At 35.8% G+C, this 144,179-nt stretch overlaps 1 protein-coding gene across 1 annotated transcript; it reads right to left on the bottom strand.

Annotated features, from left to right (window-relative positions):
• Positions 1 to 59,942: 59,942 nt before the first annotated feature.
• On the bottom strand, positions 59,943 to 135,724 carry LOC118906742 (glutamate decarboxylase 1-like). The gene is given in 16 exon segments (XM_036874306.1): positions 59,943 to 60,116; positions 62,077 to 62,169; positions 63,508 to 63,615; positions 68,389 to 68,539; positions 72,970 to 73,047; positions 73,150 to 73,214; positions 73,998 to 74,114; positions 74,633 to 74,687; positions 76,756 to 76,835; positions 78,412 to 78,527; positions 78,835 to 78,947; positions 81,742 to 81,832; positions 84,233 to 84,308; positions 84,310 to 84,476; positions 86,765 to 86,835; positions 135,546 to 135,724. Coding segments are annotated over 16 exon segments (1,734 nt in total).
• Between the last annotated feature and the right edge of the window lie 8,455 nt (positions 135,725 to 144,179).

Raw genomic sequence — 144,179 nt, 5'->3', positions numbered from 1 at the left:
GCTTATAAGGAAGATGTTAGGAATCCCTCTGAGGTAGACGTTATGGTGGATTTGTACTGTGTCCCATTAGTTACATTAAAACTCTTTTTCATAGTATTCCCTTTCTTTTATGATTCTGGGTTCAGGTTGGCCACAAGGGGAATTTATGCAGTAGCTGGAAGGCAGAAGTAAGAGAGCTCTGATGTGTATACTCCAAAGGTTGGCGTGGGGCAGGTGCTTCTGCTGTTCTTCATATCATTGTTGATGCGATGGTTCACGTCGTGGGTGTGGGGCAACAGCCGGACCCCAAGTTCTTCCAGCTCCCACCTGATTTCTTCTGTTAGATTCAAGGAGTCCTGGCTCAGGTGCATGTGCTGCTCTGTGGTGCATGGTGCTAGTTTATCCATCACCCACGATATCAGGATTGAAAGCAGCAAGAGACAGATGTGGGTTCCTAGTAGACTTCATGATTCCCATCTTTCTCTGTGGGTTTCAGTTTTTCCCTGTGTTACCCCAGTTTGTAACCATCTTTCCTTCCTGGCTGCCAGCTCTGCTGACTTCAGGCCAAACACTAGATACAGAAACAACTAGTTCCCACCATCATGGAAAGTCTCATCTTTGTAATGAATGGCTTACTCTATAAATTAATAGGGACTGTGCTTCTCTGACCAACACTGGTACAGAACTAGAGATGTACCAGCAGAATATAAGCGTGATGGTGGTAGAAACTTGTTAGTATTATTTCTGTTTGTTTCCTCAGTAACTAGAACACTGTCTGGCATATAGTAGATGCTCAATAAATATTGTGGCATGACTGATGACCTCAATGGCTAGGACTGGGAAAAGAAAAGAGAAGAAATATGGGAATACCAGGAAGGACAGAAGTGGATGTGTTAAGGACCAAATTGGTACATTGCTCTTGCTATAGGACAAAGTAATACTAATGCTTCTCAATGTCTAAGTTTGCACTATCCATTATTAGCTACCAGTCACATATGGCTGTCGAGAACATGAACTCACATTCAATTCACAATGTGAATTAAAATGTTAAGTAAGCATAAAATACACACGAGATTTCAAAACTTAGTTTAAACAAACACTAGGATGTAAATATCAAATTAATAATTTAAATGTTGAGTACAAGTTGAAATGATAATACTTTGGATATATTGAGTTAAATAAGATTTATTGCTAAAATTAATTTCTCCATGTTCTTTTTTACTTTTTTATGTGGCTACTAGAAAATTTAAATTAAATATTTGGCTGACATTATATGCTATCAGACAGTACCTGTCAGTGTTTCTTTTGTAGAGATTTTTAAAGTCATTGCAAATCATAGCAGCCTCATTTTATTGACAAGTAAAACGATGTGTTACAAACATGTTCTAATTTAATCTTCACAAGAGTTTTTTGATTTAGATACTGTTTACTGATGAGGAATTGGATCTATAATGGATGAGGCACATTGGAAGGTACATATATTGTAACAGAAAAACTCTTTAAAGTCCGGGGCCATGTCTTTTAACACCTTTTGTTGCTGATTTTGCCAGTGAAAGTAGTATTCCTTTTGTATAAAACAACAAAGTAGACTTCCATGAGAATTAAGAAGCTGTACATGTTTGTAGCCTGTAAGTAAAAATGCCACTTTCAAACTCTCTTTTTGGCTACAGTGATCTATTTCAACGTATCTCTAGGAGCTGTCTTAAAATATCAAATTTTCACTGCTTCCTAAAATCACAAAAAATTTATAGGAATATTGGCCTTTGATTGCATCCTAAGGGACATGCATCTACATTCATTTTATAACCTACATTCTATAATTTCAAAATATACACACATTATCCTGACAACTCTATGGATAACTTTAGAATTATGGGTTTTTTTTTATTATTTATTTATTTATTTATGGCTGTGTTGGGTCTTCGTTTCTGTGCGAGGGCTTTCTCCAGTTGCGGCGAGCGGGGGCCACTCTTCATCGCGGTGCGTGGGCCTCTCACTATCGCGGCCTCTCTTGTTGCGGAGCACAGGCTCCAGACGCGCAGGCTCAGCAATTGTGGCTCACGGGCCTAGTCGCTCCGCGACATGTGGGATCCTCCCAGACCAGGGCTCGAACCCGTGTCCCCTGCATTGGCAGGCAGACTCTCAACCACTGCGCCACCAGGGAAGCCCTAGAATTATGTTTTGAATATAAGTTGATCATATGAACAGGAATCCAATGAAAATTTTAAAAATTCTACTTTGCATGTTTGTCAAAAACTGTCTAAGGGTGATTAATAATTTCTCCTAGATACAACTGCAACTTCCTCTGTATATTTAGGGTTCTGATTTTTCTTAGATCTTGTTTGATTCTACAAGAAAGGTGAATATTTTCAATAAGTCTTTTGAGAAAAATTCATAGATGTTCGTACTACATTTGGAAGCTCATTCCCCAGATCTAAATATGTCATGCTCTCTGAAGTAGGTATTGCCATAGAGACTTTTTTTAATCTAATCCTCCCGTGAAATACACAAATACATGAACTTAAATAATGGATTCTTTTTGAAATAACATTTTAATGTAAATGTTGGTTGCTAAACTACAGGTTAAATGTACATAAAATTAGACTCCTCTCTTTCAGATGTTTAGATCATTTGACGAGGTTATTCGAAAAAGTAGAATTTCCTAAATAAATGCAGGTTTGGAAAATATTTTACCCAAATAATACATAAATTATTTTATGTACATTATTACAATGTTAGGATGAAAATGAGTACCTTAATTGTATGGCCTTTGCAAGTAAGGTTGTGCTTAGTCTGTTATTTTAGAGAATATTTATTAGCAGTTAGTTTATGTTCCAATATCTGATAGTATAAAAAAATGATTTGGAAAAAAAAGTACTACAAATTAAACAAATGAATTTCTTTTCCTAACTTGTCTGAAATTAGTGTGAAGTTGAACATACTTTTTAAAATCACATACTCTGATAATTCTGATAATCTCACTCTCCTGACTCCTTCAATTCTTCTCCTTTAGATAAATCTCCAGATAAAATCCTGTACATAAGTCCTTGTATAGGGTTGTATTGGTTCTCCAATAGGAGAAAAAATAGCAGAACTACAAATTTCAAAAGTTTTCCCACGTTATAAAAAAAAAAGATTGAAATAAGATACATTCCAGAGGATATCCTGGGAAATTAGGATTGACATATATACACTAATATGTATAAAATAGATAACTAATAAGAACCTGCTGTATAAATAAATAAAGAAATAGAAAAAAGAAGATGATATAAGATTGGGGGTAGTTATCCAAATGTTGAAAAAATCTGAGCATTTTCAGACCAAAAAAAAAAAAAAAAAGATTTACAATTTCTTATTTAAAAAATCTTGTGGATTAACTATTCCTAAGTGTATCACTTATGTAAATTAATGTGTCTAAAATATTATGTTGCATCTCCTTCAGAATTTAGTTTTTAACCCTTAGTTGTGTGAAGAAAAAAATGTATTTATCAAAAGTAAACATTAATGCATTCTATTCAAATATTGATAAATTCTGAAGGTTATGACCAAATTAATGAGGTCTTAGTGGTATTTTATGTTTACTCATGTTCAGGTAATCTTTTCCACATCTGTTAATGTTAGAATTACTGATCTCAGACTGCTACCTACCAGAAGACTCAGACCTATTTGATTCCTTTTTATGTCACCAAAAACATCACCCTCTGCATACAGGAACATAACTAATGCAAATCAAAATCAATAACAATAAGTATCATTTCAGTGAGAATTGTGAAATAGCAAAAACTCTTACAAATGCTAGATTATGGTTTCTTTTATTCAAGGAGTAGTTAGGATATCCATGTTTTGGTAAGGAAAATGTCTCGGTACTTCTTTTAAACAGAACTGGAATCTGTGTGATTAACCATGAGTACCAGATTTTGTACCACGGATTTTGTGCCATGGAGACAGTCCCCTAAACCCAGTATATAAGACTTTTACCCAACCAATCTTGCACTGATGATATGTCCATTTTAGTTGTTTAAAAATAAGAGAATTTTTAAATTTTGTAATATTTAGATGATAGAGTTTATTTTCCAAAATACCATTTCATCAGATTGTTCATCCAAAGGGAATTTGTGCTTCATTGCTAATACTTTTAAATACCTGCTAGTTCTGAGTTTATACTGATGCCATTTGAGAGGGTGAAAGCTGTTTTTATGAGAATGTACTCAGTGTAGAGTATTTACAAATTAAATCATAAAGGTAGGTTGCATCAGCTCAGAATGCAGATCAAATTAACCTGCAAATTGGCTTCGGCCTCTAGTCCAGAAAAGCATTCGAAGACTAATCCTTCCTCTCTATTTCCAGTTCTGGATCCATTAGGACAATTTGCCCTTCCAAAATCAAGATCTGTCTAAATGTATTCTTGTCCTTCATTGACTTTCCTCCTGGTTCCCTAACCTTTTCAGCTGTTTATAACCGTTGTATTTTAGATTAGGTTTTTCATCCAGGGTAGGAAGCAGTATCTATTAAGCATTTCATTAATTGAAGAAACTCTTGCTCTTAGAAGGCAAAGAATAACTTGACAATTCTTATGTAGTGAAACTATATGCTGAAAATCATTCATGAATTGTGTGATAGTATATCCAAATGAGACATTATACATTTATGCTCATAGAGTACGTTAGTAAATTTGGAAGAAAACCAAACTGGAAATGTTTTGTCAAATATCCTAACAATATCTCCTTATCTTTGATACAGGCTTTTATCTGGTTATCTGGTTACTTCTCATTTCAAATTTCAAATTTCTTTTCACAGAGTAAAGTGTACAAAATACAATGCAAATAACACGAAAATGCTCACAGTTGAGAAAATGTGCTTCATGACTAATAAATTAGATACCTAGTTCCAAAATAACTACTAATATCATTGGCTATGACTAAATTAGGGAATATAAGTGATAATGACACCAATATAAAAGATTTTATTATCTTTTCTGTGATTCGTGTATATTTAAAATGCATTACCTTCTAATTGCCATAAATAATAGTTCTAATGCAAATTGGAAAAGTGGTAAAAATAATAGATTTCTTTGCTTGACTCTTCAAATAAAAACCTGTGTCCAAATGAATTCTAAGTATCATTTGTTAGTATTTTTTCTGCAAATTTCCCTTAAATGTTGATTACTAACGTATTTTTCTGAAGTGATTTCAAGCTTTCAACTAATAAAATTACATTTTATTAAAATTAAAATTTTATTAAAATTACATTCTATTAAAATTGCATTTGATTAGTTGAAAGCTTGAAACCATTGAAGAAAAATTAAAAGAATGAGGGAATGAAATGGTAAATTGTTCCAAAAATCAGGAAGCTACTGTGTCAACTTGCCATATTTCTGTAATGAATTTTTGTTATTATTGTTTATTATAGATCACTGAATCAGCATGCAAAAAAGAAAAATGGAGAAATAAGCAGGTATGTCTATGTGATGCACAATTGGTATTACCCAATTGAATGAAAGCCTATACAGAACTGTGCATTAAAGGATTAACCTTGCCCAAAGCAGCCCCAAGCTCCTGAGAGGTAACCTGTAAATTCTTGGGATGTCCTAAGTGAGAGAAGTGTTTGTGTTTTTACCTGGGGACTGTAGGCCACACCAGGTTGTCTATGCTAACAATGTGATTTATGGCAGGAACTTTGGGCCCCTTGGTTTCACCTCAACTTCTGAAGGGTCTGGAACTAAGGTCAACCCCATGGGCAGTCAGCCATATCTATGTGACCGACCTCCCGAAAAATCTCTGGAAAATAAAAATCAGATAAGCTTCCCTGGTTAGCAGACCCCAACATATATGGTCATCTGATCTTTGACAAATATGACATGGCAGAGAAATAAGGAAATGCTACTATTTTCAGTATATGTTGTAGGATTCTTGACATCTCCCTCACATTGTATACATAAATCAATTTTAAGTGGGTTGCAGATTAAATGAGAAAGATAAAGCAATAAAACCTTTAGAATAAACAGGAGAAAATTGTCATTCACATGATAGGCAAATACTTCTTTTTTTTAAAATAAATTTATTTATTTTATTTATTTATTTTTGGCTGCGTTGGGCCTTCATTGCTGCCTGCAGACTTTCTCTAGTTGTGGCGAGCAGGAGCTACTCTTCGTTGCGGTGCACGGGCTTCTCATTGCGGTGGCTTCTCTTGTTGCGGAGCACGGGCTCTAGGCGTGCGGGCTTCAGTAGTTGTGGCTCGCGGGCTCTAGAGAGCGGGCTCAGTAAGTGTGGTGCACGGGCTTAGTTGCTCCACAGCAGGTGGGATCTTCCCAGACCAGGGCTCGAACCCCTGTCCCCTACATTGGCAGGCGGATTCTTAACCACTGCGCCACCAGGGAAGCCTGGCAAATATTTCTTAAATAGAAAACAAACACAAAGAAAAACATTAATAAATTTGACTACTTAAAGCGTCCATTTATCAAAAGACAGCATTTAGGAGTGAAAAGCAAGCCTCAGATAAGACAAAGATACCTGTAATACATATATTTAACAAAGCACTGATATGCAGAATTTATAAAGAGCTATCAATAAAAGAAAAGCAGAAAATCCAATAAGAAAATGGCAAAACATTTGAAGCAGCACTTCTAAAGAAAGACCCAAATGGCCAGTGAAATAAAAGGTACTTGTTATGGAGTAAAATGTGTTCCTCCCAAAATTTGTATGTTGAAACTATAATAGTCTAAGTGCCTTCCCTCATGCAGATTATATTCTGGGGGAGAAACTTAGATAATGAACCAGTAGGCAAATATATAAATAACATGATTTCACAGAGTGAGAAGACTATGAAGAAAAACAACTTTTAAGTAAGGTAATGGAATATGGCATGTAAAGGGTAGTAATTGTATGTGGTGGTGAAGGGTGGTACTTTCTAGTAAATCCTTAGAGATGAAAAAGATCTAGTGAAAAGAAGCTATTCAAAGTAAAACAGCAAGCACAAGAGACAGAAGCAATAGTTTGCTGAGGCCTCAAAGAATCCTGAAGGACCTAATTCCAAAAAGTGGCAAATCCTTTACAGGAGATATAAAACCCACAGCTGAGCTTATCGCTGGCAAAAGAGCAGACAGAAGAGGAATCCATCACAGATGATGATAAGGTAAAAATGGATAAACTTAACATTAACATGTGGGCTAAGTCATATTGGAATGGCAAGGATGCCCACCACAGAGCACGTCTGCACTCAGACACCAACATTTCTCCACACAGCGTCACCAACTACTTGGGAGTAGTGTGTCAGCAGCTGGGACACAGAAGGAGAGCCCAGAAAGAGTCTCCCTAGGGCGCCTGTGTCCTCCTCCCCATTGCAGAGCAATCACCTATAGGAAGTGGTGGGAGCGCAGGCAATCGGGTAGACATCTATCAAAGATGCTCTGGGTTTTTTACTATGAAAAGAGTGAGGAAGGGATGTCTAGAAAACATCCACCCAAGCCCCCCATCAACTGCCAAAAACTGAGACTTGAACATGTAGACCAAGGGGGTCACTTAAAGGAATCAGGGTTTTTAATCATCAAAGTCTGGAGGCAGGGTGAGAGAACTGTGAGAAATCCAAGATAGCGCCCAGTATTTCAGAAACCAAAGGCTGGAGGCATAGAAGTAGAACTGAGAAATGCGGAGACATTTGGAGCCACTGCAGAGTGCAGGGAGGCTGCCTTCTGAAGGAAGAGACAGCAGGACTGCGGAGATCTCTTGTAGCCACAGAAGTCAAGGAGCAGGATGGAGAGCAAAGGGGACACTCCAGTGGCCCAGAAACCTAGCGGCCAGGCTGTGAAGTAGGAAGAGATCTCTCAGGTGGCTCAGCTGTGAAGCATAGGCAAGATTGCTGAGTGCCACCAGTTCTTAGCCCCATGCCCTGCAGATTGGAAAGTCTCCATCCAACTCTCAAAATATTTGAAATCAGTGGTGAACTGACTCAAATTCAATAAGCAACAAAGCCCAGACCCAGGTAAACTATAGATCAGATGGATGTGCAGAAAATAAGTATCATTTGATTTATTGTCTACATTTTTATATGAAAATGCTAGCGTGTAATCACAAATTACAAAATATACACGAACAAAAATAGAAAATATGACATATAGACAAGATAAGGAATACTCTGTAGAAAGAGACCTGGAGATGGCTCAGTTGTTGAAATTATGACAGTGATTTTAAACAACTATGAAAAAAATGCCAAAGGATCTATTGGAAGAAGTAGATAACATTCATGAAGAGATGGTAATTCCAGAAGTGTGACAACTCTAGAAAAGAACCATGTAGAATTGCTAAGAATTTAAAAACTAATATCACATATGAGAATTTATCTGGTAGATTAAATAGGAGACTGTTTAGAATCAGTGTACTTGAAGATGGGCCAATCCAAACTAAAATGCAAAGTGATAAAAAGTGTTTAAAGACACAGAAAAAAGCATCTGATATCTGTTGTCAGTACTTTCAGTCTAACATTCTTATCGCTGGATTCCCAGAAGATAAAGGGAGAAAATAAGGTGCACAGAAAACAATATATGTTGAAAAAGAAAATGGTTGAGGACTTTCTGAAATAGAGAAAACATTGATCCACAGATCCAAAAATCTCAGCAAATTTTAATCAGAATTCGAAATAAAACAAAAACAAAGAAAAAACAAAACACCTGGACATAGTCAGCCATCGGGATTCAATCTGCGGTTGGTTGAATCCATGGATGTGGAATCCACGCTACAGAGAGTTGTCTCTACTACACAATTTGAGATTAGGCACTTGAGCATCTACGGACTTTGGTATCCACCAGGGGTCCTGGAACTAATCCCCCCGCAGATACCCAGAGACAACTATATAGTCAAACTTTTGAAAACCAAAAACAAATAACATATTAAAATCAGCCAGAAATGTATTATATACAGAGATCCAATTCCAAAAACATCTGGAGTTGATGTGGGTTTGGGTTTCACTGTTGATATTGTTCTGTTCTGTTGTTCTTCCAATTCTGCTCTTCCTGTACTTAGAGCAGGGCTTGGTGTAGGGGTTTTTCTCATTTTTCTGGCTCCACCCTCAGCATTCAGCAGTCCCTGAGCCCCTGCTGCAGAGAGGTTCTCTTTGCTGGCTCTGCTCCTTCCCCAGTGGGAGTGCTTTCACTCAGATCTATTTTTGTTGCCTGGTCAGCCTCTACCTTAGGCAGCCTCTGTTTATCTGACCCTTGCGGATGAAGCTTTGTCAGCGTACTCAGACGTGTATCTGTGATTTGTCTTAGGCTCCTGCTTCTCCTCCAGGGTTAGCAGGAAAAGCCCAGATCCTTCTACTGGATATTTTCAAGTACTGTACTCCCCCATAGTAAATTATTTATAAATTTTTGCTTGAAATGGATGCAGAATCCTGAACCCACCATGGTGTCCTGCCCCTCTCCCAGGTGCAGAAGGTTTTTCTCAAAGCAATTGATCTTTGCCAGTATCCTGAGTGAAAGGTCTTTCTACCCTCATCCAAAGACAGAGGGGTTTTTGCTTCTATTTCTTTCTCAGAGTTAATGAATTTTTAATCAGCCCTGGGAGTTGAGTGATTGCTACTGATATCCTAGGGTTTTAAAGTTTATGGTTCATAGCAGTGAATGATCAAGGAAATCTGGCAGGATTTTGAGTCTGTGCCCCAGCAGTACTCAATCACCTCCCATACCTGTACCACCAAATGGGGCCCCTCTTGTCTCCCACCATACCCCTAGCCTTTCTCGTGAGCACCTTTTGGAGAGCTGCTCAAAAAAGATTGTAAGCGAGCATAAACTCCCCTTGGGTCTGGGGGTTTTAGCTATTCTAATCTGATGCTAGCCCACATTTGTTCTTTCGTAATGTGTTACAATTCTAGCCAATTTTTTTCTTACTTGTTTGTATGGCATTCACATCTTCTATTCTCTAAGATAAGAATTCCTTTGCCCCAGCTCTCACTGAAAAGGATTGTCTCTCATGGGAATGTAGTTTACTTGACTTTTGACTTTAACTCTCTGGTGAGCTCAATAAAAAGTAATGATTTTGTAGATTACCTGGCTTTTTTCTTTCATTGTTAGTTTGAAAATGATACTCTCTTGAAGCTTTCTGCATCTTAAGCAGAAGCAATTCAAGGGTGTTTTTATATGTTTACTTACCTCTAGAGTAAGAAGCAATCTGTTACGATGTGATACATTCAGGGTATATAAATTCCCCTTGTCCCTGCTCATACCCACTTGGGTTTTACTAGAATTATGCAAGCATTTTATAACAGAAAGAGAGATGTTTCTGAACCTGATCTAGTTTTTATTTGTAATGGCAGGGCTGGACTATAGGGCATACCCACATATGTGACCTGAATGAGATGAGCGAGCATATAACATGTTAAGCATTGCTGGACAGAAATATTATCTCATATTATTATTAAGTGCTTGTGTTAGTGCTTGTTTTTAAGGTGATATGAAATAGTAGAGAACAAAAACAAACCAAACAAACCCATTATTTTTTCTGCTTCCGCTCACTTTATTCCTGGTGTTACAACCTCCATGTCGGGATTAGTGCCCACTCCCCCTACAATGCAATCAACACTCATTCATACTCTTTGCCCTTCTGTGGCAGTCTCTGCAAAGTTGAAAATGACTATTCATATTGACCTTTTCAGAAAGAAAGACTAGCGGCCCATTTTTCTGCTCAGCATAGATGTTGGTATTTTTTTTAAAAACCAGATCCAGAACAGTAGAGGGAAAAAAACTAAGTCATATCACTACCTCTCTTTTAAGAGAGAACAAAATGGCTCACGATAAACATTTAATAATGAACGAATGATAACTTCTGATTATGGTTGTTAATTGGAATCCACACATCTTATAATCAATGAATTTCTCCTCCAGCCCCAGATGTTGGCAATAGCTAATTGCCACTTAATATTCATCTCTTTTCCATTTCTTTTTCTTTTTTAAATTGTTTTTATAGTGGGGAATTGGGAGAAGCTACATGAGGGGCCGTTATCTAGATAAAAACTTTAACTACAAATTCTAGATTTTATTTTGATTTTTGGGCCTAATTCAAGTGGTTTTTATTTAGCTTTGTGAGTCCCTCTAATGTGTGGCCTCATAACCCACATCTATAATTTACAGAATGCATGGTAATAGGGAAGTCACTTCAGCTTCCCTTTAAAAATTAATGTGATTAAAAATATCTCTCTTGTTTACCTTATTTTTCTTTCAGGATCAAATAAGATTACAAAAACTAGCGTTTTTGCTCATTCCTGAACTACGTGTATAATCAGTATGTGTTTGACTCTTTTGAGGTATTTGTGGACTGTATTAGGGTTTAGATTCTTTGTATATCAAGGCCTACCACAAAGTAGGCACAATCTAATTGTTGATAAAATAAATTAACCTAATTGTAATATAAGGGTAATCATAAGTAGAATATATAGAGAAATGGATTTGTAACTTATTTTTAATTTCTTATAAAACAATATAGAACCATGCATGTAGTGAAAATTCCACATATATGATATCACTGACTTCTTAATTGGAAATGGAAAATTGGTCCTCATTTCCTTGAGCTTGTTTATTCCAATTCCCATCTATATGATCTATGAAAAGTTCCTGTAAAATAGAAATAATATTTGTGCTTATTATATTATACATTTATAATATATAAGTTATAATCCACATAATTTAAATGTATGATATGTATGTTTATAAAAATAATAACATTTGTCATTTTGCTATTTTATCCTGATACTATAATTCCCAGGAAAGGCTTACTGTAGAACAATTACTTCTTAAATCATTTGGTTCCCTTTCCTTTTTCTTCAGGTACTTGTAAGATGTGAGTACATTGTGCTATACACATTCTATTTAGAAAGATTTATGCATTCTCCAAACTTCAGATATTAAATTCATCTTTATCATGTTTAATTAATGAATTCAAATAATCCAAAAGTATTATTAAGCTATTAGTATTATTGAGTAGGCTAAATAGTAATTTAAACTAAACATAAAATAATGCAACATTTACTATAAAACATTAAAAAAAAAACTAAACCAAGAAAAAGCAAGAGTAAAATAAGTATCTTTCTTAAACTCCTACTAATACTTCAGGCTTTGGCTTATATTTAATATCCTCAGAGAAAATTTAAAGGGCCTCTGGAAAAGCCCAGCTCCTTCTACTAGATATTTTCAAGTACTATACTCCCCCTACAGTAAATTATTTATAAATTTTTGGTCTTCTCTTTTCCTTGTTAAAATGTAGGCTTTGTAAGGGAAGTGACCATTTAGGTCTTATTCATCACTGGTTTTTTCAGCCCTTAGAATAGTGTCTGGAACACAGGAGGGCAGCTCACAGCATCTATTCAACAAGTATTTATTGATCTTAAATGTAATTAAATTCATAGTTTCCATTATAAATAGCACCATATTATGATGCTATTTTATCCAGATGCCAAAAAGTTATCATCGTTGATTCCAAGATCATGCAACTAAAGCTAATTTCTTGTAATGAACTTCTTCCCAGGTAGATCTATCAACCAGGAAAGAATGCACTGGTGTCAATGATTTCAAATATTCCAGTTCCTTGACAAATATATTTATTACTGGGAAAATTTTAAAGGCATGAAACATTTTTGGTTTTGGGAATCAGATGATTGAAGAAGAATTACTATCCACAAAAAATTTGAGTGAGCTGAACATGATGATTGAAAACTAAACAGGGGAATAATATTACTTTGTTTCTTAGGGGAATAAACAAATGCCATGGGAACTTTGTTTTAAAATGAAAAAAGAAAATAGTAACCCACATCCAAAGATGAATGTAGAAATACAGAAGTAATAGACACAAAAGTTCATTCCTTCCTTTAGATTTTTCATACTTTCTCATAAGTTTGGTAGGTTTTTGCTCTTGGCCATCAAAATACTGTAATAATGGTATAGTTCCAATATAAGTAAAATTCTTTAAATTACTGTTGTTTCATATCACTTAAAAAAATAGTTAAGGATTTGTCACTGGCATTAATTATTTTTAAAAAAACATTTTATTGTTGCACATTATTTTTGTCCTTTATTACACAAAAAAGTAAAGGATTTTTACATATATACATATGTATACATAATATTTTTAATTTCCAAAATTTTTGTTGAGTTATTCACAAGATATTATATATGAAGTCCATTTTCAATTTATTCATATTTTATTAATTTCACCCATAAGCATAAATATCTTAATAATTATGAGTAAAGGAGCTCCAGATAAGATAATGGCATATTCTCTCTGAAAGCAGATTGTATTTTGCTATGAAAACATGACAACAGTATGGTTCTAATTACCTCCTATATTTTAGAGAGTGGCAGCCGGCCAATGAACTGTATTTTTTTTTCTCCTAAAAGGATATAATCAAATAAATGGTAGCTGAAGCTTTTGTGGACTCTTGGATATGTAAATTAAGCACGCTTCTTAACAAGTTATTTTGTCATCCTGATGAGTGGAAACATTGATTTTCAAGACTAATTATACTCACTGTTTTTAGAATAAGCAAGGGGCTTTGCATTATGTAATTTTGCAAAGCGTCGGAATTAGACAGGCAGGTTCCCTGCAGGTCAGGCCTCCTCAGAAGAAGTCCAGGATGTTTACATAAAAGTCACCTTGGTGGAGGAGGTGAGATTTATCATTCAGCAATTCACCATGGGGCCACATTGCAGTTTGAAGTCAATTGGAACTGTCTGCTTAGACACACCTTCGCAAATGTCAATGAAGGTCTGCTTCTGTAAATAGCCACTAACTACAAATACATCTTTACTGGTAAAATAAGTCTAGACCCAGTGCTGAAAAGCACCGTTCCTCCAGCATAAAATATTATTTTTTTGTTGACCTAGTCAAATGTCTTGTGAGTCTATGAGATTCATTGAACAAATCTGTTTTATGCCAAATGGTTTCAAAGAGAGTCCATGCGAGGAGTTAGCACTTAGGTTTTGGAGTTATCCAAAGAAATACAGAACTAACAGTCCTTTCCAAGGAAAGCAGTATATAACTACATACTATAAAACAAAATTATATTTTATACTTCTGATTTTCAACTACAAGGAAATTCAGGTTTTTCAGGGAACACAGGGATATATCACTTAGACTAAAATTTCTGAACTGTTTTCTTTTAAGCACATTTAGGGTGTAAATCTGTGAACTGGAATTTAGTGTCAAGAATAAGTGGAAAATATACATAAGCCGGAAATTTGTGTTCAGTTCTCATGTTGGGTATCGGCATATTTAGAGCACTAAATTTATTAGGTAACAGAAAACAGAGTCTCCTTTCAGTGTTCCTTACTCAGAATTTTGCTCAAGAAATATCTTTCTGATTTAAAAAGACTATCCTCTTACGGTTGATTCTGGGCAGTGGCTACCACAATGCTGTTTACCTGAACTCTTCCTGAAAATCAATTTGCCTCCACTAAAGCTGATATCTTCCTGCTGGAGAGGAACCCAAATGGAGGAAGGACTTTTGTATCCACATCAGCGCACATGCACAAGTCTTCAAAGACTCAATGACAAACATTCTGGAGTTGACAGTAGCATTATTGCTAGTGGCAGTGGATGTATTTGCAAGATTCAAATCTGTACTCTTTATATTAAGCTGTAACTGTAAATCTTTATTCTCTATCATCTCCTGGTTCCCCCAATCTTAGGATATACCTGGATAGTTCGTGATCAAATTAAAAGTCATAGTTAGAGAAGTAAAACTAATTTAACAAGTTTTTATCATTTTTTATTTTTCCATCCTCAATACTAAAGAGGTGAAAAGGTAAATTAAACATGACTCAGTTACATGTTATATAACTACATAGAGAGGTGACATAACATTTGTAGAAAATAAATTTCATGAGCCAGGCACTGCATTAGGGACTTCATACATATTATTTTCTTTAATCCTCACAGCAGTCCTATGAGATTGGAATTACTGGCCTTGTTTGACCAAAGAAGCTGAGGGTTACAGATGTTAGTGACTCACCTGTAGATATGACACTCAGCTACTAAGCTAGAAAGCTGGAATTCAAACCAGATTTGTCTGATTTAAATTCTGTGCCCATTTCATAATCTGAGCAAAAGAATTTCAGGATTTTAACTATGAAACAGAATTCAGTCACCCAGTACAATTATTCATTTGATGCTTGAATTGCATCTAAAATAACTCTTAATTAGTCATCAGCTGAGGTTTAAAGATTGCTAATATTGATGAGAACTTTTAAGATCTACTATCTTAGCAACTTTCAAACGTGCAATACAGTATTATTAATCATAGTCATCATGCTGTGCATTATATCCCCATGACTTATTTAGTATTTTGTATTGTGGTGATCATTTTGCTATATACACAAATATCTCCTCATTATGTTGTACACCAGAAACTAATTTATATGTCAATTATATCTTAATAAATAAATAATATGAGCATAAATGCATAGTAAATTGGGGCCTAAAACTTAAAAGAAAAAGGATTGCTAATAATACGAAACTGAGACCAGTTTATTTAGCTCAAAAAATTCTATAGTTGTCCTGTCCGACATCTTAGAAACTAGCCATAGGTGGCTGTTTAAATTAAAATTAAGTAAAAGAAAAAAATTCAGTTCTTAGTCTCACTGGCCACATTTCAAGAGCTCAATAACCTCATGTGGCTAATGGCTACCATATTGGACAGCATATGTAGACACACACATACATACATACATATATATTCTCTCTCTGTATTCTTTAAGTGAACTCATCCACAAATGCATAATTTGTTAAACAAATTCAAGAGAAACTGTTCTGCTTAGGATCTGAGCAGTCTTAAATCCAGTTCACTGATTAATGACCTCGTGACACCTCTTAAGCACCTTCTAATATCCCTATGGCTTGAAGAGCACAGTTTGAAGATGGCTGTTCTAGAGAAATTATTATCACCATCATTCTAATTGTTACACATAATGATAGAATGTCAGAGGTGGAATGGAGTCCAAGATCATCTCATTCAATCACCTCATTTTGCCAAAGAGGAGACTGAGGTGCAGGCAGGTGAGGCCATCATCACGCTTCAAAGTTCACAGCTCACTTGTCTTTTCCTGTTTGCATATTCTAAAGTCCCATTCACTACCCACGGGGAAAAAATAAACTGAGGTTCCTTAATAGCAGTCCATGAATTCAGTTAGAAGGACACAGATCCACTGAAATTACATATAATACTCTTGTCATTTATTGTTTGTTATCACGGGGAATGATCCATAGATCCACATAGATATCATCAGAATCTCCAAGCATTTTCTGTGATACAAAAAACGGTAAGACTACTGTGACCCAAATAGTATGTGCACCATACATTTGCTGTAGGATGACCGCACTTCAGGCTTTAAAGGACATGGTGAGACCAAAAATAATAAGAAATGCGCAAGCATCAGAATTGATTCGTAAAACAGTTCACCCTTGTGGGAAACTCTTAACTGAATTGGAAACACCACATTAAATTAAAATAATCATTTGCATATTTGATAAAGAAACTAGACTTTCTGTTGTAAACACTGTAGAGCAGATGTGGTTGAGAGCAACTTTTAGAATTTAAGAAATAGCACAGATTCTTTTTACTTGCTTAAAATAAAAGCAGCAAGAGAACTGGAAATCCTAACTCATTGCAACTCTTGGCAATGACCAGAAATGTTCTTGACTTTTTATTCTGATTTCAATGATGCATAAAACCCAGAGAACAAAGAATGTTGTGTAAAAATAATATGTAAAATGACCTTCATTTTAATCCTCATTATTGTGGATATGGAATAATTCTTTTCACAATTTTCAAGCTTAATTTGTCATAATTTGTTATTTTGATTTTTGTAATCTTTTGGAGAACTTGAAATATTGATACAACAAAAACTGTTATGCCAACTATGAAATTTTTCATTCTTTCTAATGCCACTTAGATCCTGTCCCTCTATTTAATATCAAAAGATTGAAACCTGTTCAATGATGGCTGAATTTTTCAGTGTTTTAGATAATTACCCTTTCTGAGTGATTATTCTCCTGCAGGAAAATAAATGCTATTTACAATGCATTTGGATTTTTTTCCTTTTAAAAATGTGACTTTTAAATAACTTCTCATCATGTGAATGGCCTTGAAAAAAGATAGAGCTGCTAAAGCGCAGAAAGACATCTGACTTGACATCTTCTATGAAACGTTGTGTCTAGGAATGTCATGCAATCGGCAAACCCATAATAAGCACACTGGTACTCAGGATACTTGCCTCATAGCCCAAGAGAAAAATGCTGCCAAGTGACCGGCCTCCAAAAGTGTTAATGCACTGCTCCCTTTCACATGGTGCTGTGAAATGGCTTTCTCTCCCCAAAAACAGCAACACAATTATCAGATTTCATTGAGACCCAGATGGGAGAAGATGAGTCTACACAGGGTGATTATCACATATTGAGTTCAGCAGAGAACTAGCTTGCTGGAATTGGGGACTCTCTGTGTCTAGAGAGATGGACAACTGAGAGAGTGCAGAAGTCAGCAGCCCAATAATAATGATACATCTATCCTTGGATAAAACCTGGGACTTGGATATTTTCTCTATCCATCTAATTAACAACTTACCTAATCTGATCATACAATAGAAATACGTGTGTGCATGTATGCATATGTGTATAAGTGTGTGTTTATGCAACCTAAAGTCTGCTATATATCACAAACAGAATTGCCTTAATAAATGACTAAGCAAACCATGAAGTATTTTTTCTAAAGAGGCTAAAAAATTCATTGTTTCTAAGTAGGTTTAAATACAATCTCTTGGGGCCAATTGTTGGATTAAAAACCACTTTGCTCTTCTATACATCTTACTTAATCTCTCACTCTGGCACTTACAGGGAAATGTTAATAAGGACTTCAAAACTCACAACCAAAGAGCTCCGAGGGACATAGATGCCGGCCAAAAGGTGGGCAATGTTTTTGTCTAATATTTCACAATGTCTTATAATAGCTGTTGGTCTTCAGTGACATCTGGGTACATGAAATTGTCAAAAAAGCTACTATGCACAGTGGAAATTTCCCTTTTCTGGCATCCAGTTATTTTTTATTTTGTTTTTATTAACAAATATTAAAATATTTTAAAAGTCATGCAGACTGCAAGAAATGACTTGAATCAATAAATATTCAATCGACAAATATATTTTACTTAAGGGTTTGTAAGCTTGATTTATAACTTTTTAATTATTTTTGTGGTAAGAATACTCAACATAAAATCTACCCTCTTAACAAATTTTAAGTACAATATCGACACTAAGCTGTATAGTGGATGTCAGAATGTATCTTACATAACTGAAACTTTGTGCCCTTGACCGTCATCTTCCTACTGCCCCCTACCCCCAGCCCCTGGAAATCACCATTCTATTCCCTGTTTCTATGACTTTGAGATAATAAGGTATTTGTCTTTCTATGTCTGGCTTACTTTATTTAGCATAATATCCTCCAGGTTCATCCATGTATAGCAAATGGAAGGATTTTCTTTTTTTAAGACTGAATAATATTCTATTGAATGTGTAAAAAAAAAAAAAAAAAAAGACTTTCTCATGCCTCTCCCATATCTCTCATATTCTTGGATGAGAGTCATGGAAGAATCCTTTCAAAGATTATTTAAATGAAAGGAAGAATTGAAAATCTAAATTTGAATTATAAGTGAAATGGAGCACAGTCTGCTACTAAGGGTGAAAAGCATATTTTTCTTCTCAAAACTAAATAACTTGAAAGATAAACCAAGAGCATTAATGAGTCTTTGGGATACTAAATTAAAGATGAGCTTATTTTTGTTGCAAAAAAAAAGAGGTCAAGCTTAAACTTGAAAGCTTCTTCTTAAACATGAAAACAACTAGAGTAAGAGCGAACAAGGATTTGCATTCAGGGCCCTCAATTTTATCACAGAGTGGGAAGTAGGGGAAGGGTAGGAAGGATGCAGGATGAAATAATGAAGCATAATGCCATTAAATAAATGTGGAATGTAGACTTCTCACTACATTATTTTTTGTAATAAACTTTAAATTGAGGCATAACGTATCTACAGAAAAAGTACATAAGTCAGAAAGTTACAGTTTGATAAAACTTCAAAAGTCAACACATCTATGTAACCACTACCCAGGTAAGGAAATAGAACTTTACCAGCACCCTAGAGTCTTCCCTCATGTCCCCTCTCAGTCATTACCTTCACTCCTCCTTAAAGGTAATCTCTGATTCCTATCACTACTTATCAATTTTGCCTATATTTAAACCTGATGTAAATACCATAAAAGATGCATTCTTAAAAGCCTGTTTTTTTCCTGATCAATGTTTCTAAGAGTTATCCAAGTTCATTGATTTAGCAGTAGTTCATTTATTTGTATTGCCTGAAAGTACCCCATTGCATGACTATTCATAATTTATTGAATCCATTCTCCTGTTGAAAGTTGGTTTCAGTTTGGGGGCCTTAAATAATAATGTTGCTATGTATGTTCTTGTGTGTGTCATGTGGTACCCATATGAAAATATTTCTGTAGGATATAGGTACGTAAGAGTGGAATTGCTGGGTTATAGGGTATGCATATGTTCGGCTAGGTAGATAATGTCAAGCAATTTTCCAAAGTGTTGGTATCATTTTATACTCTTACCAGCAGGATATCAGTGTTCCAGTTGCTTCATATCCTTGCTAGTGCTTAGTATTGTCGGTCTTTTTACATTTTAGGCATTCCAGGTAATGGTGTCACATTGTGATTTTAATCTGCATCTCACCACCACCACTACCATCATGACCACAACCTGAGCACATTTTTTTATGGCCTTTGTTTTGTGGAGGTACATTTCCTCTATGGCCACTTCGTTGAGAGTTTTTTTTTTTTTTTTGAAAGTTTTTTTTACCACGAATGGATGTTGAATCTTGCCAAGTGCTTTTTCTGCATCTACTTAGATGATCGCATGATGTTTAGCCTTCATTTTGTTAATCACATTGGTTGGTTTGCAGATACTGGGCCATCCTTGCCTCTCTGGAGTGAATCCCACCTGATCGTGGTGTATGATCCTTTTTATGTACTGTTGAATTTGGCTTGCTAGTATTTTGTTGAGGTTGTTGAGGATTTTTGCATCTATGTTGATCAGGAATATTGGCCTGGAACATTTTGTGTGTGTGTGTGTGTGTGTGTGTGTGTGTGTGTGTGTGAAAAAATATATATATAAGATTTGCCATTTTAAAGTGTAAAAAAAAAAAAAGTGAATAATATTCTATTGAATGTGTATACCACATTTTCTTTATTCATTAGTCTGCCGATATATATTTAGGTTGTATTCCTATCTTGGCTATTGTGAATAATAATGCAATGAACATGGGAGTGCAGGTCTCTCTTGGAGATGCTGATTTCAGTCCTTTGCATAAATACCCAGAAGTGGGATTGCTGGATCATTTGGTAGTTAGACTTTTAACTTTCTGAGGAAACTTCACACTGTTTTTCATAATGGATGTACCAATTTACATTTCCATCATTAGTGTCCCGGGATTCCCTTCTCTCCACATCCTCTCCAACATGTCATTATTTTGTTTATTAAATAATAGCTATCCTAACAGATGTGAAGTGGTATCTCATTGTGGTTTTAATGTGCACCCCCTGAAGATACTGGGGAAATATCCTTAGAAAAATTGAGTGACTTGCCCAAGTTCAGAGTCACTAAGTGGTGGAATCAGGTATTAAAGCAAGGTTGTTCAACTCCAAAGACTGGTGTTTGATTAATCCCCCACATTTTTGTGATTTTTTTAAAAGAAAGAATCATTTTTAAAAGTTAAAAGGGTAAAACCAGGGATAGATCACTTTTGGGATGTACAGAGTGAAATTCATCCAAGAACAACCAAATGCAATATTCTTAAATATTTGAGAATATGATGCATTAAGATTCAAGTCAAACTCAAATATTTATCAGCCATTTACCTAAGTGCTTCACAGACACCAAACCTCCTACAACCATAGGCCTGAAAACCCACTTCACAGTGAAATTTGATTGAACTACTAATATAGTTAAATAGAGATTTTATAGATTTGTATAACTTAGAGAATTTAAATCAAGATCACCTTTATACAGATGAGTGACATGAATCTTAGGAGACAAGGTGACAAGCTAAAGATTAATTTTTCTCCCCAATTACACTTCTCTCAAGAAACAAGAAAAATCATAGGAGCTCTGGAAATGAAGGTATGGTATTTGAAATTTGCTCATTGCCTTGGAATCACCTTTAGGTGCTTTATTTGAAGATGGAAAGTATGTTTTCTTCTCTTCCCTGTGCAAAATCATGGGAAGTTGTAAAATCAGGTTCATGTGGGCATCAGACAGGGTGTAACAAGGAGAAGCTGTGTAAAATCGGCAGGGTTCACAACAGAAAATAGGGACAAACCAAGAATATTAGTTAGTTACAAGGCCATAGAATACATTGCAATAGTGAGATACAAGACAAAAGGCTAAATCTAAACGTCTGAAGTCAGGTCAGTATTAAATAAATATATCCTAGAACAGGGATAACTCAAGTGAGTAGTTTCTGAAAGTTCTTAAGGTATGGTATCTCTGCTTTCTGGATCTGAATTCATCTGAACATGGGGTAATTTCAGAATAATTGATAAAATCTAATATTTGTTGAGAAACAGGAAATAGACTATATCACACCATAAGTGTTTAGATTCATGTCTGCTGAATTTTCAAATTTAGCCATATCCTACCTTTATTGTCATTAGCTCTATGGTTGTCCATGGGAATACAGAAATTCCTTTATATCCAGTGCTCTTAGTATCTTGGGAATTTTCTTATAAATTCCAGACATTTCCATGATGATATTTCAGATACCACAGCTTCTGCTACACATAGTCTGCAAGACACCCACACCACTGTGCACAATTTCCCTCCACCCCCCTCTGGAAATCCACCAGAAAATAACCCACAAGGACAGGTGGTCTGCAAGCCACTTCTAATATATGCATCTACTGTATCTTTTTGCATACTTTGTACTTTGGTGGGTATGCCTAAAGTGCAATAGTATGAATGTCTGTTCAATAGGTCAGGTATTGACTATATAAGTCATAGCAAGCAAGTGCTAAATCCATCCCAATAATTTTTCTGCCTAAATCAATGGGCATTGGTTATTTTAAAACAGGAATCAATAAGAGTGACAGATTTCAAAGCTATTGCTAGGAATATACATTAATACAAACAGCATCCATGTTATACTTGACGCTGTGGCATAGAAAGCAGAAAATCAATACCCTTATGTCCCTAGTTGGATTATATTCCCTTCTTGGAATATACTAATTAAAAGTCAACCAGAGATTGACATATATACACTCATATGTATAAAATGGATAACTAGTAAGAACCTGCTGTATAGAGGGAGAGCTTCAAGATGGCAGAAGAGTAAGACGTGGAGATCACCTTCCTCCCCACAAATACATCAGAAATACATCTACATGTGGAACGACTCCTACAGAACACCCACTGAACGCTGGCAGAAGACCTCAGACCTCCCAGAGGCAAGAAATTCCCCACGTACCTGGGTAGGGCAAAAGAAAAAAGGAAAAACAGAGACAAAAGAATAGGGACGGAACCTGCACCACCGGGAGGGAGCTGTGAAGGAGGAAAGGTTTCCACACACTAGGAAGCCCCTTTGCAGGCGGAGACTGTGGGTGGCGGAGGGGGGGAAGCTTCGGAGCCACGGAGGAGAGCGCAGCCACAGGGGTGCGGAGGGCAAAGCGGAGAGATTCCCGCACAGAGGCTCGGTGCCGAGCAGCACTCACCAGCCCGAGAGGCTTGTCTGCTCACCCGCCAGGGCTGGTGGGGGCTGGGAGCTGAGGCTCGGGCTTCGGTCGGATCGCAGGGAGAGGACTGGGGTTGGCTGCGTGAACAGAGCCTGAAGGGGGCTAGTGCGCCACGGCTAGCTGGGAGGGAGTCCAAGAAAAAGTCTGGACCTGCGGAAGAGGCAAGAGACCATTGTTTCCGGGTGTGCGAGGAGAGGGGATACAGAGTACCACCTATACGAGTTCCAGAGATGGGTGCGAACTGCGGCTATCAGCCTGGACACCGGAGATGGGCATGAAATGCTAAGGCTGCTGCTGCCGCCACCAAGAAGCCTGTGTGCAAGCACAGGTCACTATCCACACCACCCCTCCCGGGAGCCTGTGCAGCCCGCCACTGCCAGGGTCCCGTGATCCAGGGACAACTTCCCCGGGAGAACGCATGACGCGCCTCAGGCTGGTGCAACGTCACTCTGGCCTCTGCCGCCAAAGGCTCGCCCTGCATCCGTACCCCTCCCTCCCCCCGGCCTGAGTGAGCCAGAGCCCCCGAATCAGCTGCTTCTTTAACTCTGTCCTGTCTGAGCGAAGAACAGACACCCTCAGGCGACCTACATGCAGAGGCGGGGCCAAATACAAAGCTGTACCCCGGGAGCTGTGCCAACAAAGAAGAGAAATAGAAATCTCTCCCAGCAGCCTCAGGAGCAGCGGATTAAATCTCCACAATCAACTTGATGTGCCTGCATCTGTGGAATACCTGAATAGACAACGAATCATCCCAAATTGAGGAGGTGGACTTTGGGAGCAACAATATATATAGTTTTTTCCCTTTTTCTCTTTTTGTGAGTGTGTATGTGTATGCTTCTGTGTGTGATTTTGTCTGTATAGCTTTGCTTTTACCATTTGTCCTAAGGTTCTGTCATTTTGGTTTTTTTTTTACTTAAAATTTTTTTTCTTAATAATTATTTTTTCTTTCTTATTTTAATAACTTTGTTTTATTTTATTTTACTTTATTATATCTTCTTCTTTCTTTCTTTCTTTTTTTCCTCCCTTTTATTCTGAGCCATGTGGAGGACAGGCTCTTGGTGCTCCAGCCAGGCGTCAGGGCTGTGCCTCTGAGGTGGGAGAGCCAAGTTCAGGACACTGGTCCACAAGAGACCTCCCAGCTCCATGTAATATCAAACGGTGAAAATCTCCCAGAGATCTCTATCTCAATGCCAAGAACCAGCTCCACTCAAGGACCAGCAAGCTACAGTGGTGGACACCCTATGCCAAACAACTAGCAAGACAGGAACAAAACCCCATCCATTAGCACAGAGGCTGCCTAAAATCATAATAAGGCCACGGACAGCCCAAAACACACCACCAGACATGGACCTGCCCACCAGAAAGACAAGATCCAGCCTCATCCACCAGAACACAGGCACTAGTCCCCTCCACCAGGAAGCCTACAGAACCCATTGAACCAACCTTAGCCACTGGGGACAGACACCAAAAACAACAAGAACTACGAACTTGCAGCCTGCGAATAGGAGACCCCAAACACATTAAGCAAAATGAGAAGACAGAGAAACACACAGCAGATGAAGGAGCAAGGCAAAAACCCACCAGACCTAACAAATGAAGAGGAAATAGGCAGTCTACCTGAAAAAGAATTCAGAATAATGATAGTAAAGATGACCCCAAATCTTGGAAATAGAATGGAGAAAATACAAGAAACGTTTCACAAGGACCTAGAAGAACCAAAGAGCAAACAAACAGTGATGAACAACACAATAAATGAAATTGAAAATTCTCTAGAAGGAATCAATAGCAGAATAACTGAGGCAGAAGAACGGACAAGTGACCTGGAAGATAAAATAGTGGAAATAACTACTGCAGAGCAGAATAAAGAAAAAAGAATGAAAAGAATTGAGGACAGTCTCAGAGACCTCTGGGACAACATTAAACACACCAACATTCGAATTATAGGGGTCCCAGAAGAAGAAGAGAAAAAGAAAGGGACTGAGAAAATATTTGAAGAGACTATAGTTGAAAACTTCCCTAATATGGGAAAGGAAATAGTTAATCAAGTCCAGGAAGCACAGAGAGTCCCATACAGGATAAATCCAAAGAGAAACACGCCAAGACACATATTAATCGAACTATCAAAGATTAAATACAAAGAACAAATATTAAAATCAGCAAGGGGAAAACAACAAATAACACGTAAGGGAAACCCCATAAGGTTAACAGCTGATCTTTCAGCAGAAACTCTGCATTCCAGAAGGGAGTGGCAGTACATATTTAAAGTGATGAAGGAGAAAAACCTACAACCAAGATTACTCTACCCAGCAAGGAACTCATTCAGATTTCACAGAGAAATTAAAACCTTTACAGACAAGCAAAAGCTAAGAGAATTTATCACCACAAAACCAGCTTTACACCAAATGCAAAAGGAACTTATCTAGGCAGGAAACACAAGAGAAGGAAAAGACCTACAATACTAAACCCAAAACAATTAAGAAAATGGTAATAAGAACATGCATATCGATAATTACCTTAAATGTAAATGGATAAAATGATCCTACCAAAAGACATAGACTGACTGAATGGATACAAAAACAAGATCCGTATATATGCTGTCTACAAGAGACCCACTTCAGACCTAGGGACACATACAGACTGAAAGTGAGGGGATGGAAAAAGATATTCCATACAAATGGAAATCAAAAGAAAGCTGGAGTAGCAATTCTCATATCAGACAAAATAGACTTTAAAACAAAGACAAAGAAGGACACTACATAATGATCAAGGGATCAATCCAAGAAGAAGATATAACAATTGTAAATGTTTATGCACCCAACATAGGAGCACCTCAATACAGAAGGCAAATACTAGCAGCCATAAAAGGGGAAATCGACAGTAACACAATCATAGTAGGGGACTTTAACACCCCACTGTCACCAATGGAAAGATCATCCAAAATGAAAATAAATAAGGAAACACAAGCTTTAAATGATACATTAAACAAGATGGATTTAATTGATATTTATAGGACATTCCATCCAAAAACAACAGTATACACATTCTTCTCAAGTGCTCATGGAAGATTCTCCAGGATAGATCATATCTTGGGGCACAAATCAAGCCTTGTTAAATTTAAGAAAATTGAAATCGTATCAAGTATCTTTTCTGACCACAATGCTATGAGACTAGGTATCAATAACAGGAAAAAATCTGTAAGAAATACAAACACAGGGAGGCTAAACAACACACTACTTAATAACCAAGAGATCACTGAAGAAATCAAAGAGGAAACCAAAAAATACCTAGAAACAAATGACAACGAAAACACAACAACCCAAAACCTATGGGATGTAGCAAAAGTAGTTATAAGAGGGAAGTTTATAGCTATACAAGCCTACCTTAAGTAACAAGAAACATCTCAAATAAACAACTAACCTTACACCTAAAGCAATTAGAGAAAGAAGAACAAAAAAACCCCAAAGTTAGCAGAAGGAAAGAAATCATAAAGATCAGATCAGAAATAAATGAAAAAGAAATAAAGGAAACTATAGCAAAGATCAATAAAACTAAAAGCTGGTTCTTTCAGAAGATAAACAAAATTGATAAACCATTAGCCAGACTTATCAAGAAAAAAAGGGAGAAGACTCAAATCAATAGAATTAGAAATGAAAAAGGAGAAGTAACATCTGACACTGCAGAAATACAAAGGATCATGAGAGATTACTACAAGCAATTGTATGCCAATAAAATAGACAACCTGGAAAAAATGGACAAATTCTTAGAAATGCACAACCTTCCGAGACTGAACCAGGAAGAAATAGAAAATATGAACAGACCAATCACAAGCACTGAAATTGAAACTGTGATTAAAAATCTTCCAACAAACAAAAGCCCAGGACCAGCTGGCTTCACAGACGAATTCTATCAAACATTTAGAGAAGAGCTAACACCTATCCTTCGCAAACTCTTCCAAAATATAGCAGAAAGAGGAAAACTCCCGAACTCATTCTATGAGGCCACCATCACTCTGATACCAAAACCAGACAAAGATGTCACAAAGAAAGAAAACTATAGGCCAATATCACTGATGAGCATAGGTGCAAAAATCCTCAACAAAATACTGGCAAACAGAATCCAACAGCACATTAAGAGGATCATACACTATGATCAAGTAGGATTTATCCCAGGAATGCAAGGATTCTTCAATATACGCAAGTCAATCAACGTGATACACCATATTAACAAATTGAAGGAGAAAAACCATATGATCATCTCAATAGATGCAGAGAAAGCTTTCGACAAAATTCAACACCACTTTATGATAAAAACCCTCCAGAAAGTAGGCATAGAGGGAACTTTCCTCAACATAATAACGGCCATATATGACAAACCCACAGCCAACATCATCTTCACTGGTGAAAAACTGAAACCATTTCCACTAAGATCAGGAACAAGACAAGATTGCCCACTCTCACCACTATTATTCAACATAGTTTTGGAAGTTTTAGCCACAGCAATCAGAGAAGAAAAAGAAATAAAAGAAATCCAAATTGGAAAAGAGGAAGTAAAGCTGTCACTGTTTGTAGATGACATGATACTATACATAGAGAATCCTAAAGATGCTACCAGGAAACTGCTAGAGCTAATCAATGAATTTGGTAAAGTAGCAGGATACAAAATTAATGCACAGAAATCTCTTGCATTCCTATACACTAATGATGAAAAATCTGAAAGTGAAATTAAGAAAACACTCCCATTTACCATTGCAACAGAAAGAATAAAATATCTAAGAATAAACCTACCTAAGAAGACAAAAGACCTGTATGCATAAAATTATAAGACACTGATGAAAGAAATTAAAGATTATACAAACAAATGGAGAGATATACCATGTTCTTGGATTGGAAGAATCAACATTTTGAAAATGAGTATACTACCCAAAGCAATCTACAGATTCAATGCAATCCCTATCAAACTACCACAGGCAGTTTTCACAGAACTAGAACAAAAAATTTCACAATTTGTATGGAAACACAAAAGACCTCGAATAGCCAAAGCAATCTTGAGAAAGAAAAATGGAGCTGGAGAAATCAGGCTCCCTGACTTCAGACTATACTACAAAGCTACAGTAATCAAGGTATGATACTGGCACAGAAACAGAAATATAGATCAATGGAACAGGATAGAAAGCCCAGAGATAAACCCACACACATATGGTCACCTTATCTTTGATAAAGGAGGCAAGAATATACAGTGGAGAAAAGGCAGCCTCTTCAATAAGTGGTGCTGGGAAAACTGGACAGCTACACGTAAAAGAATGAAATTAGAACACTCCCTAACACCATACACAAAAATAAACTCAAAATGGATTAAAGACCTAAATGTAAGGCCAGACACCATCAATCTCTTAGAGGAAAACATAGGCAGAACACTCTATGACATAAATCACAGCAAGATCCCTTTTGACCCACCTCCTAGAGAAATGGAAATAAAAACAAAAATAAACAAATGGGACCTAATGAAACTTAAAAGCTTTTGCACAGCAAAGGAAACCATAAACAAGACGAAAAGACAACCCTCAGAATGGGAGAAAATATTTGCAAATGAAGCAACTGACAAAGGATTAATCTCCAAAATCTACAAGCAGCTCATGCAGCTCAACATTAAAAAAACAAACAACCCAATCCAAAAATGGGCAGAAGACCTAAATAGACATTTCTCCAAAGAAGATATACAGATTGCCAACAGACACATGAAAGAATGCTCAACATCATTAATCATTAGAGAAATGCAAATCAAATCTACAGTGAGATATCATCTCACACTGGTCAGAATGGCCATCATCAAAAAATCTACAAACAATAAATGCTGGAGAGGGTGTGGAGAACAGGGAACCCTCTTGCACTGTTGTTGGTGGGAATGTAAATTGATACAGCCACTATGGAGAACAGTATGGAGGTTCCTTAAAAAACTAAAAATAGAACTACCATACGACCCAGCAGTCCCACTACTGGGCATATACCCTGAGAAAACCATAATTCAAAAAGAGTCATGTACCTAAATGTTCATTGCAGCTCTATTTACAATAGCCAGGACATGGAAGCAACCTAAGTGTCCATGAACAGATGAATGGATAAAGAAGATGTGGCACATATATACAATGGAATATTACTCAGCCATAAAAAGGAATGAAACTGAGTTATTTGTAGTGAGGTGGATGGACCTAGAGAGTGTCATACAGAGTGAAGTAAGTCAGAAAGAGAAAAACAAATACCGTATGCTAACACATATATATAGAATGTAAAAAAAAAAAAGAAAAGAAAAGAAAAGAAAGAAAATGGTCAGAAGAACCTAGGGGCAAGACAGGAGTAAAGATACAGACCTACTAGAGAATGGACGAGGATACGGGGAGGGGGAAGGGTAAGCTGGGACAAAGTGAGAGAGTGGCATGGACATATATACACTACCAAACGTAAAATAGATAGCTAGTGGGAAGCAGCCGCATAGCACAGGGAGATCAGCTCGGTGCTTTGTGACCACCTAGAGGGGTGGGATAGGGAGGGCGGGAGGGAGGGAGATGCAAGAGGGAAGAGATATGGGAACATATGTATATGTATAACTGATTCACTTTGTTATAAAGCAGAAACTAACACACCATTGTAAAGCAATTATACTCCAATAAAGATGTTAAAAAAAAAAAGAACCTGCTGTATAAAAAAGTAAATTAAATTAAATTAAAAAAAAAAGTTAACCAGATTGCTAACATTTTCTGCATATTAAGAAAATTTTATAAAAGGCAAAATAAATTATAATGTAACAAGCACTTTTGTTGGAAAAGAGTACCAAATTACATCCCTGATCACAAGAATTGTTTATTGTAACCCAAGAAGCCAAAACTATAAGTTAGGTTGTTCTCTTCTTTGTGTTACTATTACCTATTAATTATAAATGGTATGTGTGTGTGTGTGTGTGTGTATTTAAAACACACAGCTCAAAATGTGAAAGATTGTGAGGTGCTTTTTGTCCCTGGATAATGTGTAGGTAGAAAAGCAATTTAAAGCAATAGAATGCATTCTTTAATGTCAGTACAGCTTTCAGTGTGACTCAAACTTAATGATTTTTGAGGGGAGAAATAAATGGGTTGAGCTCCGTCAGATGTCTACTCAATTTCACACTGTAGATAGTATTTTAAGAGAAAATTTACTATGGAAGTTAGAAAAGTAATTACTCTGCAACTACAGAACGATTGTCTTTTTAAAGATGTATGTATAATTTGGCCGTGGCCTCACAGAAAAGCTGTCACAATGTTGGGGGAAGATCCACTAGCACAGAAATGCCCAAATTTAGAAGAAATGGGAAAAACAAACACTGAAGATATAAACTTAATGAAGTATAAAATATTGTCATAGGGGATTTTTAAAACCCAAGGGATTTATGACATAAATTAGAAATCCAATCAATCCATCCTAGTCTTTCTTAGGTATCCCCAATTGGTCAATACCCTTGATGGGCTTTTTATTATTTTAAAAATATGTTCATTAATCAACCTTTTACCTCCCTTTCATTACTGGCCTCATTCTCTTGCTAGTTTGCCAAGAGAGTTCCAAACTATGAACCCAAGTATTTGTTTTCAGAAGAGTGTTTTCTGTCTCTCCTTAGTATAAGCTTTAGAAAGGAAAGGCCATCTATTTGCCTCTCAAACATCCATCCTTAATCTCCTTGGAGTCACTTATCTGTTACTATACATGTACCACATGCTCTGCATTGGTCCAGGCGATGGGGAAACAAAAAGGAACCAAAGGGTCAAGTGCATTTTCTAAAGGAACTTATGTTCAATTCTTTTAGCAAAACTATCCTTACCAAATTCTGTACCAGTTCAGTTACCTTTATTTCTTTTTAAAACAAAACCAGGGTGTTTTTGTTTTGTTTGGGTTTTTTTTTTTTTTTTTTTTTTGGCCATGCTGAGCAGCTTGCGGGATTTTAGTTCCCTGACCCGGGATTGAACCCAGGCCCCCACAGTGAAAGTGCCAAGTCCTGAACACTGGACCGCCACGGAATTCCCACAGTTATCTTTATTCTTTATTAGAGTTGACTGAGAATCATTCTTCTTTTACACTGCAGCTTCCAAAGACTATATAGCTTTTACCCTCTGAACACTATTTTTGTATATAATTTGAAGCTCCATGCATACATTTTCCTCTTGAGAATTTCCTCTGACTCAATCTTGATTTTTTTTCCTTCCTTCAAAACAGCAAATTTTAGACAAATGAAATTGTTTCTAATGCATTCGACAAAATAAATGTATTGAAGATCTAACAGTACCATGCTCAATTCTCAGCAGCAAACATAAGAAATGAACAAAATAGACAAACATCCTTGCCTTCAAAAACGTTATATATAGTTATATATATATATATATATATATATATATATATACAATTTCCTTTGCCATTTGGGTGACTACAGCTGGAGTAGGATAGTGTGTCTGTGTCTAGAAAATCTACCCTACTCATTAAGAAAGCATTGTCAATGTAGACTTGACCATGCCTGGAAAATACATTCTATGAGATTTCAAATCATAAGACAGCAAAATAGAAAAGGTAAAATAAAAATCCTAATCAGAACTAAAATCTGCAACCACAATGAACTGTTTAAAATGACTTTAAAATTTCTATATTTAACTGCAAATTGTGGGACATAATTGAAAAGTGAATGTGTGAAAATCCTAGAAGTAAGGTAGAAATCTACACTTTAGATTAAATGTATATCTCCCACTACAGTACTATCTCTAAAATATTGTGTCTATTCCTTCTTTACAACTCATATTGAATTGGCCAGTCTGCCTGATTGCTATGCCTCAGGCAAACCCATGAACGGTATTCCTGCGAGCTGCTGAAGAAAGGGCTTCTTTGGTCATAATCCCTGAGAGATCCTGCATGGCCTGAGCCACAGGTGGGTGTGAATTGGAACGCTCCCTCTCATCACTTCTCTACCATGACAGTGATGGCTAGAGTGGAGAGCCTTCAGAAAGGGTCCTCTTGCCAGGTGGTTATTTACTTTTGCTTGGAGGTAGGGGCCTTTTCTGATTTGGGGAGTGATGAGGAAGGGTTGGGGGTATTGAGACAGACTTGGGCTAGTGCTTCTGGGCTTTGAATTTTCAAATTTTAATATATGTGCCACCTTTTGCCTGAATGTATCCTTTCCATTTGAATTTTACCCCTCACCTTTTGCAAATAATTTTATTATCTGGATCCACAACTTTTGCTTTCTATTATATAATACATGATCATTTAATTGATTTTCACTAACCAGGACTTGTATAATTTCCCAACCATTCTTTCTGACTCTTCTTTAAAGCTCTGTGCATCAAATATCCTGACTTAGAGAAGGAAGAAATCTTTGTTACCTAGCTCAACCTTTTAATTTTATACACGAAGAAAAAAAGACACAGAGGTAAATACCTACACAAAATGGGGACAAAGGCCACCCCAAGGAAGGGAAACCCCCAGGCTTATTCCTCCCGCCCCCACTGTACTGCTAGGCAGAGGAACCTACACAGTGGCTGCCAGAATTCCTTCATGAATGTTACTGTAGGGGTGAATGAAAAGAGCTTCAATTGTCAGCAGGATAGAGAGGACTTTCACCTGTGTGAAATATAAAGAGACTTGCCACAAAATTTAAAGAATACTTACATACTGTAGTTGTGTGTGTGTGTGTGTGTGTGTGTGGTCTTGACCCAGTTTTGAGATCAGTTCTCCTTCTTGAGCAGTAGATTAAGTCCACATCCCAAAGGACCTCCCTCATTGCCCCAGGGCCGGGTACCAGACAACCAGGGACAGCCCCTGTCCCCCCAGAGCCTGCTGAAATTATTCAAATTAGCCCATCCTAAACCTGCTTTCCTGCCCCTTTTTTTTCCCCACGGAAACTACAGTAAAGGCGCCTGTCCAGAGCTCACTTCCCTCCCTCTGCCTGGCAGTCCACCCCACTGTTTCCCTGAGTGGCCCTGCGCGCTGTGCCCTGTTCTCCCCAGGCAGCTGGGAGTAACCAGACCATAAACGTTCCTGTCTGTGCGGTGTCTCTCTTGAACTGCAACTAGCCGCTCCTTACCTCACCCGTGGCAATGTGGTCAAACAACGTACATGTTGGTTTTTCAGTACTGCTTCATTTGAGAACGGTAAAAAGGCATATGAATATAAATGGGAACAAATGCGGCCAAACATATGTTTATTTAACTCCGCACAAATAAAGGATGTCAAAGTTTTACAAGAACTTTTTCTAGACTATTTGACAACCTGTGGGCTAATCATGCCATCTGGTGGAAAAATTAAATAAATGCAAGGGAGGTTTCTTGGTACGTGCGCGTATGTGTGTTCTATTAGGAAAGTAGTAAAGGGATTGTAGTAAATTCTAGTACAATAAAGTGACATATTCAATTGAACCTATAAAAAGATCAGTTTCTAAGAGTCATGGCATCCAAACTCATCCCAAATATATCTAACAAGTTCTACTAATTAGTACAAGACCCCTCACCTGTCATTTATACAGGGTAAATGTAAGCAAATTGCTTAATTTCTCTGAATCTCAGTTAATTTACATTCATAATATCAGTTAATTCTCACAAGATAACATTACAAGGAGTATATTAGTATTCTCGTTTTTTTAAAATGAGAAATTAAATTCTATGGCTTGAAAAAATTAGGCATTCTATAGCAGCTAATTCTTCCAGCTTATTAAGCCTTTGAATATTATTTCATTTATTAGAATTTTGGTTAAATGGCACACAGAAACCCATGGTCTTCGGTTTTCTTTGAAATTCTTATAAATAGAAAACGGTCTCTATTTCATTCTATTTTAAATACACAGAACTTCTATAAACAGAGACATCACCCAATGTGATATGACCTCCATTTAGACATAAACTACAATAAGAAGCCAGTATGAAGGTCTCTAGGGAAAAGATGACATCTTGTGAAGAGGAAGATAAAAGGAAGGCCTGAGCAGGGCTTTTGAGACCACTGGAGTAGGAGGAACCTGTATTGTGGACTCTTTCCTCTCTATCCCTCAGGGTGTGGATCTTGGTATATTTTGGCTAACAGTCTTCTATCAGATATGTCTTTTTCAAATATATTTTTCACAGTCTATGGCTTGTCGTCTCATTCTTTTGAGCTGCAGAGTTTTTGTAAAAGTTCTTTATCAAGTTGAGGAAGTTCCCCTCTATTCGTAGTTTGCCGAGTGTTTCTGTCATGAGTAAATGTTGATTTTTGTCAAGTGCTTTTTCTGCATCTTATTGATATGGTCATATGATTTTTCTTCTTTAGCCTGGTGATATGATGGATTACATTAATTGGTTTTCCAATGTTAAATCAACCAAATGCTCTAGAGCTTCAAAAATAAATCTGTTTTGTGCTTGTGTAGATGAAAGAGCAGATTTAATCAGTAAGATGGAAAGATTAAATTTAAGAACATTGTGGATATTGCTAGTTAGATTGTATGTAGTCAGAGTGTAATTAAATCCAAGGTTAAAAGAATTTAAGATGAAATACCATAAATACATAAATTTAAATATTGCTGAATTTTACCTTGACTTGGCACTCTCATTTTGCTAATTATTTATACTTGAAAGTTAAAATATAAATGATTTAATTAACATAAATTGCATTTCTAAAAAACCAAAGATCGATTTAATTCATACATTTGCTTTTACATTTAAAGTGCTTTTTTTGGTATTTTTTACATGCAGAAATATACTCTGTATTTTATTTATTCATGAAAATACATGCCTTTTCCCAACCTGCTCTTCATAGATAAGAAATTTATAAAAATTATCTCTTTCCTTGAAACAAAACATTTTGTTCATATTTAGGAATCAACCTAAGGAAAACTTTGATTGGAATTATAATAATTTGTTTCAAAACTTAGATACACAGGATGAGATAAGTGATACTTAACCAATCCAAGAGTATCATTTGTATTTCATATTTTTCCATATCTTTTTTTCCCCAAATTTCCAATTGTATTTGTTCAAGAATTTTTCCTGAATTTCTGCAAAATACAATGCCTCACATAATTCATTCCCAAGTGGACTCCTTCCTCAGGTAACCCTTGGGAGTGACTGCATTAGCCACAGTAACAGAAACACCAAAATTCTGAAATTCCTTCATTCATACAATTTCATATCTACTTTGCACGTCTTCCTTTTTGTCATCATTGAAAACTGTTCTACCTCCAAAATCACTAATTCAAGAAACTGAGAATCACTAATTCTTTCTATTCATCCAGTCCATAGATACCTCTACTTCATCCTGTATCCTTTAGATGCCTGCTTTGCACACAGCACCGTCTATTCAGCTGAGATCCAATACCCCTGCTTTAAGAAAATCTTGACAATAGCCCTCTTTGCCCTTTTGTCTTTCTTTTGTATTCATAGCACAACTTTAACCATGAATGAGAACAACTGTCCATTTTTTCTTTGAATGTAACTAGTAGTCTGCATTTCAGCAAAATTTTTTAGTTCTTCCTATTTGGGCATTTTCAATTCTGTGATCCTCTGTAGAGACACCAGATTTCCTGATCCTGAGTCATCTTTATCTCTTTTCCATATTCCATCATGGTGTTATTTCCATTTTTTAAATTAATTCATAGTGAATACCTCACTCCTTTCTTTTTAAACTATAAATTCAATTTTGAGCTGTATGTTATGAGCAGTGACCACTGTGTTACTTAATCCAGTGACTCTTCCTTAGCCCACATCTTATATGATCTCTTAGGAGCTTTGAACACTTTTACTTCTCCCTTGTTCTAGATACACTTTTCTCTCTTAGCTTCAATGACACAACACTCTTCTGCTTTCCACTATACCTCTCTAGCTATTTCTCATCCTCTGTTGGATCAAACTTCATCTGATCTTTGATGTTGGAGGTCATCAAGAATCAGTTCAAAACTCATTTTTTTCCCTGCTCATTTTTATTTTGAAATTTTTCAAACCTACAGTAAAGAAAAAAGTACAGTACTATGAACACAGGATACCCTTACCTAGAATGACCAATTGTTATAATTTTGCCATATTTCCTTGATCTTTCTATGTTTATACAGGTATATATTTTCCGGTAAAATTTTTGAAAATAAATTAAAGCCATTATGACATTTACTTTTAAATATTTCTGTATGCACATCTCAGTGATGAGAAAATGACTCTCTGGAGTTGCTGCTTAGGCATTTTACCTTCCGACAATTCTGCTCACACCCAAAGTCTACACATTTAAATAAGGACCTGAGTTTAGGATACCTGCCCCAGGTTCCCACTTTGCTCCTCCAGAGGCACCTTTTAAAATAACCACTTAGAGTTAGTGACCTCTCCCCCAACCACCTTAAAAGTGATAGGTACTTGCTACCCTGCCCTCTATTTCCTGCTCACTCATGACCTCGGTCAGAGCATTGCCCTTTCACTGGCTCATCGCACACCGCTCCCCACCCCAAAACCATTTCTAGGATCTGTAACTAGGGAATCTTGTGGCTTTTCTTCCTCTGCACCTTCATTCAAAATGACCCCAAGGTTTTCAACTTGACTTCTCCAAAGTGGGAGCTCAGATCCTGAGGGAGCCACCTGCTTGTGTCTTCACATTCAGCAAATCATAATCTGAATATTCTTAGTATAATACATCAGCTACTGCCCCCCCCAATACAACCTCTTAATAATAAAACATTTTCTTGCATCCTATAATACTGTTATCACACCTAAGAAAATTGATGTTAGTTCAATGATATCATATAATATAGAGGTCATATTTAAATTGCCCTACTTGTCCTCAAAATGCCTATTTTAGTTGGTTTCTTTTATTTCTTTAAGAATCCAATTAAGATTTGCACATTGCATTCGTTATTATGTTTCTAAATCTAGGTTGGAGAGTTTACACACATTTACTGATTTATTTAGTCTTTTGTGCCATTGAAAGACTGGATATTCCTGAATTATCTTGAATTCCTCTGATCGAACAGAATTTTACCTAGATACTTTGGGAAATTCTTTTTGGTCCTAAATTAACGCTGAGTTGCTAAGAAATAACCACTGATATCTTTCTCAGGGAAACGACTTGGATCTTTTTTTATTGCTCATGTTAACCAGATATCTTGTTTTGAAAATAAGCCAGAGAGCTTGGAAGTCTGCTCTGGGTCTTACATCTCAACGTCTCAGCCACTTGCTATCACAGTAGCTCCATTCCCCCAAACCTTACAAAATCCTTTGCCTGCTTAATTGACTCAAAGCAACGTTTTTGGAGGCTGTTTCCCTGCTGTGCAGCAGTAATCAAGAGAAGTCTGTCATTCCTTCTGATCTCCTTCTTTACGTTAACAATTTTTACTTTTTTTAAAGAGTCTAGGCTGTTTTATAGAATACTCAACATTCTGTTATTAAGTGGTGTTTTCTTAGGAGTCTGCAAAACCTTCCCAAAGTGGGATGTTCCTTCAGCAGAATCTCTTATTGGGAGGAAGTTGATTAGTCTCGTATCCACTCCTGAGAGAACGCACACCGGAGTTAAACACTGGTTTCCTAAGTGTCGATTGCTGTGCTGCTGCTCTCTTATAGAATACTGTGATTATTTTCTCTTCATGTCCCAAACTCCACTAGCCAAATCTTTTGTTTGTCTCAGATTTCTACACAAAATATTTTGGGTCAGAGTGAATAATTACATTGCAGATTAGAACAATTTTAAATTGTATGTCATATATCGCTATTCCTATAAATTCATCAGCCAGTCTCCGCTGTAAGGATTCTCAGTGGATATATTCTTCATTAGGCTCCAGCCTTCTGTTAAGTTCCGGTTACCCTAACCCTTTAGACCCTTCCTTCTCTCTCTTTATTTTTCTCTTCTCTCCCTCTCTTCCTTTCTCACCTTCTAGAGGCATGAATAGAACACAACTCCCAAATCTCCTTTTGCTTTATTTCAGAGGAATATTTACCCCTTATCTATCTATACCTAGCTTATCTAAGTTAAACATAATGGGGCTCCACCTTCAATAGTCAAACAGGGGTGCTAAGTTGTCTACAGAAGCAAAGAAGAAGTTCTCTTTCACCATCCATGTAAGTTAATGGTTGAAATTGGTTAGCTTTTAATTTACGTTTCCCTCTGGTGTACTTGTAGGTTAAATATATTAAAGAAATAAATTGGATGCAACAACACCCAAAGCAAATTGTGCTCTACCAAATAACTCACAAAAACAAACACTGATGAGCTTAAGGGAGCAGGGCCTGTGGGTTCAGGGTCAGAGCCCAGCTTGGAGACTGTGCTGGTGAAGATCACCTCTGCCAGCTCTCAGAGCCTTACAAGACGTGCTCTCTGCAGAACTGCTCTGAAGGACCCCTCAGCACGTTGCTGCCCTAAATGCATAGCTTCCTAGTTGACCTGGGGCATCCTTCCCAACGAGAAAGTGGTTTTCCAACTAAGCAAAGATATAATGAAGCTTTGGAGATGAGCTGCAAGTGGTGAAGCAACTTCAAGTCAAATGGAAAATACATCTCTTTGCTGCTATGTGATCAGCTTTTTCAATCATTAAATTTACATGAACTTAAAAAAAAATAAGAAAATTAAAAGTTCCATTAAGCCAACTTGCTCTTGACTCTGTCCAAAAGAGCAGGAAAAATAGCATTGAAAATTTTCTAAGCATCAAAAGCTGGTATAGGCTCATGAGTTAGATGCACTATAGTAGACATTGCCAATGCCCCACCTAAACCCCCTCATACACTCCAGTTTGGCATGTCCTGGCCTGACTCCTTGTTGCCAGCACCTGCATCTCTGCCTGAGGGTTTTATCAGGAGCCTGACTTGCTGTGCATACATTCTCCAGAGGTGCTGGGGAATTAACATTCTCCAGAGCAGCCCTCAATCAATTAGTGTTGACTTCGATAGTATCCCAGTGGGGTTAAGCTCTGTTTGCTCACAGAGGTAGCTGGCTCCCTGGGGGATACTTTATTGGCTGGCTCTCCCACACCCCTGTAGGTGTTTCCTTCACTTCCTATATAAACTCAAATTCTGTTCTCAGGGTCTATTTCTGGACATATATAAATTATATGCTCTATAGTATTGCCTGCATGGCTTTAAAAATATTTATGCTCATTTAGTAAAATCATGGGTCTTCTCACATCTTTAGATCATTCTTTAAATCTGTTAAAATATAAATTAAATATCCTTATTATAGTGCCCTTAGGCACCCTAAATAAATTCTCTTCTGTAAATAATTGATACATTTTTAACTTTCATTTTCTTGGAAGGAAAAGCAACATGAACTAAATTAAATTATACTTTTCTTAGGATGAACAACAAAAACCAAACTTATGTCTTCTGCTATAATTTAATATTACTACAGAAGAACATAAGTGATTACAATATTGAGCAGTGTAATTTAAATAAGGTAAATATGGTATAAAATATCTTAATATAAAGTAGGTAAATACCAGTTGAAAAACCAGTTGAAAAGAATAGAGAACTCATTACCCATATTAAGGAACATACTAAATTTCTTCTTTGTTTTACATTTAAAATCAATCATTGGGGCTTCCCTGGTGGCGCAGTGGTTAAGAATCCACCTGCTAATGCAGGAGACACGGGTTCAAGCCCAGGTCTGGGAAGATCCCACATGCTGCGGAGCAACCAAGCCCGTGCGCCACAACTACTGAGCCTGTGTGCCTAGAGGGCATGCTCCACAACAAGAGAAGCCACTGCACCGCAATGAAGAGTAGCCCTCACTGGCTGCAACTAGAGAAAGCCTGCGTGCAGCAACAAAGACCCAGTGCAGCCAAAAATAAATAAATAAAATAAAGAAATTTATTAAAATAAAATAAAATAAAATCAATCATTATAGCTCTCTGTTATTAACGGGCATCTTTGAGTTTAGGTGAAGAAATGTCATACCACATTGAAATGACCAGGATAAACTGTTACTCAAATGGCATGTTCTGATTTTAGTCTAGAAAAGAGGTTGGCAAACTATGGCCCCTGGGCCAAATCCAGCTTACTACTGATTTTTGTAAATGAAGTTTTATTGGAACACAGCTATGCCCATTTGTTTACACATCGTCTGTGATGTTTTCACATTATAACAGGACACTGGAGTATTGTGACAGAGACCACATGGTCCTCACAGTCTGACAGATTACTTTCATAGCTTTATATGAAAAATTGGCAAACTAATAGTAGAAACATCTATGCATCCAAACCAACCTAGCATTCTTTAATTCTTTTTTTCTTTTTTATATAAAGAACAAGCTTACTTTTATATTTAATATTGTACAAATTTCATATTTTAATACAAAGGGTAAAATAACTTTTGGAAGTCAATTAAACCTGCATTTGCGATGTTTATGAGGGAGTTGGACTCTCTCCATTTATTTAAGGAGAATTACCTACAACTGTTCTTAAAACTTCAATTATCTGGTACAATATCAGCAAATTTAAAAGTGTTTTTTCTCTAATACAATGTCTAACCTCAATCAAATGCACTTTTGAAATGTTTTATAGCAGTTGAAAATTTAAATGAACAGAGTTTTTGATAGCTGGTTATTTTGAATTGACTATTAGAAATTTAAATAATAGCTTTATATTGATATTTAAAAATATCAAGTTATACTTGATATTTTTATTCACACAAGCATTATTTTGCTATTTGTACAAAAATAGCTGGTTTTACACTGATGGAATGTTATTTTCACCCACATAGAATTAAATGCCCTTTTTTAGTTGTAATTATCTGCTAAGCTGGTTGTCACACTTTTCAAGCACATCTATCTTGTCAATCTCATGGCCCATAGAGTAGAACTCGACATTGGTAAAAAGAGAATAATTTGGTTTTATTTATTTAAATAGGTTATTAAATAACTTTTAATTGATTTAAGGAAATATTGTGTTCCCAATCAAACTCTTATACCAGATGAACTTTCTTAGTTATATTATTAAGGATGTCTTTTTTGCTATTATCTGGTATGATTTTATACATTGCTTAGTCACTTATAGAGACAAATTTTTTAAAAGTCTTAGATTTTATATTTAATATAGGAATGTACTTTCTATGGAAGAGTAGCTTTGTCTTGAGAGTCTTTATATTTCAGCACTCTGTAATAAAACATTATTTTAATAATTATTTTTCAAAAATTTTAAATAAAAATTTTCCTGAAGAATAATTTAGCCATCCCTTAATCTCCAAAATACACAAACAGCTCATGCAGCTAAATATCAAAAAAACAAACAACCCAATCAAAAAATGGGTAGAAGATCTAAATAGAGATTTCTCCCAAGAAGACATACAGATGTTTGAAAAGCACATGAAAAGATGCTTAACATCACTAATTATTAGAGAAAGGCAAATCAAAACTACAGTGAGGTATCACCTCACACCAGTCAGAATGGCCATCATCAAAAAATCTACAAACAATACATGCTGGAGAGGTTGTGGGGGAAAAGGAACCCTCCTACACTGTTGGTGGGAATGTAAATTGGTACAGCCGCTATGGAGAGCAGTATGGACATTCCTTAGAAAACTGAAAATAGAGCTACCATATGACCCAGCAATCCCACTCCCGGGCATATATCTGGAGAAAATCATAATTCCAAAAGATACATGCACCCCAACGTTCATTGCAACACTATTTACAATAGCCAGGACATGGAAGCAACCTAAAAGTCCATCAACAGAGGAATGGATAAAGAAGATGTGGTACATATATATACAATGGAACATTACTCAGCCATAAAAAAAAGACGAAATAATGCCATTTGCAGCAACATGGCTGGACCTAGAGATTGCCATACTGAGTGAAGTAAGTCAGACTGGGAAACACAAATATATGATATCGCTTATATGTGGAATCTAAAAAAGGCTACAAATGAACTTATCTACAAAACAGAAATAGAGTTACAGATGTGGAAAATAAACTTATGGTTACTGGGAGGTAAGGAGGGTGGGAAGGATAAATTGGAAGATTGGGATTGACACATACACACTACTATATATAAAATAGATAACTAATAAGGATCTACTGTATAGCACAGGGAACTCTACTCAATACTCTGTAATGGCCTATATGGGAAAAGAATCTAAAAAAGAGTGTATCTATGTATATGAATGACAGATTCACTTTGCACTACACCTGAAACTAACACAACATTGTAAATCAACTATACCCCAATAAAAATTTAAAAAATAATAAAATATACAAAAAAGAATAATTTAGCCATACCTTATTCATCATGATCATATAACAGACTAATTAGTCTACAAAAACTTTTCACATAAAGATATTTCTAATTTAGAATGTGTGTGTGTGTGTGCGTATGTGTATATGAGAAAGACCACAGGAGAGCTGTCTTCACAGTTATACAGATAGGGATAAAACTTCCTTCAGATTCACTCTATAGCATAAGTATAGTACGATTTAAAGTGCTTAAATATTTTAGAATACTGTTAAGCTCAAAGTAAAAAATAAAATCACACCAATAGTGTCTTTTGCTCTGTGCAGGGTGTAGTGAAGAAATTAATATATAACCAATCATTAAAACTTTTATCTCAAAGTGAAAATTTAAGAGAATAACTTTATATGTGACATATTTGCATGGGTTACTCTGCATAACTTTTGTTTTTTTCCAGTATGCTTTTAGCAAATATAATAAAAGCTATATTTTAGCTTTATCTTACATGGAAGAATCCTATTTTATAAAGTAGTTAATTATATAAAGGCTTGTTTATATAACAAGCTGATTTCTACCATGAGACTCACAGTGTACATTAATACTGCTTTCCTGAATGGAGTCAACAAAATTCACTTAGCTAACCTTTAGAAAATATATGTTTTACAGTTAAATATATCTAGCAATTATTAATAAAGGAAACATGATTTTTGCTCAGGTAGATCAGTGGTTCTTGGGAGTTCAAGGACCCTTTTGAAAAGCTGCTAAAGTTATGACTTTTTTATAGTTATAAATAATACAACATACTTTAAATAAATGTTTGTAAGCTTATTTGTTTAGCATGTATAATCAACTCATTCAATTTCAGTTATCTTTAAATTTCACAATAATCACTGTTTTATGAGTTGTGTAATTTTCTGAACACTGTTTCTAAAGCATTTGAAACACCTAAAAGACAAAGAATTTTTTAATGTGTGAAACAGCAACACAAACTATGAACTTTATTAACAGAGAAGAATTCTTATCTTGTCTTTTTTAAACTTCATTTTAGTTGGCAGGCACTGTACTCCCTAGAAGCTTCCTACTATTCTCTACTTTTATAACAGCTTTATTGAGATATAATGCACATACCATACAATTCACCCCTTTAAAACGTATGATTCAGTGGTTTTTAGTATATTCACAGATATGTGTAACCATTTCTACAGCCCTATGAATTTTTTGGTTGTCGGACTGAAACAAAGTCTCATCTCTCACATACAAGGACTTCATATTAAAAAACACTAAGCCTGTATTTGAATGTCTACGTAATATTAAGTATGGTGAACACCATCCTTGTTTAAAATGAGAAAGACGACTTAGATATTTTTAAGTAAATTCTATTTTTGTAGGTCAAAGCAAAAAATTGCACTGGACAAAGTTAAGCACATAAGGAAGATGATACTCAGTGTTACTGCAATAGGGGAGAGAGGGCAGAACTCAGTCTGAGCTCAACTCTGCTGAAACAAAGGGCTGGAGAGTCTTTAAGAGCTTGAGTGTTGAGATCTTAGGGCATCTGTGTTTGCTAATTGGCCTTACCCCAAAGAAAAATAAAACCCTTGTATCTTCATGACAAGAGGTAGTTTTACAACTTGGAACAAGGTGCCCACAGAAGCTGGGAGATGGGGGCTTTGTCTTACTTGATGACGTTTCAAAGGCATGGCTCCCAGGTTCTTCCAAAAGACATTCTTAGATTGTAAAACTGGCAAGAAGTTTTGAAAACATTTACATCTCAAAGGGACAGAGGAAGAATTTACAAGTTTTCTAAAGCAAATGTTCTAAGAAAAGGAAGGTCAGGGTCTGGCTAAGAATCAAGAAGAAGTCTGTCTAAAGTTTAGTCAAACTGAGGGAAACTTAAGGCCAGCTTGGTCAGGTGTACGGTGTAATGGGTGCTGGCCCCTTCAAGGTGTGAGATTTCTTTGTGAATACCTTCTCAGTTTGAATTCTCAGGGCCTTATGATAGGCTGGAACAATTGAGTGACTTGAAGTTCTGCTGCTTCCCTGGAAGATCAGATTCCTCTTCTTGCTATCTACCCTGCCCCCCACAAAAAAGGGAATTTTAAGTAGAGTCATTACATTTAAAAACTTGAAGGACTTCCCTGGCTGGGAAGATCCCCTGGTGGGGGATCTTAGGTCTTAGGTAACCATCCGAGTGAAGCAGCCAGGCAGTGGTACGTGCAAAATGCTTTGGCTTTGCTGGGCATGAGGGACAGCGGTGGTGCTCCGAGAGGCTCAGTAATGGAACGGGGAGGGAGAGTACAGAGGTTCTGTGTTGGAGAGGACAGAAAGGTGTGAAGTGGGTTACAAAGCGGAAAATGTAACTGGAAAGATTATTCTGAATTCTCATTGCCTTTTTCCAAATGCATGAATGGTGTGGGTATAATGAGTGAATGGTCGTGTCGTCCTCACCCTTTTCCTATTATCTAGTTCTGCCCGGCCCCCAGTTGTAACTGACCAGGCTAAAGGACAACTTTGAGACTTGCCTGGAGGGCAGCAAGGGATCACTGCTCTCGTTAAGAAAATGATTGAAGCAGGAGTATTGTTTCTACTAAATCCCCTCCTAACAGGCCTGTCTGATCAGCATGTAAAGCAGACACTCTAAGGTTAAGAGTATAGAGAATTACGTAAGGTGATGTCTTTGATTGCTCCTGCTGTATGGAATGTGGAAAGACTGAACCGGAGAGAGAGACCAGCAGGGACCGTATGCCTTCACAGACCTGGCTAAGGCCTTCTTTTCAAAGGAAAATTGGAGCCCAGCCAGTCTCACTTTGCATTCTTTTGGATGGAACCCAGTACACATTTACTGTTTTCCCACTGGGATATTTGAATTCACAGGCATTTGTCATAATTAGATGAGGAAGGACTTGGAAATGATAAACATTAAGAGCCAGTTAATACATTCATTGATGATATTATCATAATTGCCTCCTCGGAGGATTAAGCAAGAGGAGTTAGGAACTGTATCACCTACTTGACAAATACAGGCTGGCTGGTAAATGCAGCTGAAATTCAAAGCGCATTGAAATTCCTGGGAATTACATGGGTTAGAGCAGCCAGGGACATTACCGTCTGGTGATTAAAGGCACACATCTAGGGGCTTCCCTGGTGGCGCAGTGGTTGAGAATGCGCCTGCCAATGCGGGGGACACGAGTTCGAGCCCTGGTCCGGGAGGATCCCACATGCCGCGGAGCAACTGGGCCCGTGAGCCACAACTACTGAGCCTGCGCTCTAGAGCCCGCGAGCCACAAATACTGAAGCCCGCGCGCCTGGAGCCCGTGCTCCGCAACAAGAGAAGCCACCGCAATGAGAGACCCGTGCACCGCGACAAAGAGTGGCCCCCGCTCAACGCAACTAGAGAAAGCCCGCGCACAGCAACGGGGACCCAACGCAGCCATAAATAAATAAATAAATAAATTTATATTAAAAAAATAAATAAATAAAAGGCACACATCTATTCTAGTGGCTTTATTTTATAAATGAGAACACTGATCCTTAGAAAGTTAAGTTATAGAGACGATTAAAGGCTAAAAGGAGCTAAAATTCCAGTTTTCTGACTTTCAGTTTACGTTTCTCAACTACACTAAAAATGATTTTTTCATTTGTTTAAATATGAAATATTTCAATCGTATAGAAGATGATTTAACAAATATCCATTCACCATCATTCACATAAACAAACCTTAATACTGTTTTTTGTATCTGCCCAAGATGAAAGAAACGTGACTTGCCATCTTTTCTATGTACTCTGCAGCAGCCTTAATTACAGTCATCCTGTTGTACATCACACCCCTAGTGCTTATAACTGGAAGTTCGTACATTTTACCACCTTCCTCCGATAGTTAACACTGCTGCATGACATATAGGAAAGTTATTAAGAGCGTAAATCCTGAGTTCTCATCAAAAGGAGAAAATTTTTCTTCCTTTTCTTCCTTTTCTTTTTATTGTATCTCTATGAGATGATGGATGTTAGCTGAACCTTCTGTGGTAATCATTTCACAATGTATGTAAATCAAACCATCATGCTGTACACCTTAAAGAGGGATGTATGCCAATTATTTCTCAATAAAACTGGGAAAAAAAGAAATGTAAATTTCCATGTTTTATTGAAATGCTTTTCTATTTCCTGTCTCAAGAAGGAAGTTATGCATCCTGCAATTGGTGTGTATCTTGCTCACCACATTGTTACTTTTCTATCACATGTATATGAATTCTCACTTTCAGTTCCAGTCATACAATAAGTTATTGATCTACTCCTCTGCCAGTACCCATGCCTGAATTACTTGAGTTTTGCAGGAAGTTTTGATATTCTGTAAGGCAAGTTCTTCTTCCCATTACTTATGCTTCAGAATGACTTGGGTATTTGTGGTTCTTTACTCTGTTATAAGAAGTTTGAGATCAGGTTGTGAATTTTTGAAAAATAAACACAAAACACCGGCTGAGAATTTGATCAAAATTGCTTTGAATGTAAAGATTAATTAGAAGAGCATTCTATTTTAAGATATTGAGTCTTCTTTTAGATGGGCATACACTGCTAAATATGATTTCTTTTTTAATGTTATATTTATTTATTTTTGGCTGTGTTGGGTCTTCGTTGCTGAGCGCGGGCTTTTCATTGCGGTGGCTTCTATTGTTGCGAAGCACGGTCTCTAGGCACGCAGGCTTCAGTAGCTGTGGCGCACGGGCTCAGTAGTTGTGGCACACAGGCTTAGTTGCTCCGTGGCATGTGGCCTCTTCCTGGACCAGGGATCGAACCCGTGTCCCCTGCATTGGCAGGCGGATTCTTAACCACTGTGCCACCAGGGAAGTCCCTACTAAATATGATTTGATGGTGTTTTATTTAGAATATACACCTCAGTGTTCACAAGGGTTTTGGTATAAAATGTAATTTTATTATACTATTCTATTTTGGTCTTATTAAAAGTTAGAATACATATATAAAATGGATTGAGGGGTCTCTCTGTTTTCTTATTCTGTGATAAAGTTGGTATTATCTGTTCCTTGAGGGTGTATAAAGCCCATCTATAAAATTACCAAGACCTGCTCTATGTCTCTATTATAGGGCAGCAAAGTTACTGAGTCATTTAATGTTTTCATTTTCTTCTATTTTTCTACTTCTTCTTAAGAAAATTATGGTAGTATGTCCTTCAAAATTACTAGCATTAGTTTTTGCTTTGAATTTTATTATGATTTTAAAAATCTCTATAGAATCTGTATTTAAAGCCCTGTTTCCTCTTAAGTGTTAACTTGTACTTCTATCTTTTTATTGATCATTTTGCCAAAGGTTTGTTTTACTTATTTAGAATATCTTGGGGATACATCATTTGACAGGAGAATTTCTTTTTTTTTTAATATTATGCTTATATCAGCAACATAGAAGTTAAGAATTTTTGGAGGCCAAAACTTTTATATAAATATTTCTTTTATCAAAGCCTGATATATTATTAGAGGTTTGACCTTTAGATATAGACAGATGACATACATTCCAGACTTCTCCAATTTAGATTTATTCTTTATACCTTGAAAATAGAAGGATGTTTTCCAACAAGCTCCTCTAACTGTATTTAGTTGAAATCAAAGACTGGATTAACTCTTCTTTTGTTGCATACCTTGTCTACCCAGAGGGAGAGAAAAACCAATCCTGAGACATCCTTACCTGGTGAATAAGTTATAGAGAAGAGGAAGAGTTGCTGCCACTTTCTTATTCTTTCCCTGCCCTTAAGAACATCAATCTCTTTTATTTTAAGTAGTTGGTTTTAAGTTGTCTCAGATTAGTTGATACACATTAGATTATAAAGAAATAAAATAGGTCCTCTATAATCCCTGTAACTGAACTAGAAGTCATTTACATCAGACCTTTAAGTATCCTTAGAATAATTTTTTACTTATATCCTATAGTTTTACAAATTGCATGATTCTTTTTTATTTGGGGAGAGATGTGATTAAAATAAATTCAGCTACTTCCATTCCAGAATGAATAATTGCTTCTCTCAATATCAAAAGGCCTTGTTCAACAATCTCATATTTTTCTACTTAGAATATCTATCCAAATAACATATATCATACTATTAATATATTAAATGCTCAGATAATGAGCTCTTTGGGTCAATTGTATACTTTATTTTGGCTCAAAGTAAATATATGATCTTTCATCAAATGTTGTGGTAGAGCAAAACATTGTGTACAATAAATGTGAACATTCATTCTTTCAAAAAACTAGCCAATTTATTGATGGCTGTTTAGGGGATAGAACTCAGTGAGGTCAGACTTTTCTATTTTAACTTTACTGGCTGATAAGCCAGTGATTCAACTGTAACTTTTTTCAGAATCACTGGGTATACTTAAAGAAAAATATTCTGATCACAATCTCAGAAATTCTGATTTAATTTGTCTGGGCGGGTCTATCCATTTGTGTTTTTTTCAAAAGATCCCTCGGAGAACCACTGAAATGGGCCAACGTGTGGGGTCATGACCCAGAGTTTAAGAACTACTAGACAAAACAAGCTTCAAACACCCAAAGCACTGAGTTCCGGCCAAGTGATCTTTCTCTAGTAAAACACTGTAGAGGACTGCTTAATGACTGAGAAGAATGCCATTAAGACCTTGGCAAGATAATGTGTGAATAGTAATTGAATAATGTCACTGTGTTTTTAAAATTCTGCTTTTGCTTCCTCATGATACACCCACCTAAAACCTTGAAATTCAGGATACTAATGACCTGCTTAGGGCCATATATAATAACGAAAGAATTAACTTTTGTTTTATGTAACTGCTCCTGATTTTATGTCATTTTTATATGTGTGTGGTTTATGTGGTATATGCTCTTTGTATTAAATTATTCAGTACCATTTCCCTCTCTACCATTTCTCCACTGTAAACAGGGAATGAGAAATGACACCTGTTATAACACAGAGTACAACAGTTCTAAATTCCCTCATCCTATAGCTATCAAAACCTTGAAGCATTACATTTGTAGAGCTAAGTGCATGACACCCATTGATATACTAGGCATCACTGCACACCCATTATTTGCCAGGAATAGAATCATCCCTGGCCCAGAAGACGTTACTGTCCAGCAAGAGAGCCAGTTTGCCAAGCATGTCATTGCAACTAATGTACTATCCAAGTCAGTAAACATACACTAATTGTATTGTTGACACTCATGTCATTGGCCCTGGTTACAAAATGGTAGTCCCATAAGCAGTCCCTATCCTTGTAGAGGTAATTGTCTACCTGAATATAAGTATCTATTATTGAAGGAGGCATTATTAGTTCAGAAAAAATTTCTTATGAGTGGGGATATATATGTAAAGACAGAGTTAAGATTTATAACTCAGTTGATTGTGTCCACAGGCCAGTTGAGCAAGAACTTTCTCTTCTGCTGTAGATGAACAAGCAACAGGAAAACCAGCAAACTGGTAATAAGTGTATATTGGGCACAGCAGTGAGTTGTCAGTGGACAATATTGTGGAAATGTATGTAGTTGGAAGAAGCAATAGCCTGTGAGGACCACTGGATCAAGAGAAAACAGTTTACCAGGGTTTGATATAAAAATTGATGGGATGGTTCAGAAGACAGCTTGTACAAAAAGAAAACTCAGATTCAATCTATGGGCACTGTGCTGCACTGTCATTTTTTATCAGCCACATCATCCTATCAAACATATAATTGAGTTTCTAAAGAGCCATAGTTAATCGTTTCCCTATCTCCACATCTCTGTTGTCATGGCAATAAATGTGGAAGACCCACTGAGTGATCAGTCACCTGAAATGAATGAGAGAAAGTCTGATATGAACTTCTCTATTTTCCTTTGCTTGAGAAGAACCAGACAGAAGCCCATTAAATGCGATCCTATTAAATACTGATTTCTCCCAAATTTCTGTGACTCGCTCTTATTTTCAGACTTAAGATCATCTATCAGAGTAGATGTTCAGGTTTTCTGCCAAAGTAGAAGTTTTTCATGTGGCTCTAGTTGTAAAATATAGGCTCTTTTAATTATATTTGTAAAATCTTTCTCTCCTTGATTTATGTCTAATGAACATATTCAAGTCAATTATTTGTCTCCATATATCTTATCATTAGTGATTCTACTATGAAGGAATACCTATCAATAGATAATTGCAAATTTCGTTTTTTAGCAATAGAAGCAATTATAGACATCTTTGCCCCAAACACAATGGAAACGGCACCTAAAATCGATATTACTTCCTGGATGAATCCATCATGAACTTTTGGATTCTAACATTTTTTTGCCTCTTGAAGTTTCTGCCAACGGAACGAAGTAAAAATAAAGTCCATCCACGTTATAAGATACAATTAATACATCTGGTAAAACGATTATAACAAACATGGTGAATCCCCAAATTTTAGTAGTATAGTAATAGGATAATATCTCGAAATATTTTGAAAATATTTTGAAATATTTACTGGTGCATGGTATTTTGTAACTCCTACTTGTCTCAGATCAACTCTCTAACCATTAAATCAAATCATTGTCTTACTTCAGAGGAAGTGCAACTGAGAACAAAGTAATCATTACTTTGCTTTAATTTTCCAAATTATTGTTTTTTATTTTAGAAAGTACAAACAGTAAAACTTACTTTTTGTGGTGTACAGTTCTGTGGGTTTTCACAAAGGCATAGAGTAACGTATCCACCACTACAGTCATGGCACAGAATAGTTTCATCACCTCCCAAATCACTTGCCCTTTTATAGACAATCCCTCCCCCTGACTTGCAGCCCCTGGGAATCACTCATCTGATCTGTCTCCAATAATTTTGCCTTTTCCTACAATCTGTGCATAATTTCTTTCACTTATCAGAATGAATTTGAGAGTCATCTATGTTGTTACGGAAATCAAAATTTTATCTTTCTTACTGAGAGTATACAATGGAATATTTGCCACAGTTGGTTTATCCATTTACTGGCTGAAGGACATTTAGGTTGTATCTTGCTTTCGGTGATAAGAAATAAAGCTACTATAAACAAACATTTGCATGCAGGATTTATACAAACATAAGTTTCTATTCCTCTTAGACAAGTAACTAGAAGTGGAATTTGCTGAGATTTATAGGAAGTCTATCTCTAACTTTATACGTAAAGGTCAAATTGTTTTCTGCTATGGCTGCACTGTTTTGCATTCCCACCACCAATGTAGGAGAGTTAGAGTTGGTCGACATTCTTGCCAGCAATTGGTATTGCCAATTTTTTTTTTCATTCTAGTAAGTATGCAGTGATATCTCGTGGTTTTAACGGGCATTTTACTAATGAATAATTTGAGCATATTTTCGTGCACTTATTTGCCATCCACGTATCTTCTTTGATGAAGTACCTGTTCAGTTCTTTTGCTTATTCTTTAATATCAGGTTGTTTCTTTTCTTATGGTTGAGTTTTGAGAGTTCTTATATAATCTGCAAACAAGCCTTTTGTCAGAAACATGATTTTCTCCCAGTTTATAGCTTATCTTCTCTTTCTTTTAACTGTATTTTCACGGACCTAAAGTTTTTAATTTTGATAAAGCTCCAATTTTTCTTTTATGAATTTTGCTAAAAACTTTTTGACTGACCCAACAAGTTTTTTCTTCTATATTTTCTATGTATAAGTTGTGAGCTATGGGTCAAGATTTTTGCGTGTGTGTGTGTGGCACCACTTACTTAAAAGATGTCATTTCTCAATCAATTTATCTTTGGATCTTTGTCAAAAATCGATTTCCCATATTTATGTGGGTTTATTTCTGTACTGTCTATTCTGTTCCAATAATCTATGTATCTATCCTTTCCCCAATACCACACTGTCTTGATTACTGTAGTTTTATACTAGGTCTTGTAATTGGGTTGCATGAGATCAGTCAAGATACTTTTGATTGGCAATAATTATGCACTTCAGAGAAGCCTGGGAGACTCAGGGTATAGAATTTACAGTATTGACCCAAAAGTCTGCAATAAAGTGTGTTTCTGTTCCTAGAAAACAGAAACAACTTAAATTTCTCTGATCTTCATAACAAGTTCTAAATGTCACAAATAAGTAGTAACATTTAGCCAGGTCTCACAAAACTATCTTTACTTGCATGTGATCTCATTTGGTATGTGCATTATTGTGAGGACTTGTGAATGTATAAATCAATCACCAAATACTCCAGCTCCTTTTGGTCCCTAATATACACCAGGTCCTAGACTGATCCCTGCCTCACAATATTCAATTAAGAAAGTCTCTACCTTTGATGGCCTTGGAGTTAGGGGGTGAAAGGTAAGCTTAAAATTTAGAGCAACATGATGCAAAATTGCTCTTCTAACTTAAGGGGAAAAACCCCACAGAAATATTCTTTGCTTTAAAAGTCAAGGAAAAAGTAGAAACCAAATTTAATAAAGCTGTAAAACAACTCTATATAGTTGGCATTTTCTTATTTTTGTCACCTTACTTCCTGGAGGCATTTAACTTTTCAATACAGTCATTGTAACAAAAATCCAGCACTGTTGAATGATCATAATAAATCATCTGTTCAAAGGAAAAATTTTAATTTATAACACTGTTAACGAATGCGTTTGCTGTAATTATACATGGATCAATCCGTAGCATTTGAGAGGGGCTGAGTAGTGTTGATTTTCAGAGTTATCCATAAATCACTGAAATGAAGTGCATGTACTAAAGTTAAATTGTTGAACGAAGTTGTACTTTTAATTATGCCAATTATTCCCTGAGCTATGTGATCTGGGCAAAGGGAATTAACGTAAACTATGAATTATGTCATACCTCTAGCTCTTGGCTAAATCAGAGATAATTTGCATATGTATGGCTTCACTTCTATTTCTATTTACATTTAAATAATTTGGCAAATGGAAATAGGGGAGCTGATACTTAGAAATACTGTGTTTACTACCTGTGGAAAATTAAATGTGCCATAAAATATTCCCAAGGGACCACAATGGTAAGATACTCTCAGATGGGGCTGCAGAGTTGCTGAGAGAAAATCTGAAATCATGGGTCAGCTCCAAGTACAAGTTCCAAATGTATTCGAGGTCTCTGTATCCAAGATTATTTGGTCTGCCTGGGAATACAGAACCAACCTCAGCAAACATAACATTCATCGTTTTGATCCAAATGTGTTGCTTGCTGTCTCAAAAATTTCCGACTCTCATAGATTTCTCTATATATCTCTTCATACTGGTAAACATGGAGAGTAGAAGCCAAAAAAATAACCTTTATTCTTGCTGTATCTCAGCCTGGTAGACACTGAGCTCCAGGGGCATGCTATATATAGGAGACAGGAAAACCGACCGACCATGGATCAGGGATAATTCATGGATAAAATTTATATAAAACTTCTTTTCCTGATAAAGTTATGACTCTTCCTTCTAGATTAATGTTACATTTTCTGATAGTCTGGTCATTTTATCAGAAAGGTAGTGTTCTTTGCACTTAGGAAATAAAATTATGAAACAAGAGTATAATTGAAAAATGTTTAAATTTTTTCCATTTTGTCAAATTATTTGAAATACTTTTTACTTAAGTAATAGATTCATAATCTTTATATCGTTCTTCTTTAAATAGTTTCAGATCATACCTTTCTTGTTACTGCCCCCATCAAACATCTACACACACTTTAGGTGCAACTATTGTCTATTTGTTCTGTATTGTGCCTCTGACACAAGCCTTTGCACATGGAAAGGCAGGATGACAAACTAGAAAGGAAATGAGTTTTGAACACTGAGTTCAAAAACTTATCTCAAAAAAAAACAATTTTAAAACTTGTGTTTGTAGTATTAATAATATTAACATGTATCTAGGGTCTGTATTTAAGACTTCAGGCACTGTTTAAAGAACTTAATATAAACAAACTAATTCATTTACCTGTGAGGAATTCTTATTATTTATTATAGAGGTGGGGAAAGTGAATACAGGGAGACCAGGGAGCTTGCTAGTAAGGGGCAGTTTGCCTGGTTCCAGCATCTATGCTCTTTAAGCTGTTTGTCATGCTTTTTATTTTCACAAAGTTTGTGACTATGCCTTCTTTAGAAAACAGAATCAGCTAAAATATGCCAAAGTGATTTTAATCTAGAAAATGGCTATCAGAAATTAGATTATTACTGGCTAGTATCTCATTTTCAACAAATGCTTTCATAGGATTTTCATAGTGCAGTTTACCAGTGATTTAAACTTAGGAGGTTATAGAACCCAATTAGACTATTTGTTTGTAATCAAAGTAAAAAGTGCAAAAATATTCATAGCCTTTCAAGGACCATAGGCTCATAAAGTACTGCTAGAATTTATTAACCAAAGCTATTTTAATTATTTTATAATTTAAAACATGGTAGGGTTTGCAACTAGATGTACCAAAGCTGCTTCTTTAAGAAATTTTAAAGTTATTCTTAACAGGATATTTCAGAGTACTGAGAGGAAGCTTGGAGATGGTACGACTGTTTGAATAGCCAACGAACTGTAGAATTTAAGGCACAACAGTGTTTTTTTTTTTTAATTTATTTTTATTTATTTATTTATTTATTTATGGCTGTGTTGGGTCTTCATTGTTGCACACAGGCTTTCTCTAGTTGCGGCGAGCAGGGGCTACTCTTCGTTGCGGTGCGCGGGCTTCTCATTGTGGTGGCTTCTCTTGTTGTGGAGCACAGGCTGTAGGTGTGTGGGCTTCAGTAGTTGTGGCACGTGGGCTCAGTAGTTGTGGCTCATGGGCTCTAGAGTGCAGGCTCAGTAGTTGTGGCGCACAGGCTTAGGTGCTCTGTGGCATGTGGGATTTTCCCGGACCAGGGCTCGAACCCGTGTCCCCTGCATTGGCAGGTGGATTCTTAACCACTGCGCCACCAGGAAAGTCCCACAACAGTGTTCTTTATAAATGGCTATTAGTTTGAGAGTATACAGGTATGGTTTAATGGGATATCTATTATTCCTATAGATAGTTTAAATAACATATCAGCATAGCCACTATCATCACTTTATCAAGGAAGTGTCTTGCAAAGTTTTGGGGTTTTTTTTCTATGTGAAAAGACATTCTGTGTAAGAGTGAAGATCAGAAAGATTTAATGCCTGTTCATTCTTACATTTGTGAAAGGAAAACTATAATGGGGACCTAGACATAAGAAATCTCACATGAGATGGGAAAAATTCCAATATTCTTGTAAAAATATTTATTGAATTTGTACCCACATTCCATGGGGGAGGGGGGTTTAGATTAGGGAAAAAAACAGGTATAATTAGATGGACATTTTAGATGGAAAGGGTTGGCTACCATTCGAAATATAGCAAACAAAGGTGACAGGCATAGCCTCTGGGTGGAGCCAATATTCCTCATCTCTTGATGAAGGCTGGGCAAGCGGCTCAGGGGAATAGCAAGGGGCTGACTGGGCAGAATAAACATTAAAAGTTGTGTCCTAGATGGAGGACTAATGTGAAAGCCAGACATTAGAGGGAAAACAAAACAAAACAAAACAAAACAAACAGGAAAAAAAAAAGCCTGACTTTTCATTCAAAAGGAATTAAGGGACCAACTGAGCTCAGACAAATGCCAAACAAAAAACTGAAGACCCCAAGAATATAAAGCAATTATGATTCAGCAAAAGAGAGATTGTTTAGAGTCAGTCCTGTGCCACTGTGACTTTTCTCCATTCCAGACCCACTTCTATAGGGCTGCACTGGAAACAGTGAAGGAATTAACTTAGACCAGGGTCTTCAAGCATTTCTTCTCAGTCTCCTGGGTCAGATAATCATTGAGCTAATACAAAGGATCTGAACTGTCAAATCAGACTCAGAGATCTTGTTCAGTACGAAGATTTACTAAGAATTTCTAGGATACAAGTAATTGCGAAGCACAAAGTAGACAGAGGCATGGGATTGTCAAAGAGTTCCCCAGGTCCTTTCTCGCTGGTTCAGACTACATTAACATATGAAGTCTCTAGGTAATGTATGATGCTACATTAATTACATGGAAGGGAGCTTTTTCAGTCATGAAATATCTCTACTTTATATTCAGGTAGCTATATAACTCATGTGATATTTTCCAGAGATCTAAGCCCTGTAAATCCATACGTTTCATCTTGTTTTCTATATGCAAGTTAAATAAAACAATGACATTGTGCTAATATGGGTCTCCCTTTTGGATTCCTGAGCTACTGAGATCTAAGCTGTCTCTCAAGCTAGAAACTTCAGGCTCTCTGGACTTTTATCTTCTCAATGCGCTTTGGCAAATTTACTGCCGAAACTGAATTCCCTATTACCTTGCACTGCTAAGTTCTTATCTTTTCTTGGATTATTGCAATGGCCTCAAAGACCTAATCCTCCTCCAGTCAGTCCTTGAAACTGCCATCAAAATCAATGTCTTTTCCCCCCTCATCAATACAAGTTTTATTACCCCTATTGCATTCACTTTAGTTGTTTTCACATTGTCAAAATGCTAAATTTAAGGACCTATAATTCTCTAGCTACTTGAAGCAGAACTCCGTAATTTTATACTCTACTCCAGCAATATCAAACTGTTTAAAGTATTTTTGATTCTCCACGTAACTCTGATTATCATTGCTCCACATTATCTGCCTGGTAAGAATCTAAATATTTCAGAACCCCTTTTGGATGTTGTTATATGTTTCAAGTTTCCTCTATATGTTATGCACAATTCTATACTAGCACTTTGAATTGAAAATAAAATTTAAAAACACATTATTTTCACTTTTTGGTCTACCCTGTTCTACCCTAAGTTCAGGAGACACAGTCTCTCTGGAAGTCATCTCTGTTGGTTAAACCAATGCTATTTATTATATGTCATATATCTGGAAAAAGTTCAAAAGAAAAAGATAAAGTTAGTAATATCGCTTTAAGAATTTTATGTTAAACTATGTCTCTTAACAGCAAGAAAGGAGCCCATTTTATAGAATTCCTGTAAGTTATGGAAAGAAAACTCACACATTATTTCATGTAATACAAGGTTTGTGTCAGAACCTTGGTTGAGAGAACACAGCAAAGGGAATCGTGTTCTGTGGATAAAATAATTTTGACTGGCCATAAAATAAAAAATAATCCAAGTTCAAGGGTGGGGGGATGACACAGGTTAATGAGTATTATGCTTTCTTTAATTTAAATGTTACAATTTTTCAACAACGTGTAAAATAGGTATCCAAATAATTGAAAATGCTGTATACCTCAAAATAGAGAGAACAATTCTTATTAGGTTCCTTGTTATTAACAAGACACTACTGAATAAAGCAGACTGTAGATTTCTCAAAACTCTACAACATATACTTGCTTAATTCACAGAACTAATATTGGAAGAAAGCACTGTTTTAACTAATTTATATAACCTATGCAATATATATTAAAGTATTCTTATGATTTAGTATATTCTTATTTCAAAGTGTTCATTGAGAAATAAAACCAATACCTAAAATTGTGGCTATAGGGACAAAGAAACTTGAGGCACATTTTTTGAAAAGGAAATGTTTCATCTGTGCTTGATAAACTTTATGTAATGATAAGCAGTTATGAATAATGCATAGGGAAGAAACAGATTTATGTTTCTAAGTCTGACAAACCAGATCGCATTTGGAACAAACCCTCCCAAATAGAGCAGTAATTCTTATCAAGGGATACACTGCACTTAGATAATTAAACTGCTCTTCCTTGTATTTCACAAAGACACAAACTATCAAAGTCTGTAGCATAATCAATTTTATGTTTCCTCTGAGAAAAACTTTGGACATGAAATGTCTTATTTATATGGTAGAAGAACAATTGAAAAGAATCTCTATCCCAATTCATGTGTTTTTATTTCTAAAATATAAAAGTTTTCAGACATTTAACTTGAATGGATGCAACAGAGCTTGAAAAACAGAAGGGTACAATCTCCTCTGTAATGAAGAACCATGACAATATTTGATTGTACCATGAATGATTAATAAAGATAAAACCAATGTTATGGAACTTTATTTTTACCTAGTCTAGCTACTGGGTTGGCCAAAAAGTTTGTTGAGTTTTTTTCCATAAGATGGCTGTAGTAGCACTTAGTTGTCTTTAACTTCATTCAAAACAATTTTGTTAGATTGTATTGTGACAGCTGTCATATCAGTGTGCATTTAAAAAAAAAATCAAAATTGGTGAATTTTTGTGTAGCCATTTTAATATTGAATATAGAAGAAAAAGAGCAACATTTTCAGCATATTATGCTTTATTATTTCAAGAAAGGTAAAAACGCAACTGAAACACAAAAAAAGATTAGTGTATGGAGAAGGTGCTGTGACAGATCGAATGTGTCAAAAGTGGTTTGTGAATTTTCGTGCTGGAGATTTTAATATTTTAATATTTTAAATCTCTGGCTTTATTTGACATAATAAAAAATTAAATATGCAAAACTAACGATTATGCACTGAGCCTATACACAGCCAAGACTACAGATCTCTTATTGGGTCTGCCTTCCTCTTTGTCTATTGGTGGGAAATAATTGTTAATGGGCTATAAAGAAGGAGTTATACATACACTATATTAAATCCTTTTCCTCTTTGTATTTTTCTCTAAATTCAGTTCTATATTTCCATTTATTTTTCTCATCATGTAATACTAATTTTTAAGATCTCAGCTCTCTTTGAAGTTACAAAATTATTTGATGTTTTCCTATATTGAGAAAATATCTTTTAATTTTTTTCAGCTTTATTGTGTTATAATTGACAATTAAAATTGTAAGATATTTAAAGCGTGCATCATGATGATTTGATATACGTACACATTGTGAAGGAAAAAAACTAACACACACAGAGTGATTCAAAGTTTTTAAAAATACTTAACACAATTATTTTATTTTATTCTAACAACATCCCTGCAGTATAGGCACCATTATTATTCCTATTTCAGAGAAGAGGAAAGAGATCTGCATAAGTCAAGTGATTTGACAAATGGCTCGACCGGTAGGTAGTGTATGTGAATTGCATCAAAGCATTTAGCAGGTTCTTTGTCATACACACTTGACAAAAAACCTGGCTAGCTTCAAATTTGGGTTTTATTACTTATCAGCAGCATGCTGTTAGACACATTATTTAAACTCTTTAAATCTTCATCTTCTCATTCATGAAATGGGGATAATAAGTCACTTTAAATCATAATATTGGGAGAAATAAATGAAACCATGCAAGTTAAGATGCTTAGCATACCGTAAGTGCTCAATTAATGTTAACTCTATTTTCTCAAAAAAGGAGCTGAAAAATACTAATTTTATCATCACTGTGGAGCTACCTGATTCCATTTTGTGAACTATGGCCAATATACCTTTGGAGAATTATAAAACGATGCCACTGTTGTTGATCTTTAGAGACATTAAAAAATGGCATTGCAGAAAAAAATGAATTAAATCATTGCATAGAAGCTTGGTAGAAGCCACAGTTCCTTCTAAATAAAAATGCAGGGATCAAAAGGCAAATATGTCAGCCCTTGTCATTCTCTTCCCCGACTCTCTGCTCCAAAATACAGAACGTTTTGTTCATCTGATTTATTGAAATAGAGAAACATCATATGTATTATTTTATTTTTTACAGAAACAGAATACTACCATATGTTATTGAAAATGATTTCACCTTGGGAAGTCTTTATGCAACTAATTCAAGCATGTAAATATATGTTAACTTACCAAATGTTCATAATGGAACTTCTTTCTTTACAAGAGGAGGGATTTTTGTCTTTCTTATTTACTGATGTATTCTAACACACCAAGAAAAGTCCCTGACAGTTAATGGATTTTCAATAATCTTTCATTGAATTAATGAAAACAACAAATACATAAACAAAATTGAATCTATTATCTATCTATCTATCTATCAATCTTCAATGACCCACTGCCCTTTCATCATCTTGCATAACAGGATAAAAGAGAATCAAACGTTCTGAAGAAAGAATATCATTTATAATATTCCTTTCTTATTTATCTTCAGCAGTAAATCTTTAAAGTCGGTGTTTAGATTTGGTATTCAAAATCATATTGCAGTATCATAAATCTTTCCCAAGTCTTTGAATTTCATCAATAACATAGTCAACATCAGTTTGTCTTGTGGCAAGATTAGAAAAGACCATTCGAAAAAAATTTACCTTGTCCCCATAAGGCTGGTAGTTTAGCATGGCTGTGCGTTCCTCTATCATATGTGCTTTACTCTTTGGAGCAATCTGTGTATAAATGCAAATATCATTAAAAGGAAATTTTACAAGTAAATACTGTTCCACATCCTAGATGGCTACATAACTATCATTAGCTTGAAGTAAATTGCAGTCAATTTAAAACTGTCAGGGATAATTTTTAAGAAGCAGCTTAGTACAGAGAAAAGGCAGCACGTTCTATCTTCATACTGTAGCTCTTGTTACTCCATGATTCACGATTACCAAACTCACAAAATAATGCAAGTGTGCTAGAATACATTAAAGAAGGTTGTGCGACATTTTATTTATATTTATATGGCAATTCAAGTAGAAGTATCTGGGAGAGGTAAAATGAAATAGAAAATGGAAAAGTAGTAGTATCTTTTGGTATTCTAACTTCCGCTCTTGGGATTATTACAATACATCTTGAGTTCTTCTACAAGGTCACTGTTTTGCAGCAAAACATAGTTTCTTTGTAAATTTTACAGAGGCAAATTCTATCTGTTTGTCTTGCACAGCTCCTAAAACAATACCATGCACGTGACATTAGATCACATTACGGTCTTGGGTTATTGTTATAAGACAAAGTGGTACTGAGACTCGGAGAGGAAGAGGGCATTCTATAACTATTGAATGTGCTCCTCTTCTCGAAACTTCCACTTCTGCACACAGTTTACCTTTAAAATGCTACAGATGCTCTCCATTACTTAACTTTCCCATAAGTTTTTATATATGGCAGGGCATATATACATATATATTTGCTTATATAGTCATTATATGGTCAGACATTTCATTTAATGTCCTTCTTTAATATTTTAATTAATCAACATGACCATAAAATAAAAGGTATTAGTTATTGCCTGCAATATTGTTAAAAACTGCTTTATATTTCCCCTTTGCCCTCCATGCAGGAGCATGCGCAGATCTCTGAGAGGGACGGCTCTCTGGTGAGTGAGTGTGTGTATCTCCAGGAAATAGCTCGCTCTCTGTAAACAGGTACTACTCCACTAACTCTCAGCTGGTAGTAATTACCCTAGTAAAAGGTAACACTTACATGTTAAGAAAAAAAAATAAGAGCTTCGCTCAATAATTGCCTCAAACCACAAAATATTTAAACAAGGGGTATTATCAAAAAGCAAAACAAAACAAAAAAATTCTCTATTTTCTCTTAGGACTTAGAAGCCCAGTGAAATTTTCTGATGATATAAAAAGTTGATGCCCTTAAACACTGATACCAGATAGTTTGTGTTCAACTTCTCCTAGGGCAGATCACATTGCCTAAGATAAGTAGTTGTGATGTTGGTCAACTCAAAAGTGGTGGTGATACTATTATAAAATGTATGTATATGATGCATGCTTAAGATAGGTTAAAAACTTACAGTAAATGTATAGCTAAATAACATGTAATAGTGGCGATTCTCTTTATTTTAACATACATTCTTAGGGTAAAGATTAAATCTCCTCATTGCTATGGCATTTATTTGGATTTTTTTCAGTATTGATCACTGATCTGTAATAAAATCTCTCCTAGATTCTTGCTCAGATGACCTTATGATAAATATTTCAAATGTGATAATTCTTCTCCAAGTACCTCTTCTATTGCTCATAAAAATTGTAATTATTTCTATTCTTGTCTTCTCCCCACTAAGCCTTCTAGCTTAGAACTCAGATTCTGTCTTATTCATTTTATACCTCTAAATCCTCTGGAACATATGGCAAGCATTAACTGATGAATGAATTAACCAAAGGGTAAAAAACTCAGTAGATTGAATATTAAGCATTCAAAAAATATTTTTCAATTATATAAATGATGACTAGATTAATTTGCAAAATGACTGGTGGGTTGAGATTTCACTTAGTTCCATACAAATATTAAAAAAAATGGCTTAAGACCACATTACTGCCATCCACTAACCAATCAAACTAACCCAGACACATTATTTAAAAGGCAATATTAAAATGATAAATACCACACCATACACACACAAACTTACCTTTTGCAGTTCTTGATCTCTTCCAAACTTTTTGGGATATGTTTAAGTCTTGGTGGGAAGTACCAGAAGCAGACATTGGTGAACTCAGGCTAAATCAAAAATTAAAATTTTACAAATATTCTTAAAGTTTTACCTAATTCTTTAGTAATTTTATAAGTATCCTTAAAGCCCTACCTAATTCCTTAGTTATCTCAGAAGTATTTAATTTAATTTAACTTTTAATATATTTTAAAATAATTTTTGAGGATCTAATACATATATCAGGCACCAAATACAGAGATAAAGGAAATGGTGTCCTCACAGAGTGCCCAGTCTTCAGCCATCCATCCCATGCCCATTCCTCAAAATATATTAAATATTTTAATGACAGTGCCAATTTTATATTTGAGTAAGGTCATTCAGGCTGTAGTATGGACAACCGATTAGGGGAGAGAACAATTGAGGGGAGGAGAATATTAGTTAATAGAATGTTATAGTAATTCAGGAGAGAATGGAGAGGACTTCACTGAAGCAGTGGCCACGGGTACAGATAGAAGAGTTTACATTTCCCAAATCTTCAAAAGATAGAATTGATCTTTGCTAGGTTTTCAAGATGAATTCAAGGTCTGGCTTCAGTGACTAGATGTCTTTTATATAGATAAAGGGGTATAAGAGAACTTTACTTAAATCAATTTATGAAAGCTCATTTCAGAGAGGCAGATAAATGATCAGAGAATGTACAGTATTAAAAACAAACAAACAAATTTCTTTACTTCTAGTTTCCACTTAAGACTGAGCAAGACTAACCAAAAATAGAAATAATACAATCAGAGGGAGACAATGTAGAAAAAAGACCAAGCACCTTTGTTTCCTAATAGTTACTCTTACTAGCATGACTTAAAGCATGCCATTGGGTTGGCTGACTGGGCCTTGAAGAGGAAGATGGATAGAATACTAGCAAAACTCTCCATTTTTTCATTAATATCTACTTAGTACTTTAATAATGATTAACCGAGGATTATCATATAATTTAAAGCCCACTTTTTCTTATGTCATCTACTATCCAGAAACCCAACTGCATTCTCTAACATACAAGAAAAAGCTAGGAACAATTACATTACTCTTGATTCAGTGCCATCAAAATCAGAAAAGCAATTATAACCAAAGAGTTTCATCTTAAAAATTTAAAAATTGAGTATAATCATCAAATTAATCTTTTGGACCCTTGGCCTGTAAGAAAGAGAACTTAAATGGAAAAGTTTTTAAAACATAAATGTTTTGCATTTAGATAAAATAAAATATTTAAAATAATTATTACATACAACTTTTAAATTATCTCAAAGTATTGGATAGGTAACATATTCAAGTAAAAAAATACTCAGCGAAGAAAGTATAGATACTTTAAACTCTCTCTCTCAAAAAAAAAAGCCCACTAATAGAGTCCTTACCTTTGCATCAAATACTAGCTTAAAGTTATCTTTTCTCTTTAAAACTTTATAAAAGTATTTTGCAAGTTCCATATATCTGTTGATCTGTGCCTCAAAGCCATAGGTTCCCTGTAGTTAAAAAAAATCAGAAGCTTCATTCAAGTAAGTACCTTTAAATTACACTGAAGTAGCTCCTGAAATGTATCAAATTTATTTAAATGTACTTATTTAAATAAATGTGATTATTATCTTACTAACAGTAGGTATTATATATTCTCACTGCATTCTTATTTCTATCCCCTCAACCTGCTTTTACTCCCTACTGTCTGTGGAACTTGAGGCAAGTTACTCAGCCTTTCTAAGTTTGGTTGCCTAGATCTACAAATGTTTGATAAATATTTTGACATGAATTTTTTATCTGTCTAGTATGCAGAGCAAATTTTTAAAAATTATACATAATGCAATGAGGAATAGGAGAACTACGACAAATAAAGCCCTTGGCATACTGGCTGGCATAGTGCATCTTAAAACTAACAATTGTTGAGCTTCAGCAGTATATCAGGTATGTAGTTTAGTGCTTTGTACTCTTGGTTTAGTTTACTCTTAGAAGAATCCTATAAAATGGATAACAGAGGCACAGAAAAATCGACCAATCTGTCTCCACTCACCTTCTTTCCCTTGGTGATTTCCACTTGTCTCATGGCTCTAAGCAGTATATACAGGTTGAGGACTCTCCCACTTGCATTTCCATCTGAGACCTCATCTCTGAACCTCAGACTCCTGCTTCACATAACTAATAAACATCTCAAAATAAATGTCCAAAAGTGAACTCCTGACCTGTCTGCACAAACTTGCTTCTCCCAGTCTTCCCAATCTCAGTAATACATCAATTTTATCCTTTAGTTGCTAAGGCCCAAAACATCAAAGTTTTCTTATCCTTGACTCTGTTCTTCTTCTCACTCCCCACATCTAATATTTTGGAAAATTCCACAGGATTTACCTTTAAAACGTAATTAGAATCTAATATATCTTAACCTATTCACTGCCACTACGTTGGCCCAATCACTCTCCACTGCATTGCTGAAATTGCTTCCTAACTGGTTCCTTTGCTTCTGTCCATACGTTCCATGTATGTCCATGCTGAGGGTATGTGTTCATAGTTACTCTAGGCTTGTGTAGTGTAGAGCCTTTATAACCATGTGAGGTGGTACTTCAGTGTCTTCTCAATACTTAAGGCTTTGTGATCAGAGTTGGCTTCGTGAGCATGCAACCTGTGCTGTCACACAGAGCCCATATTCAGAAGGGCTTCAGGCTTAACTTAATGCTCTGCTGTCGCTGTCCTGAAATTCTTTAAAATTTTATTTTGGACTTGTGTTTTGAAAGTGAAGTCCAGTGGGACAATGGATCATGCCTATGAGCTAAGGAGATACAGGCAACATACATGTCTGCCACTCCTCGCCTCCCCAGGCACACCTAGCCTTTGCACTGCACAATGAGCATGGAATTCCACTGGTCCTACCATGTGTGGGAACTCAGTGACAATGCAAATAGCACGAGGTAAGGATGCTACACCCACAACTAAGTAAGTGGGGATGCTCGGAGCCCCCAAGAGGCTACACTTTCTGTTTAAATCATAACTTGTTTGCAACAGAGACCGAAGGCAGTGGAGTTCTAAGAAAGAGTAATGACCGAGGAACACTTTCATTTTCTTTCTTACAACATTTCCTCGTATGACCAGCTCATTCCACGTTAGCCACATTGATCTCCTTGTTGTGTCTTAGACACAACAGATGTGCTTCAGTCTCAAAGATTTTTAATTGAGATTCCCTCTTGCTACACATCTAAATATTAGCATGATCTCCTCTTCACTTTCTTCAGATTTTTGCACAAATGTAACCTTCTTATTGACAATTACCATACTATTTAAAATTAATAAATACTTACCCCTAGCATGCAACCTTTTATGCTTTTTCAAAGCCTTATTTTTCCTCCACAAGAAATATATATGAATCAAAATGTGTAAAAAGCTTTGATTGTATGAACATTTGGTCAGATGCTCCCAACTTTCACAATTTTGAACAAATATTGGTTTGGAGAAGGTATTACTAGTCTTTGAAATGCTTAAGAATAGACATGATTAAATATCAGTGGACTAATATTTTGAGCTAACCACTTTATCATTTGATATTTTTCTTTGAGGGCAATCTGGTTCAGGGGGAAGCTGTAAGTAATTAGAGGAAGAAAAAATTGCAGAAAAGTTAATAGAAATTATTGATGAATATTCCTACTCGGAATTCTGAAGAAATGGGGCTACATATCATTGAAATACTTGGCATAAATTACTCTTCAGCAATTTTCCATATAGAGCTTTTGGTGGCATTCAATGCATACTAAATTGGCAATGAAAAATATCAGGATATGCATCCTCCTTGTGAACGTATCTTTAAGTTTCTTGAAAAAAATCTGCAAAGATTGAATAGTAAAGACAATGGCACTTCTATTCTGAACTTAATTGGACTCTGTTAGCCCAGGTCCTCCAAATAGCAGACACCAAGATGAGATTAAAGGTCCAAGGACTTTATTAGTGAAGTACCTACGTGAAAGACAGTGGGAAGGAGCCAGTCAGACTGGGAGAGCTTTCAGACTGTGAATAAGTCTGACCCTAAGTGAAGGAAACAGGTGGGGAAAGGTGGGGAAGAAGTGTCCTGGACTATGATGAAATCTAAGTAAAATTCAGAAAGGCCCTTGGGAACTCTTCACACCAACTCAGCTATCAAGAGAGTCTCGTGTCTGTCAGTAATGGGAAAGCCTTAGAATCCCTGCCATGCTCAATCAGTCATTGACTGGGAGAAAACTTTGGAAAGCACAGCCTCAGGGCAAATGCAATTATGAATTTAAGAGAAGCAGATGGGCTCTTGGGCAATTAAGCTTCCTATAGCACTCTCCTGGCCAAACACAGTCATTTTATGAATATAAAACCAGTCCAACCCATGTAGAAAATCCAACCAAAATGAAGCTTTTGCATTAGATTTGCTTCTGCATAATAATCGATGTTTGTAGAATCTTACATTACTGTATGATTTTCTTCTTACTTACTTTTGTAACCTATCACAGTATTTTATGTAACTAATTTTATTTTTAAGAAATATGAATTTCATTAAAGATGGCTCCTCTTTCTACTATCAATGAAGTATTCATTCTGTAATTATAGCAAATGAGAAAAACTATAAAAATTTTTCATTTATATCTCTGGACTTCATTCTTAATGCCCATTATTTTGTCAAGAGTACTGGTGGAGATTCACATAGCAAATGTTTAAATATTTAATAGTTATAAATCATGCTACAAACTTGCAAGTCAACTCCTCCCATTCAAGCCCATCATGGATATTTACCTGAACCTGATTTCTAGTATATAAAAGAATTCCCCTTTCACGGTATGCTGAATTTTTTTTTCCTATTCCCAGGAATGGCCCTACTTATATAACGTGTTTATACACCATTTTTATGAAGTAGTCTCCATATGCAAAAGATGAGGAGCCTGCTTTCCATCACTACCCAGTGTGAGTGTTGGCATTCCCGTGGTGCTATGAATTGTATGAATTTGTGGAAAAATATATATTTTGGATTTAGGTGAGTTGTCACCTTTGCTCCTTAGATTTAGTTCTCTTCATCCACTAGCAAGTTAATTTCTTTACCTATTCAACAGACATAACCAGCACAACTGTTGGGAAACATAAGCTAAATAACATACGTAAAGCTTTCTAGCCTAATACTTGATGATATTATTATAGCTTTCTAGCCTAATACCATTCAGTGAATGGTAGATCCATTACTATTGAATGGATGTATTCATTATTTCAATGCCTCATTACCAAAAGAATTTAAGGTGAGTTACCAATGTAGATATACTATTCAAAGTGTTTTTTTTAATGCTTATTTTGAACTAGGTGATTATAAGGTTAGGAAAAAGCAGTTGATGAAAGAGATAAATTTAGAAGAGAAAATGTTGCCAATATATTATATACTAACCAATATATTATTGCCAATATATTATAGACTAACCAAAGTAGGATCATGAATTTGCCTCTGTGATTCATGTTACAGAACATATTTTTCTATTAGTGTTTTGTACTAGGAATTCCATATCCACCAAATAAAAATCTAACCAGCTCTAACTGCCTCTGATACTGACATCTGAGAAGAGTCCCTTAGGGTCCACAGGGTGGGTAATGTAATGTAGAGGACCAGGTCCCCACTATATTAAAGATGCTCTTAGTTCATGGCAAAGCTTTCATCTGAACAGAACCTAATGCCCATCTTCCTATAGAGTACTGGGAAGACGGTGATAGAAATAGCTTCCTAAAAGCATGTCAATTATTTAAATTAAATTTTAAATAAGGGGCGGTTAAAAATTATAAATAAGGGGCAGAATGAGGGTGTAGACATGTCCTGCTGTTGTCATAGTGTTTGGAGAGACAATATATGTTGCTCTTGCCTCTAAGGTAGATTGAACATTCAGGCAATTAATAAGTGTTCACATCTGGGAATCTATATTGACTTCAAGTAGCTTGACCTATTTCCAATTACAATTAGAAAAAAGCAGTTTTTTTTTTTTTAAAAGAAGCTGCAAACAAGTTTTATTCCTAACAGATTTTATTCCTGCCCCTTGATAGTAACAGTAAAACAAGCTAAAAATTTTTCCACCTCAGTAGAATTTTGAGCTCAGAAACCAAGCTTGCCATTTGCAATTAGAAACAGAGCAGTTTCTTTGAGAAACTTTAAGAAAATAAAAAGACTATAATTTGGGAAAAGGCACCCAAAGAAAGCTCTAAAAATTGGAATTGGTTATACTGGGTATCCAAATAAATAAGACCTAATAAAAGAGATGGCAAATTCCTACCTTTGCTTTCCACGTTAACCAGAGCTTAAAGATATCAACATGTCGGCCACACTGAATACTTTTATCCCCAGTGTCAAAGTCAACATTGTAGAGTTTATCAGGCTGGAAAAGGTATCCAGCTTGCATCTGGTTACATGCTCCCAGAAGACCCCAAAAAAGGAATAATATATCTACTATGTAAGTCATACACATTTCAATTAAAAAACCACAATTATTTATTTCAATTCACTTAGCGTTTCTAACTTACATGCATATTTAAATAGAATTTTTGTTTATTTTATATAAAAAATTATGTTACTTTCTTAGGATTTTAGTGTATTAAGTTCTTTGGATTTATTTGGAACAGTAGATGGTGTAATTAGATTACTACTTGTCTGTTTTTCTTTACCTTTTCTTAAAAGCCTTGACGTTTTTCTGCTCTTCTGAAGTTATGTGGCTATCGTGTATTGAAGTTAACAAGAACTGGGTGCCTGGTTCACTTTAACTAAACTCTCTCATAAATCAACCATCTAGGTGCCAGTCAAGTAAACTGCTCTGATGGCCACAGGAGGTACAGAATAAAATAATCCATTTATTTAATTTTGTGCTTTCCTAGCCATTTCCTCGCATATAAAGGATGTTGAAAACATTCCTCCTCAGTGTTGAAGAATGGAGAAATATTATTAAAAGATAATCACTAGACAAAAGCAATGTTTTCCATCACCCAGTTGAAAAGAGGCTTTTCTCAAAAGATGTGTGTTGCCACAGCATAACAAAGGCTAAACCTGTGTGCATTGACTGGGTATAGTTTAAATAAACACCAATTTTTGAATAAGAAGAAAATAACAATGTATCTATTATGTGTCTATTATATGCTGGACACGTCACAACTATTATATCATTTGATCCTACAGAAGACTTATGGCATACCTACTACTATTATATCATTTTTATAGATTGAAGAAATGAAAACTTTTTACCATGGTAAGTAATTTTCAAGATCATATATCTATACAGTGATAAGTTTGGGAGCTAACAAAAGGGGAGTTTGTCTGGGAGTCTACAAACTCCAATTTCTAAGGGAAGAAAACTCACACTCTTGTAGGAGCAGCTTATGGATCTAGGGAGAGAACAACAATGAGGTGTGGGGGAATGGAATAAAAACGATACCTTGCAAAGGAGAGTACTTTATGTACCCTGAATCCAAAACCAGTCAAAGATGTCACAGAAAAAGAAAACTACAGACCAATATCACTGATGAACATAGATGCAAAAATCCTCAACAATATACTACCAAGCAGACTCCAACAGCACATTAAAAGGATCGTACACCATGTTCAAGTGGGGTTTATCTCAGATATGCAAGGATTCTTCAATATATGCAAATCAATCAATGTGATACACCATGTTAACAAATGGAAGGAGAAAAACCATATGATCATCTCAATAGATGCAGAAAAAGCTTTTCACAATATTCAACACTCATTTATGATAAAAACCCTCTAGAAAGTAGGCATAGAGGGAACCTACCTCAACATAATAAAGGCCATATATGACAAACCCACAGCCAACATCATTCTCAATGGTGAAAAACTGAAAGCATTTCCTGTAATATCAGGAACAAGACAAGGATGTCCACTCACATCACTGTTATTCAACATAGTTTTGGAAGTTCTAGCCACGGCAATCAGAGAAGAAAAAGAAATAAAAGGAATACAAATTGGAAAAGAAGAAGTAAAATTGTCACTGTTTGCAGATGACATGATACTATGCATAGAGAATCTTAAAGATGATGGTACCAGAAAGCTACTAGAGCTAATCAATGAATTTGGTAAACTAGCAGGATACAAAATAAATGCACAGAAATCTCTAACATCCCTATACACTAATGATGAAAAATCCGAAAGAGAAATTAAGGAAACACTCCTACTTACCATTCGACAAAAAGAATAAAATACCTTGGAATAAACCTACCTAAGGAGACAAAAGACCTGTATGCAGAAAACTATAAGACACTGATGAAAGAAATTAAAGACGATACAAACAGATGGAGAGATATACCATGTTCTTGGATTGGAAGAATCAAGCTTGTGAAAATGACTATACTACCCAAAGCAATCTACAGATTCAATGCAATCCCTATCAAGTTACCAATTGCATTTTTCCCAGCACTAGAACAAAAATTTTCACAATTTGTAGGAAATACAAAAGACCCTGAATAGCCAAAGCAATCTTGAGAAAGAAAAACGGAGCTGGAGCAATCAGGTTCCCAGACTTCAGACTACACTACAAAGCTACAGTAATCAAGACAGTATGGTACTGGCACAGAAACAGAAAAATAGATCAATGGAACAGGATAGAAAGGCCAGAGATAAACCCATGCACATATGGTCACCTTATCTTTGATAAAGGAGGCAAGAATATACAGTGGAGAAAAGACAGCCTCTTCAGTAAGTGGTGCTGGGAAAACTGGACAGCTACATGTAAAAGAATGAAATTAGAACACTTCCTAACACCATACACAAATAAAACTCAAAATGGATTAAAGACCTAAATGTAAGGCCAGACACTATAAAACTCTTAGAGGAAAACATAGGCAGAACACTCTATGACATAAATCACAGCAAGATCCTTTTTGACCCACCTCCTAGAGAAACGGAAATAAAAACAAAAATAAACAAATGGAACCTAATGAAACTTAAAGCAAAGGAAACCATTAACAAGACGAAAAGACAACCCTCAGAATGGGAGAAAATATTTGCAAAGGAAGCAACTGACAAAGGATTAATCTCCAAAATATACAGCAGCTCATGAAGCTCAATATCAAAAAAGCAAACAACCGAATCCAAAAATGGGCAGAAGACCTAAATAGACATTTCTCCAAAGAAGATATACAGATTGCCAACAAACACATGAAAGGGTGCTCAACATCACTAATAATTAGAGAAATGCAAATCAAAACTACACTGAGGTATCACCTCATACCAGTCAGAATGGCCATCATCAAAAAATCTACAAACAATAAATGCTGGAGAGGGTGTGGAGAAAAGGGAGCCCTCTTGCATTGTTGGTGGGAATGTAAACTGATACAGTTCATTATGGAGAACAGTTTGGAGGTTCCTTAAAAAACTAAAAATAGAACTACCATATGACCCAGCAATCCCAATACTGGGCATATACCCTGAGAAAACCATAATTCATAAAAAGTCATGTCCCACAATGTTCATTGCATCTCTATTTACAATAGCCAGGACATGGAAGCAACCTAAGTGTCCATTGACAGATGAATGGATAAAGAAGATATGGCACATATGTACAGTGGAATATTACTCAGCCATAAAAACGTACGAAATTGAGTTATTTGTAGTGAGTTGGATGGACCTAGAGACTGACATACAGAGTGAAGTAAGTTAGAAAGAGAAAGACAAATACCATATGCTAACACATATATATGGCATGTAAAAAAAGACAAATATTTCTGAAGAACCTAGGGGCAGGACAGGAATGAAGACATAGGCATAGAGAATGGACTTGAGGACACAGGGAGGGGAAAGGGTAAGCTGGGAAGAAGTGAGAGAGTGGCATGGACATATATACACTACCAAATGTAAAATAGATAGCTATTGGGAAGCAGCCGCATAGCACAGGGAGATCAGCTCGGTGCTTTGTGTGCACCAGGGAGGGTGGGAGGGAGACGCATGAGGGAGGAGATATGGGGACATATGTATATATATAGCTGATTCACTTTGTTATACAGTAGAAACTAACACACTACTATAAGGTGATTATACTCCAATAAAGATATTTTTTAAAAAAGGAGTGAGTGGGGAGTACCAGCTCAGGCAGTTGGTAATGGGAAGATGAGCACTTTATTTTTAAATCCAAATCCACTGGATTGTTTGTGAATAAGAGAGAAAGAAAACAAAGCTATGAATGATAGCTACATAAAGTGTGTGTGCATTTCTGACAACTAAGTAGAGATGGGAATACTCAGGTTGAAATTTATAATTGCATCTCTCCTTGAAGGAGATCATGAGCTTATCTTCTTACATAGTGTTACATTTACTACTGATGGAGATAAAATACACAAACTTATAAGCAAAAAATATTTCATCCAACCCATAAATTTGTGCTTTTTATGCTAAAAATATATCACCGTTATTGATAGTCATCCACGCTTAAAATGAGTCTTATTTTGGCCTTACACTCTGGGATAACAAATTGGCCAGTGGGCCAGATTTGACCCCAAAGAGATCTTTTGTTGTTTGTTCGTTTGTTTCTGGTGTTTTTAAAGGGTGGGGCATGAATGAGCAGGTTTTCTATAGTCCTTATCAGTGTCCATTGTCTCATCCCAGATCTTATCCACACATTGACTTACTAACTGTTGCCCTTTAGTCATTTGATTCTGTGGCAGTTTAGTTACCCAGTGGTTGCTAATTAAAGATCAAAGGGGAAGGATCAGTTTTCTTCAGTAGGGCAAATGGTGCTGCACTACCTTAATTCAATGAGGCCACAATTATTTTGGTTTTGAACATTCACAATGAAGCTAATCATTACCAAGGCGTCCATTATGTCACTACTTGAAAACAGAAATTATTTACTTTTGCCCCAATCAGGATAGCAGAGCATTGAAGGGGGATACCCATGAGTTTATGTGGATTCCAGATCACAGAGTTGGCCCTAGGTGACAAAACAGCTCCAGTTAGTACTCACGGTCTAATGAAAGAAAACAGAAGCCTAAATAGTTTCTTTAGCTTGCACAAGCAATGGCCCGGGTCTCACCGTTCAATGCCACTGAGTTTAGAGGAGTGGTTTCTGGACAGCAACAATCCACCTCCCCAAGCTGCCTGTAACAGATACAAAGGATTTGTGTTCCTATTTCTTTTTAAATAGCACTGACTGCTTTTTCCTATGTTAAATTTATTTCAAAAGTTGCTGAAGATTTGTTATTCAAGATAATTATAAACTTGGCTATAATTATCCTACTTAGAAGAACAATGCATTTAAAAATTTCCTCCTATGAGTTTTCATTGTCTATTCATGACATAGTAAAGTGTTTTTTCTAATTAATTCAAAGAGATACCTTCTGTGTAATTTCCAGAGACAGAAATTTTTAAAAGTTGGCATCAGATTTGGCAAGACTACAGAAAAATTAAAATATCTACCATATTATATAACTTTAAATTTGTCCAACTCTAGTCAAAGCCAAAGACATTTTTGCCCAAAGTCATTGTACCAAACTAATAGCATCAAAACTTTTGATTTCCATAACAGCTATTAATTAAGAAACATATATTAGAGTAATGGGCTAAGTCCTTTTGATTTAAAATTGGTTTAACTATTTCTTTAAACTGATTTTCTAAATTGTTGGTTGAATATTAACAGAGGTTTAGACTTTTTTTAAACACTTGATACATTTGTAGCTCTTTCCATGATAGTATATTAAGTCTAATTTAAGATAATTTATGCAAATAAGACTATTCTTTCTTGATATTTATTCTTTATAAAAATTAGGGTTACAGTAATTTTTGTCTTGTCTGCACTGTCAATTAAGAAATTTTAAGGACTATTCATAGGATACATCTTTTTCAAAAGGTGAATCATGATCTAGACTCAAGGATGTGACTTACATCCACATGCATCCAGAGTTTGTGCATCTCACAAATATCTGCAATGTCATGGAGTGGGTAGAAGGCCCCAAACACTGTGCTGCCAGCTGTGGCAGTGACATAAAAAGGAGTTTGGCCCTGGTGATGACAAAAGCTGCATCATTCTTACAATCTCATGAAGTCCACTCCTATGCTAATATTGCTACTTAACCATTACACTTCTGGACATCAGGAAGCTGGATAACTTTGACTAAGGGCATTAAGTACTTAATAATTTCAAATATTCAAAGGTACCTACAGTAATGGAAAAAGTAGCTTAACCATAAGATGAACTAATACCACTACCTCTGAGTCTCAGTTATTGTTATTTCTCTCTGAATTTATTTTCAGAAAATCATACCACAACAACAGAGATGACCAAACCCCTTTATTAGTAAATATCCTGATAACTTTTCTTTTGATAGTTAACAGAAACAAAATTATCAGGAAATACTACAATGTTAATTATTTCACTTCAGTTTTAGAAGAAATTTCCTGCATTTAGGGATTATTTTATTTCCTTCAGCAATTATCTTATCAATTGTTTTCCACTAACAAAAATAGGTGAAGAAAATTAAGATGCATTTGTGTGTTAAATATGGAACTTCAGAACATGCCTTCCTTTTAGCTTGTAATATATTTTTCTCTAACTCAGCTGGAATCATCTTTCCCCTTAAAAATGCAAATACACATTGATTTCTTATGAGTGAATAAACAAACCAATTCTACCAATTAGAAGAATACATAATATTCAAGATTAAAAAATTAGTTTTTATTGTCTCCCAAAGGTATCTATAGGTGTAAAAACAGCTATTAAGTAAATGTTTAGTTCTTTAAAACCAATGTTAAATATCATGTTATTTGAGTTAAAGAATGCTTAGTTTACTATTCAATCATCTTAAAATCAGCATTACTTACAAATCAGAAGATTCTGATTTTTCTAAGAAAGATACACATTATTCTTTTCTTTCTTTCTTTTCTTTTCTTTCTTTCTCTCTCTCTCTCTCTCTTTCTTTCTTTCTTTCTTTCTTTCTTTCTTTCTTTCTTTCATCTACCTAATTATTAACCTTTAATTATAAAGACTTCTTAGTATCAAGGTAGAAAAATCAAGTATCCAAATTGGGGGAGTGGGGGAAGAACATGGCACAAATTCAGGTGGCCTCACATTTCTTCACAGAGAATTTCTGGGAAAAAAAACCCAAAAGCCAATATTTTCCTACTCCATCCAGTTTTCAGACTAAAATCCTGTCTTTTGATGATTCACAAGAAGCATTTCTCTTAAAGTCAGGAATAAGATAAGGATGCTCACTACCATCAATATTATAGTATTTTTTTCTGAAGAAATACCTATTAGCTAGCTAGATGATTATAATGATGATAGATAGATAGATAGAAAAGAAGAGGAGAAAAAAACCTAATTTGAGTACATATGGTTGTATACCTGGCATTCCTAACATTGTTTATTGAAAAACTCTTGAAAGTAATAAGAATGTTGAGCAAATGGGTGGTTACAACAGTAAATTAGGTTCCTATTTTTTTAAACTAATTGTTCTGAACAAACATAGAACATATCCTATTCATAGCAGTAAAAAAGATATAAAGTATCTGGGGGAGGGATTCTCAGGAAATGTTCAGGATTTATATAAAGAAAACCAAATGACTTGAGATAAGTATTGAATTATAAACTTATAAAACATATTTGCAAAATATTTTATATTTATATATTTTATAGTCCAAAACTTTTCAATATATAAATATTTTTTACAAGTCAATAAATAATAAACCACCAATAAAATATGGGCAAAGAACATGAACAGATCATGGTAATACACAATTGGCTGGTCCATATATTGGATATACATTGTCCCAAATAACTAAACGTCATCTTTGTCTATCAGAATTTTCAAGTATAGAAGTATTGATAATATTCAGGCTTCACAAGGTAGATAGGAGTATCAATTAACTGAAAAATGTTTGAAGGGCAAATAAAAATCTTTATGAAATTGTAAGTGCAGACATTCTTTGAACCAATAATTCAACTTCTAGAGATTCACGTGAGAAATATTCAAACACACTCAAATATATTTATATAATTATATTCATTTAAGCATTGTTCTTAAATACTAAAATCTAGGTGAAAACCCTTTCAAATAAGATTTGTGAAATTATGTTACATTTATAAAATGGAAAACTCCGAAGTAATTAAAAAAGAATAAGGAAAGTCTGTATAAATTCATGGGCTAAGATTCCTAAGATATATTCTAAAGCCAAAAAAATTAAAAGAATAAGTTGCAGATTACAACACAGAATTTGATATGCATAAATGTATAAATACATTTGATATGCATCAAAATGATCTTCCAGAATATATGTATTTGTAATATAGGTTATTTATGAAAAGTAGGATTCAAGACAAATGGAAATATATTTTCACTCTGCAGATTTCTAATGCAGTTGAATTTTTCATCTCCAAACATCATTATATTGCTAACTGGATCTACTTAAAACAAGGAACGGATATGTGACAGTCTCACTGATTTAGGACTATACTTAGCAAAGAAGTCTTAACCGTAGGATAGGATACCTTTGGTGCTTGTTTCATAATTACTTCTAGTTAAAATTATTGAAACTAATATGGGAGAGTATTCTTGCTAAAAATTGGGATAAGAGAAAAATGGGATTTTAACCTTCATACCAAGCATGATAATAAAAAATTTTGAGAATGTATTAAGGAACATACCTTTCATCACATTTTACTTCAATTACGTTATCAGTTCCCATACCAAGGATTGCTGCAGCTTTTTTTACTGAATAATGACCCTTGGGCAAAAATGAAAACAAGAAAGGTATTAATTCTCCCTCCTTAAATCATCACTTACACTAGTGCATCACTCACACTAGGGCTTATACGCATAGCTTTGCATGGGTTTGTGCATGGATATATATATATATACACACAAGCAAGTAGAGTTCTCAAGGCATAGTTCCAGACCCTTATCATGACATTTGTTGAGATGAAGAAGGTTGTAGTACCTCTTTCTAGGAGGTACTGTCACAGAACAGGACTCTTTAAATGCAGGAGTTTGAATATTCTCGTTCTCTGTATACACATGAATCGTGTCATTTATAAATTTAGTGACAATATCCTCCAGGTAAATCCTTACATGTTATGGACAGGTTTAAGTCTTGAATTTCCTTTTTTTTTTTAAAGAATGAGGCCTGAAGAAATGAATCAATTCTTCTTCTGCTTGCAGTTTTTAATTTTGACTTTGACATCAACTTTGATTTCTTGCCTTCTAGGTGACTACTATCTCCTTGTATCATTTGCATAATGTAAACAGTATCAGTAAGATGGAGGTGACAGCTCAAAGATAAATTTGGCCTGGGTTATTTTTAGCTGCCCGGAAAAGACCAGATATATGAGAGAAACAAGTAGAGAAATTTAAAACCCTAACCATATTTTCATTTCAATGGAGAATGCATAGATGAAATAGGAAATGTTTTTTTTTAATCTGCATTGTGGAATTTCAGCTTATTTGCTCATTATATTTAAAAAGTATACGTGAAATGATGAAAATGACATTTGTAAACAAGCATCTTCAATTGTATTAAGTTCTATAGTAAATTACATTAACTATGCAGCAGTGGTCTCTAATTTGATAATATACATTTATATAATGCCAATTTGAGTTCGGCAAAGGAAAGACATTGCAAACATGGGGACATTTTAAAGAAAACCCTGTGTTTCCAAGTACTTTTAGATAGAATTCTCAAGCTGGGACTACAATTACACTTTACGATTATAAATGTTACCATGGTAGAAAAGAAAAAAGTGTTCGGATTTATTAGAGGGATGAATTGATTTTTTAAAAATATGTATTGTTAGTAGGCACAGGGTTGGAACATTAAAACTAAAGGAGACCTCAATGGATATATTGTCAGTATCAGAAACATTTGGCTGAGGACCTATAAAAATAAAGCTTTCTTGTCAACCGACTCTTACAGTCCTAACTGGAAAAAGAAAACATTAAACACATTCTCGTTCTTTTCATTCAACTTTAAAGTGAACCATTATATCTTTGAATTTTCTATGTCTTGCTTTTTTTTTGGTAAAGGTAGCAAAATGTTTTATATTTATAATCACATTTTTTTCTGTTAGTTTCTCCTATGTTGAAATAAAATTTTAATGCTGACTTATCTGTATTGCTAATCTATAGAGTCTATACCAACTGGAAAGTTGTTTTTCCCCTTTCCAATATTAATCCATAGATCCAGACAGAGATTACTGAATACATTTAATGGAAAAATGAAGCTAATATTCTCAGTCTTTCAATTACTTTATCAGTGTATCTTAGAAGACTCTTAAAAGTTGGAAAAATCTAAACTTGATACTTACTTGTTCAGAAACAAATAATACAATGCATGGAAGTGTTCTCATGCCTTTTGTTTTTATCTCTGGATATTGCTTATAACGAGCTACTAATATACCATAGAGATTTGATATACTCCCACCTATGGAAGAGAAATCGTGACTGTTAATCTAGTTTCAAAAATCAGAACTGTTGATTGAAATCATGACAATTTGAGAGTTTTCTGAAACTAAAATTGTGCCAAATTACTGATGTCATTTTTAAAATAGCCTTCCTTGAAAGTGTTAAGAGAAAGCTCAAACAACACAATTCACAACTTTAAGATTTCTTTATAATTATAACCAACACAACGGCTTATGAACATTTATCTCTCGAAAACAGTCATATTAGTTGAAATATATTTTGAGTGTCTCCTGATATTTCTTTTCGCTCATAAACATTTTTCTTACCAGGTGAAAATATTCCATCTGCTTCTGTTTCTCTCCAGCCAATAATTTCACACATTTTCTTAAGAAGAATTGTTTCCATGACAGTAAATACTGGAGCTATTTCATAGGTAAACCTATAATATAGAAATTCTACTGTGAATTATATTACATGGAAGAGGATAAATAAAATCATGTGCTAGATAAGATTCTACACATTTTTGTATGTTATAATAGGCTGTGCAAGAAATGGTTAAATTTTATATGTTCTGAATGGTCCCTTCCAGATCTAGAGTGTGTTAGTTCTACAAAGGAAGTACCAAGGTTTCCATGGTTTTGTGTGGTAGCTGGGAATTTCATTTTCCACCAAAAGGAATTTGAAAGTAGCTCCATCCCCTCAGCACACACACAACACTGTTTGGGACAGAAAATGCCCAGTTATCAAGAAAATATTTACACATTTCCTAGGGGACAAGTTAGAAAGACAGATATCTAGAGCTACAGACAATATTTTGCAGAACCTGAAAGAGCCTTTTCTTAAAACTGATTGATAAACATTTTTCACCTAAAGACTGTACTGTGAGCAAACACACCCCCAAAAAAGGCTAAATACGATTATGTTTTCAATAACAGCTTGAAGCAAGTAGATGTTACAGGAGTCACATGGGCCCCATGGAAAAGAATTCAGAGAGCACTGTTACGGGCACTCTCCTCTGAGTCTCCCTGGGAAATTAGCTCCAGAGAAAGAAGCGGGGATTTAAAAGAAGGCTCTAAGCTTTTCTCTATATGTATCCTATGCAATAAACAGTGATGTATGTGCAATGAGCTCTGAAATCAAAAAGTGGGTTCAGTTATTCTCAAGAAATCCTTTTATTTGTCCTCAAAAAATTGTAAAGACCTCTCTAAGTGTAATTATATATGATGCCGGTATCAGGCACCACGTATGTGCCACTTCAGATGTCCTCAGCTTTCTCTGTCTCTAAGGCCTTTGGATGTTATTCAGGCCCAGCCACCACTGTGACCACTTTCACTCAGACTCACCCACAACCCAATAGAGAGTCGCCTCCCACCCACACTTGCAGTCTCTGACCTTCAGCCTCAGGGTCTTCCTTTTGCCCTTAGTATTACAAGTCATGGAATCAGCTGGTAGTCCCAAGAATGCCCAGTTATTATGTGTGGGGAACTTAACATCCCATCGTGCAGTCCTTTGGCTGTAAGAGACCTGGTTGAGAATAAATTTGTTCCCCTTGCTTCCTCCAGAGGGACTGACCTTAGAAGCAGTCACTTACAGGGGGGCATACATCCCAGGAGATCATGCACTCACTTCTGCTTATACCAAGTGGTAGCCAGGTCTAAAATGCCCCTCATGTTACCTTCTGCCCTGTCCTGATTCCCTTCATTTCCCCCAATCCTGCTCTTCTGCAGGGCATGACCTAATAAAGTGTTAATCTATAAACTCTGGCCCCGGGCTCTGCACAAAAACACAGACTAAGAAAATCCATTACCTATTAGAATTAGGCTTCTAGTTCCAAGAAGAACAAAGTTTACATAGCAAGCCTATGGATGTCCATTTCAACGAGGCTCATTTCTGCCAGTGTTCTGTCAATTTCAGCTTCTACACACATTACATTTTTGATCCTATTTCAATTCCATGGAGTAGACATTATTATTTTCAGACAACGGAGACCCATTAAATGGTAGAATTAGGACTTAAATTTGGTTCTCTTTAATTCCATCTCACATGCTTTTCCATTTTCTCAGATTATGGTAGTAGATATCCATTCATTAAAATGAGAAAAATTCAAAGGTAAAGAACCCTCTCTTAAATCCTTTATCTTTGCATCTTCCATGTATTCTTTCCACTATTTCTCTGTTTAAACCAAGAATCTATATTTTCTTCACACAGAGAATGATTAAGTTTCATAACAATGGGATTCCAAATAACGAAGCAAGATTTATAAAATGATTTTTGTGTAATAATTTATATAACATATAAAATGCATCATATAGTCTCAAAAGATACAGGTTTTTAAAGTATTACTCTACGCATGTTTAAAGGGCCATAATCAAGCAATAAGAATTAAAACTAGCAGTAAACTGTGCAGGTTATTTTTATATGCATTTCACGTCTATAAATCCCTGTGCATCATTAAAATCCCAATGACAACTAAACAGCTAAAATAAACCACAGTTTTCCCACATAGCAAAGCAGTCACTTCTCATAAATGTTTAGTTCTTGGTTTTAAAGTTTAAATTTCTACCACCTATCTCTTTTGATTGCTAGTTAAATTATATTAACATCTGACACAGACTGATCCTTTCAATTTCATATCCAATCATTTCCCTATCCCTTTAACCTTGAAATATATTGCCCTAAAATTAATTTTACTTAAAAATGTTGCAGCAGTGTATCTAATTTTCATATAACTGTTAAGTTTTGCTGTGGAAAAGTTCAAAATTTTTAAGGAATCACATTGGAGTTCAATTTAACTTTCCCTTAATAGTATACTTTCTTCACCTTCGAGCAGATTGAAGTTCTAATTTATATTCAGGAAACTTTTCACATACTTGTCTGTGTCTTTTTTCGACTATGTGCTCTGGGCTGTTGTGGGTGGTGTTGAAATGATTCCAATCCTGGAGCTGGACTCCCAGTCTGCACACTAATAACTCAGACTAAAAAACTGAACTTTACTACTTACCAGGAAATTCAGATCCTGAGATTTTCTAGAGAGAGACTGTCCAGAGGACCAGTCAAAATGTCACCCAGGGAACAGGAACCATCTTCTTTGCATTTCTCTCAGGGTATCAACTATTTGTTTCTGATATAGCAAACATCCTATCCAGCCAAATGTTAACTTCCACAACTGACATCTTCACTCTTGCTTATGTGTCTAATAGTCTCACATTCCTTAGACCCAGAAGGATACTCACATGTTGGTATTTGCAGTGGCTGTCAACCATTCCCCTGCAAGTCCAATCACATCTAGCCCGCTGGAGAGCTGCTTAAAATAGCGTGGATGTCCTAGGAAAAAAAGACAAAATTGCAAATGGGTCAAAGTAAAAACACAAGGCTAAAAAGTAGTTAAATTTTATAGCAGTTTCTCAGTGAACAGGTACTATGGATCAAGCACACTTTAATTATTTCATTCAGTACATATTCCTGAGCAATTATCATATGCAGGGACAACGCTGGGTGTTGGGATCCAGTGGGCATACAAGGCGGACGTAGCCGCTGCCATGGGGATCTCACTGGTGGAAGAAAAAGACAATAATCAAATAATGGCACCAGTGTGTTTAATTACAGTAAAAATCACTACAAAGGAAAGGATCAGGATGTTCTAAGACCATTCCTAGGGCATCCACGGCAGTCAGGGGAGCAAGAGAGGCAACCTCCAGAGAAGACTTCTTGGAGGAAGTGATCTTTCAGGGACAATCTAGTTTGTTTCCAAACAGTGGAGGAGGGTTATTATGAGCACAAGGAGCAGCTATGAGAGGCACTGAGTTGAGAAAGGGCTTGAATGCCAGAGTGAGGAGCCCACCTAAAGCAGACCCAGGATGGGGTGTGTAAGGCTACCTCAGTGAATGGGGGAGGAACCACCTAAAAGATTAAACAATTTTCCCTCCAAAGCTCCTTATACATGTTTTGTTTAAAACATCAAGTCCCGGGCTTCCCTGGTGGTGCAGTGGTTGAGAATCTGCCTGCCAATGCAAGGGACACGGGTTCGAGCCCTGGTCTGGGAAGACCCCACATGCCGCGGAGCAACTAGGCCCGTGAGCCACAACTACTGAGCCTGCGCGTCTGGAGCCTGTGCTCTGCAACAAGAGAGGCCGTGATAGTGAGAGGCCCGCGCACCGCGATGAAGAGTGGCCCCCGCTTGCCACACTAGAGAAAGCCCTCGCACAGAAACGAAGACCCAACACAGCCAAAAATAAATAAATAAATTAATTTAAAAAACAAACAAAAAAATCAAGTCCCTAGAGATCATCATACTAAGCAAAGTAACTCAGAGAAAGAAAAGCAAATACCATATGATATCACTTATCTGTGGAATCTAAAATATGACACAAATGAACTTATCTATGAAACAGAAACAGACTCACAGACATGGCGAACAGACTTGTGGTTGCCAAGGGTGGGGGGGGGGAAAGGGGGGAGAGGGGGAGGGGGGGAGGGATGGACTGGGAGTTTGGGATTAGCAGATGCAAACTATTACATATAGAATGGATAAACAACAAGGACCCACTGTATAGCACCGAAAACTATATCCAACATCCTGTAATAAACCATAATGGAAAATAATTTTTAAAAAGCACCAAAAAAAGATAAATAATTTCAACTAGGTTCTGAAGAACGTAGGGGCAGGACAGGAATAAAGATGCAGATGTAGAGAATGGACTTGAGGACACGGGGAGGGGGAAGCGTAAGCTGGGACAAAGTGAGAGAGTGGCATGGACATATATACACTACCAAATGTAAAACAGATAGCTAGTGGGAAGCAGCCGCATAGCACAGGGAGATCAGCTCGGTGCTTTGTGACCACCTAGAGGGGTGGGATAGGGAGGGTGGGAGGGAGACGCAAGAGGGAGGAGATACGGGGATAAATGTATATGTATAGTTATTCACTTTGTTATACAGCAGAAACTAACACACCATTGTAAAGCAATTATACTCCAATAAAGATGTGAAAAAAAATAAAAAATAAAAATAAAAAAAGCACCAAAAAAAGATAAATAATTTCAACTATGAAAAAAACCAGGTCCCTCTTATAATGATTTTTTGAAATTTTATATTAAGAAAGGATCACCAAACATTACTTGTCAAATTGAACAATCTATATTCAACTCAGTTTAAATTAACCTTCCCCTCCTTAGCTCCAAAATGGATTGTTCTTTGCACTGGTTTTACACTATATCTTAAAGATGATGTGCATGATAGCTCTTTTTGAATCTCTTTTTTGCCTCTAGAGCCTGTTCAAATATCGTTTGCTCCTGGAAGTATCATTGCTTTAAGAGATTAAGAATCAAGTTACAATGATGTTAATTTAATCAGAAAACACTTTCTAAAATGTAGGCTGTATATATAAATTATACATATATCTAATTTTAGCACTCTGTGTTCTATTGATGTATAGAGATAATAAATTAAGCATCAATAATGAATATGATCAAATAAAACAAAAAACTGAAAAAGGTAAATAAAAATTTTATGTTATTTGCCATTGAGATATAACTCTCCAAACCAAAATCATTTTGTTTATTTTTCTCTGTTAATTAATAAGCAATTCATATGACAATACCAATTTAAAATAAACCAGACAAATGTTTTAAATAAAAATGAATAAAATTGGAGTATTTTTCAACACAAATGTAAACTCAAAGCTATTCATTCAGTTCAGTTCAGGCACACAAATTTGAAAATCACCTGTTTTAACACCATATTTTAAGGTATCTGTGCAATAACCAAGCAACTGCTCCAGAGACTCAGGATGGTCAGACAGCTATTAAGTCAAACCCATCCAAACCTTCAAGAAGTTGATGAGGATGATGAAAGTCCAATATTTTACTCTTAACATCAAAAGTTTTCTCAATGTAGTGCAGAAGAATATTTACCACTTGTAGCAGAAAACATTTTGTTAAATCTTTGCCATCCTAGGATGGCAACAAATCTAGAGAAAAAAAGAGAGATAAACAGCAGGGTCAGTAACTAAAGAGCCAAAGAAAATCACCATGAGATTGAGTTTTGATCATTAAATATTAAAGGTATTAAAAGGCCATGTCAAATAGCAAATGAAGTAGCATTTGTCCAAATCCAACAAATAATCTTCAAAGTCCCACTGGATAACAGTTTTCACCAAAAAATAGACCATTTTAGATTAACATCATTGGACAGAAGAATTGTCCCTTCAAGTTCTTCTAGGTGGACCTTATTTGTCTTGTCAAAAACTGAGCTGGTAAGTGTACTTTTAAAAGTAAGTTAAAGAATCAGATCTTAAGGAAATCATAATTGCGTCAATAAATATATAGATGACATAGAATTTTGTAAAAAGAAAACAAATAACATTTGTTAATGGCATCCATACCTGAAGCATAAGCATTTGATAAATTAGTCATTAAATTCTCAGTGTGAGCTGCTTTTTTGCATCTTTGTCAGCTGATTGAAAAGGATGAACAGATTTTTTTCTCATCTGTTTCCTATATAAGTTGAGAAAGAAAGTTATTTTTGATTATTAAAACATGCTGATAATATGTATTTACTGCTTTTATCTGTAACCAAATGTATGCCTCCAAAAAATTCATAACATTTGAAATTTTTATTTACACATGATCTCTGGTGGATAGGTGTAAACTGGAGAGAAGCATTAGTTCTACTGAAGTTATGTAAGGCTCTTTTATAACCACATAGAGGGCAAATGATACAATTCTTACTTGTTAGTTTCATATCAGTTTAGTGTAGAGGATTAGTAATTTAGTAATTAAGACCTATCATGTTTAACTATAAATAACAATGCCTACTATAAAAGATCCTGAAGTGCCTTGCATACATATTAGCACTTAACTATAAATTCTACTACATACTAAGAGTCCTAAGTGCTGTACACACATTTTAATCCTTATAAAGACATTTTTCCCAGTATGCAGATAAACAGATTTAAAGAAGTTAAGAAATAATTATAATTAACACTTGTTGAGCACATACTATGGTCCAGGAACTGTTGTAAGTATCTCACATGTATTATTCTGTTCAATCCTTATAACATAGGCTTATGATGTAGATAACTATTATTATTAACAAAGATAGCTTTATATATGGTGGAACGAGAATTTATAGACAGGTATTTGAATTGAAACTCCATTAAGTTATCTATCCTCTTTAAAAATTTATATTTGAAAATAGTAAGTCTTGAGGTCTTCTTCAATAAAAGTATCTAACCAGATATCCAATCAAGCAAGTAATTTGTTGTTAAGCATCATTTTATGTTCTGGGCAATGTATGGGAAAAAAGAAAGTACAAACTATAATGTATAAAATCAACTTGTTTACATATAGCTATATAGAAAAAACACAAAGTAATCAGAAAATGATGTATGGTTAAATTTTGTAGTTTGGATTTTATAAGCTTAGTAGTATTGTTTCCAGTTCTAATGGATTTGTCTTAAAGTAAAATAAGCTATTTCCCTATATAATCCAGACTACATTTGTTAAAACTGTAGCAAGATTAATTTGGTTTAATTTTTAAGCATTGCTACAACAATTATCAACTGATAAAACATAAGCATTTTAAATGTTTATGTATGACAGATAAAAGTGTTCTGTAATAGCTTTTTCCATAAATAAAAACCTGATACATGAAAAAAACTGTGCATAAGAAAAGACAGCAGAAATTACAGAAATGTGAGATGATTTGCAAAGAATGCAGTGTACTTAAAAACAAATTTCCGTATTACATGTTGACCCAGTAGACATATATTAGGTTAATACTTTGTACAATTTTTTTTCTAGAGGAAAATTGCTTTTTTCGAGTTTCACTGCTATAGACAATGAGAAATAATTGATAATAAGTAAATTTTAAAGTACTAAAGCTTTAAAAGCATTACTTCTTTTAAATAATTAGTGGAAACAAAAATCACAAGGAAAAGGGAAAGTAAAAAGCTTCTGTACGTGAAACAGTATTACAGAACGTTTATAAGGAAATTATGTAGAAACCAAAAATTTTGATATTATTGGCATAAGAATTATATTCCATTAATAGCTCAACTACACACTGGATCTACAACCTAAAACTAAATTAATCTCTAATAGCAAAATGCTTGTTTTAAATGCATAAGTAAGATAATGATTGCTAATATGCTTCTGTCAAAATATGTTAATAATTAATAATCATAGAAAATCAGCAAGACTCGTTTGACAGTCTGCACTTTTAATTGTCATTTCTTGTCACAAAATTTCAACTTACTTGCCAGGCTATATCCACACTCCTTGAAATCCACGTACAGTGAAAATCTAATATCTACTCGAAGAGAATACCTGGAGCCAGAGTGTGCTTTTATATGATAAAAAAGAACTTGACCATTAAAGATGTGTAACTGCTGTAATTTATAACTCTTTCAAGGTCCTGTTTTTGAGGGCACAGAAATTTGGAGCAATTTCATTATTTGTAAAATAGGCAGGGATACAATACTTGTATTTGTTTAGAGAATTAACTGAGACAATTGTAATGTATTTGTGTTTAACTATCACTTGCTTTTCAAAAGTACAATTTAAAAAAAATGAATGAATTTCAACTTCCCTTTAACAGTTACAGCTTTTATCTACAGATCTACAAAGTGAAATGTTAGGTACATTAACATTCTAGAGTAGAAATGAAAACAATGCATGGGCATGTTAACAGTACAATTCACATGCTTTTAACACAGGAATTACTTTTTGCTTTTGTATTGAAAACTCTAAAATTTAAAATAATCCAAAAATACATAATGATCATTATTTCTGAGCCCCATTTCCAGGTGCACATTTTCTCAAGAATTTTATCAAATGTCAACTTGTCCCCTGGGATTTACAACGATTGAATAATGCGCCAGTCAATATGTTATTTTTTTAATTAAGCGTCTTTTGAGCATGTTAATGAAAGAACATGAAAAGTTCAGTTATTCACAAAAGAAAAGCACCAAGGAGTTCACTAGAGCCTCTAGCAAACAAACAAAAAATATATTGGATGATTTGAAAACCATTTTCTCCTTTTCTTTCTTCCTCCCTTCGCTGCTTTCCAGTGGAGTTGATTGATGATTGTGAAGTGACATAGAAGTGGGAAAAATAGAAAAAAAAAAAAAAATCTAGAAGTCCACAGCTGCTTTTCCATATCCTTCAATGATCTGCAGACCTTTCTTGTTCTAATAGTATCACTACATCCACTAGGGAAGATTGTCTCATTATCTTCATTCAGAAAAGACCGACTCTTCTCATGACTCCTGGACACCTGCTCATTTCTGTTAATAAACCCACCTACATTCTTGCACTGGGAGAACCCCCTCCCACAAAGTTCCCTACCTTCCCCTTCCTCATTCTCATCCTTACCCATTCCTTCCTCCCATGCTGTAACCACCAGCACTCTATGTTCAAAAGGACTCAAACAATCGCAATTCTGAGAAAATGGGTCTCCAGCCGTAAAGTACTCTCTATCATTCTATTCCTTTCCCTTCATGTCCTGATAATTAGACAGTTAGACATTTATTTATAAACACACTGAGCATGAAGCTGACAGTCCTCAGCCCAAGGGGAAATTAGTGTTGCTGTTTTTTCAATTTCGCCTAGTTTTATACATTTGTAAAACACATATAAATTGAAATTGAAACTCAATAATTTTTCTCTACAGAGCATGTGAAAGCTTTCTTGTATTACACTACATCAGATAGGACTTCAAGGGGAAAAGAGGATACTCTTTTCTTAGGATTCTTAGTAACACTAATATGAAAACCTATAGCTTTCTTTCATTGGACCCTTACTGTATTTCATACAGTGTTAAATATTTTTCATATGTTGACTCCTCATAGAAGTTCTATGAAATAGGTATTATTATTATTGTGTTCTGTTTCACAGCTCCCTTTACTTCAGTTCCCCCATCAATAAAGTGGACATTGTATATAATAATACCTACTCACGGGCTTGTGGTATCAAAAGAGATGATGCTTCTGAAGTGCTTATAGCAATCCGTTAATTCTTTATATAATTCTTTTCTCTGACAATCTTGACAGAACAAAAAGCAAACAAAAAATAATTTTGATAATGCCTTGACCAAAAACTTTTAATGACTCCCCATCCACTATATTGAGTTCTTAAGTTGACCCTTTTCTTGCCTTACCTCCTACCCCTCATCTACAGCAACCTCCTGCATCTCAAAAATAGTTCACACACTCTCGTCTGTAAACTTTACTTTTTCTTACTTCCCTGCGTTCTATTTCATACAATTTCATCTGTTTTAAATGCCTTCTCTCCTCCTTTCTTCTAATTCAAAATTCACATGTAACACATATTTACTGACTACTTATGTGCCAAGCACTCTTCTAAGATAGATTCATATAATTCATTTAATTCTCCTTGCAACTTTATAACACTGCTATTTACTGTCTTCATTTTACAGATGAAGAACCTAAAGCACAGAGAAGTCAAGTTATTTGCCAAAGATCACACAGCTAATAAGTGGCAGATCCAAGATTCAGTCTAAGTCATTCTGGTTGTAGAGTCCACTTTCTTAACCCCTACCCTGTCTTCTTTCTTAAGAGGACCAAAGTCATATCTTAGTAGCGCCACAAATATTTCTGTAGTAGCTCCACAGGTATTTCTGTATTTCCACCACTGAGCTGAAGTGATCTTTATTTTCCTCTGAATGATTACACCAACTTTTCAATTTTTGTACAGTTTATTTGGCAGTTTAATGCATTTATTAGAAGTTCTCTCGTGATGTTGGAAGGGAGGTACAAAAGTACATTCAGTACTGCCGTCAAGGAAGTTACAATTTAGCAGAAAGGAGAGTAACAGACAGAAAAAAAAAAAAACCTCCACATATTTTAATGATGTGAAAGTGCTACATTTATAAAAAGATTATAACCATAGATTATAGCAGCAACATGGGACAGGATACAGGGTTGTGCTACCAAGTTGCTCAGAGAGCATTTAGCAGAAGACTAACACAGTCTGAAAGGCCATCTAAAGCTCTCTAAAGAGGGTGATATGTGAGCTGAAACCTGAACTATAAGTAGCATTTAACTAGGTGACGAGAGAGGAGAAGCATATTCAAAAAAAAATTTTTAAATGCACAAGATCTTGAGATGCCAGTTGAGGAAATAAGTAAAAGTAAGTGTATGTGACAGCCCAGAAAATCAACAGGGAGAAATTATCCCAAGGAAGTAGGAGGGGCACATAAATGTGTTTGGTGTTTAGAGTGTTACAAAAACCAGACAAGTGTTTCAGCTGTGGAATGACACAATTGTGGCTTCCTATGGCCGTAGAAACAATGGTGAAGAGATGGTGGTTGAAAATATTAAGTGTCTTGGTAAAACTTAGAGCAAGAGTGTTGTTGTGTTTTTTTTTATCATCTATGAGATTAGCAGAGATGCTAGAGAAGGAACATATGCCTTCTTACAAACTCTTCAAAGTGAATTCCAATTAAATGCATAAAATTGAATGATGATGGTACTATATAATACAAATATATAAAATGCTATAGAATTATAGAGGGAGAAAGTTTCATTTCGATTTGGAGCTGTATTAAGAATGATAATTGTTCTAAGCTTTGAGCCTTAGTATGGCAGGCTGTATTCTAAACCCATCAGGAGCATTAATTCATTTAATCCCCTCAACAAATCTATGACGTAGTTTATTAGTTAAAAGAGTGTATGGCGGCTTTAATGGAAACCAAAATAATAGTGACTTAAACCAATAGATTTAATTCTCTTCTACATAGAAATCTGAACAGGAAGGTGGCTCAGGGCTGTCCCAGGGCTCTGCTCCACGAGTTCATCCAAAGACCTGGGTTCCTTCTATCTTGGGGCACTGCCATTCCCGAGATCTGTGCTATCTATTTTTATACCGCATTTAAAAGTAAAAGAAATTGCATATAAAAAATCTCATTTTTAAAAGTAAAAAGAAACAGGTGAAATTAATAATACATTTAATTTAATATCCAAAATATTATCATTTCAAACTTTCACTGCTTCTCAATTAGGATGTGAAAATTCATTGGAAATACTTGGTCTGTATTTAGATTTTATAAAATTTTCAGTTGAAAAATACAGATTAACATATATAAGTTATCTAAAAGATAGTTAAAAGTTTTGTTTTAGATAAGGAAAGGGAAACACAAAATGATTATGTACCTTGCACACATTTATAGTTTTTAACTAATAGAGTTGAAAAAATGATATTTGGACCATGATAAAAAGAATGTTTGTAATTTCAATATGTTGTTAAACATATAAGATTGTGATCATTGTCATCTAATGTTTCATTATTTTTTAACTTTACCTGTGTTGATACTCTACCTCTTAAATTGTATACACTTTGAAGACAGAAAAAAAATTATTCAATTCTTTGTACACTCCCAGAGTATCATTCAGTTCTTTACACATCTATATGGTGTTTAGTCACATGGCAAAATCCAGAGAAGAATCGTTACCCTTTTCACCTAAGTTATGTTTATTAGCCTTTCTTTCCACATAATTTCTGATTATCTGAGTTCAAATAGAAAGATAAATTGGAAGACAGAGTTAATAACTAAAACTGTGGAACAGAAAGATATGATAACTCTAAAAATACCCAGAAGACATATTGATATGTGTTTCCTTTGTAAGGTTTGACTTCATTTGTTTTCGTAAGTCACTGATTTCTTCTGGGAGAATTTCTTTTCATCTCTGAGAAATTATTTTAACAATACCATGAAACAATATTCTAAATAAACAAAGTACAGAGAAAATAGCTCTTGCTTTGTGGAAGTATCTGGTCTTTACATTTATGTAATTCTTTCATCTTACATTTCATTTAACTTTTCCCATGAGCCCTTGCAAACGTCTTGTTTACACATATTGTAAGGAGATAGGTCACAATCATACAATACAATTGAACCTATATTGTTCTTTGTACTTTTTGTGTCTAGACTACAGGACATCTTTCTTTTATTAGCTTGCTTTTTAAAGGTGAAAAAAAGAGCTTTATTTGTTTTGCTTTGTTTTTTGTAACAAAGCAAAACAAACACCATTCACATTATTCAGATATATAATTCTAACAAAATATCTACAGTGTAGAAACTATTGATATTTTACAGAAAACCTAGGAAGTTTGCCCCTACAAAGTATAGCTAGCAACTGTCAGCACAGAGATTTGACCCCAGACCAAACCCCAGATCTTCCAACCTTAATCTCTTCATTTTGTTAAAACAACATGGCATACCATTTCTTCCCACCTAGTGACTTTCTAAATACAGCCTGTCATGTTATCATTATTTTGTATTGTGTTCAGGTAATGTATGTTTTTACTTCAACATAAAATATTAATATGTAAAGCAATACTAATTCTTTGCTTTCAAAATTAATGATTTCAATGATCTGGGTTATTTGAGGCATTTCTAAATAAATGGCTCTCTATATTGAGGGAATTGAATTGTAATTTGTATTTTTTAAAATTTATTTATTGATTTGTTTTTATTTTTGGCTGTGTTGGGTCTTTGTTGCTGCCTGCAGACTTTCTCTAGTTGTGGTGAGCGGGGGGCTACTCTTCGTTGCGGTTTGTTGGGCTTCTCATTGTTGTGGCTTCTCTTGTTGCGGAGCATGGGATCTAGGTGCATGGGCTTCAGTAGTTGTGGCTCGCAGGCTCAGTAGTTGTGGCTCACGGGCTCTAGAGCGCAGGCTCATAAGTTGTGGCGCATTGGCTTAGTTGCTCCGCGGCATGTGGGATCTTCCCAAGCCAGGGATCAAACCCATGTCCCCTTCATTGGCAGACGGATTCTTAACCACTGCGCCACCAGGGAAGCCCTGTCATTCATATTTCTACATTCTATTTGTTGACACATGTAATTTATATTCTTTTCTCAAAAGTTCTCACATTTTCTCGAAGCCTACATTGTGAAAAATGATTTTAGAATATGGACTAATAGGGACAAATAATTCCAAGTTGAATTTCACAGGTTTTAGTGTAACCTGGCCTGAACCAGATCTATAATATCTGTGCTAATTGACTGACAGCAGCTTTAGAAAATCAAGGCAACTCTCAAGTTTTCCTAGTTACGTAAGCCCGAAAACAGCCAAGTAGTATCCAGTTTATTACAAATAGTTGTTATAATGAGACAGCTTAGTTCAATAACCAAATGAAATACATATGTAGTAGTTGATAATTAAACCAACCAGTTTTCTTGGTATTTTAGGAACTAAGGATTTGAAGGATATATCAGGTCATATAACCTGGAATTAATCAGTCCCTCCCAGCCTAGCCAAATCACCAAACTTGAGGGTACTATGAAAATTGCAAACAAGAAATGAAGGAAAAAATTAAAATGGCCATTAGGCAAATGAAAAAATTATCAATCTCAAAAGTAATCATGGAATATCATACAATACATTACTTTAATAAATTCTTAAAATGTTAATACTGGTAAATTAATTGATAATTAATACATTAATAATATTTTAATAATAAAATTATAACATTTTACCCATTGGATTGAACAAAAAGTAGAATTTACTTACTTAAAATAGTAGTCCTAAAAAACATCTAACAACACTTAAAAGCAAGACTTGAAAAGATAAAGTTGACCCAAAAGTAAGTTAACTACCTACCAAAACAAAACTCAACACACTGAAGGATGACAATATCTATAAACAAAATAACATAAAATTCACAACGTCCTGATTACAATAAAAATGATAAAATATGCAAAGAAGCAAAAAACAAAAAAAATGTAACCCACTACCAGGAGAAAAATCAGTAAATAGAAACCGAATCAGGAATGACAGATAATAGAATTAACAGATGAGGACTTTAAAAACATCTACTACAATAAATATATGCAAGGATCTTTTTAAAAAGAAAATAATAAAAAGAGAAATGGAAACAATAAAACTAAATTAAATAGAACTTCTAGGGCTGAAAAAATAAAATACCTGAGATTAAAAGTTCCCTATAATGGCCTAATAGAAGACTGGAGGTTATAGGGGGAAAAAAACCCCAAAACTAACAAATTTAAAGTAAAGGCAATAGAAACTATCCAAACTGAAGTTACAGAGATAAAAAATGCTGAAAAAATATGATCAGAACCTAGCCATACATGCAACAAAATAATGAAATTGAATATATCCTTAATAGGGGTTCCAGAAGGAAAGAAGCAGCAGAAAAATATTTGAAAAAATAATGGCTAAAAATATTTCCAAATTTGATGAAAACTACAGATCCCAGAAAGCTCAACAAATCCCAAGGTGAGTAAACAGAAAGAAAACTACACCAGGATACATATATCAAATTTCTGAAAGCTATTATTTTTAAAAACTATAGCAACTAGAAAGAAAGATGCATTAATTACAGGGGACTAAACAATAATGATGGAGAACTTCTCATAAGAAACAATGTAAGTCAGAAGGCAATGAAAAAGCTTTAAAGTACTGAAAGAAAACGAACACTGAAAACTAGAATTCTATGTCACAAACAAAAGTGAATTTGTTGACAGCACTACAAAATGCATTAAAGTACGTCCTTCAGGTTAAATAAAAATGATAAAAAGATATTTTAAAAACTTGACTCTACACAAAGGAATGAAGAATATTGGAAATAATTAATGTATGGGTAAAGTTATCAGGTTATTTATCTTATTTTAAAATATTTTAAAAAACCATTTGTCTTGTAAAGCAAAAAAAAAAAAAAGGTAACATAAGGACATAAGAGCAAGGACTGACTGCCTGTTGGATTTGGCAGTATAGTGCATATTGGCTGTGATTGCTAAAATGTTGTAATGAAATATTAACAACAGGAACCAGTCTGTAGTGGGTTGACAAAGAAATGCTAGTACTATTTTTATTTTGGAAAATAGAATTTTTTTTTTATAAAAACCAGGTTATTTATGTTAATCTATATAATAGTTTTATAATTGTTGCTTTTAAATAAATTGATAAATATTTTTAAATTTATTAATTTTAATTGATACTTCTAATATAACCAAATTATTAGATATAACCCACATAAAACAAATTCTTTGAGGTTTTCAATAATTTTTAAGAATGTAAAGGGATCCTGAGACCAAAAATTTTAGAACTCTTGCTTTATAAGATGCTGCCTTCATAAACATCGATGTAGATACAAAATTATTCTGAGGTAGAAAATAGGATTTCCAATGGTATTGTCTTATTTAAAAGGAGGCAATAAGTTAAATTTCTTTTTCCTCATGAAGATTTATTATTCATTCTTTAATGATGGACAGGTATGACAACTATGCCTAGTGTTTGCATTTGAATCTCAAATGATCATTACTGAATACAAAGAGGAAAAAAATAACACCTGGATATCATAAAATAAACCAATAACACAAATTGGCTCATGAATATTTATTTGCACATTAATTCATCTATAGATAAAACAAATGAATAAACTCATGAATATTCTCTGAATTATTTATCTATGGAATCTTTTGTAGAAGATGTATTATGCAAAAATTTTGCTCCTTACATAAATGACATTTGAATAGTTAAAAAAATGCTCTCCCATTATAATCACTGGATACTACCATGCTAATAAAAGCAAAGATGAAAAATGGGGATTTACATAATTGAACACCATTTGAAAATGAGATATTAGCTTGATTCTTGTTTACACATTAGAAAGCTTTAAAACTGTCAGAGATGGTGATGATTAACCAGAAGAGAGCAGAGGATAGTACATTATCTCTCATCTCTCTAGTTTGTAATGGGAATCAGGATGGAGTTCTATTCATCTATTAATTCTCATTCACTTAGCCTCCAGTGTGATCTATATATACAAGATGATAGGACCTTGTGTATATGTCCAAAATATATTTATTTCCTTGTGAGAGTTTGAGTTAATCACTGATTATGTTTATCTATTTTGCTATTAACTCAGTTTTGCCTGCCTTCCCCAAATTTCCTTTATGATTTGAAGTCCTACTTATTCTTACAGGACTCCCCTTAGTCTTTCTCAATATCATAAAATGAAAATAGTTTTCTGTTTCCTTATTATCGATATAGAATATTTTAAGTTTTATTCTGGGTTTTTACCTTAGAGTGTTTATTATATATCTTGCAATGTAATTACTTTTATACATTCTACTTCGCTGACTACGTTATCAGTTCCTTGAAGTAACTAGCATTGTGTCTTTCTCACCTTTGTTTATGATGATCTGGTGCAAAACTGAGAACTTAGTAGATGGCTATCTTGTGTTAATGAAGTTAATTAAACAACCTCAGCGAGTTCTAGCAGCTTAGTCCAAATCTCCTGGTGTGAGGACCAAAAAATAAATTTTATCCAAGGAAGTAAACCATCAAGATAATAAAGATATCAAGATACAAGATAATAAAGCATTTTTATATTTTGTATTATTACTGCATAGGAATTTAAGAATACCTTATTTCTTACTATAAAAGAAAAAATATAAAATGTATGTTCTTAAATCTTGGGATAAATGCTAAATGTCTCTTTTTTTCTCTAAATTATATCAAGTGCTAATTACTAAATATTAGGTTATATGAAGAGATAAACTGTTCGAGATGTGACCTAGAATTGAGGCATCTACAGTATCTACGACAACAAGGTTCCACTTTTGGGGGGTCAATTTTTAATCATATCTTTGCCTCATTCATCTCCTAAGTTGCCAACAAGATCTCAAAAGCCTCCTAACTGAATTTATTCTCTGTAATTATGTTTTCTTCTAATTCTACAGACCACAGCCAGGTGAGTTACATTCATTTAGTGATTTATTCAAAGGACATTTATTGACTATAATGTGTACGTAGGGGAGGAAAAATAATTTTCTGTCCACCCTTCTAGTTTCTTGGCTGAGACCCACCTGTAATAAAGACATATTAACAGGAGAAAAACAAAAATAAGTTTAATAACATGTCTACCTCATGTATACATGAGAGTTACTCAGGAAAAACTTTGTAACTCCCCAAAATGGCCCAAGCCACCGCCTTAAATACCATCTTTAGCTAAAGACAAAAGAAGATGTTGGGGGTTTGGGAGAGACCAGTTATGGAAGGTTATCAGGAAAAACAAGGGTATGATTGTTATGCAGATTTACACCATTGCCTTCTCCACTGATGAGAGTTTCTAGAGATTTAGTCATCTTCCTTTTCCAGTTACAGAGAGGGAGGCATCAGAGAGCTCTGATCATGAAATTGCTTCCAATCTACTACCGTGATTATTACTATGACTATTCCTTTGCAACCAAAAAAATATGTTTTTGTTTTTGTTTTTGCCATTTCTCATCCTACTATCATTCTTCTGCCTCATCTTTCACATCCTCTCATTGGAAATATTTCCTACTCTGATACTATACTGTTGACAAACTTCCTGTGTAAATTCTCACTTTCACAGAAAGCAGCAAATGGTGTTTCAGAGGAAAAACAACCTTGGATTTTATTCAAAGTGGAACAGTTATTTTCTTCCTGACAAACTATAGACTTGCAAAAACAGAGTGATTTACCTTTTGATTTTTCAAAACCTTGAAGTAAATAACATAAAATATGTAGGATTCCTTGCTGCTACTAGAAACCATAAACAACTTTCATCAATGAAATGGTGAAATTTACACTGATTTTCTCTTGATTACCCTACCTCATGCAATCATCTAATCTAGACTTTCCACATACTGCTTTTAGATTAATTATAGTTTTTGGTTGCCAGCCAAGTTTAATTATGAAAGATACAGAAATGATTGTAATAAATACTATTTAAGGGATTGTGCTGTAAATAAATTAGTGACCATTTCTTTCTTATAATTAGGAGAGAGATTTCCATACATAGGGTAGTATTTTATATACACATAGGATAAAATTGTAATTTATTCTACCAGAAAACTCATCAGTTTGATTTTATTTTAGATTAAGTCCCACCAGTCTGGTGTAGTGTCTCAACAATTTTCCTTTTCTGCTATGTTTAATTCTTCAAAACTGAATTATCTTAAGGATTTTTTTAAACCTTAAATGACCACATAAGGATTAGTTGTTTCTTTCTGGAGAAAAATCATGGGGAAAAAAAAATTTCCCTATTCAGAGCAGATGCAAATTATGTTTAAGCAGTTAAACATTTCTCTGTGTGTCTTTGTTCATATTATTCCATTTGCCTGGAATACTTTCCCTTTTTCATACCTAGCCAATTTATACTTCGAAATCAGTTCTAATCTTATTATATTTATGAAGATTCCTTACTTCTCCTAGAGTTACTTATACCTTACCTACTTCTCCCAAGAGGCACTTGAACCACTATAGTCATATAATTGATTGAGTCATAGCAACCAATAAGTACAAACCAAGTACAAACCAATATCTTCAACTAGAATGTGATCTTTTCAGGGTTAGGAATGGTGCTTACTTTATTCTGTATTTCTGGCCTTTAGCATTTGCCTAGGACATAATTTGCATTCAATTAAGACTTTTCAAATGAACAAAAAAATTATTTCATCCTCAGAACTGAATCTCTGAGAGTAAGAATCGCTTCCCTTCAAATACGCTGTGAGGAGGATCCCTAGTCATCCTCTTTTTATTGAGATGAGTTTTACCTGGCTTTCTCCATCTAACCCAAAACAAATTTCCCCTCTGCCCAAACTGGTCACCATAATGCAAATGTGAATGAGTCCAGCTGATCTGAACCCAAATCCTAATTCACTTTTTAAAGTTAACACTGGCCCTCAAAAGTTACTTAACTCTGAGTCTCGATTCCACCTATGTGCATCTCGGCAGTCAAGTCTGCAGTATCCTTGCATCCAGGGAAGGCTGAAGAAAGGTGACTGAGGAAGGGATTTGAAAGAAGGTGGAAAATGTAAGAGTGAAACTCTGAGATAAAGACTCTGGATGAGCATAAGCATGTACGATTTACTTAACTCCATTTCCTAAATCATCAAATCATTGTTTTTTTGGGTTTTTTTTTTCATCATAGGACAGCAGTGGCAGGAGTGGAGCTACAAAATCAGGAGGTTGAAGGAGGACCCATATTTCATGACAGACTTTTGTGAATTTACTTCGCATGAGCAATAGCCGTGGTGAGCAAGCAGTAAATGTGGTCGAAGTGATGAATGATCAGTGTGACTTTTGCATCACATGACACCCTAGTTGTAGTTTTGGAGAATAAAAAAAAAATGTTGGGAGGAATGTATCACTTGACACTTAGATATTTAATAAATTCACCTGTTAATTTTCTTGCTTTAAAGGTATGAATTTTTATAATTGTGCAGTACTAACTTACAATATAGGGAGATGAAAAACATTGTAAACTACATGAAGCAAACTTAAAATCGACATTTATAACTCAGTCATAGCTACAGTCACTCTCTTTAGTTCTCCTTTTATTTACTTTGATGCCATTGTAGGTGAGATGTACTCCCCACCCCAAACCCACCACTGTTTTCTTTTCCAGATATTTCTCCAAAAATTATCTTTCTGCCCTCCACTTCTAGGTGCACTCTGCAATCTTTTCATCCTTCGCAACAAACAATCCTCATTATTAGTCCTGGACATTTTAACCCTCGGTTCTATTCCTTCAGAATAAGTATTATATTCTTAAACCCAAGGGCAATGTCTTTCAAAACATCATAAGACGGTGAGTAAATATGCTTTATACTGTACATAAACCATCCCTGGTATAAAAGGATACTGGGTGATTATATTAACCTCTATGAAAGAACAAACAACTTTCTTACATAGAGAGGGTTTAATGATGTTTGGAGAAGATAAAACACTGATAAATTTAGCTAATCATAAAAGTTAGAAAAAGCAAGATCCCTGAGGTTTTATGTTTCAAATTAATCAATACTAAATCCTGAGATCTCCAGGGCCTGGACACCTGCATTAATACTTTTCCATTAACTCCTTCCTATGTTTAGTCTCTTCCCCAGTCAGCAGAGGCATAGTTCATGACTTTACTCTCTCGGTCAATATTCTCAACATCGTGTTTCATTGTTTTCTGGCCTCTTTCCCACTCAGCAAATCTTCCTCAAAATTTTAGAACAACTACTACTATACTTCCTCTCCCTACAAAAATAAAAGCCATCAGACTCCAATTTCTCTAAAAATTCAAAGGTATCTGCCTCCATCTGGTTTTCAATCCCAATTACCTAAAGCAATATCCCTCCTCTATGGTCCATCCTCATCTGCATCTTGTTCTATCCTACATCCCTCAGGGACCTCACTCCCTCCTTAATCCTTTCTTTCTCCTTCTTCCCCTTTACTGGAAACAGAGCTCCAACAGAGTGTGCTGTGGGTTGGATTGTTGAAACTCATACATTGAAGTCTTAACCCCCAGTACCTTAGAATGTGTCTGTATTTGGAAATAGGATTTTTAAATAGCTGATTAAGTTAAATGGGGCTATTAGGATGGGTGCTAGTCCAATATAACTGGTGTCCTTATAAGAAAAAGAGATTAGGACACAGAAACACATAGAGGAAAGAACAAGTAAAGACACAAAGAAAGATGGTCATCTACAAAGCCAGAAGGATAGACTTCAGAACTAACCAATCTTACTGACACCTTCATCTCAAGACTTCTAGCCTCTAGAACTGAAAGAAAATAAATTCCTGTTGTTTAAGCTACTCAGTCTGTGGTAATTTGTTATAGAGCCCCCAACAAATTAATACAGATTTCACTGGCCCTTATAGAAATTCAAAGCTGTTCCAACTTTAAAAACTCCTCTATTTTTGAACCCACATTACCCTCTTTTCATCACACAATTTCTTTCTCTTAAGAGTTGGGCTTCTTAACTTAAAAATCATTCTACCTGTATTTCCTCCACTTTTAATCAATTATTCAATTCACTTCAATTTGGACTCTACCTAAAAGGTATTGAAACATTTTTCTTTCCTTTCTTGTCTCCAAATTTTAATCCTGTTGACCACTCCCTCCTTCCTCAAATACTTCCTTAACTTGTTTTTTATAATATCATATTATATTGATTTTCTTCCTACCTCTTAGAGATGATCACACCATCTCCAGCTCTACTGGGCTCCTGTTTCTCTTCCATATTTGTTTATTTAGTGTTCAACCCCTCACTCTTCAATTCTTATTTTACTTTCCATGCTTATGATTTTAAGTTATATTTCTAGTTCAAGCTGTCGGGCTTTAAACTCATTTGAAAAATAAACTAATATTCTAAATTGACATATTTAAATCAGGACTCATTTTCTCTCCTTCTTGCTCTTTCTCGTGTTCCTGTGAATGACATCATTGTATATTCACTTTCCCAAATGAGAAATGTCTCAACCCTTACTTCCCCTTTTCTCCAACATCTCCCATTAATAAATTAAGTATTTTTGACTTATCCTCTTCAATATTTCTGTATTTTTATTCCTCTCTTAATTACATCTCTAATATCTTGGTTCCCTAAGCTCCACTCTTGACAGACAGACACTGCATTCATAGTCATCAGTTTGAAGCATTAATATAACTTTAAAATTATCCTGCCTAAAATCCTTTGGTGGTTCAAAGGCCCAAACTATTTAGTATGGTATATAAAACCCTTTCTGGTTCTGTCTGTGCCATCAGGTTAAGCACTTTTCTTTCCCCAGCCTTCACTGTCCATATTCAAGGGGAATCTGTTTAACTCAATTTCAAGCTAAAGTCATGTTCTCTGATCTGGTCCATTTAAAATGTAATGCCTTTAGTTTGCAACCTCTTCCTTAACCCTCTGCTTAGCTAATTGGTCCTCACCCTTCAGGTCATAAATTACACATTTTCATTTTTTGGAACTTTCCATAGCCATGTAAGACTGAATTAAGTTCACTTCCTATGCAATTCCTTGGAATTTTATGCTAACATATTTAAGTATTTAGACAGGTAAGCAGTCTATGTTATGATAGTATTTGTTATGATGTGATCATTTATCAGTTGTCTATCAGTTTCCATTAGTGTCTGGACTTCTTAGGGGACTTAATAAATACCTGTTAAATGAAATAATAAATATATCAGTGTTTAAGCTTTGCATTAGAGGACATTTTTTAAACAAAACTGGTGCAGCTTTTTTTTTTTAAATCTATTTTCAACATCTCCTTACTGTGTCCCACACAGCATAGAGCCTGGTATATTATATATTTTCATGGACAATATGAACTTGATAAAAACAAAGAAGCCCTAACAAATATAGCTAGTTCAATATTAGTTCCCCTGTTTCTATATTATTTTAATAATGATATGTTGTTACGGAAAAGTTTTGTGAGAAAATTATAAAAGACTTGAGAATCAGCAGTAACATTTCTTAAACACTACACTCTGGCCTCAATTAATAATGCCCTAGAAACATTCATACTGTGTTCTTTTCCTGTGTTTTAACTTTGTCAGTCTTATATTGTTTCTCCTAACATGTTGCTGTAGATAAAATAAATAGCACCAAGTCTCTTATATGACTTCAAAAATCCATTTTTCTTAAATAGAGGCATATTCATAAAACTAGGCTCTTCATGACGGGTAAAGAAAATTGCTTACTTTAATATCTTAAAGGAATTCAAAGAGCTAGGGTGTATCAGTGATAACCATGAGAAAATGTTTTACAAAACAATGTAAGTCTTCCAATAAAAGAAAAAGAAATGTATTTACTTAGCTAAAAGCATTTTATAAAAACAAAATACACACCAAAAGTAAATACCATAAGGTGTGGCAGCAATAGATTCCAGACTTTGAGAAGAGTGGATGAGGATAGAATGATAATCAGAGCCCGAAGCAGTCAACAAAGAAACAAACAAAAAATAATGCTAAATAATTGCAAAGCTGTTTGCATAAATGAGCAATTGAAACTCAGAGACTGATGGGTTTTTGCAAAACCTTTGAGATTTAGTCTAGAAAGTAGTTTAAATTTGATATTTCCATTTTTCTTTTTTGAAAGCTCTCAATGTGAAGTACTTTATAAATAACTTCTAATAGCAACTTAAATTGCCTCTATGAGAATGAGAAATAAAACTTCCCTTCCAAACAATTTGAAGTAAGTTCTATATTGTCAAAGTGAAAATTGCACTGGACAAATTTAACAGGTAAGAAAGACTTTACTAAAGGCTATTGCAATAGAGGAGAGACGCCAGAACTCAGGTGGAGCTCAGCTCTAAGGGCCTGAGCGTTTTAAGAGCTGGGGTTGGGGAAAAGGGGATCCATAGGCTTTCTGTGTACACTAATTGGCTTCATCCAAAAAAAACCGTCAAGTTTCTCATATCCTTGTAACAGGAGGTAGTTTACACCTTGGAGCAAGGAGACTACCTAATTTAGGCTACTATCCTTCCACCAAAATTCGAGATAGGGGAACTATCTTCCTTGATAATTAGACTTCAAAGCAGTGGTTCCCAGGTCCTAGAAAAAGACATTCCTGGGTTGTGAAACTGACAAGAGACTTTTTAAAAGACATTTCAAAGAAGCAGACAAAAAAGTTCTCTAAGGTAAAAGCTCTAAGGGACTCAAATCAGGAAGACATCTGTCTAAAGGTTAATCAAGCTCAGGGGAACTTCAATATCATCTTGGTCAGTATCATTGATTAAGAAAATAAAAACAGAAAAAAATGTAATTCCAAAAGTTGGCTTTCACACCTCCCTCAGCCTTTAAATATCTATTTAAAACATATAGCCATTCTCAAAAACAAGTTAAATCTCTTTATGGGTAAGGACAAAATTAGAAATACACAGATCGAGACTGAAGCCCAGGACTTATTTAACTTCATATTGTGGAGCAGGCAGAGGTGGCAAGAAGTTCAACTCCTATAAAGTACTAAGAACACATATAGTAAAAATATAATAACACAAATGGGAAGAATATATAACAACTTTAGGTTACTTGCTATTTCTGGAAAGGAAGTGAAGAAAGAGAATGTTTGGGGAGAGGCTCAACAGAGGAGCTACCTATCATGATAACATTTAATGCAAAAAACGCAATGTCACTGGTGACCTTGTGCAAATCGCAGTTCTTTTGTAAGTCAGGTTTCTTGTTGGCGAGATTGGTTTAGTAATAATTGCTCAGAAAATCATACAGAATTGTGAATATCAAACTAAATAATATTTGAAGGCTCTTTTTATAAAAAATCAAGTGCAAGAAACAAACACTGTCTACTATAGGTCAGGAAAAAAGGCTTAGTTACGGGAGTAAGGATGAAAAACATCTTGTAGACTTCTCTAAAAGTGTGCATGTATTCTAGCAAGGAAAACTGGTCTATAATCAATGATTTGAATGCAATATTCAGAGTAGAATAGATAGTAGATGCAAACAATTACATCTAGAATGGATGGACAACAAGGTCCTACTGTATAGCCCTATATTCAATGTCCTGGGATAAACCATAATGGAAAAGAATATAAAAAAAGAATGTATGTATATGTATAACTGAGTAACTTTTCTGTACAGCAGAAATTAACACAACATTGTAAATCAACTATATTTCAATAAAAGAAAGTAGAATAGAGAGAAAAGAAATGTATAATATATAAAGTAGCATGGGAGCATGGAGAGAATGGCCAACTCTGCTTGAGAGAATTCAGAAGGTTTTGTAAGTAAAGGTAACATTTTAATGGGAAGCAGCCACATAGCACAGGGAGACCAGCTCGGTGCTTTGTGACCACCTAGACGGGTGGGATAGGGAGGGCGGGAGGGAGACTCAAGAGGGAGGAGATGTGGGGATGTATGTATATGTATAGCTGATTCACTTTGTTATACAGCAAAAACTAACACACCATTGTAAAGCAATTATACTCCAATAAAGATGTTAAAAAAAAATGTAACTAGATTTTGAAGTTAAGTTGTAAAGAAGAGTAGAAAAACATCTCAAGCAAATGGGACTGTGGGTATAAACATATAGAGTTTTGAAGGTCCTAGTTATGACTACACACTACAGTGTGTTGAGTGCATTGGGTTAAAGTTGGGGAAGTGGGAATGCAGATTGGAGCTATCTGCATTCACCTGGCTCTGAGACAAACCTTGCCTGTGTCTTGTGAGTACTCAGTTATAGAAACTTGTCTGGATGGGCTAAGAGCATTTGCATTATCCCCTTGGGCATTGTCATTTAAACTATTCCATCTCTCTGCAAGGATCCAACCTGTTAATGCCCAATTCTTGGACTTTCACTCCCCTCTGACCTCACGGCCAAGGTAATCATTTTCTTACCATGAGAACCAAGAAGAAGATGACTAAAGGGGAAACAACCTCTAACACATACACAACCTGGAATGTCAGAGAGTTGACTTAAAGCATAACTATTTTACCTCCAAATTGCTGCTAATGCTGAAAATTACAGGGATGTATCTTAAATTTTTCAGAGTTGTGTATGGAAAAGATGAATGTTAGGGTGGAGTTTAATTCTACCACCAGCTATTGTGAGATGAACTACCCCAAGGCATGCTTACTTTAAAAGGTATTTGTCCTTATTCAGCCTCTCAAAGCTCAGCGGGTCAGCAGCTCTGAAGGATATTATTCTATGTTGAATATAATGAAATCCATGCTTTGTGCTCTGAGACAATAGTTGGGAATATCCTTAAATTTGGCTGATGGGGCATGAAATTCAATTACTGCTCATTCAAGTATTGCTTCAACTATACGTTTGTTCTTTTGTAAAATTTAACAAATGGAAAGGAAGTAGAATGTCTTCCAGTTGAAAGATATAATTGGCATTATTATCCTGTAATTATAATTAGTTTTATATTCCATTACTTTTTGAAGCCTGGTATCCAGAGAAAGAGAGAAGAGAGAGAGAGAGGGAGAATAATAATAGAGCAGAATAAACTTGAATAGTTTGACTAGATCACTTACATCAACTCAGCAAGTTTTTCAACTTAACTTTTCACAGTAATTATCTATAATATAAATAAGTTAGCAATACATTTTGTCATGAAATCATCTCATTTAATTATTCTATCAAAGATGGAGCATCTTGGATGGACCTAGAGATTCTCGTACTGAGTGAAGTCAGACAGAGAAAGACAAATATCATGATATCGCTTATATGTGGAATCTAAAAAAAGGCTACAAATGAACTTATCTACAAAACTGAAGCTGGGACGAAGTGAGAGAGTGGCATGGACTTATAAATACTACCAAATGTAAAATAGCTAGTGGGAAGCAGCCGCATGGCACAGAGAGATCAGCTCCGTGCTTTGTGACCACCTAGAGGGGTGGGATAGGGAGGGTGGGAGGGAGACGCAAGAGGGAGGAGATATGGGGATATATGTATATGTATAGCTGATTCACTTTGTTATACAGCAGAAACTAACACAACATTGTAAAGCAATTATACTCCAATAAAGATGTTAAAAAAGAAAAACTGAAATAGAGTTACAGATGTAGAAAATAAACTTATGGTTATTGGGAATGGGGGGTAAAGGCGGAGGGAAGGATAAATTGGAAGATTGGGATTGACACATGCACACTACTATATATAAAATAGATAACTAATAAGGACCTACTGTATAGCATAGGGAACTCTACTCAATACTCTTCTAATAGCCTATATGGGAAAAGAATCTAAAAAAGAGTGGATATATGTATTTGTATAACAGATTCACTTTGCTGTACACCTGAAACTAACACAAAATTGTAAATCAATTATACCCCAATTAAAAAAAAAAGATAGAGCCTCTCCTCTGAAATATCTATGTCAAATGATACATCACATTCTCTTAAACCAGAATCTGCCTTCTTGTTAGTTTCTCTGGGACCCAAATAACTTCATCCTCTCTGAGAAGGTGAAAATAGTGGATCAATCTCCCTTTGAAACTTTCAATTTCCACATGACGGATTACAGTTATTTTGGAGACTAGCTACAATTTTTTTATCAGCCTAGAAAAATATAGAATAAATTATTTGTTTTCATGAAAGGATTGCAGCATGATTTTTATAAACCTTCAATTTCAACATGTATTAAAAATGCTGGAGCTTAATTTAGGCTTCTCTTGCCTTAGAATGCAAACCATGAATCTTGCAGATTTGTATTTATAAACAGCCATGGTTTTACTTAGAAACTTCAATGATATCAAGCACAATGTCTACAGATGAACAATACAATCTTCCTTACAACCTTACCAGGGAGTAGGTGTGGTCAATAGCAAATAATTTCAATTTGTTTTTTACACTCAAACATTATTTTTTTAAGATAAAAGACTATTTTGGAGGAAAGCATAAATATTAAATAAAGCAAGAAGAATAAATATTACATTTGAATTTTTACATAGATTATCTAAATTTACCTAGCTTTACATATGTTATGATGTCAGACTTTAGTTAAAACACACAAATTCAATATAAATGAAAGATCTCAGACAAACTATTTACATGTGATTTAAATAATCTAATTAATTGTTTCACACCCCAAAAATGATAATCAAAAGATTGCTAAAATATTCTAATTCCAAACTTTTACAAAATCCATGGTGATTGTTTAGATGGGAAATACTTAAATCCTTTATGTACTCTCTCTTCTTACCCTCACTTAAGCCTTTCAGATAAATCACAATTAGGAATTTTAACATCTAGGAACTAGCTGTGATTCAAATAAAATTTAGACAAATGGTATTGTAGTAGTTTCAGAACCTCCATTATTCAGATCCAGCTGTTTTGGTTATCACACAATAAGCCTCAAACAAAATATCTTGCTGAATCGAACCAGTGTCCTTTCTACTATCAGTCAAAATAAAGTTGTTACACCTGGAAAATAGCCTTAAAAAGGTATCTACATCTGCTACATCCTCTTTTATCTCCTCCCCACCCAATAACATGTATACCTGTCAACTGAAATGCTAATAACAGGGTTTTTTTTTTAGTGAGTGAACTATTAGATTGAAAATTAAAATCACTTTTCTCCAATCCACCAGAAATGAGAACTAAACATTAAGTTGAAATACCACATCCAGGAAAAAAGTCTGAGTTTGATAATTTTGTACTTTACATTCTAGTAGCAACTTGACAAAGACGTAGTTTACATCATAAAATTCACCAATTTTAAGTGTATATTTTCATGAGTTTAACAAATTATATATTGCATTTCACCAGCAATTAAGATACAAACCATTTCCAGTTTCCTTGTGCCCGTTTCTCTGTGTCCAGACCCAGGGAATCATCATCCCCTGATTCCAGCCCTAGGAAATAACTAACCTGTTTTCTATCACTGTAGTTTATGTTGTATTTTCCAGAATCTCATATACATGGAGTCATGGGAAATGTACTTTTTTGTGTATGACTTCTTTCATTCAGCATTATATTTTTGATATTCATCCATTTTGTTTTGTCTAGACAAAACATCCAGAACATCCTTGAATGTTTGACAAAGCTCATGCTTGAAGCCATCTGAACTTGGAATTTTCTTACAATTTCAACTTCTTTATTAGATATAGGACTATTCAGCTATTCTATTCCTTCTGGAGTAAGTCTTGAGAACTTGATACTTTCCATCTTTCAAGAAATTTTTCCATTTATATAAGTTGTAAAATTTGCTATCATAATTTTTTCATATTTTCTTACCATCCCTTAGATATTTGTAGAATCTGTAGTAATTTCTTCAATTTTTTTCTTGATCAGTCTAGCCAAAGTTTGTTATTTTACTGAGCTTGTCAAGTAATCAGCTCTTGATTTCATTGAGTTTTCTCTGTTCTTTTCTTTTTCTATTTCATTGATTTCTTTTATCATTATTATTTAATTCCTTCTATTTTCTTTGAGTTTAATTTGCTCTTTATTTAGCTTCTTAAGATAGAAACTAGATCATTTGATTTATATCTTTCTTCTTTTCTACTTTAAAATTTTAAAACTATAAATACACTTTTAGGTGTCACTTTAGCTGAATTTCACAAATTTTTATATAACGTGTTTTCATTTGTATTTGGTTCAAAAATTTTCTTGTGATTTCTCCATTGCCCAGTGGGAGTGTGCTGCTTAATTTCCAAATTTGGGGGGAGCTTCCAAATTTTTTTAAATTTTAAGTTCATCGTGGTCAGAATCATACTCTGTACAAGTTCAATTTTTTTTTTTAATTTTGAGACATTTTATGGCCCAGTATCATGCTTATCTTGGTGAATGTTCCATGAGCCCTTGAAAGGAAGTTGTATTGTTCTTGACTCAATGGAGTACTTTTTAAAAATCAGTTATTTCAGATGGGTTGACTGTGTTATTCATGTCTTTTATATGTCTCCTTTCACCATCTAGTTCTTCCTAATACTGAAAAATAAAAGTTAAATTCTCTAGTTATAATTGTGGATTTATTTATTCTTCTTTCAGTTCCATAAGTTTTGGTTTCATGTACACTGCAGCTGGTTTTTTTTTAAATTAATTTTTACAGGAGTATAACTGCTTTACAATGTTGTGTTAGTTTCTGCTGTACAGCAAAGTGAATCAGCTATGTGTATACACATATCCCCTCTTTTTTGGATTTCCTTCCCATTTAGGTCACCACAGAGCATTGTTGAGTAGAGTTCCCTGTGCTATACAGTAGGTTCTCGTTAGTTACCTATTAGCTTTGTTATTAAATGAGTACACATTTAGGATTTTTGCATCTTCTTGCTGAGTTACCACTTTATCATTATGAAGTGTTCCTCTTTATCCCTGATGATCTTCATTGTTTGTGGAATCTACTTTGTCTAATATTAATATAGCTACTTCAGCTTTCTCTTCATTAGGTTTGCAAAGTATATCTTTTCATTCCATTTACTTTTAACCTACATTACCTCTTTGCTTCGTTATCCATTCTGCCTTTTCTATATTGTTTAGACAGGTTACATTTAATACAATTTCCCATGTGTATGGCTCAAAATCTACCATCTTGCTATTTGATTCATATTTGTCCTATCTGTTGTTTCTGGGTTTTTTGTTTTTTTGTTTTTCACTTTTCCTGCCTTCTTTTGGGTTACTTTTGGCTCATTACGTGTACCTCTTTGCTTTATTTTTTAATAGTTGCTCTAAGGTTTACCATATACATTTTAAAGTTATCCCTGTCTATCCTCAAATTATACAGCACACTTCTATTTCTCTCTTTTGTGCTATTGTTGTCAAACACTTTAATTCTATTTAGGTTAAAAATCTAAAATTACTTTTTTGTTTGTTTTTGCTTTAACAATCGTCTTTTAAAGAAACTGAAAAATGAGAAAAATTATTTTATTTTTACCCAATACTTATCATTCTTAGTTCTTCTCATCCATGAGTAGGTCTAAAATTTATACAACATTATTTTCCTTCTGCCTGAAAACACATCCTTTAAAATTTCTTATGGTGAAGTTCAGCTTTTGTTTGTCTAAAAAGTTTTTACTTTCCCTTCATTTTAAAGGATATTTTTTGAAATATAGAATTGTATGTTGACAGCATTTCTTCAGCACTTAAAAGGTGGTATCTTCAGGCATTCATGCAGATGAAGCTTCTGGGCAATTTTTAAGTATTTTGTTTCTGTGCCTGAAATTCAGGTTGCCTCAAAGCTGGAAACTGACAAAATTGTAAGGCTCACATGGCTGTTTTCTTTTTCTCAAGGGTGCTGTTTTCTTTTTCTCAAGGGTTGCACTCTTGTTCTTCCTTTTGTTAAAAATATACTATTGTTTCGCATTTCGCGTCTCGACTTTTATTACTTTACAGGTGGAGGATAAGTCAAATCTTGATAATCTTTCATTGCCAGAATGAGTATTCAGAGTTCTATTTATATTTAACAAAATTAAAAGTTATGTGTATGCTATATATATTCTATATATGTTATATATGTTGTACATGTTATATATATATAGGGATTATAATATATAAACATATGTATGTCATATATGTAATATATGTTATATTATGATTCTGCTGTGAGAAATCTGGTTATCATTTACTTTCAGAGAACTTAATTAGATCAACTCTTCAAAGAGGGGTAAATGATAGCTTGGTCTGTCTGTCTGTCTCTCTCTTTTCAAAATCTAGTGTATCTCCAAAGAGGTGCCAAATGTTAAATCCAATGGTACAATATCAAAAATAGCACCCAGTTATAATCCCAAGTTTTCCTCATGTCGGTCCCCACATGTCCTTGCATTCATCCTGTGGAGCAGAGAATAAGAATTTCCCTCTATTATAAGTTCTCACACTAAGGATGTTGGTTATATGAGCTGTGATGTAATTCTGAGTATTTATACCACCTCATCTTTTCAGACAAGTCTTCTGAGACAACCCAGTGTAAATGATCTGCTCCTTATCATTCTGACCCATAACTCTCATGTCACTGTGCTGTAATTCCTCAGAGCACTCAAAACTATCTGCAAGTATAAAATTAGCTTGATTCTTGACTGTTTTATTGTCTGGAAACCCTCCTCTAATTTCCCCATGAGAATGATGTTCTCAATTTATTCACCTCTTTATCTCTGGTTCCCAAGATGTGGTGGTATATACTAAGTAGCTAATAATGATCTGGAATAAATCAATTATTTGTTTGTTTTTGCTTAAAAATATTTACATTCCTGAAATTCTTCTTCAGGACTCAAAATGTTTACCTATGAAACAGCACCTTTAATCACGAAGTAAAATTCTACATCTAATGGAAACTCTGTTGATACATATAAATTAGGCCACTTGACAGCGCACCAAGCTCAGAAGTGACTGAATCGGCCCTGCTTAACAAACCTCTTCATCACACATCGAAATCCTTAAAAATCAAATTGAATAAGAACATTTGTTAATAAAAATGGAGTCCTTCAAATGAAATTGCTGTTACTTTTATCAGGAGAAATCATTTAGAAAAGCATGCTGGGGCTTCCCTGGTGGCGCAGTGGTTGAGAATCTGCCTGCCAGTGCAGGGGACACGGGTTCGAACCCTGGTCTGGGAAGATCCCACATGCCGCGGAGCGACTAGGCCCGTGAGCCACAACTGCTGAGCCTGCGCGTCTGGAGCCTGTGCTCCGCAACAAGAGAAGCCGCGACAGTGAGAGGCCCGCGCACGGCGATGAAGAGTGGCCCCCACTCGCCGCAACTAGAGAAAGCCCTCGCACAGAAACGAAGACCCACCACGGCCAAAAATAAATAAATAAATAAATAAATTTATAAAAGAAAAGCAAGCTGTCTCTAAATATATCAAGTTATTAAGTCAAGATTACTAATGACAATTTAACAGCTGGCAACTTGAGAGTTATTTGATCTCAAAGATAAACTATTTTAGAATAGGAGCCAGTTTTCTGGAAATCTAGTTTCAAGCAGTGACAACCTTTAGAGATCACATTTTTTAAAAAAGAAATTCTAATATTACTGATAATTCAAATATGGCTTTGAAAATATCATAAGTAATATGTGAATATAATATATAAGATTTAATATTTTTCCAGCAACCTATGCCTGACATCTATCTTCTTAGAAGATCAGAAGATATTGCTGATTTAGAGGTAGAAAATATTGAGAATTATGTACTTTAGATTAAAGAGTATATGAGTAAATTTTTCTTGTTATACTTTTTATTTTGAGGATACAGTCATAAATCTGAGGGCAGTTTCATCTTCTTGATCATTCTGTGTTTTTCAAACACTGGAATTCTGTACAAAGAATGGGATGTAGAGGGCACTGTTGGACTTAAAATCAGAGGTAGAGAGCCTGTGCAGGATGAAATTCAAGGAATTAACTCAGCAGGATCCGTTTCTCTCACTTTGTTTACCAGACTAGAAAACAAAAGTATTTTTTTAAATACTTGATAGTCCAAAATGCTACTTTTTCCTCTTACAGTGTATTAAGAAAATCAGATTGCTGTATTATTCATACAGGAATTTTCTTACAATACAACAAAATCATTAATAAAATTATTTTAAAAATCAGGTAGAGAGATTTATAATGTCAGGTGGTACATATTTTTCAGCTCTGGGGAAGCTATGTATTGGCTTGGAGAGGTCAAATTTAAGGAAAAGCAATATGCTTTAGATGTGATTAATCCAGGACTCCCACAATAAGAGAAATTATTTCTTTCTCCACACTCAGTAATCCTCAGTTTGTTTTTAACACTCATTTTTTGATGCAGGTGTTAGAAATCTAATTGCCTCTTTTGATTGAGATGAGTGTATTTTTTATCCCATTTCTTCTCCTTACATCAAAAATGCTGCCAAGTCATTAACAGTCATGAAGAATTCCACCCTAATCCCCAAGTCTTTTGGTACCTATGACCTACAAATTCTCTCCTGAAAGGAAATCTAATCATTTTCTTTATTTCTCTCACAGGGACATTCTATCATCTATCACAGTTATTTGTGAGCATGTGTCACCCTCTTACTAGACTCCTGAGAGCCACAGTCATGAATCCTCAGTCTAGAGAACCCAGAACCAAGGTCAGCAATCTGTGCTTCTCAGACTTAGGTGAGAGGCCTCCCAACCAAAGGCCCAGGCAAGGCCCTACTTGGTGAAATGGAACAGAATTTGTACAACTTCCATTTTCAGCACCCTTTACCCTCCACCTGTGATCATGCCCTCATCCCTCTCCCACCAGGCGAGAGGCCTCTATCTCACTCTGGTATTTCACCTGGGCTGGTCCTCACTAGGTAAGGTAAATATATGATTTTCTACCTAAAGCCTTTGAGAATAGAGAGGGCACTACTAAAATACACATGTCTGAAAGTTGCATTAATAATTTAAATGTCATTTAACAGAGTAACACTTAACCTGAGATTCACACATGAGCTAAAGAGAAGTTATTGGCCCATATCACAGGGCCTCAATTACGCCCCATGCGCATACATACTGACTTCCTGAGGGAGATGTATTTCCATGATATGATAGCAGATAGAAGCAAATGAACTTTGTGTTTAGCTTTCTGTTAACTGAGAAGAAAAACAGAATACAGAAATGAGTGCAGACTCTCTCTCCAAAGAAAAGATCTTCAAATTCTCTCACCACTATTTCATAGGAAGGAGGTAGGAGAACCCACTTCCCGTAACCTTGGACATACAGTGTCTCTACCTGCTAGAAAAACAGCCCAATCAGAGGTTTTACTGCCAACACAACCACAGCAACCCTGTTCTGTAAGGACAGGAACTCTTGTTCCCGACTTGGAGGATGGTTCAAGAGGCAACTGTGAAAGAAACAGTGGTTTATGGTGTGAATTTGGGTAAGTTAGAAAACCTTGTTAACCTTGTAGAGATTAATACCTTCTTTAAAGATCATTCTGAAGATCAAATGAAATAATATTTCCACACTCATTGTCCCATTCATTCGATAAAAAACTAATGAGTAATTAATTACTAAGTGCTATTCACCATTCTAAGTGCTAGGGATATTGTCGTTTTGTTTTCTTTTTAAATCCCTTGGTATTAGTATATCAGCTGTTGACTTACTAATGAATAGTATTCATTCTGTAAATAGCAGTGATAACTGTATTTATAATTGCAAATTTATTTCCCTATAGTGCTTACATATGCATCCTAAAGACAAACACTTTTTCTAGTATGTACAAAGTATAAACTGATAATCTTGATTTCATAAACTCAGGTCCAGAGATTTACTAAAGGGGTAAATTTGAAATTAAATCTTGTATATATGAAAGAGAAGATAAATATTATTCTGGATATGGCCATTTTAAAGATAGTTGGTTTTCCAGTATTTTAGGAGCATCTTAAGACGATAAGAACATATTATTAATCAATTCATTTAGTTTTTAACTGCTTCCGCAGAGCTGAAAAAAAAAAAAAAGCCCTTCCTTGAATTACGTATATATGCTAAACTAACCAAAATATGCCCTATGCTTACACACTTCTTGATAGTTCCAAAACCATGTGATATTTTTTACTTTCAAAAGAAGGCTTTCATGTATTTATTTTTAATTATGAAAGATTTCAAAGACAGTAAAAGTACAGAGAACAATAAAACAATGTACTCACTACCCAGATTTTAAAATTGTTCTGCCATGTTTACCTCAGGATTTTATATATATACATTTGCTATAAAATGTATATACATAAATAATAATAATGTATTTTATTATATGCAGATTTTTAAATATATAAAAATGAAGTTTATATAAAGTGTTACAAAAAAGATTAAAAGTCTCTCCTCCATCTCTCCCCACAGCCTTCTCCTCATGAGGAAGCCATGTACATCCTTCTCTTTATAATTTATACATTTATAACATATTTACCTATCTGTAAACAACAAATACAATTCCTTTACGTATTTGTAAAATTCACACCATAATATAATTATTATTTACCTTCTTTTTAAACTCAACATTAGGTTTTAAGATTTATCAATTCTGATTGAAACAAATTAAATTCATTTCTATTGTATAAGTGCACCATAGTAAGGTGTTCCTTGTACCTATTGGTATACACTTATTTGTTAGTTTGTTCATTTGTTTTTGCTTTTTCAAACAAGGCTATAATGACTATACTAGGATGCTCACCTGCACCTATGTTCAGGTCTTTTAAATAGGTTTTAATTCTATAAGTAGAATGGCAGGATCAAAACATAGGCACAGCTCAGCTTTATTAGAAATTGCCGGGCTTCCCTGGTGGCGCAGTGGTTGAGAATCTGCCTGCCAATTCAGAGGACACGGGTTCGAGCCCTGGTCTGGGAGGATCCCACATGCCGCGGAGCAACTAGGCCCGTGAGCCACAACTACTGAGCCTGCGCGTCTGGAGCCTGTGCTCCGCAACAAGAGAGGCCGCGATAGTGAGAGGCCCGCGCACCGCGATGAAGAGCGGCCCCCACTTGCCGCAACTAGAGAAAGCCCTCGCACAGAAATGAAGACCCAACACGGCCAAAAATAAATTAATTAATTAATTAAAAAAAAAAAAAAAAGAAATTGCCTGTTGCTCCCCCCAAACAGTGCAAACACTTAGATTCCTACAAGCCTTGCATGAGAGAATTTGTTTCCCCACATTCTAGCTAAGACTTGGTATTATCAGCGTTTTAAGTTCTGCCAATCATGTAAAACGGTATTTCACTGTTGTTATAATTTACATTTTCCTGATAAATAATGAGACTGAGCACTTTCCGTATGTCTACTGGCTCTTGGGGTTCCCTCGCAGTGAATTGCCTGTCTGTCTTTTATCCATTTCATAATTGACTTGCCTTTCTCTTGTTAGTTTATCTATACTTCTGTGAGTTTTAAACTTTTGCTTTTTACATTTCAGACTTTTAGTGTTCTCCACGCTGTGAGCAGGGATCTGATTTAAGTTAATCATATATATAGCTGAGGAGTGAACACCACTTTTTAAAAACATTCATCCTTTTACTAGTCCATTATTTTTTGTAGTGCTATCTCCATTATATTAAAACTTCCTTTATATATTCATAGGTAGTTTTTAGCCTTTATTCTTGTTAATGTGAAGTTTGCTCCTTGTTCTTTGTCAAGATTGTTTCGGCTCTTTTAGGTTGCCTGTCTTTTCATGTGAATTTTAGGATCTGAATATTAATTTCCACAGCAACAAAAAAATCCAACTGGCATTTTTATAGGGATTTCACTAAATGTGTTGGTAAATTTGGGAGTATTGCTTTATTAACAATATTAGGTCTTTCAATCCATGAACATGCAATAACTTTTCATTTATTTAGGTCTATTTCAATTTCTTTCAACAGGGTTTTGTAGTTTTCAATGCAAAATTTTGCACTTACTGTTAAATTTATTTCCAGGTATTTTATTCCTTTTGATACCATTGTAAATTTAATCATTTTCTCAATTTTATTTTTGGATTGTTCATTGCTGTTTTATAGAAGTACAGTTGATTTTTTAATATTGATCTTGTATCATGCTACTTTGCTGAAATCTTTTATTAGTTCTAACAGACTTTTGAGGGTAGATTCATTGGTATTTTCTATACACAAGATCATGTCATGTCATCTACAGGTAGAGATAGTCTAACGTTCTTCTTTCCAATCTGTACGCCTTTTGTTTGTTTTTTTCTTGCCCTGACTAGACCCTTCCAGTATATTGTTGAGCAGAAGTAGGACAGTGAAACTCCTCATCTTATTCCTGATATAGGTGGGAAAACATCCAGTCTTTCACCATTAAGTATGATATTAGCTGTGGTTTTTGTGGGTTTTTTTTTTTTTTCATCTATGACATTCATCAGTTTGAGAAAGGTCTCTTCTATGCCTAGTTTGCTGTGTGTTTTTATTATGAAAGGGTGTTGGATTTTTGTCAGATGATTTTCTGTAGCTTTTGAGATAATCATGTGTTTTTTCCCCTTTATTCTATTAACAAAATATATGACATTGATTGATAGTGTGAATTTGAAAGTGACTCATGAGTCACATATTTTTGAGTTTTCAATTTTAAAAGCCATTCCCCTCCCCAATGTCAGCCTGTACCTGGGGCAAATTACAAGCTTCTTTCAACTTTCCTAGGCTGGTGAGAAGATTTTTTTCCAGTTTCGTTTTCACAGAAGAGGAAGCACCACAAAGTCCTGGCCTTATTGTTTTATTTAGGATTTTCGGACCTAAGACTTAGTAAGTCCAAAGCCCCATGTGGAGTCAGAACCTCTGCTCCAAATTTCTAGGCTTTACATCTCGTCCTGTTGCCTCCTCTTCCCACTTTCAGGGTTTGCAAAATCATCAGCTCTAGTCTCTTGACCTGGCATTGAGGGTCTTATCTATTTCCAGCACTCAAAAATGTTTTTTCTTTATAACTCAGCTATATATTTTAAGTGTTTTTATATTTTATTCATCATTTTATTATTTGTAATGGACAGGATCCATTTTGGTTCTGTCCTATGTTTTTCTGGAGACATTGATATTTATTCTTTCACATTCTAGTGAATAAATGCAACAGTAATAAAAAAATCATTGATTCTTTAATAACAGTATGTATTATTAATAAATAACAATTAGTTATTAGCAAATAACTATTAGTTAATAGTAAAAATCATACAATGTAATATATATGATCTCCACCTTATATTTTAGAATTCTCTCTTTTTTTATTAGAAGCCAAGAAACACAATTCAGTAGAGAAAAATACAAATTTGAATACTTTTCTATGACTACAATGGACAATGTGTGAGGATTTATTTTTTCATCCAAAAATAAACTATTCCACTAAATTGATACAAAATAATCATTATATTTGAATATATGCCTATGATATAAGTATGATATTCAAGGGCAAGAAGGTAGAGGAGCAATGAAAAGATTCCCCAAATATTAAGAGAGAGAAATGTCACCGGAGCACTACCAAAGTTTACCTGGTAGTTACACACACCCCAGACATTGTCATGCTTGTTTACATCACATCTGGGCCTTCTCTGTTTGTAAGGTTCTCTAGAGGAAAGGAAAGCAAAGCATGAAATCTTGCCACCTCCTGGGACTCTTTCAGGATCTTCCCTGGGCATTTACCAGGTGTAGGCCAGCTAAAGACCACAGAGAAATAAAAGGTAGCTCTTCCTCATGAATAGTTCGAGTTCTCTTGATGGTAAATTACATTAACTGCTGACACTGCTCTTTCTACAGTACAGTCATGGAAGTTCATTATAAGTGCACTTTTAATAGAAGAAGTCTTGAACAGTGCCTGGCACACAGTAGGAACTCAATTTCCTATCTTTATTCTTCCTAGTTATATTATAGTAATTATCATAATATGCTAAGAACTTGTGCATCAATCAGTGTAGAACAGGAGACATGCCCTGTGGCGACTGGCTAAGGTTCATTGCCACAGGGATAATGTGGATACATTTTCTTTGTGATATTACTGATGCACATGCACGGTGTCTAATTTCCCATCACTACTTGGAGGAGCATATCTTTCACATGTCCTAGGCTTTGAATTAGGCTTCAAAACAATCTTGTAAGAGTGGTGACAGTTTTCCTCCTCTTTAAAGATGAGGCTCAAAGAAGATGAGGATGGGGCTTCCCTGGTGGCGCAGTGGTTGAGAGTCTGCCTGCTAATGCAGGGGACACGGGTTCGAGCCCTGGTCTGGGAAGATCCCACATGCCGCGGAGCAACTAAGCCCGTGTGCCACAACTGCTAAGCCTGCGCTCTAGAGCCTGCGAACCACAGCTACTGAGCCTGCGCGTCTGGAGCCTGTGCCCCGCAAAGGGAGGGGCCGCGAGAGTGAAAGGCCCGCGCACCGCGATGAAGAGCGGTCCCCGCACCGCGATGAAGAGTGGCCCCCACTTGCCGCAACTAGAGAAAGCCCTCGCACGAACCGAAGACTCAGCACAGCCAAAAATAAGTAAATAAATAAAGAATAATACTGGATAATAATTAAAAAAAAAAAAAAGAAGATGAGGATATTCTCGTAAGTAAGGGATGGAGCTTGGATTAAAATCCTAGTTTGCTTAACTCCAAAGCACTATATTAAAGGGGAACATATTGTTAAAGGGGAACATATTTCTAATGTCTTTGTCCAGCAGTGATGTCATGGGAAAGAAATGGTTGTATGCATAAGGATGAGTGGCCAGGGTTCTGACATGTATGAGGTCACCCATTCATTCTTTTAAGCCATTGTGAATGCCTGGACTGTTTACCTTTAAGGGAGGTGCACCCTGCTCAAGTTTAAAGAAACTGACAACTCTGTGGGAGTGTCATTAATAACAAAAATGCTTTGCCTCTCTAAACTTTACAATTATTTTTACAAGGAAAACAGTTTGATATTTACAGGACCTAAAAACCCATGAAGTGAGTGAATGGGACTATGCTAAGATTCTAATCATTTTATCTCTATGGCTAATGGCTTATATGAGTAGATATAGTCATAAATGGGGCATATCACCCTTTGGTAATGCACTTGGGTAAAGCAGTAGGATGAGAAGTAGCAGAAACTATTTTATCACCCTAATGTGGTGAAACTGATGGTACTAAGATTGAATTTCAGGGAACACAAGTGATGACAGCTCACAAAAACAAATTCAAAGGCAATAAATATATATATAGCATTTACACGATTCCAAGAAACGGGGTGTATGAGTTAATAGCACAGAGCATGAGGGTGATGTTCTATCCCGAAAACATGCCTATTGCTGACTGCCTGCTGACATTTCCATCTATAGCTAATAATCTTGATTTCTGAAACAATGTATGCTAGATAACATTATTTGAACTGTATTCTTTATTTCTGGGTGCGTGAGTTATTGGTTGCTTTATGTCAGTGACAGACTGGCCTTTAGCTTGTTTCAGTTGAAGGACATAGTGGAAACCTCATGAATAGAATCAGTTTGCTTATTTTCTATTAAATTACAAGAATCTTCAGTTCAATCAAAGGGCAATATCTGAATATTGAAAAAGGGAAATTGATGTTTTCCTTTGTTAGAGACATTTGTGTCATTTATGCATTTCGTCCTATGAATCAGCTTTCTGACTCACAGTAATCTGATCTGAAAATATAAAAATGGGCAATTGTGAGTCTTATTCTTGATGATGTAATTAATTATTTTCTACTTTCCAACTTTGGACAAAGAAACTTCTGAATTCATGATGGCAAATCACCAACCACTTTTCTCTTATAAGCACTAATTTTGTTCTACTAGGCAACACAGGTTTTCCTTCTTTTAGTTACCTGAATTCTACACACTAACACTTGATGGCTTTGGATTCCAGAAGGATAAATAAAAAAGCATGTTTGTATAAGTCAAGATTTTCTCTGTTCTTGTGAGAGAACTAAAAATCTTGTGACTGAAAAACATGTGTTGGCTTCTCAGAAAATTTATAAAGACTAAAGTTTAGAAAATATAAATATGGGGCTTCCCTGGTGGCGCAGTGGTTGAGAATCTGCCTGCCAATGCAAGGGACACGGGTTCGAGCCCTGGTCTGGGAAGATCCCACATGCCACGGAGCAACTGGGCCCGTGAGCCACAATTACTGAGCCTGCGCGTCTGGAGCCTGTGCTGGGCAACAAGAGAGGCCGCGACAGTGAGAGGCCCGCGCACCGCGATGAAGAGTGGCCCCCGCTTGCCGCAACTAGAGAAAGCCTTCGCACAGAAACGAAGACCCAACACAGTCATAAATAAATAAATAAATAAATAAATAAATAAATAAATAAATAAATAAAAGAACGTGAATTTCTTTAAAAAAAAAAAAAAAAAGAAAATATAAATATGGCTTATAATTTCAAAATAGGAATGAGAAAAGATTTTGTTCATCTGGACAGATATTTTATTTTCCTCCATTTACTGCTCATTAGGCTTTCTTGTATATATTTGAGGTTTATTTGAACAAATTTAAACTTCTGTGTCTTTCCTGCTGCTTGTTTCAAATTCATACATTTCTCTATGAAATATTGGTGATGCTCATATTCAACCAGTTCTGAAATATCATATGGGTTATGAAAATACTGAAATAATAGTAGAAGCCCTACCCCTATAAGATCGTCCACTATACAGCCCCACCCTTCTGCCAGGGACCTTGAACATATTTGGGGTTGGAAATATTGGGAGGTTGAAATTGAAATGATATGAAATATTATGCCAACTGAAATAATATGAAATGGAAGCTGATTGAAATTTGAAGGGTAGTAGAGAGTAAACTTTAAGAGTTAATTAGTTCAAAATATATTTCGTGATAATTTATGTTCTATTTTTGTATCTAAATTTAAAAAGACAAATACTGCATGGTCTTACTTTAGGTATGGAATCTAAAATACAGTAGTCTCCCTTACCCACAGAGGATACTTTCCAAGACCCCCAGTGGATGCCTGAAACCATGAATAGTACCGAACCCTATATATGTTATGTTTTTCCCTATACATACATACCTATGATAAAGTTTAATTTACAAATTAGGCACAATAAGAGAATATCCATATTGCCAGCATCACTACTCTTGCCTTTGGGGGCCAATACTAAGTAAAGTAAGGTTTACTTGAACAAAAGAACTGTGATACCGCAACAGTCAATCTGATAGCGAGATGGCTACCAAGTGACTATCAGGTGGTGGTATACACAGCCTGGAGACACTGGACGAAGGGGAGATTCACAGCACAGGACAAAGCAGGTTGGTGCGCGATTTCATCACACTACTCAGAATGGCATGCATTATAAAACTTTATTCCTGGAATCTTCCATTTCATATTTTTAGATCACAGTTCATTGAGAGTAACTGAAACTGCAGATAGAGAGACCTCAGATAAGGGAGGACTGGTATAGTCAAACTCATACAAGCAGAGACTAGAATAGTGGTTGCAAGGGACTTGGAGGAAGGGGAAATAGGGTGACGCTGGTCAAAGGGCACAAAGTTTCAGTTATGGAAGATAAGTTCTTGCGATCTAATGTACAGCCTGGTGACTATCGTTAATGATACCATATTGCATAGCTGAAATTTGCTAAGACGGTAACTATTAAATTAAGTCTTGAGTCACACACAAAAAGGACATGGTGGAGGGACCTTCAAGATGGTGGAGGAGTAAGACGTGGAGATCACCTTCCTCCCCACAGATACATCAGAAATACATCTACATGTGGAACAACTACAGAACACCTACTGAACGCTGGCAGAAGACGTCAGACCTCCCAAAAGGCAAGAAACTCCCCACGTACCTGGGTAGGGCAAAAGAAAAAAGAAATAACAGAGACAAAAGAATAGGGATGGGACCTGCGCCAGTGGGAGGGAGCTGTGAAGGAGGAAAGGTTTCCACACTCTAGGAAGCCCCTTCGCGGGTGGAGACTGCGGGTGGCGGAGGGGGGAGCTTCGGAGCCACAGAGGAGAGCGCAGCCACAGGGGTGCGGAGGGCAAAGTGGAGAGATTCCCGCACAGAGGCTCGGCGCCGACCAGCACTCACCAGCCCGAGAGGCTTGTCTGCTCACCCGCGGGGACGGGAGGGAGCTGGGAGCTGAGGCTCGGGCTTCGGTCGGATCCCAGGGAGAGGACTGGGGTTGGCAGCGTGAACACAGCCTGAAGGGGCTAGTGCGCCACAGCTAGCCGGGAGGGAGTCTGGGAAAAGGTCTGGAGCTGCCAAAGAGGTAAGAGACCATTGTTTTGGGGTGCGTGAGGAGAGCGCATTCAGAGCACCGCCTAAACGAGCAGATATCCCCCTGGAGTGGACCCCTGAGAGTCAGAGAAGGGAAGCTGGTGGCCCAGCCTTCCAGGGACAGGTCTCAGGGTCACCTTTGACTCACAGATCCTGCTGCTGGGCTTGGGCAGAGACTATCTGCATGGAGTTGTTGGTCTGGGGCACGGGCCAAACTCCAGGTGGTCTGGCCCTGGAATGAAGAGTAGATTACAACTTCAAAATGGGGCATACAGCAATGACCGAAACATGCCAAGTTCCTGCTGTTGTGTAGCTTTTATTCTAGCTGAGGAAGACAGACAATAAATAAATACTATAAATTATGTCAGGTGATGGCAAGTTATAACGTTTTGGTGAGATAAGGAGGACTGTGGTGGAGGGAGGGCGGAGCTCTTTTACACGGGGTGATCAAGACAGTCTTTTCTAATGAGATGATGTTACAGCAGAATGAAGTGAGAAAGTAAGTCATATGACTACCTGCAAGGGGTGGGGTGAAGGAATCCTAGGAGAGCAAATAGCAAAAGTCCTGATGTCTGGGCTTCCTTAATGCGTTCAAGGATCCTCAAGGAGACCAGGGTGAGTGGAGTGGGAGGAGCCACGGGGAGAGTAGGAAATGAGGTCAATGAGGATAACGGGACGCTAGATTGCATAGAAGCTTACAGGCCATTGTAAGGAATTGTCCTTTACCTTCAGTAAGATAGATGGAGCCATGGGGGAGGCATTAGAGTGGAGAAGTTAGATGAACTGACTTAGGTTTTAAAAGGATCATACTGATTGCTGTGTTAAGAAAAGACCATAGGATGGCAAGGGCAGAAGCAAGAACAGAAGTTGGTATTCTGTTGCAGTAATCCAAGAGATGATGCACTCAGACTCAAATGGTCAGAGAGGACGGTATGAGAATGTGTCAGATTAGGGAAACATTTTCAAGGGAGAACCAATAGGAGTTCCTCCTGGATTCAATACAAGATGTAAGAGAAAGTGGGGAGTCAGAATTCCTTTTTTTTTTTAAAGCTGGAACTACAGATGAATTGGAGTTTCCACTAATTGAGGTGGGAAAGATTGCATGAGAACAAGGTGTGGGATATGTGTACACGGGGGTGAGTGGGATGATGAAAATTCAAATCAAGGGTTCAGTTTTACAAATGTTGAATTTGACTTATCTATAGATACCCAAATAGGAAGTGAAACATATTAGTCTGGAGTTAAGTGAGAAGTTGAGGGGGAAGGGGCTACTTTGAATATACATATATTCATACAAAATGAAATATATATATTCTCATATGATACTTAATTTTATATATACATGTGTCATATATATCATAATTAAATATATGAGTGAGATCACCTAAGAGTAATTGTGGTCAGAGAAGAGAAGAAAAATGTGTACTAATCCTTGTAGAGGGGCTTCCCTGGTGGCGCAGTGGTTGAGAATCTGCCTGCCAGTGCAGGGGACGCGGGTTCGAGCCCTGGTCTGGGAAGATCCCACATGCCGCCGAGCAACTGGGCCCGTGAGCCATAATTACTGAGCCTGCGCGTCTGGAGCCTGTGCTCCGCAACAAGAGAGGCCGCGATAGTGAGAGGCCCGCGCATCGCGATGAAGAGTGGCCCTCGCTTGCCGCAACTAGAGAAAGCCCTCGCACAGAAACGAAGACCCAACACAGCCAAAAATAAATAATAAATAAATAATAAGTAAATTTAAAAAAAAAGGGGGGGGGGGAGGTTTGTCAGAAGGTCCACCTTCTTGGGAAAAAAAAAAAAATCCTTGTAGAATTACACAGTTTAAAACACAGGAAGATGAGGAGGATCCAGTAATAGTGACTGAGAATGGGCAGGCAGTCAGTGAAACAGTAGGAAACCCCCCAAAAGAGCAGTGTACAGTAGGTCAAATGAAGAAAGTGTTTCAAAAAAAAGGGAATGATTCAGGTATCAAATACTGCTGAGAAAATACGATGAGGACTGAGAACTGACCATGGGGTAGGGGGCGGTCAATGGTGACCTTGGCCAGAACGGCTATGGGGACAAAAGCCTGATTAAAGAGGGTCCCAGAGAATAGAGAAGAGGCAATAATGAGGTGACAATTTGAAAAAGTTTTGCTATCAAGAGTGACAGAGGGGCTTCCCTGGTGGCACAGTGGTTGAGAATCTGCCTGCCAATGCAGGGGACACGGGTTCGAGCCCTGGTCTGGGAAGATCCCACATGCCACGGAGCAACTGGGTCCGTGAGCCACAATTACTGAGCCTGCGCGTCTGGAGCCTGTGCTCCGCAACAAGAGAGGCCGCGATGGTGAGAGGCCCGCGCACCGCGATGAAGAGTGGCCCCCGCTTGCCGCAACTAGAGAAAGCCCTCGCACAGAAACGAAGACCCAACACAGCCATAAATAAATAAATAAATAAATAAATAAAAGAACGTGAATTTCTTTAACAAAAAAAAAAAAAGAGTGACAGAGAAGTGGAATGGTAGCTGTAAAGTGATTTACAATCAATGAGCGATTACGGCGTTTTGAAATCCTGATAGAAAAAGAAAACGGCTACAAACTAGATTCGAGAGGAGTTGGCCTTGGACAACAGCACACATGGTTTATCCCTTGAAACAGGAGGCAAGGACGAGTGTACAGATACAGACGCATGTAAGGAGGGCGGATTTGGAGGAGGGAGCAGGTAGAAGTTACTTTCCAAATGCTTTCAGTTTCTAGGGAACAAAGAAAGTTATCAGCAAAGAATGAGAGGAAAGGAAAGAGGAGCTATTGAAAGTTTGATGAGAGAGAGAGTATGAATAGTTTATAGGAAAGTGGGAGAGTGAATTGACTGGGAAACTCAAGTAGGATTGCAGGACTTATTTGAGGGAGAGATTCTGAATTTAAAGTGAGAACAATCATAATTAATAGATATATTTTGTCCAATACAGGAATTACAGTGTTTCTCATTATACTTAACTTTTACCACCCCATATAGCCAACTCCACCACAAAGAGATAAATGATCACTCCATGTATTACAATAATTTTATGATAAGAATTTCTAAATCGAATTATATGCAAACTGTCTAGAAACTTGATTTTTTAACTTAAAAATATACAGTGAATATTTTAATGTCAACAATATACATTTATGTCATACTTTAAATGGCCAATAATATTTCCTTGAATTATTCCATTTTATATTATTTAAGCATTAATTAACAGTCAACTTTTCAGAAATGAATTTATTCTATAAAATAGTAATTTAAAAAGTGATGATGGCTTTTATTATGGTGTGCTTGAATGGATATGAATGTTTATGACTTTCTTTACCTCCTAATACTGCACTAATCTGTTTGAAAAAAAATAGTAACTTAGCAAGTGCCCTATATGCAAAGCATAGTTTGTTTCGTTGTGACAGTATAATTTGTTGAATTATCATAAAAAATGTTAAAAGCCCAAGGAAGTAAACAATAGTTGTATTAGAAAAATGTTTATTTTCTTGGTCTTTCTAAATTTATAAAGTTATAACTTGACCATTTTCAAAATCAAACTAACTTAAGAGTCTCTAACCTCATTTTGTTTCGGATGCCTCCCAGGTGATTTTGGGGATTGAATTTCTAATAAGGGAGAAAACCATCTAGCAATGATGATCAACCCTGCTGGGTTTCATGCTAGGTTATTGCTTCACAGCAGGCTAAGATCATTCTCATAATACAAGATAATTAGACTAAGTTTTTCATGGAGAGGAGTATCATAGTTAGAATTTCTATGAATAAAATACTATTAAGTACCATTTGTAAAAGCCTTAAAAAAGCCTGCATTTTATCTTATTTATCTCACAGGGTAACCTTATGGTATATTTAGATATGTATCATGAGATACCTAGAACTCAGAGAGGTCAAGTAGAACTTTTAAAGGCACAGAGTAAATAGAGAAGGCGGAATTCACATGCGTCTGTTCAACTGCAAAGCTCATACTCTTTGTTCCTGTGCTGGTGCCTTGGAACAAAGGTGTTGTCTATTTGTAGTCCTGCCTTGACTTCCTGAGGCAAGCTCAGCAGGAATACAGACCAGCAATGGAATTCTAAAGTGCCTCGGAGAGAGTCAAGTCCTTCCCTTGAAAAGCATGAGTTTTGTTCTTTTGAATTGTTCTGAAAGCAAAATATGTGTACATTTTCCACGAGTCAATCCAAAGTCAGACACGCCGATTAGAATCTAATGTGAAACACTCTGAATGACTTTAATACTTATAATACCACCTGACTGTTGTTCACCTGGAAAGTCTTAATAAATACTCAAATTGCTCACTTAACGCTGGTTCCGCCTTCCTCTCAGAGCAGGAAGTTGCGAGTCATATTGATCAGAATAATGGTCTGTATTTCCAAAACTTTTCATTGCCCTTGAAAATTAAAAGTTAGCTCTTTTCCTTAGCTTTAAATTTTATAGAAAGAATTCTGTAAAAAAACTTGATGTCGAGGATTGATTTTTCTAGAGCTTAAATAATGAGGAAAATTATTATGACTCATATTATTGCATTAATAGCATTAAAACATTATTAAATTATTCAATAATGATAAGAAATCATGGTGATAAATCTTAAATCAATTACATCCAGTTAAGAATCCCAATGCACCAATAATAATGAGCTAATATTAAGTAAACACATAAAATTAAATCTCAACATTTTATCAAGAATGGCCAGTTTTGGAGATTAACCAAGATGGCGGAGTAGAAGGATGTGCTCTCACTCCCTCTTGCGAGAGCACCAGAATCACAACTGGCTGCTGGACAATCATTGACAGGAAGACCCTGGACTTCACCAAGGAGGATACCCCACGTCCAAGGACAGAGGAGAAGCCACAGTGAGACGGTAGGAGGAGCGCAATCAGAGTAAAATCAAATCCCATAACTTCTGGGTGGGTGACTCACAGACTGGCGAACACTTATACCACAGAAGTCCACCCACTGGAGTGAAGGTTCTGAGCCCCACGTCAGGCTTCCCAACCTGGGGGTCCGGCAACGGGAGGAGGAATTCCTAGAGAATCAGACTTTGAAGCCTAGTGGGAATTGATTGCAGGACTTTGACAGGACTGGGGGAAACAGAGACCCCACTCTTGGAGGGCACACACAAAGTAATGTGTGCATCGGGACCCAGGGGAAGGAGCAGTGACCCTGGGGGAGACTGAACCAGACCTACTTGCTGGTGTTGGGGGGTCTCCTGCAGAGGCGAGTGGTGGCTCTGTTCCACCGTGGGGATAAGGACACTCGCAGCAGAGGTTCTGGGAAGTTCTCCTTGGCGTGAGCCCTCCCAGAGTCTGCCATTAACCCCACCAAAGAGCACGGGTAGGCTCCAGTGTTGGGTTGCCTCAGGCAAAACAACCAACAGGGAGGGAACCCAGCCCCACCCATCAACAGTCAAGTGGATTAAGGTTTTACTGAGCTCTGACCGCCACAGCAACAGTCAGCTCTACCCACCACCAGAGCCTCCCATCAAGCCTCTTAGATAGCCTCAACCACCAGAGGGCAGACAACAGAAGCAAGAAAAACTATAATCCTGCAGCCTGTGGACCAAAAACCACAGTTACAGAAAGATAGAGAAGATGAAAAGGCAGAGGGCTATGTACCAGATGAAGGAACAAGAAAAAACCCCAGAAAAACAACTAAATGAAGTGGAGATAGGCAACCTTCCAGAAAAAGAATTCAGAATAATGATAGTGAAGATGATCCAGGACCTCGGAATAAGAATGGAGGCAAAGATTGAGAAGATGCAAGAAATGATTAACAAAGACCTAGAAGAATTAAAGAACAAACAAACAGAGATGAACAATACAATAACTGAAATGAAAACTACACTAGAAGGAATCAATAGCAGAATAACTGAGGCAGAAGAATGGATAAGTGACCTGGAAGACAGAATGGTGGAATTCACTGCTGCGGAACAGACTAAAGAAAAAAGAATGAAAAGAAATGAAGACAGCCTAAGAGACCTCTGGGACAACATTAAACGCAACAACATTCGCATTATAGGGGTCCCAGAAGGAGAAGAGAGAGAGAAAGGACCAGAGAAAATATTTGAAGAGATTATAGTCGAAAACTTCCCTAACATGGGAAAGGAAATAGCCACCAAAGTCCAGGAAGCGCAGAGAGTCCCATACAGAATAAACCCAAGGAGAAACATGCCGAGACACATAGTAATCAAAGTGGCAAAAATTAAAGACAAAGAAAAATTATTGAAAGCAGCAAGGGAAAAACGACAAATAACATACAAGGGAACTCCCATAAGGTTAACAGCTGATTTCTCAGCAGAAACTCTGCAAGCCAGAAGGGAGTGGCATGATATACTTAAAGTGATGAAAGGGAAGAACCTACAACCAAGATTACTCTACCCGGCAAGGATCTCATTTAGATTTGATGGAGAAATCAAAAGCTTTACAGACAAGCAAAAGCTAAGAGAATTCAGCACCACCAAACCAGCTCTACAACAAATGCTAAAGGAACTTCTCTAAGTGGGAAACACAAGAGAAGAAAAGGACCTACAAAAACAAACCCAAAACAATTAAGAAAATGGTCATAGGAACATACATATCGATAATTACCTTAAACGTGAATGGATTAAATGCCCCAACCAAAAGACATAGACTGGCTGAATGGATACAAAAACAAGACCCATATATATGCTGTCTACAAGAGACCCACTTTAGACCTAGGGACACATACAGACTGAAAGTGAGGGGATGGAAAAAGATATTCCATGCAAATGGAAATCAAAAGAAAGCTGGAGTAGCTATACTCATATCAGATAAAATAGACTTTAAAATAAAGAATGTTACAAGAGACAAGGAAGGACACTACATAATGATCCAGGGATCAATCCAAGAAGAAGATATAACAATTATAAATATATATGCACCCAACATAGGAGCACCTCAATACATAAGGCAACTGCTAACAGCTATAAAAGAGGAAATCGACAGTAACACAATAATAGTGGGGGACTTTAACACCTCACTTACACCAATGGACAGATCATCCAAAATGAAAATAAATAAGGAAACAGAAGCTTTAAATGACACAATAGACCAGATAGATTTAATTGATATATATAGGACATTCCATCCAAAAACAGCAGATTACACGTTCTTCTCAAGTGCACACGGAACATTCTCCAGGATAGATCACATCTTGGGTCACAAATCAAGCCTCAGTAAATTTAAGAAAATTGAAATCATATCAAGCATCTTTTCTGACCACAACGCTATGAGATTAGAAATGAATTACAGGGAAAAAAACGTAAAAAGGACAAACACATGGAGGCTAAACAATACGTTACTAAATAAGCAAGAGATCACTGAAGAAATCAAAGAGGAAATAAAAAAATACCTAGAGACAAATGACAATGAAAACACGACGACCCAAAACCTATGGGATGCAGCAAAAGCGGTTCTAAGAGGGAAGTTTATAGCTATACAAGCCTACCTAAAGAAACAAGAAAAATCTCAAGTAAACAATCTAACCTTACACCTAAAGAAACTAGAGAAAGAAGAATAAACAAAACCCAAAGTTAGCAGAAGGAAAGAAATCATAAAGATCAGAGCAGAAATAAATGAAATAGAAACAAAGAAAACAATAGCAAAGATCAATAAAACTAAAAGCTGGTTCTTTGAGAAGATAAACAAAATTGATAAGCCATTAGCCAGACTCATCAAGAAAAAGAGGGAGAGGACTCAAATCAATAAAATCAGAAATGAAAAAGGAGAAGTTACAACAGACACCGCAGAAATACAAAGCATCCTAAGAGACTACTACAAGCAACTTTATGCCAATAAAATGGACAACCTGGAAGAAATGGACAAATTCTTAGAAAGGTATAACCTTCCCAGACTGAATCAGGAAGAAACAGAAAATATGAACAGACCAATCACAAGTAATGAAATTGAAACTGTGATTAAAAATCTTCCAACAAACAAAAGTCCAGGACCAGATGGCTTCACAGGTGAATTCTATCAAACATTTAGAGAAGAGCTAACACCCATCCTTCTCAAACTCTTCCAAAAAATTGCAGAGGAAGGAACACTCCCAAACTCATTCTATGAGGCCACCATCACCCTGATACCAAAACCAGACAAAGACACTACAAAAAAAGAAAATTACAGACCAATATCACTGATGAATATAGATGCAAAAATCCTCAACAAAATACTAGCAAACACAATCCAACAACACATTAAAAGGATCATACACCACGATCAAGTGGGATTTATCCCAGGGATGCAAGGATTCTTCAATATATGCAAATCAATCAATGTGATACACCATATTAACAAATTGAAGAATAAAAACCATATGATCATCTCAATAGATGCAGAAAAAGCTTTTGACAAAATTCAACACCCATTTCTGACAAAAACTCTCCAGAAAGTGGGCATAGAGGGAACCTACCTCAACATAATAAAGGCCATATATGACAAACCCACAGCAAACATCATTCTCAATGGTGAAAAACTGAAAGCATTTCCTCTAAGATCAGGAACGAGACAAGGATGTCCACTCTCACCACTATTATTCAACATAGTTCTGGAAGTCCTAGCCACGGCAATCAGAGAAGAAAAAGAAATAAAAGGAATACAAATTGGAAAAGAAGAAGTAAAACTGTCACTGTTTGCGGATGACATGATACTATACATAGAGAATCCTAAAACTGCCACCAGAAAACTGCTAGAGCTAATTAATGAATATGGTAAAGTTGCAGGATACAAAATTAATGCACAGAAATCTCTTGCATTCCTATACACTAATGATGAAAAATCTGAAAGAGAAATTATGGAAACACTCCCATTTACCATTGCAACAAAAAGAATAAAATACCTAGGAATAAACCTACCTAGGGAGACAAAAGACCTGTATGCAGAAAACTATAAGACACTGATGAAAGAAATTAAAGATGATACCAACAGATGGAGAGATATACCATGTTCTTGGATTGGAAGAATCAACATTGTGAAAATGAGTATACTACCCAAAGCAATCTACAGATTCAATGCAATCCCTATCAAATTACCAATGGCATTTTTTACGGAGCTAGAACAAATCATCTTAAAATTTGTATGGAGACACAAAAGACCCCGAATAGCCAAAGCAGTCTTGAGGCAAAAAAATGGAGCTGGAGGAATCAGACTCCCTGACTTCAGACTATACTACAAAGCTACAGTAATCAAGACAATATGGTACTGGCACAAAAACAGAAACATAGATCAATGGAACAAGATAGAAAGCCCAGAGATTAACCCATGCACCTATGGTCAACTAATCTATGACAAAGGAGGCAAAGATATACAATGGAGAAAAGACAGTCTCTTCAATAAGTGGTGCTGGGAAAACTGGACAGCTACATGTAAAAGAATGAAATTAGAATACTCCCTAACACCATACACAAAAATAAACTCAAAATGGATTAGAGACCTAAATATAAGACTGGACACTATAAAACTCTTAGAGGAAAACATAGGAAGAACACTCTTTGACATAAATCACAGCAAGATCTTTTTTGATCCACCTCCTAGAGTAATGGAAATAAAAACAAAAATAAACAAGTGGGACCTAATGAAACTTCAAAGCTTTTGCACAGCAAAGGAAACCATAAACAAGACGAAAAGACAACCCTCAGAATGGGAGAAAATATTTGCAAATGAATCAACGGACAAAGGATTAATCTCCAAAATATATAAACAGCTCATTCAGCTCAATATCAAAGAAACAAACACCCCAATCCAAAAATGGGCAGAAGACCTAAATAGACATTTCTCCAAAGAAGACATACAGATGGCCACGAAGCACATGAAAAGATGCTCAACATCACTAATTATTAGAGAAATGCAAATCAAAACTACAATGAGGTATCACCTCACTCCTGTTAGAATGGGCATCATCAGAAAATCTACAAACAACAAATGCTGGAGAGGGTGTGGAGAAAAGGGAAACCTCTTGCACTGTTGGTGGGAATGTAAATTGATACAGCCACTATGGAGAACAATATGGAGGTTCCTTAAAAAACTAAAAATAGAATTACCATATGACCCAGCAATCCCACTACTGGGCATATACCCAGAGAAAACCGTAATTCAAAAAGACACATGCACCCGAATGTTCATTGCAGCACTATTTACAATAGCCAGGTCATGGAAGCAACCTAAATGCCCATCAACAGACGAATGGATAAAGAAGTTGTGGTACATATATACAATGGAATATTACTCAGCCATAAAAAGGAACGAAATTGAGTCATTTGTTGAGACGTGGATGGATCTAGAGACTGTCATACAGAGTGAAGTAAGTCAGAAAGAGAAAAACAAATATCGTATATTAATGCATGTATGCGGAACGTAGAAAAATGGTACAGATGAGCCAGTTTGCAGGGCAGAAGTTGAGACACAGATGTAGAGAATGGACATATGGACACCAAGGGGGGAAAACTGCGGTGAGGTGGGGATGGTGGTGTGCTGAATTGGGCGATTGGGATTGACATGTATACACTGATGTGTATAAAACTGATGCCTAATAAGAACCTGCAGTATAAAAAAACAAACAAAACAACTAATACTAAACTTTCATTGGGTTATTTGTATGGAAATATGTTAATATAAATGTTTCAGACATTACATGAAATTTCTAAAAATCTTATATTTGTATTTGTATGGAAATATGTATGGAAATATGTTAATATAAACGTTTCAGACATTACATGAAATTTCTAAAAATCTTATATTTGTATTTGTATGGAAATATGTATGGAAATATGTTAATATAAATGTTTCAGACATTACATGAAATTTCTAAAAATCTTATATGTTCTGGTATAATGTTATAAGTAATAATCCTAGTTATTACTTTAAAATGTATATCTCAGAAATAACTAATTTTCTTGTCAACTGCATTATTATGAACTTTCATCAAATCTTTAAACGTGGTCATTTTTAAGTCTTTTGTCATTTACAGACAGTTCTGGGTGTACTCTGATGATTTTGCAAATATGTTCCTATAAAAGGGTTTCATCTTCAAGAAATTCATGGAAAAGACTCTGACAAGTACAGGTTTCTGGTAACTGACTGTACTGCTGAACTGAATGAATAAGCATTTTCAGAACTCTAATGAAAAACTGATGAACTCATAAAAGTGCTAACAAAAGATCAAGATGAAAAAAAAAAATTAATTACATGGGACTGAGTGAACTGATGAGGATGAGTATAATTTTTGTGACTTTCTGTTTGAATTATTCAAAAAAAAACCCCACAAGGACTCAGAGGCAAAGAATATACAAATCAATTTTCACTGCAAAGTAAAGGAGCTGTTACAGTGGAGGATTACTGGACTGAATGTCAATATTATGACATAGTATGAGTGTGTTTCATGTTTGGTAATTGCAATCATTGTTGCTTTTGTTGTGGTCATCCATGTACAATGCTTGGTGTCAGTCTATTTATCTCTTGTAAAAATAAAATACAGTGTGTGTGTGTAAAAAAAAAAACAAAAAAAACCCATCTACTCTGAAGTCAAGGCTGAGTAGAATTCAGCCACCAGGGATAGAAGATACGAAGGTTGATTATTACTACATCCAACCAGGACCATTTAGTGGAATCTTTCAGGAATGGTAATTATGCAGAAAAAGAAAGAAAATTGGTTCCCCACCATGACTGCCAAGTACCAATGAATTTATTAGGAAGCAAAGCAGGCAATCACCTATGTGATGTTACTTCAAATGACATCCAATTCAAGATCTATTCATGCCTACAAGGTTTAATTAGAGCCTTTCCTCCAAGCAACCAGTTAATACAGTTGCCCTTCCTAACATGGGCTCCAATTAAACTCCTGAATGAGAAACCTGAGCCAGGAGAAAAGATAATTTTTTAAAAATGAGTGGGCATTGGGGGCGGGGGGAAGAACAATTCCAGAAGAAAAACCCAAGCCAGGTGTTTGTTAAAGCAGAGTGGAAGATCCTAGGAATGAATTCCAAGATGAGGGCCGGGTAGTCAGCAGAAGCAGATATACACCTCAAGCACATAGACTTCAAAACTGGAGGAAGCCTCAGCTCAGGAAGGAAACCTCTTATACTCACTCTTACAGAAAAGGAACCAACTTTTTTGTTTATTTTAAACCACGCCTGAGAGCCAGACTTCTGACACATAGATTCAGAAGCCTGAGATGAAAAAACTACAAGGTACCTTAGAGATCACAGTTTGACTAATTAGTTTGACAAATGAAAGCACTCATGGCCAGAGAAACGAATGAAGTCGCTTAAGTTCACACAGTTAATAGCGGATTTAGTAGGCGAGTCCAGAGGTAGATGTTCAAAATCTCACTCTCCGTACACCGCAGCACATAAATGGAAGATGCTGACCCAAGAAAATTCAAGTTCTGAATGAGCATAAAGAATGGACTGACATTTGGATGAAAGACAAACATCTGACTAAAGCTAGCCCTTCTAGGGGGCCACAGTAAACCAGAGAAATAGCGTGAAAACACAGGGGAAACAGCTGAAGAAGATGAACGGGTCAAAGGGGCCCAGAGATGGGACACAGAGGAAAGCTAAAGGCTGATTCGTCCTCCGCTTTGTCGAGATTGGACCTACAGCTGTTGTCTGAACTCCACACCAAAAATAAGGCCGAGAGCTTGTCACTCTGGTAGTTAGGATCACTTGTCTATGAGAACAAAGGGATGACGTAGCAGACAAGGAAAACATCAGAAGAAATGTGTTGCCTGTTTTGTCCAAGCCCATGTTTGTCAGTTGTGTCTTTTGGGTGCAGGATGCCAAAAACTATTTTTATTTCCCTTCACCTCACCTCTGTTCAAAGGGAAAAAGGAATGTTTCCTATCCAACGGAGGAGGCCACTTTGCAATTCACCTGTATAAGTAAAAATACGGAATAATATGTTCATTCTTTGATAATGTCTTGCATCATCACGTGGTGTAAAGCCGCCTAAAATTAAGGCTCCATATCGAGTGCTACCTTGATATCTGGTGAAACTGAGAGGGCGCTGAATGGCCCAACTTCTCCTCACTCTGCTCCTGAGAATAAGGTCCCCCAGCTAAACAACCCTCCTTATCAGAGGGACCTAGAGCAGTTCCTGCTTAATCCAAGAGTACTGTAGTGGGTTTCAGTTTGCTGCTAGCTGGGAATTATTCAAACAAGCCAATCACATCCTCGAGTGGGAACCAGGGGTCACCTCACCTTTGTGATGGTCCAGACCCCATCTCCTCCAGCCCCTTGTTGATTGCTCTATTCCCAAGTGCAGCCCAATGTGGTCCTGCCCAGCTGGGGTGTCCTCCTCCCCCAGGCTGTGAGTATTTGTGATGAATAAACTGCTGTGATCTCATCCGTCCAGTGTCTGGTGTCATATGTTCAGCCATCCCCATAACTCTACTGGCGGAATCCCTCCCTCACTGATGGGATAAATAGGCGGTGATTAAAACATCATATGTTTACCAACTCTCCAAACATCCCAAATCACTTTGGTAGATCTCCTTATAGTCAGAAAATCCAATAAGTTCATCATTTGCAAGGCTCTCATGAGCGCTGATGAAGAGGATGCTGCTGCTATTCAATCCTTCCTACGCTACGAACTCACCCCCGTACTGCACACTTCGGGGAAACTGACCACCACCCAGACAGGTAACAGCTTTTCATGTTTAGCAAATATGATGTTTGATTTAACTTACCAAACGTATCTACCTCCTTTAAAATCCCTGTTTGTATTCCTTTATTTTTTTTCAATTGTTTTACCCTAACTATGCCCAATTTTTCCCATCTTCGTTATATCATGAAGGCCCAAGTGAGTAGTAGTACTATGTTAATAGTATGACTTTGTACAGAAAATTTTGAAATCACATAGCTGAGTCATGCTTATAAGATAAATAATTCATCATCCAACAAATATTTATTAAATGTCTTCTACAGACATTTATGTTTATTTATGTTTCCTCGTTGATTCACTTGATCAGAGTGATCCTCTACATATGCACCTACTTTATAACCGGTCTTATACTACTAATACACTGTGTTATTTGTTCATCAGTGCCCTATTTTCAATTCTTTAAAGATTAAAGGTTGTCTCAACACAAAATTGGCCCACTTTGAATGATTAAATTGGTTCTCCCTTTTGAGAAGGACAATTAAAAAACCAGGTTAGATTCAATTGATTATGTGTCTCATGTACTCAAAGTTGTCCTATTTTCATTCCAAGGGCATTTTAAAACTTAAGATCAAAAGCCAAAAGAAGATTAATTTAAAGTTTATTTTAAAGAAACTTGATATCAGATGGTTTTCAGGAATAGAAATTCTATTTCTCCAAAGTGCTAAAAAAAAAGTCAAATAATAACATTCAGTGAAGGATTGGACTGCTCAGTATTACATAGGTATTGCAGAATTACTGTTTTAAAAAACACAGCAGATCCTTCTCAACCCATTATTGCTATTGTTCAGAGCATTATTCTAGGGGCACCTACAACATCTTAGGCATTTTCATTTACATTTTCCAAAGACAGCAGTAATGAAAGGGTTCAATTCAGGTGTTTATTTTTCCCCTATGAGTTGATCAAAGAGTTTTTAAGTCACTGCAAGGGTTCAAGTACCAGCCTGCTATTTATTTGTTAGCTTCTATAAAGGTCAACTTCCTTATCATTAAGTTAGTAGAATTATAATATATTTATGTCATCGGGTATTAAACATAGAATATGCAGTCTGCTCTCTGTATCACCAGGGTTCTGCATCCTCGGATTCAACCAACCGTAAATCAAAAATATTCTAAAAAAATTTCCAGAAAATTCTAAAAAGCAAAGTTTAAATTTGCTGTGTACCAGCAACTACTTCCATAGTTTTTACATTGCATTTACAACTATTTCCATAGTTTTACAGAAAGACTATGTATTAGGAAATGGTAGAAGCAGTGGGTTCCAAGCTGAGTGATCACAGAATCTTCTGAAGAGCTTTTTTCTTTTTCTTTTTTTTTTTTTTAGGACAGATTTCTGTGCTCTACCCTGTACTTAATAGATCAGAATTTCTAAAGGTCAGGACCTTCATCCTTGTGGTTATGGAAAGAACCCCAGGTGCACAGATTGACCAGCCAGGTCTGAGACTCACGCAAGGTGCACAGCACCCATCTAACTATCTAGGCCCATTATCTTCAAAACTTATTTGTTTGTATGTTTGTTTAGCAGTACAGTTTTTTGTAGTTATGTTTATACAGAAACAATATGCTAGTCAGATTGAAGAGGATGTCTTCTGGTTAAAAAATGATTTGTGATCTATAACATCAAAAGCTCCCATCTCTTCCTTACTCCTTAGTGAATTCTGAAGTCCTGCAGTCCCTCAGGGTCCATGGAACACATGTGTGAATCCAAAACCCACAATTCTCTAGGAATACAGTTTCACCTTGGAATTAACTAAAACTGCCAGAAGTCTACGTGTGTGCGGCTCCTAAGTGTACTCCTGGCAAGGTCACTACACTGATGGGTGCTTCAATATTAGGCTCTCAAATTAATCAGACTTCACCACAGGAAATGGATATTTGGATTTCACTTCCTTATTTGCTATAAAACTTGTTGAGGACACTCTCTGATGTACTACCCAATGGACCTCTCATAATAACCCAAGTGGGAAATTCCCCTTCAGATTTAGTCAATGAAAAATCTGTATTGCTGTGAAAACTTGGATTATTTCTGTCTTTCCGGACAATGAGTTTCAGTTTGTGAGGGTAAAAACGTAGGGATTTTTTTGGAGCAACTATTTCGGGTAAGCAGAGTGTCTGAGCTCAAGGAACTCTGTCTAGTGGGAACCAGAGTCTAAGAAAGCTAATTCTAAAGCAATGCAATAAATTAAATGCAAGAGATATACATAAGTTGCTATGGAAACAAGAAGATAAGTTCTATAAGTAATTACATTTCCATTTCTGCCTTAGCTACAGGAGGTAAGAGGTAATTGTGCTCAATTATAGCAACATTAACATCTAACAGAGGCATACTTGCTTGTTCTTTTCCCCCTAGTCTTACTTTACCTGTTTTATGCTTTTTAATTCATACTGTCATATACCTTTTTTTTCTGTTAAATCAAAAACAAAGTTAAAGCATTGCATTAAAAATATACAATTTATAAAATTTCTTACCAGATATTTCCTGCTTTTTTAAACTTCTCTTACAATTACAGGATAAAAAGACAAAATCATGAGTGTTTAGTGGTGATATTACATTCCAGAAACACATGTATATTCTAAATAGGAGAGTATTAAAAGGTAGAAATAAAATGAAAGTTGAAAACTAAATGTGAGGCATTATGTATAATTTATATAATCTGTTCAGTGGTAGAGTAATAAGGGAAGTAACCCACAACCTCATTTCTCTAAGAGGAGCAAATCTATTGCCTTAATTAAGCAGAAAGCCCAATGCTCTTTATTATGGATCTAGCTTCATTTTAAAGAGCTACCTGCAAGCTAGTTAATAAAATAATCCTCAGTATTCTGTTACAAACACATTTTCTTGTCCCATATTATAATTTCCCAATGTCTCAGCACTGCTGTAACAGATCTAATGCTCACCTGTGGACAAAAGATTGGGCAACACTACACTTAAGACACAAAGTCACAGATGGTACATGTTACTGTATCCATGAGGAAGGTGCTGCTTACACACAGCCAGGAATGCACTTTGAATGACTTTTCCTTCCCTGGGGATGCTCTACACACACTGGTGTTTGTTCACTCTATACAACACCCTTCCAGGCAGTTTGGAAAATAAAACAATGCTAACTGGTCCAAACAATTATAGACCCTACAACCTGTGCTCTGTGGTGCCCAAGCTGAGTGACAATGGCTTTGCCTTCACTTTTCTTCCCTCAATTTTTTTTCTACAAGGTAGTGACTATAATAATGTAAACAATAATGTACATTTTCATCTTCTCTTTCATCTCCATTCTGTAAAAGTCAAGCATCTTCCAGAGAGTGGTTCTATAAATTATGGACATGATAAATAATAACTGAGATCTCAGGTCTGTCACTCACTGAGTGATTGCTCCTGCAACATACTTGACCTTTCTGTGTCTCAGTTTTCTTATCCATAAAACAGGGATTCTAAATGATACTTATATCATAGGGTCACTGACAGAGTTTGACAAATTTAAAATATGTAAAGTGCTTAGAATAATGTATTGGTACACTAATTGTTATAAAAGGGCTATTGTTAGTGGTGATGGTATTGTTATGCTATTATTATGTTCTTTAAGAACAATACCAAAATGCATCAGTGATGTGTGTGAAAAATTTGCCAGCCTAATGACAAAACCTCCAATTCGCTAATTCCAAAATGTCCCTGCACCGTGCATGCTATCTTGTCAATCCAGCTTCAGCCAGACGGCTAATTGTTTTGAGGAGTATTTTCTTCAGTGAGTCAGAGTGATTTTAAAATTTACAGCATCTGATGAACTGGTATGTTCCTTCTTCTGTGTTAATGGGACTTAGACAGTAGTGTTTCCATTTCTTCAAAGATAAATCTGAAGTTCCCTGCAGCGGTCATGTGAAATTTAAGGCTGCCATGTATGCACTTCTTTCCCAGATCTTTATGTCTACCCTCAGTCTGATTCTGTATTCTTAGCTATGTTTTAGTATATGTGTTCATGTATATGCTCCCTTAAATACTTTGTGGAAGAAGGAAGTTATTAAGAAATAATATGAAATAAACTTCTTTTTGTACTTTGCTAAAGCACCCCTTGTTACCGATGGGAATAAACTGAATCTATGGATGATCAGTGTTGCAAATCTCTCTGCAAGGTGTTTTGAATTACACCTTTTTCCCAGTCTTGGCAGAACCTGTGATCTATGCTTTAACCAAAGGTTCAATGAATGGAGGAGAAGTAGATGATAAAAACAGAGATAAGAGAAACAAAAGTATGAATCATTAAAATGCTGCAAAATTACTTCCTAACTGTATGAGTTGATTGTTCCTGTTACTCATGTTGAAACAAAGTATAAAGTAAGCAAAGGAATTCCAAACTAAGAAAAAAATAGACTTTCTTTTATGATTTAAAAAAACAAACATTAAGCATATTTAAATTCTAGTGGCAAAATAAAACTGTGTGTGTACTTCCCCCTTCACCGTTTCCAGGTAATCATGCCTGAAAAAAATACATGATCTCATGGCTCTTTGGGGAATGAACCCTTCATCAGCTTCCAGGCACCAATGATGGGTCCCCAGGGCAGGACCCAGACAAGATGGCTGCCACATGCTCAGGCTGACTACAGTCACTAGGTGACAAGTGTCAAAATTCCCAAATAAATTTCCTACCCAGATCAGCATACATACAGTATGTTATGGGAGACCTTCTCCAAAGTAAAATGATGCTTTATGGCCTCCTTTCTGCAATAGCACTAGGTTAAATGTCTCCTGCTATAACCTATCCAAAATAATAATAATAGTAATAAATTTGTATTAAAAATGGAATTTTATACTTCTAAGGCCTGTTACTATCTTCAAAGCCTATACATACAACAACCCTGGTTTTGCTACCCTCTTAAAATTATCTAGATGGCATTAGTTCTGAAGCAGCCTAAGTTATTAAGGGAGTTTTATTAAAAAGTGCACACTCATACATGCACACACCTGATGGAGAAAGTCCTCTGATGCTCAACCTCTGAAACAATTTCCAGGTCACTCAGCTTGAACTTGCACAAACAGAGGTATAGAAATTATTATAAAAGTGGAGCTTAGCATCAAATTATTGGTTAGTTTGCATATGAAAGGCACGCTCTGGGTTTGGCCCTTTGCTATCTCTAAGAATTGGCTAGCACTGGGAGGGGCACACTCTCCCCGGTCAGGGAGACCACAAATGCCAGAATCTCAAGAATACAGAAAATAATATAGTTAATATAACTGAGCCTGTGATGAATGGATGCCAAACAGACAAATGCAAAATCTAAGGACATACAGTTGAAATAATCTATCACTATATCTATGTTTGTATTGACAGCTATAACTGTATTTCTACCCAAATATTAACAGTAGCTGTCTATGAATGTGGGATTAAGGGTAATTTTTTTAAACAGCTAAAACATTCATTGAATATTATACTTTTTTTGGTAATCTAATTACAATCTCTCTTCCCAAAGACCATATTTGATAGGTCCTGTTATTATTTGCATTTAATGAGGAAATTAAGGCTGAGAGAGGTAAAGTGACTTTCTCAAAGTCACACAGCTAGTGAAGGTCACTCTAGATGTAGTCAACCAGATTCCAGAGTATCTTGTTAACGAACAAATAACATAGTTTTCCTAATTGTACATTCGAACATGTGTTACTTTTTTTTTTTTTTTTAAGAAATTCACGTTCTTTTATTTATTTATTTATGACTGTGTTGGGTCTTAGTTTCTGTGTGAGGGCTCTCTCTAGTTGTGGCAAGTGGGGACCACTCTTCATCGCGGTGCGCGGGCCTCTCACCATCGCGGCCTCTCTTGTTGGGGAGCACAGGCTCCAGACGCGCAGGCTCAGTAATTGTGGCTCACGGGCCCAGTTGCTCCGTGGCATGTGGGATCTTCCCAGACCAGGGCTCGAACCCGTGTCCCCTGCATTGGCAGGCAGATTCTCAACCACTGTGTTACTTTTATGAATAAAAGGAAACACTTTTATTCATACATTTGAAAAATTAGGTCTATGTACAAACATGTATGAATATATAAATCATATATAAACACATTATACATACACAAATGTATGTCTACATATATGTATGCAAATGTACATAATTATGTATTTGTGTGTGCACAAACATTAAGTTAATGTCTTGAGACCAAAGTTCTCAGAAAGCAAAGGTCTTGTAGAGTAGATGTGGGCAATAGAATATGATATAAAGATAGTAAAATAGATTCTGTCCTCACTTCTCCTTACTTGCTTTCCTTATATGTGTATGTGTGTGTGTGTGTGTGTGTGTGCACGTTATTTTAAACAGCTGTATGTGTGTTTTGAAGGTACTTAAAGACATTTTCAAACCCATTTATGTACAATATTTTTTAATAACAGACAAGGAAACAGATGGCATTGGATCAGTGAACCTCCTTCTTTCAATGATCAGACACAGGCAAACAGAGTGCTATTTAACAGTAGCAGAGTTTCAACTATATCCCACATTACAGAATCAAAGAAAAGACATTTAATTATTGAAGTCACTTGCAGATGAAAAAAAAAAATCAAGCATATATTCAGTTCCTAAGGCAACGAAAAGAAAGCTTCGAGAAAAGCCCATTTTGTGCAATGTTGTTCTGATGTAATATTCATGCTATTTGAAATAACGTCTCCATTTCCTTCAGGATGGCATTTTAGCAGCACTGAAAACCACAAGTACTCTCTTTGGAATGACTCCTTTGAGAAAGGAAGAGGAAAAGTATGCTTTGAAAAACTGGAATTCACATATCAGCAAGAGGCTTGACATTTGGTAAGAGAACAAACATTTCCCTAGTTCTTAAAATATCTGAAGCTTCCAGTTTGAGTTAATGTCAAGCCCAGTAATGGGGAATTCAGTGATACCAGAAGGAATCTCTTCATCAATTAATGTGGGAAGTTTCCCGTTTGCATTCAGGAAGACAGGAATCACAAACATTGGAATCAGGTCCACTGAATTTTGTCGCCTGCTGGATTGTATCTGACTTTCTGTCCCAATCTCCCCTCTGAAGCATCCCAGGCTTCACCTGACTGCCTTCTCAAAAAAAGAAATTTATTAAAAAAAATTCTTAGTTTCCTCATCCAGTTTTCAACATGGCTTGTTAACTCAAATATTAAGACAGTTTTTTAGGGCTTCCCTGGTGGCGCAGTGGTTGAGAGTCTGCCTGCCAATGCAGGGGACACGGGTTCGAGCCCTGGTCTGGGAAGATCCCACGTGCCGCGGAGCAACTAGGCCCGTGAGCCACAATTACTGAGCCTGCGCGTCTGGAGCCTGTGCTCCGTAACAAGAGAGGCCGCGATAGTAAGAGGCCCGCGCACTGCGATGAAGAGTGGCCCCCGCTTGCCGCAACTAGAGAAAGCCCTCGCACAGAAACGAAGACCCAACACAGCCATAAAATAAATAAATAAATAAAATTAAAAAAAAAAAAAAGATTTCTCTCCTTGAAAAAAAAAAAAAGACATTTTTTTATAGATTTGGCATGGTTAAAGCCCATTCTGGTTAATAAGAGTCAGGTGAATAATAATATATGAGTGTACAGTTTTTGGACCTCTAATATCTTATAGGGAAAGTATTATAGTATTTTGGAATAAATGTGTTAAATAAACCAAAATACTGAAAAGTTAAATGCTACCATTAATGTTTATTTTGGTTGATTACTGTGCTAGAAACTTAGTATGTATGACTCCTTTAAAGCTAACAAAATGCTAATGGCATTTCTTATGTACATTTAAAGATGAAGAAACTGAGACTAAGAGGGATAAATACCTCCCCCAAAACTTTCATAATCGACAAGTCAGGATTTGAAATGCAGTGGTTCTTTGCAAGAACGCTGGATAAAGAAAGATCTTGGTGGACACAAAAGGACCATTTTCTAACTCTACAATTCCAAACAAGTTATTTACCTTCTATTACCTCCACTTCATCATCTGTTAAATGAGGGAAGTGGTAGTATTTACTTCACATGGTTTTGTAAGGATTAAATGTGTTAATTTGTGTAAAGTGGTTAGCACTTGGCTGGCACAGAATTAGTTTTTATTATATGATAGCTCTTATTACCAGCCTCTGTAATCTACAGCAGTAACCACAGGATCATTTTATCATACTCTCTCCAACTGTCAGGGAAACTATATGGATTTAGAAAGTGAAGGATGTAAAAAGCCTATGGTA

This window comes from Balaenoptera musculus, chromosome 14 (genome assembly GCF_009873245.2).
Source record: "Balaenoptera musculus isolate JJ_BM4_2016_0621 chromosome 14, mBalMus1.pri.v3, whole genome shotgun sequence".
NCBI lineage: Eukaryota > Metazoa > Chordata > Mammalia > Artiodactyla > Balaenopteridae > Balaenoptera > Balaenoptera musculus.
This window is presented reverse-complemented; position numbering and strand designations above follow the sequence as displayed.